The sequence below is a fragment of the Cololabis saira genome, chromosome 1, assembly GCF_033807715.1.
Source record: "Cololabis saira isolate AMF1-May2022 chromosome 1, fColSai1.1, whole genome shotgun sequence".
NCBI lineage: Eukaryota > Metazoa > Chordata > Actinopteri > Beloniformes > Belonidae > Cololabis > Cololabis saira.
In genome coordinates this window covers 37,364,990-37,486,885 of record NC_084587.1, presented here as the reverse complement: position 1 = coordinate 37,486,885, position 121,896 = coordinate 37,364,990, and the positions used below count along the sequence as shown (strand labels likewise).

General features: G+C 39.4%; 4 protein-coding genes across 4 annotated transcripts in view; all 4 read left to right on the top strand.

Annotated features, from left to right (window-relative positions):
* Nucleotides 1-271: 271 nt before the first annotated feature.
* On the top strand, nucleotides 272-79,800 carry LOC133444402 (cytoplasmic phosphatidylinositol transfer protein 1-like). The gene is made up of 9 exons (XM_061722168.1): nucleotides 272-504; nucleotides 58,020-58,168; nucleotides 64,204-64,292; nucleotides 65,756-65,763; nucleotides 66,982-67,053; nucleotides 71,074-71,169; nucleotides 71,555-71,710; nucleotides 72,858-72,921; nucleotides 75,797-79,800. The coding sequence occupies exons 1-9, from the start codon at nucleotides 457-459 to the stop codon at nucleotides 76,150-76,152; spliced, it is 1,038 nt and encodes a 345-aa protein (XP_061578152.1). The 5' UTR covers nucleotides 272-456; the 3' UTR covers nucleotides 76,153-79,800.
* A 5,338-nt stretch (nucleotides 79,801-85,138) lies between these two features.
* LOC133452780 (ecto-ADP-ribosyltransferase 4-like) lies at nucleotides 85,139-86,585 on the top strand. Its single transcript, XM_061732412.1, has 3 exons — nucleotides 85,139-85,254; nucleotides 85,374-85,513; nucleotides 85,624-86,585. Exons 2-3 carry the CDS (start codon nucleotides 85,376-85,378, stop codon nucleotides 86,515-86,517), a joined length of 1,032 nt encoding a protein of 343 aa, XP_061588396.1. The 5' UTR covers nucleotides 85,139-85,254; nucleotides 85,374-85,375; the 3' UTR covers nucleotides 86,518-86,585.
* A 16,469-nt stretch (nucleotides 86,586-103,054) lies between these two features.
* On the top strand, nucleotides 103,055-104,351 carry LOC133452775 (ecto-ADP-ribosyltransferase 5-like). Its single transcript, XM_061732397.1, has 2 exons — nucleotides 103,055-103,136; nucleotides 103,257-104,351. Exons 1-2 carry the CDS (start codon nucleotides 103,080-103,082, stop codon nucleotides 103,971-103,973), a joined length of 774 nt encoding a protein of 257 aa, XP_061588381.1. The 5' UTR covers nucleotides 103,055-103,079; the 3' UTR covers nucleotides 103,974-104,351.
* Nucleotides 104,352-116,224: 11,873 nt separating this feature from the next.
* The window catches only part of LOC133452768 (erythroblast NAD(P)(+)--arginine ADP-ribosyltransferase-like), a 5,753-nt gene continuing 81 nt past the window's right edge, over nucleotides 116,225-121,896 (top strand). Inside the window, exons 1-3 of the mRNA XM_061732382.1 lie at nucleotides 116,225-116,408; nucleotides 119,442-119,544; nucleotides 119,635-121,896. The exon at nucleotides 119,635-121,896 is cut by the window's right edge and continues 81 nt beyond it. Of these exons, the coding sequence (XP_061588366.1) occupies nucleotides 116,353-116,408; nucleotides 119,442-119,544; nucleotides 119,635-120,435 (960 nt within the window). The 5' untranslated portion in view covers nucleotides 116,225-116,352 and the 3' untranslated portion in view covers nucleotides 120,436-121,896. The remainder of the gene's footprint in view (nucleotides 116,409-119,441; nucleotides 119,545-119,634) is intronic.

The following is a 121,896-nucleotide window of genomic DNA, read 5'->3' as shown; positions in this document are numbered from 1 at the left end:
TCATCAGAGCAACAGTTTAGGGGAACAAAAGAGCCAGTGCCTTTCATAAAAAAGTAAGAATAAAAGAAAGATTTTGAAATGGACTACGTCTAACCACGCAAAAACTATGTTTGCAACGCATGACAGATGGCGATCTGCCTTTTATTTTAAAAGTCCTAATTTCACAACATCCACTCTGCGCATGCGCGGTGAACGTCCAGCTCGACTGTTTCGCGGGGCAGAGGAGGAGGAGAGAGGGATGGGGGGAGGAGAGGAGGAGGAGGAGGGACAACCAAGACCCGTCGGAGCTCATTGCTGTTCCCGCACTCAGATTGGAGGGATGGTCCGCTGGTTCCGATGAAAGCAGTCCGCGTGTTTTCCTCCCGCAGACTCCTGACGTCTCCAGACATTACACACACCGAGGGAGCTCTTTCTGAGCCTGACACATCGTGAACGCGGGCTCGGCCGAGGGAGAAGATGTTGATGAAGGAGTACAGGATATGCATGCCCCTCACCGTGGAGGAGGTAAGTTCTCCGTCCGCTTCTTAAGCCTCAATTATGGTTCCGCGTTACACCGACGCAGAGCCTACGGCGTAGGGTCCGCGTAGAGTGCGCGTCGCCGCGTACTGTACGGCGTAGGTTCTGCGTAGGCTCTGCGTAGGTGTAACGCGGAACCATAAATCAGCCTTTAGCATCTTTGTTTCCTCTCTACTTTGCGCGGCTGGGTTGGTTGGTGGGCTGGTGGGTGGAGGGGGGTTTGGTGCCTGACAGACGACCTTGGCAGCTAACGCTGTGGGCTTTGCCGTTTTTCGACATGTGGCTCGAGGTGAAATGAAGTACAAGAAATGCTTTCAGATGAACTTGGTGCTGCTGGTCACAGAGCTCTCTGTCAGGGACTGATCTCTGTCACGTACGTGACGCCGCACGGCCACAAGTTAACAGCGCAGGTCACAGCGGCCCGCTGGTTAGACAGATTAACTAATCAATTTCTCTGAAGGAAAAATATAACACAACAAAACGGTATGCTTTGTACTGTATCAATCATGTGGTGTTATGTATTCAATGCTCTGCAAAGCCCTCAGTCTCCCTTGCTTAACACACCCCCACACACACACACACACACACACTCACACTCACACACACAGGGGCGAAAATCCCGTTTCATAGTTGGGGGGGACAACAAACAGTAAAATTTTAGAGAATAAATCCAGGGGGGGACAAGGAATAAAAGTTTTAGCCTTCCTTTAATACAGCATTTTGACATTTTCAACTCTATCTCGCAAACAGGCAGAAGACCTTTCTCAGAGTAATACAAAACAATGGTATTAGGTGGAAGGTGGCAATAATACAGCACATCTGACATAATACACTGCAAAAACCCAAAATCTTAACAAGAATATTTGTCTTATTTCTAGTTAAAATGTCTCATTTTTAGTTAAAAAAAATCTCATTACACTTAAAACAAGACTCATCACTGGAAAAAAACAACAATTTTCACCTGTTTCAAGTAGATTTTCACTTAAAATAAGTAGAAAAATCTGCCAGTGGAACAAGATTGTTTTGCTTATAAGATAAATCTTGTCGCACTGGCAGATTTTTATACTTATTTCAAGTGAAAATTTACTTGAAACAGGTGAAAATTGTCAAATAACAAGTTATTTATCTGGTGATGACTCTTGTTTTAAGTGTAATGAGATTTTACTGTTTATTATTATTTTCGGTTTCGGCCACAAATTTTCATTTTGGTGCATCACTACTAAATACTACTGCATTGTTCCAAAATTATTAATTCTGTCTCAAATTATTCTAGGGGGGGACAGCTTTACTAATGGGGGGGACTTGTCCACCCTGTCCCCCCCGGGATTTTCGCCCCTGCACACACACACACAGACACTCACACACACACACACAGACGCAGTTATATGTTAATTGAATTGCATCAATGTAATCACTTTCATTCGTATCACGTGAAGACTTAACAATCCAGAGCATTTGCCTGCTCACTTTGCAGTATGTTCATGCAAGTGCTCTTGTCCAACACTGGCTGGTGGTAAATCAAACAGATCGACCCATTGTCTTGTTTCAGGCCGGTTGTCTATTTGGTCTCATGACACAGTCTGAAATTATGAAGGCGACTCCTGCCCAGACTTGCATGCTGCACACCTCCACAACACGTTTGGCCATTATCACTATGCCCAACAACACACAGCAAAATATATATCATTATTTTTTATTTTTTCTCCTCTGATTTCCATCTCTGGTGTCGTTGTGATGTGTTCGCCAAGGGGCTGGTTGTCAAGTGGAATTATGGTCCACACTGGGATACCTTGTCAGTTCAGATTTGGAGATGAAAAGTCAGGTGTTCTTCTCTGTCAGGGAGAAAAAAAAAAAAACAAACCTGGACAATCCAAGTAATCATGACATTCATAAGACATGATAGAGAAATGTTTAATGTCCAATTATGCTGGCTCTTCCAGTGATTGTTTGTGTGGAACCTTATAGATGAATCTATCAGATGATTTAATTATTTTAAAGCTGCTTTTATATTGAAGAGACGGCTTTATATTGAAAATACTGCCAGAACATGGGACATACCCCCCCCCTCTAACAAGCTGGTCACAATCAGAGTGGGGTTGTCTTCAGCACAAACGGCAGTAAAGGCGGCACACCGCTGACAACCAAGGCTGAAAGGGAAATGTCATCCTCTAAAACTAGAGAGCTCTAGGAGGAATGTGTTCTTAAATACCTTTGCAGTGGGTGTGAGAGGCATCACATATATATTTATATTTGCATATATAAATTAATTTTCCATTCACTGAACCAGTCTCTCTGTGTAACATGCATATATTTTAAACCTGAAGATGCAGACTGAGCCTTCCTGTCTGGTAGGTTGAACTTGTGAACAGACGATCTGAGATCTGAGGCGTATCCTGCTCCAAAAAAAATGAATGTCCTCGTTCATACAAAGTTGAGTACTTCACTGCTGTTTTTAAATGCAAGTTGTTACATTCTGTGATAACATTTCTGTTTGAAGTCTACTCTGCTTTTATAAAGGTAAAAAAAAATAATTCACACTTATTCTTTTATACTGTTGAATATGGTTTGCCATAGGGCTGGGCAATATATCGAGTATAGGCGATGTATCTCGGCTTCTACTCTGTGCGATGTAAGAAATGACTCTATCATGAATATTCGAATATACATTTGCTTTTAGCCGCGGGCGTTAAATTACAGGCTTTTCTCACTCTCTCGTCTCGTTTCTGCTTCTCTGAGACATAAAACAAGCGCACCCTGTTACACACGTCAGTCACGTGCTGTCGTGTGTGCATTATCATTGGCCCCCGACCAGCTGCTGGTGTCGGCGCTGCTGTCCGGGACCGCCGGTCACTTCCACTCCGCTTTAAACTTTTCTAAACTCGGCCTGTTTGCGCCGTGAGTTCATCTGCGCGGTTGCTACGCGCGACGGACTCTTTTCAAAGCTAACTGGTTCAGTAAAGACGGGAGGAATGTTTTCTCCTCGCACGACGCGCACGGCTCTCCGGAGAGCCGAGGAGCCGCTCAGTGCGACACGCGCAGCCGAGCCTTTACGCTGATTTATGGTTCCGCATTACACCAACGCAGAGCCTACGGCGTAAGTGCGCGTCACCGCGTACCCTACGCCGTATGCTACGCCGTAGGTTCTGCGTGGATTTAACGCGGAGCCATAATTCAGGCTTTTCTCTTCCAGAGCTGAGAAACGTCACCTAGTGTTGCTTAAATGTGGCCACATGAAATCAATCACTATCATCGAAACAAAGTCAAACAAGACTATATGATGTCGTATTTTTAAAAGTAAGTGAAAGTGATGCAAATTAAAGGAGGAGAGGATTAAACATTGCAGTCCCTACAGCTACAATTAGTCTTAATATAAAGGTGCTCTAAAGGCCCTCCTGCTCAGAGCAGCTCAACCAGGTAAAACCTGGTAAAACCTGGTAAAACCACGTCATCCTGGTAAAACCAGGTAAAAAAAGGACCAGAACATGTTCTTAGCAGATGTTCTTCAGATGGCGAGTCAGATGCAACATGCACTTTCTGTTTTGAAATTACACTTTTTATGTTTATGCCACTCACTGCTTAGTAACTGTTTAATAAATACAGTTTTGGTAAATTTGACTTATTTGAAAGTTTAAAATGAGCATATATTAATGCAGTATGAACAATGTTTTAATGTAGACATATAGAATCATCATACTGGTGTGATTGTAGCATCAAAGTGTTAATTCAAGGCTAAGGCAAAATATCGAGATATATATCGTGTATCGTGACAAGGCCTAAAAATATCGAGATATTAATAAAAGTCCATATCGCCCAGCCCTAGTTTGCCATATCCGTATCTGCTATTGCAACTTCCTGTCTATAAAATGTTACAGAGGAAGTAGGCTCAGCTTAAATGTTTGTGTGTAAACAACCACTGCAAGCCTTAAATTACTCTGTTTACCAGCTGATTCAAATATTTCACTGCCGCTGAGCAGGAAGAGCCATGAATAGGGCCACTTATGAGTACTTACAATGACGTTAAACAGCATGCTGAACTTTCAGTTTACTTGGCCACGTTGATGTTTTTTTTTTATCCCGTACACATTTAAGAAGGGAAGGCATTAGGATCGGATCGCTCCCTGAACATTCCTTCTTTTTGTGAAAGATACATGGATGGGTCCCAGGAAGCAGAGTTTCATTGCTTGTTGGTTTACATTTTGCAACTTAGTAGGGAATCTCATCACTGCTCCTGGGGAAACGTACAGCATTGAAGCTTAGAAGTGGTGTTTTTTTTATTGGCTCTTATCACGGCTGCACACATTGAACCGAGGGTCATCCTCCCTCTCTTCAAAGTTGACTCAACGTTTCCTGCTAATCCAAAGGGAACGTAAAGAGGAATTGATGGAAGGAAAGACGGAAGGGTGGGGTGGTTAGACAGTGGAGAGTAAGGACGAACTCTTTTGTGCTGGGTGCTGAGGGGCGCGTGAAGAGGGAAGAAGAGTCAGGAGTGAGGGACGTGATCAAATGTTTTATGTTGGAAATATTGGGAGGTTTTTTTTAGAGGGTTCTCAGCTCCTTATATGCTAAGACTGTGTGTATTGACACACTTAGGTTTTTTTTTTCTCACAGGAACAAGTAGGGTCACGTCTCTTTGTGGATTGTCTTAGCGAAGAGATTACTGTCTGCTGTTGCGTCATAACTGCCATACGACTGCAGATGTTGGACCGGCTATCCTTGCTGTGTTTATACAAGCTGAACAAGCACCGTGCACACAGACCAAGTCATTTAGCAATAGCGCAGCTTGTGAGCTGTTCTGGGAGTCTCAGATCTCTACTCTTAATCATGTCTTTCCTGTCTGGATTTGTGCTCTACGTAATAGTGCCGTCTTATTCCCGCCATACTCTACATTTTTCTCATTCTTTAATACTCCTTTTGGAGTCTCAATGTGAAACTATTGAGGCAACAACATTTGGCTGTTTTCCTGCCGGTTAGGTTTAAGTTTTAGGTTTTTTTTTTCCTCAGATCTGCATGATCCCACTCTCAGCTTTCAAACTGAAGACCTCTTTCTATACATGGGGGAAAAAATTTTTTTCTTAGGTTTACATAAGTTCTGAAAATGTAATTGTATATCTCCACGGACGTCAGTTTCCAAGTCTTATTGTAGCATCCCCTCTCTTTTCTATAGTAAGTGTAATTTTCAGTTTAGTACGTAAAGATGGCTCAGTTTCATAAGTTTGAGGGACATAAATCAGATGGTAGCTTCTCTATAAAGATGCATTGACCAGTTTTGTAAGTTTAGTCTAAATTTTTCTTTGCTTTGTTTCAGAATTTAGTCAGTTTAGTTTTTCCTAGGTTATTTTTGGATACTTTGACTCAGTGGTACCCAACCTTTTCTGTACCGCGGACTGGTTTAATGTCAGGTGTAGCTGATAAAAAATAAATAAAATTACAAGATGGGCATTAAAAACTGTGGTATTATGGAAATTGTAAATGACCTTTTAATATGAGTATTTCTATAAATGTGTTTTTATGTTTATTTTCTCATTAACGCCAGGCTTCTATTTTATTTGTTATATATTAAGGAGACCGATATTTAGTGCTTTTATTTTGAAGGCGTCTCGCCAAGACCTTGTAAACATCCGGCGCTTCGGACTTTAACGTTTAAAGTTTAACGGCAGTAGAAAGTGTGTCTGCAAGACTAAACGAGTGTCAGTAATGCTAAAGTGGAGCCTAACTGACACAAAAAGCACCTGGCTGATAAGGGGCACAAGGTTTGTTTTCTTTACAAATGTTATACCTTATTTATGTCCAGCTTGAGTTTGGTTGCCATGGTTACTCATGTATTGTGGTTAATGGTAGCTTTATTACTGACCGAGCGAGCAGCTGTGTCGGTCTGTATTTAAGTTAAATGAAGCTTATATGAATGTAGAAATACTAACTCTATTTTATTCATTTATACCTCTTAAGGTGTGTTTGCAGTGTATTTACTGTACATCCAAGGAATAAAAACATTGTGAACCATCAGTTTGAGAGTCCACCATCATTAGTCGGGGATGCTACAGAAATTATTTTTTCCTTCTGTGCGGCCCGGTACCAAATGACCCACGGCCCGGTACCGGGCCGCGGCCCGGGGGTTGGGGACCACTGCTTTAACCTACAATCTTACTCATTGCTTCTTTTAAGACTGTTTTTCAGCAGAGTGCGTTTGGCATGAGAAAAGATCAAACATTCTTGGAACCAATTCAGAGAAGCATTTCCTGCTTGGCATTGTGTATTTTAGGCTCTGGTGACGAGAAATTTCCATCCTTTACTAGAGAATGTGACGCATTAAATAGAGCCAATGATTTCATGATTTTCCTCCTAATTACTTTTTTTTTTTACTGATGATCAGTCTGTCCAATAGATTCAAATAATACTTGTGACACAAATTGCTCTTTATGTTTCAATAGAACCAGTGGAGTGCCCACTTTTTATTCTCAATAACTGCTACATCTTGTGTGCTGTCATAGTTGATGAAAAGGTTGCCAAATTGTTTTTTTAGTTTGGGTTATTTGGTCAGTGCCAGTCAATATCAAAACCATTGGGCATCCCTTTTTAAAAAAACGTTTTTATTTTTGGTTTAAAGATGGATCTCAGAAGGTGTAGATGCAATACTAGAAACGCTTAGACAAGAAATAATCATTTTCCCTTCAATGTACCCTGAGAACGACCTGACTGTCTTCTCCTACAAGCTGCGCCATTCATGAGACGCAGTTTCCTGGAAAGGATCAAGAGTTGATGCATCACTCGAGACAAAATGGTTGTGTTCCTCCATCTGTTCTGTCTGCCATTATTTTCACTGGCGCTAGACTTGTCACACATGCCATTTTGTATGACAAAAACTTTTCAAGCTCACCTGAAAAATACAGACAGCGCCCAACCTTTTGACTGACTTGAGTGAGTCACGGTGTACCTGAAGCTGCACCCTTGTTGAGGGCTGACTGTGTCTTTTCTTGATGACTCCGGAGTTTTCAAACCTACTCATCTCACTCACTCATCTTCTTCTTCCGCTTTATCCGTCCCCCGGGTCGCGGGGGCAGCAGCCTCAGCAGAGATGCCCAGTCTTCCTTCACCCCAGACACTTCCTCCAGCTCCTCCAAGGGGAGTCCGAGGCGTTCCCTGGCCAGCCGAGAGACATAGTCTCTCCAGCGTGTCCTGGGTCTTCCCTGTGGTCTCCTCCCGGTGGGACATGCCTGCAACACCTCCCTAGGGAGGCGTCCAGGAGGATCCGGTACAGATGCCCAAGCCACCTCAGCTGACTCCTCTCAATGTGATGGAACAGCGGCTCGACTCCGAGCTCCTCCCGGGTGACCGAACTCCTCACCCTATCTCTAAGGGAGCGTCCAGCCACCCTGCGGAGGAAACTCATCTCGGCCGCTTGTATCCGCAATCTTGTCCTTTTGGTCAGTACCCAAAGTTCATGACCATAGGTGAGGGTAGGGGCGTAGATTGACCGGTAAATCGAGAGCTTCGCCTTTCGACTCAGCTCCCTCTTCACCACGACGGTCCGGTACATCGACCGCATAACTGCGGACGCTGCACCGATCCGTCTGTCAATCTCACGCTCCATTGTTCCCTCACTCGTGAACAAGATCCCGAGATACTTGAACTCCTCCACCTGAGGCAGGACTTCTCCACCCACCCGGAGAAGGCATGCCACCCTTTCCCGATGGAGAACCATGGCCTCGGTCTTGGAGGTGCTGATTCTCATCCCTGCCGCGTCACACTCGGCCGCAAACCGCCCCAGCACATGCTGAAGCTCCCGGTCCGATGAAGCCAACAGGACAACATCATCTGCAAAAAGCAGAGATGAAATCCTGAGGTCCCCAAACCGGATCCCCTCCGGCCCCTGGCTGCGCCTAGAAATCCTGTCCATAAAAATTATGAACAGGACCGGTGACAAAGGGCAGCCCTGCCGGAGTCCAACATGCACTGGGAACAAGTCTGACTTACTGCCGGCAATGCGAACCAGACTCCTGCTTCGATCATACAGAGACCGGACAGCCCTTAGTAGAGGGCCCCGGACTCCATACTCACTCAGCACCCCCCAAACCTAGTGTTGTTTTAACGCTTGGATGGCCTCGTCCTTCATTCTGGTAAACTAAGGCTTTCACAGTAGATGAATAAAATAAAATGTAGGTTTTAACACTAAAGTAGGTCTTAAAGTCAGACTGAAGCACATTTATGTTACTACACATCCATTCACTTTTTAGACTGGCTTCATGGTGTTGAGGGTTACTGTGGTGCTTAGGCCCATCGCAGTTGTTGCATAATGTGGTTAAAACATCTTTAAAAAGAGTTTGAATTATGTTCCATGAATATTAGTGTGTGGTTGAGTTTGAAGCACCAGAATTTGTCATATTTGTATATTAATTGCAAAATACTCTGGTCAGAGGGTCAGACAGATGTGTAATACACCAAAAATCTCGAGCGACCTGACAGTGATCTTCTGCTTGAGTAAACGTCTAGAAATCTTGAGCTCACACAAAAAAGAATCAGCAGCCTGCGTCAGTGAACTAAAGTGGAACAGGGACGGAGATGAAACAGAGCCAACGGTTACAGATGACGATGCATGACTGTTGTAGTTTTGATATTTTTCTTAGATAGAAGGTGTACACATCATCTGAGTGTTAAGGCTAGTACCTACTTCACAAGAACAGGGAGCTTTGTTCTCATGGCCCCCTCCCACTGCAGCACCTATGGGTGCATCCATGGTTGCCAGATCAGAAAAATAAGCGACAGTCGTCCGAGCACTTCTGTTGCTAGTGTGGAGAAAGCATGTGGTTATTTATCATGAGAAGAGTATGGATCAGTACGAATCAGTACAGTTTTAAACACAGCAAGAGTTGATGCGTCATGGCGACGGGTCAGGAAGGGGCTGGCAGGAGTTGGCGAGAATAATGTCTCTGGACATAATGTCACATACCAGTAACTCAGAGTTGGCTTTATTTAATGTCATGTTGCATTTAGAAGTAAGGATGTGTGTTGTGTTTAGTGTGTGTACAGTAGATAAAGTGCAGTGTGAGATTTAAATGCCTCTACGTGTGAGCGGACAGGTGCTGCAGTGATTTGTGTTGCTTCCTGCTCCTAAAGTTTGGTTACCTTTCGAGTTTTGTCACACAGGGTTGATGATGCACGTAACAGCCATTGTCACGGGTCTGTATGCCCACATGCTTAGTGAGTAAAACACAGTGGATTATTATATATTTTTAACACCCAGTGACATACTTGAAAGATGAGGGCTACGCACCCATTGAGAAGGATAGTTGAGAAGGATAGAGACTGATCCGTGGACCTGTGCTGGTTAGCCCAGTTTTTTTTAAATCTTTTTTTATTTTTTACTCAGAGAATGAAGATATTGACCGAAGAGGAAATCCGTTCATAGCCACATCCGTTTAAAAAAAAAAAACTATTTGTTGTAGTTGATGCAGTATATTATCCATTTGCTTAATGGCTGTTTGATTTCTGTGTTTGCTCTGGCAGTATGTTAAGGATTATGACACTGATTGTGAAAGACCTCGTGATCTGCTCAGAGACTGAAGCAGGGAAAACATCTTTGGGCAAACACTTCAAAGTTAAAACCGGATGTGACGCATGTATGAATTTTGACCACTATTAACATCGTTTATTATTTGCTGGCAGGGGTGAATCAGCTGTTCGGTCATCCATAGAATTAAAGATGACTTTTCTGGAATGGGAATAAAACGCATAACATCTGGGTTTGTTTAATCACCTTCGAGATGCTGCAAGGCTTTTATTTTGGGAAGGGAAGCTGCTTGTCAACTGGCATTGGCAGGCTGATGAAATGGTTGGGTTGATTCATGGTGGGATGACACTATAAATGGGAGGATGTGAGGCTGACTGCCTGAATGAATGGCCGGATGGCTGGAGCGACACCTGGGTTGCTGGCTCATGGGGACATTTTTCAAAACATTAGCATGTCTGCTGGTGTGAAGCGTCATTTGCTCTCACACACGGGGTGTAAGCAGCAGATCTGCATGGTGCAGGAGCAGGGAAACATTCATCTAAAAGCAGCTGGCGTGCACAAATCCAGTCAGCATGTGAAGGTTGGGGTGTAGTGCATCTACCAAGTACGGTAACAGGATTAGTTTTCTGCTGTCTCATTGTGAGGAATTGTCATGGGTGAACACAGAAGTGTTAATGTTGTAGACACTGAGGCTGATCTCAAGCATGACGTGGAAAGTTTTAACCACTTCATCCAACACTTTCTCACAGCATTGAGACATTATTAAGTGAGTAAAAACAGATTTTCTTTTTTTAATGAGTAGAAACAGGCCTCAGGTGGGCACTAAAAAGATTGACATGCAAAGTTGTGACAGTCATGGTAGTTCAAGCGTTTTTTTTAAGTGATGGAAAAAAATTATATCCATGGCATGTTGAGAATGGTTGATGTGATTTGCATAAACATTTGTCTTTTAGGGCGAATGTTGACATTTTGTTGCACTCTTTTTGCCCTTTGCAGTACATCAGAGCACACAGCGCACATAAATGACTCAAATATGCTTAATGCTCCGAAGTAACCAAACTGGTAACACGCAGCGTCACTAATGTTTTCTGACAAGCGCTGCTACGCCATTAGCTTTGAAGATTAAAAAAAAACAAACTTTAATGTTTGGATCCCTCCCATATGCTCCAAGTTTGTTTTGGAAACAGGGCATATCAGATGCTGTTTGTTTCTTTGGTTTCATGGAGAGGTGCTAGGCTTTTTTGCCATCTGGCATACATGACAATGTTATGATTCAATCAACATCCCATTTACTGCCATTTACTCTTCTAGAGGAAACCATCATGGTTTGTGATGGACCATTATCCTCGAATGAGGACTATCTTCATTTCCTAGATGGCTGCGTGTGAGACTGTGTGTCACTGTGACCGTGTTTGTGTATTGTATTATCAGAAAGGATGTTTCATAACTACATGAGATTGTCATGCCTTGCTGGCAGTCAGAGGCTCTTATCATTTGTGGTCTCCCACTTGTCCACACTTGCGTTGTCTGTTGAAATGTAGTTGTTTCTGTTGTTTAACAGTAACCCACGTATCCCAGCCACCTGACATCAAAAGCAGCTTTTATGCATTCTGATCATGAAAGGCCTGATCTGCTCATTAAATGTGGAAGGTAAAAGTTTTTAATTTGATAACTGGTCTATGCTTAACTGTTTGTCTTAATGGCTGTGCATTTCTTTAGTTGCTCAATGTAGTGCTAAAAAAATCCAGGAAAGTTAAAAGCGGTTTTCTAACGACTTGAGGCTGCTGCTAAATCTGTGAAATGTGTGACGAAAATAAACAAGGCAGCTGATTCTTTAGAACAAAGCATTTTTTTTTTTTTTTTTATCTTTAGTGACACTACTGCTGGCTCACATGCTGCATCTCATGGATGGTTCAGGGAGCATGCTGATAAAATAATACAATACTCCTTATTTACTGTCTGTTGTACATCCTGACCCAGGTATCTGTGGGATCCATCTTTTTTCTTTTTTTTTTCTTTGTCTTTAGAAGTAAAAACAAAAACCCTAAATTTCCCAAATATCTACAAGTATTATTAGAGCTAAAATAGACATGGTAAAGTTAATTCCATTTAATTTCCATCCCCTGAATGTTTTGCCGAAAGATTAACGGATGGCAAAAAAAACAAGGTAATTAATATGTCATAAAGTAAGGATGTTTAGTTTAGTTGATGAGATCTATATTAGTATCGTACTGTGTTTGACATGGGCTTGTAGTAAGGGTATAGATTCATACACAGTACAACTGTTTTTAATTTAAAAATGGTTCTTGTGAAGCTCAGATGTCTAAGCTTCAAGAATATGGATGATTAAAGAATTGTTGAGATTGATTGAATTTGATTCATTTCTTCTCCTTTTCATGGTTTCCTCAGCTGCTCTACCTTGCCAGTATTGGCATGGACACCTTTTTGCTTTTAGAAAGTCTCATTGGCAAAGTTTCAACAAAGTGCAGGAAACATTCTTTAGAGATCATGATCCATGTTAACAGGATTGCATCACACAATTGCTGGAGATTTGTTGGCTGCACAGCCATAACATCAATCTCTTGTTTCATCACATCACAAAGATGCTCTTAAGAGTTCAGTGACCTTGTTTTGATTTTCAAAAAATCAGTTTGTAATGATTTGAGCTCTGTGACATGGTGTATTATTCCTGCTGGGGGTAGCTGTTTGAAGACAGGAACACTGTGGTAAGAAAAGATGCTCTTGTAGGAATTTTGAATCCTAAAATGTACCAATACAATATCTCACACACCATGACACCACTTCAGCCAGTCTGAGCTGTTGATACAAGGAAGATGCATATATAAGTTTATTTGTATAGCACATTTCAGCAGGAAGGCAATTCAAGAAGCTTTACATAATAAATATATGAAGAATGAGAAGGGGGGAAAAAAAAGTCAAAAATTCGCTCTTGTTAAACGGGTCTTGCAGCTCTTTCATTCACAGCCATTTCCACTGGTACTCAACATGCCAAACCAGTCGCTGTGGGGCAGGTGTGGGCTTTATCCGATGGCCTGTATCCAAAATAAAAAAATATCTTATTCATATTTTGGTTGTATTGAGTGGATATAGGGCTGGGCGATATATCGAGATTTTAATATATATCGATATATTTTCAAACACGATATGGTACGAGACAATATCGATTTAAAAAAAAAAAAAAAAATTTTTTTTTTTTTTTTTTTTTTTTTACATTTTTTTTTTTTTATGATTTTGATATAGCTTATTTTGTGACAAATTGACTTGAATGTTTTATTTGAGATTTGCACAAATGTTTTGTTATTTGCACAACTGTCAACCTCAGTGGAAAAGTCTGCCTGTTACACATTGTATTAATTGCACAGTGTATTTTAATTTAATTGTTATGTAGGAAAGGGATATTTGTTTTATTTTATTCAAGAAGCATTTTTATTCTATATATGCAGGCAGTTTAATTTTATTTCATTTGTTTTATACATTTTGATATTGTGCAGACCTCTGTTAACAAAGGTACCTGTGTGACATTTGGCACGAGGCTTTGTATTAAAACTGACTGTTTTTTTAAGGGTTTGCCTCAGAAAAAAATGAAGCTAACAGAGATGCTAACAGAGATGCTATGCTATAATGCTTTGGGGGAAACCCCAATTAAGGCACAGAAAAAATATCGAGATATATATCGAGTATCGCCATTTAGCTAGAAAATATCGAGATATGACTTTTGGTCCATATCGCCCAGCCCTAAGTGGATATTTAAATTACTATTGCCTTTATATCAGTTAGTGTCTTCTGACCTCTGACATCAACGAGGCATTTTCGAGCAGAAAACTGCCACACTCTGACGTAGCTTTAGACAGTGCATCAAAATACAGTAGATAATTGAAATAGTTTGACCATGCCACATTCAAAGTCACTTAAATTGCATTTCTTCACCATTCTGATGGTGGTGTAATTGACTGTTTGTACATGTCTAAATGTATTGAGTGGCTGCTATGGGACTGGCTGATTTTAGATATTTTTGTCACCTTGTTGTCAGATAGTTGGGGTAGCCTTGCTTAGCTTCGATTGGGTCCCGGGACCTGGGATAGTTGCTGCTCGTGTCTCTGCCTGTTCCCGTGTCTGTTTGTTAGATATTTTTGTCACTGAAAAGTTGATCAGGTATGTCTAATGAAGTTGATTGGGAGTGTCGATGCAATTTGTGGCCAAGCAGCGGTTGGATGACATTTGAGATGGTCGCTCTCTCCTGCTTGATCGCTAGGTTACAAGCTATTCCTTTTAATCAGTCATTTTTTGAGTTAACATTAAAAACAGTTTATTTTCCTCTTTACTTCATGATGTAGTTGTCCTTCTGTCCTTCTAAAACGTAACATCTTGCAACATCATGTCCCCATTTAATAGCAAATTAACTATGTATTATGCTTAATGGCAAAATGATCTAATAAATGACTGGAAATGACATAATTATGGCACTGTTAGTTATATTAGCCACCATTTATATAGTTGAGCCCCAAACAACTTATTGCCTTATTTAAATTAGAATTATAATTAGCACTGAATCATTTATTTACATTTGTAAAAAATCCAACACATTTTTAGAAATATTTTGCTTCTCCATATAGAATGTATGTGTATGTATAGAAACACTTTCTAATGGTGGTTGCAAAATCACAATTTAAATAATATATTATTTATAAATTTGATGTCTGACCTGTATCTCATTAAAATAATAGTTTATATGTCTTTTATCCATACATTTTCTATTCGATTAAAATTAAACTTAATATTATTATGAGGGACACAACCATATATTATACAATTAAATTCTATCTATCATACAATTTTTGTGTTCCTTTTTTTTTTCTCAGAAATTGAAGAATGCATTTTTATTCTTTTTTTCTACAAGAGACACAAATTCTAAGATAGTTGGAGGATTACCCTTTATTGTTTTTCTGGCCAGGGCCAAATTCCCTCAACCTCTTTTGTGTTTTATGAATTGCTGGTTGGATCCTGAGCAAAACCAGAGGGAAGTTTAACTAAATCAGCTCATGGCTTTGCTGCCAGCATGATGTGTTGGAGCTTACACCACAAGCATAAAAGTAAGTGAAAATGGATTCTGCCTGTGATGCAGAGAGGGAATTACAGAGTGCATGTATCACCACTAATATGATTTGAGAGTGATTAATTTCCTTGTAGGTAGTCCATCAATGTAATGTGTAGCTCTGCATGGTACTGATGATAGGAGACTAGCAATAGACCAAAAGTCTGAAAACACACAGGCCACTCTTAGTGTTAGGCGTAAAAGCTTAGATGTGTAATACTAGGGCATCCATCAGGATTGTATAACAGTTACACAGTTTTCACTATGCTTAACCATGACCAGCGACCACCCCAACAGTCTCAGAGGTATCCTATTCCTCTCCAGTCGGATTGGTGTGTAAATCATGAGTTTAGAAAACACAAAGCTTAACATTTCTGCTTAGATGTTGCATTTTTTTTTTGGACTCAATGTAAGAGTTCATACAGCGAAGCAGCACAACAAACCACTGCTTCTTCTTGAAGCATGCTGCTGGTGCTTGAAGTTATTTAAAGCTTCACAAACACACAAGTGGAACATTGATAAAACTTAAACATTTCTGATTGTACTAAAGTGCACTATGAACTGTAACCATATTGTCCTCCTTCCTCCCGCCCTTGGAGCTGGACCACTAAGTCTGTGTGTAGCCTAATGATGTGTAAATGTAGATATCTTACATTTATTCTTAGGCTGTTGAAGAGATGTAGCAGTTCAACTCTCACAAAATGATAGTACATCGGTAACAACCACACAATAAAATGAAAACATGGAGAGAACTTTTAAAATAAATAAACCATGTAAAGCAAATCCAGAATGTTCTTAATATTTTCATGTCTGTATTTGTATAGGGCAGTAGGGGTGAAGGGTGTGCATGGGGTGATAGTCTCCGGTGCTAAAAGAAAACTCCAGTTTGAGACTTTAGGAACTATTCATGGCAGTTTACCATGAAATGCAAACAAAGTACTTTTTGCAATGTTGAATAATTGAAGCTATAATTAAGTTCCTATAAGACCAAAACAGTCAATGTCTACTCAACTTAATACCAAAAAAGCCTTAGATCATGTTCTTCATCAAACTCATCTTATTGGACTGGATCGTCTGGTCCGCCCACAGTGTGACTTTCTTTTGAAGATAATAATTAGAAAAATTATCACAGGGTTCACGAAAACACGTTTCAACTCTTGGGGCATGATTCAAGGCTTGTAATTTCTCTATTCGGCAAATTATACATTGATAATGTTATTATTTGTGAAAATGGCTTCAAAGTGTCCCCGTATTTTATCTTTTTTTTTTTTGCCTATGTCATATGTGGGCGACTCGACTGTATCTCACCAGAGCTCCCTTCTTCAGGGCTGTGGTCGTACTGTTTACTGTTTGCCTTTCATTTGCCGACTTGCCTTTACCACTAGAGGGTATAAAGTGTGAGCCGTCATCTGATCTAACTTATGCTTTTGTGGTCCTTTCAAATCCTCTTCAGTGTGGACTAGTGCATGCATATGTTTGTGTATGCTTATATATTCGCAAGTAAGTGCATTTAGGGGAAACGATGCATAAAAATAGAGGGAATGTATTGACTCTTTTCACCTTGTTCCCTGTTTTGATTCATTTATAAAAATGAAAATGAAATTCTCTGTCACTGCTCTGTTGCGACTCAGTTGGTCGGCCCTTGGGGGGCCCCCTTCTGGTATACCTGTTGGCAAGCGGAGCCTCTGATTAAGCTAGCATTGTCCAATAATTAATTTTTCCAGTTGTTCATACCGCACCCACCCCCCCTTTCCACTTTGGGAACTACTGAGTATCTATCTCCATCTAGGAGTTGGTGAGAAAGCTGAGCAGTCTTGCATTAAAGGCATTGGGATGACAAGGACGTCACATGTGGCTCTCAAACTGCACCTTGCTTCTGATGCATTAACCTGATGTTATTGGTTGCCGTACTGTTAATGGCTTGACGAGCAGATAAGAGCATAAATATGCATGTGCATCGGTCTGTCAAAGCATCTGCGACAGGTTTGCCGTCAACGTGCGTCAGTGCCCATGCATTTAGTAAAACGGTTTTGATTCATGACTGAATCTTCCAAAATCTTCCTTGTTAATGTTGTGACAAAATTTCAAGAGACTTCCTTCCGCTGTATCGGAGAATACTTTTACTCTCAGTATAAGAATATAGAGGCACACCCTGGTTGTCATGCTGCTCTGCTCTGCCTGCAGCCCACACACAGGTGCAATGCATCTTTGACAGATCTATCAGTGTCACCCACACACACGTGCACACAGACACTTTTGTGTGTGTGTGTGTGTGTGTGTATAATATATATATATATATATATATATATATATATAATAAATAATATACACACCTGGGAGACGACATTGAGGTTAATATTTTTTATGAACCAACCAACCTTCAGTACGTTTACATGCACAAATGATTGCCTTAGTCCAACTGATATTGAAGTTTTAAAAGCCATGTTAGTCGGGCTATAGTCGAAGTTGAACCGAACTGGAGCTCTTGAAATCGGGCTATTAGTGCCGGATAATGTGATTTTAATTCGAGCTAGTCCGGCATGTATCCACAAACCCCAGTTAGCCCAGCTATTAACTGCCCTGGGACTCCCCCATCAGTCAAGGCATCACAGCAGCAGAAGAAGACAACTTGGCCTGCATCTTACCTGCAACACAATCAGGCTTGGTGTCCATATGTTCGTGTTCTAGCTAACCGGAAGAATGCCAATGTAAAGTGGCGTGTACCCCCCCCCCCCTTTTTTTTTGGTTGGACCTGTCCAAAACAGTGTTCATCCAGGAGTATCTTCAGTCAGAGACTTCTTCAGATCCCCTGCACCACAGGCCGCTACAGTAGATCCTTCCTGCCCACAGCAATAGACTTCTACAGTGAATCTTTGAAGAGACTTAAATTATGACTGTCTGAGCAATTAATTTCCCTTCAGGAATAAATGAATAGTTTTTTAATTGAATTTGAAGTGAATGATTACCATACCATGGTTCATCATTGCCATACATGATGATTGGAACAAAGGTTGACTGTCAGATCAAGAACGAAGGTCAATATGTCTTCAGGTCTTCCACGAGAGGAATTTAAGCTGAAGGAACACAAAGATTATCTCCTGATGCTAATAACTTTGTTTTATCTTAAAGGCAGTTGAAGCTTGAGGCTCAGTCATTCTCTTTCCTCTGGCTGGATTGATCGGATGAAAGACACTGTGTATGTGTGTAGAAGGGAGCGCTTCCAGAATTGCTGTTTGTCACATGAAATTCTCACTGGTACGTGTGCCTTTCTCTATTTTATTTGCGATTTACTGGATTAGGGAGTGAAAGTGTCCGCCTAGATGTATTGACTTCATGAATGCATCCATGAAATGGAACTTGTATGGTCTGCAGGGAAATGGGGGGAGAAAAAGGAGAGATGTTCTGAGCAATTTGTTTAATGAACAGTGAAAAGTGAAAAGTGTCAGAAGACGTGCTTATTATGATCTGTTTACACCTTTTAATATTTTACTCTACTATTTTACCTTTAGTTCTGCAGAATGATTTTTTTTTTTGCTCGTAGAATCACCAGACCCAGCCCAAAGGGGCTCCACCCCAATACCCAGGAATTCGGTTTAAAAACATTATTAATCCTTTGGACAGGATTAAGCAGAATGAAAAATACATTGTTCCTATTTTTAAAACATTTATAGGCAGTAAAGCCCCCCCCCCCCTTTTTTTCTCTCCAAAAGCTGACCAAACTTCTTCATATATGAATGAGAAGTCTGTGACATGATTTGGTCAAAATACCAGACATGGGTGGGGGAATAGGGAGGGTGAGGGAGAGGCTCTCTCTGCAAGGTGTGCTTTTTATGAAATAGGTGTTTAATTTTTTATAGCTGTCCTATTATGTACTACAAACTAAACACGAGATCCATTACGGTGGAGATTAAAGTGGGCGAGCTAGCTTGTGAAATGTGCTCATTAGACATATTGTTTTTTTTCTGTTTAACTGTAACAAGTGTAATTTGCTGAACTCGGATGGAAAGTATGAAACTCGGATGGAAAGTATGAAGTGGCTTGGAGTGGAGCCACAAAGCGCGACTGATCCTGGTCTTCCCAGAGGCCATGAGGGTGAAGCCTTTATGGGCCTTTAAAACTTATGGAATTATTAGTTCCTACCTCTTACGGATATAACCTTGTGTCTGTTAGACCTGAACTCTTCAAAATCTTGTTGGACGAAAACATCTTAATATTAAGGAAACAAGGACATATTTATAGGCCTAAGTAGTATACTCAGAGCTGGATGTAGAATTTGAGGCAGCATTTATGTGTTAAGCCCAAATACTTAAACGTGATAGTTTCATTTATTTGATTTTTTTTTTTTTTTTTTTTTAATCTAAAAATTATGGAGCCAAATGTGAGAAAATCCAGTGTGATGTGATCATAGGTTATAACAAGCTGACACTCTATCGGCTATTAAATAACAACAACAAAAACAACCCTACAAAAACATAAGCGTTCTGATCATGGTTGACACGTTTCTTTGTTGATGTGACATTTTAGGAATATCAGTTACTAGAAAGGTTCCTTTTTAAATTGACGCTACTGTTGCAGACATTTGAAATGTGCATCTCATAAAGGCTGTCTTCCCTCCTCCATCAGGGTTTGCTTTCCAGGTTTTACAGCCCTGGAAAGGCAAACAGGGGGCAGATGTGCCAGCTCTTTAAATAGACCTCAAGAGGTCCTAACAAGTGGACCGCTTTGCTCTGGTTAAAGCCTGGTATATTCCAGAAATCCCACACAATGACAGTGATATTTTCATTCTTTCTGTTTCGTCTTAAGTCTTGTCGTCAAAGAAACATTTCTATAGGGTCTTTTGTTGAGGACCGTTGTAGGATCTACTGTAGCATAATTAGTTCAGATACACACATCAATACACATATAAAACCTCCACATATGTTATATTTGCTCAGTGAGTGGAGAGAGAGCGAAATGCAAGATGGAGTCGTTTCCTCTAATCTCACGGCATAAACTATAGCACGTGTCTCTTTTTGCAGAGCCTGTTGCTGTTTTTGATGATTCATGTCTTAATGATTTTAGTTCTCAACTGTTTTCCACAGCTTTGGCAGGCTGTGTGGGGTCAGTGACCTCTGGGACGCTTCATATCGATCATCCTGTGATAAACATCTTACATTATTGCCTGTTGCATTGTGACCCACAAGCGTGTTTGGTTTGTGCTAACACACTTCTGATCACTTCCCACACGTTTCTTTTCTTGGTGTGCATGCATTTGTGTATGACTCACTCTCATCCCACATCTTTCTCTCCTGAGAAGGTTCCTTTCGAAATTATTCTTCCTCAATCCCAGAATTCACTGGAGGGAGGGAAGAAAGGGTGTGCTGGATCACTTTTCTGGTGTGAATCATGACATTTAAGTGTATCATGCAAAATCTAATGCTGTAAGGAGGCAAAACACTGCTCATATATAAACACAGCTATGTTTAAAACTACACTGTGAGAAACTTCCTTCAAATGAAAAATCAATTTTCCTCACAACTTGACCTCTAAATTGAATAAACCTTCCTCCGGGTGTGTCCGTGGCGTGTGTTAATGAGTGTTGTGTTAATGTCTCTCCGTTTTTCGGAAACACTTACTTTAAGCTCCACAAATCTGTATTTTTATTTATTTCTTTTTTTGGATCATGGTTTTTGTTATTTAGCATAAATAGTATAATTTGAAAAATCTCTTTCATAAAATTCGTAATAGAAATAGTTGTGTAATTTTTTGTTATGTAGAACTGAACTGGTGGTTCTGTGCATGCAGCAGTGGTAGCGTTGCTTTCCTCAAAAGTTGGAGAATTTCTTACTTTTACCTTGACTACTGGTCCAAATTTATTCTCAGTTCGTGTTTTTTGTTTTAGGATATTATGGACTTCTGAGCTTTTTCAATCGTAAGTTAAAAGATACAGTGTACATCTAAATCCTCAACTCGGGAGGGAAAGAAAGAAAAAAAAAAACAACAAACTACTTGACGTTATCTAAACACTTCCTGGAAAGCTTTAGTTTAATTTATTTGCACATAAAACAGTTTTAAAAAGTACAGACGAACAGTATGTATATAAAAAAAGAAAGAAATACAATATAACAGAAAATGTGCAGGAGGAACCAAAAAAACCCATAAGGGCTTGTCGAGTGGTCCTCCTATAGTGAAACAAACAATATCTACAGAAATATGTAAAACATAGGACAACTAAGGAAAGTTAGCTAAATTGCTAGAAAACAAAAACAGGAATCTAATGAGGGCGTGCAGAGAAGTACTGAAAATGAATCGTAAGCAAAAATACTGTGATTTGATTTTTGAAAGTACTCGAGCATTCTCTAATATGGTGTGGTAAGGTGTTCCAATAAAGAGGAACCTCTGAATCTAATTGAAAATTGGGAAAAAGTAGACCTGAAAAGGGTGGGATGGAGATTGTTTGCAGACTGAAGTGATGAATTTGGGAATTGAATTGAAATAAAGAATGAAAACGGGTTGGAAGTAGCTTGTGAATGGATTGAAAGACAAAAAGACAAATCTGAAAAACATTTACAGCAAAAATAGGGAGAATACTTAGGGATTGGAACAATGGGGTGGATCTAGTAAGTCTATTGGAAAATGTAATAATTTTGATAAAGTGTTTTTGCAGGATAAAGATACAGTTGAGGTTGCTCATGAAGGTACTTGTCCAAATGACATTGCAATATGAAATATAAGGATAATATAAATTAATACAGATTTTTGTTGATAATAGATGTCGTATACGTCTGATTACTCCAATATTCTTCGCAATATTGAGTGCAAAATGATTTTTCCAAGTGAGATTTTCATCAATCATAACACCTACAAATGTAGTTACCGTAACTCTTTCCAAAATGTTATTGGAAATATGAACATTTGGAAGGGCGTTAGTAGCTTGTTGGTTTCTAGGGGAAAATAACATGTATGAACTTTTCTTTATATTAAGTGATAATTTGTTGACCTTGAACCAGGTGTCAACCTTGATCAATTCCATGTTCAATTCAGATATTAGTTTATGACGATTGTTACCAATTAAAAAAATATTGGAGTAATCTGCAAACAGAATAAAAAATGCTTTAGATGATACCATGTATGGATCATTTATGTAAATAAGAAATAGTAACGGGCCCAGAATCGATCCTTGAGGCACACCACAAGAAATCAACCTGTAATCCGAACATGTATTACTCCAAGAAACAAATTGCTTTCTATTTGACAAATAGCTTTTGAACCATAACAAACTTGAGCCACTTAAACCAAGAAGAGAACGTTTTTGTAATAATATATCATGATTGACAGTATCAAATGCCCTTTATAGATCAACAAATACTCCTAGTGTAATTTCCTTGTTATCGGCAGCTTTGGTGATGTTATCTACAACTTTTTGGTTACATATCAAATTTGTGCGCTCTCCTCCCTTGTGTTGCACCCAGCCAACACAAGGCCACAGTGGCAAGCACGGTACACTGCCTCCTCTCTGGGAAGCCCATCAGGCTTCTTGGTGCCACAACAAGTAGGGGCCACAATTCTTTTTGGCGAGAAATACTTTTCCTGGGCATAGGCACACAGAGCGCTGGTGCCCCCCCGAAGGTGCAGCTCCATGGAGGGGAGGTTTCTTTTTTCTGTAACCCAAACGTAAAGTGGAATTATCTGATGTTGAAACATTCGTTCAGCCTGCCTTATTTCCCAACCCCCCCAAAGAAAGAAAGGGAAGGAAAAAAAACAAACAAAAAGAGGTGAATTCACATGCCACGCCGTAATGCCTCAGGTTGAGAACCATTCATTTATGAGTTCAACTATTTGAATTTTATGTAATTAAAAATTAGCAGTGCATCTGTAGGTTTTAAACAATAGCATGCTTTATGAAAATGAAAAAGGTCACTATGTAAATTGTAGTTTTAGCTCATGGGGTTGTTCAGGTTTGCTCATTTGCCACTGTGACATAATGGTGCTGCTGCTCTGTTTAGTTCAGAGCAAAACTTTCTTTTATACAACCCCACAAATGAAAAAGTCATGTGGCGTGTGGTATGCTAAGAAAATCCCTTTTGTGCCGTACATATTTCAGATCATTTAAAAGCCCAAACAAGTGTGTAGATGATTTGATTTCATCTTAACTAAAGGATATCAATACGTATATTCATGTGTCTGGATCCTACTTGATACCTGCTGAATCGGGTCTTGCAAAGGGCATTGTGAAGTATTTAATACCATTTAGTTTGGCAATTATTTGATTAAAGATCTCCTTTTTTTGTCAATAATGTTAAATAACTGCTATTATACAGTAGTAATGTTGCCAGTGCATTGAAATGCCAAGATGGAATGATACGTTGGTCAGACTGAGCAAAGCTTGCATTCAGTATTCTGTACAGGCAGGAATATTTTGAAGGCTAATTAATCAAGCTCCAAATATTTTATTGGTCCCAGCTTCCTTTCCCTCTGCCCTCCTGTGATGTCACTGCACACAGCAGAACACAAACATCCAAAGCCACGTAAGCAAGTGTGCACATATTTTGTTTAAAGCTGAGGGATGTTCTTGAACAGAAGGGGGAAAAAAAGGAAAACAAGATTGTTGTTATTTGGGGGGTGAGGGTGCGCTTGGGAAATATTTGGTGCTGAAATGATTTGTGCTTTAACGGGGCTTTGACGTCACTGGGAGGTGAAACTGGTCCAATGTGCATATTTCTGAGCTGCTTTCTTATGGAGTAGCCTTTGGATCTGCTCACATCGCCCTTTCACTTTAACTTGATCAAACATGGCACTACACCTGAGGTCCACATGTTTGTGCTGGACCAACTGGCATATGGTTATCCCTGTATGCTGCTGCAATCCTAAAGTGTGACATCGAATGCTTTTATCTTGCAACTTTTTTTCCCCTAAATAATAAATCTGCTTTAATATTATCCTCCATCGCATAAACTGGAATGGAAACATTAATAAAAGACTTAGTGTCTAAACTTCAGTAGATTTGTTGCACGGTTGACTCCAGTTATGGGCATATGTGAAAAGCAAACTTGCAGCATGTTTGCAGATGTATGACGCACACTGTCGACCGGGGAAGTGGGATGTGGTCCAGGGGGCTGAACTGTAAGCTAAGGCTGAAACTCCAAGTTCCCTGTGTTTATTTATGTAGTGTGCAGCTTCACTGTGTGTGAAGACATGTGGGGAACGAAAGAGGGAAAGGGGGGGGGGGGGAGATCTCAGCAAAGGGAAGGAAAAAACTGACTATAAAGTTGTACTATTAATGTTGAAAGCTGCAAAAGAGGAATATCTTTGGTGGATTCAGAGATGGAACAAGCTCCAAAGTTCAGAACCATAATAAGTGTTTTTAGCTTTGATAAGGTTTAACTATGGGTATATCAAATGACTTTGATTTCATTCACCACGTCAGCAACTCCTGCTCAGTTTAGGGAAAGGAGATGTCGGCAGTCGGCAGTAATTATTGGTGTGTGACTTATCGCACTGTGGTCATACAAGTGTGGTAGTGTGCACAAGCTCTTGATGTTCTGTCTAAATTAATGATCAGATTTATGAAGCCACAAATTGCTTCTGCGTCATGGAAAATCAGTTATGAGCAGGGGGGGTTGGGGGGTTGGGGGGGGGGGGGTGCACAGACTGCACAAAAAGCTGCCTTTGGGGGTATGAAGCCATCGTGGTTGAGTGAGCTCCACTCGTCTTTGTTGCTTCACCCTACATTGTCATCTATGTAGGCCACATTAGTGGCTCAAGTCCAGAGTTACCGAGCGTCATTAGACGCATCTGAAAACTTGACTTCACATATGTTCATGGGTGACTGGAGATGTTGTTGTAAAATGATCGTTGTGTGTTCAGAGCGAGAATTCTTTCCCATCAGTTCCTTTTTGTTTCAGAGCAACTGCAGATGAGAGGTCACATTTTGTAGTCTTGGCAGACCCACAGTCTTTGTGCTTTTCTTGCTGTTACCTCATGAGGACTTTTTTTTTCTCCACTAATCATTAATCACAGATCAGCAGTCGTTACAGAGGATTAGTTCTGAAGAACAATTCTGGGCTTGTTTGTGGCCGAGGTTCGGAAGTGATCGTTATCCTGATAAGGGTAGCTCCACAAGTGTGTGTTTGTGTGTTACTCGTATGTTCATCAGCTTGAGTTGAAAGTATGATCTTGCTGTGTTAATTGTTAACTGCCGTTGGGTTTTATAAAATGTATTTATGTTTTGTAAAACACAACTCGTGAATTCAGTGTGCATGTTGAAGACTTTACTCAGTCTACTCCAGGGGTCGGCAACCCAAAATGTTGAAAGAGCCATATTGGACCAAAAACACAAAAAACAAATATGTCTGGAGCCGCAAAAAATGAAAAGTCTTGTATAAGCTTTGGAATGAAGGCAAATGGCGAAAGGCGAAATGTCGAGAAAAAAGTCGAAATGTTGAGAAAAAAGTCGAAATGTCGAGGAAATAGTCAAAATGTCGAGATTAATGTTGAAGTACAATCTCGAGAAAAAAGTCGAAATGTTGAGAAAAAAGTCGAAATGTCGAGATTAATGTTGAAGTAGAATTTCGAGAAAAAAGTCGAAATGTCGAGAAAAAAGTCGAAATGTCGAGATTAAAAAGGAAACGAAAAAGGAAGAAAAAAAGAGAAAAAAGGAAAAAAGAAAAAAAAGAGAAAAAAGGAAAAAAAAAAAGGTCAAACATTTAAAAAAAAAAAGCTCCAGGGAGCCACTAGGGCGGCGCTAAAGAGCCGCATGCGGCTCTAGAGCCGCGGGTTGCCGACCCCTGGTCTACTCCATCTCCCTTTTTAATGTTGTTCATCTGTTACCGTCTGCTCTCTGGTGTGTGTGTGTGTGACCTTGTATGACTAACCAATGTTAGCAACACTGTTATGGAAACATGCTTAGTTTTCCTTGAGCCAAAGAACCACATATTCAGAAGTTCAAGGCCAGTCAGACTGAAGCCTTTTTGCTCAGTCACAATAGTGTACCAGCAGCTGTCGGATTACAGTGAATTTATGTCTGTTTGTTGACCAAACAAAGGATAGCGGGCTTACACATCCCCACATGGAATCTGAGGCAGGGCTTCTTGTTTCCTACTAGATATTGACGTGAAAATAGAAATATTTTACACCCAGCAACCACTGGCTGTTGATGTTATGGCTAATCACCACTGGCCGTTATTACAAAGACCCCTGAAACCTTTACAGAGCCCCTGAGACCTTTACAGAGCCCCTGAAACCTTTACAGAGCCCCTGAGACCTTTACAGAGGCAGTCTTTGATGACATTGTTTTTGTGGTGCTTATGTTCTTATTTTTTGTTGGTATTGTTTTAATGGTACATCCATGTTCTCTTACCTGCTTTGTCTTTGTCAGGACTCTCTTGGACAAAGATTTCAAAACTCTAGATTTTCTTTCCCCAGTTAAATCAAAAATAGAAATAGAAAATAATTTATAATAAACAGCCAACGTGACTTATTATTGTACTTCTAACAGAATGTATTCCAAAAACAAGAAAAAGAAAGAAACTTGCAGGTTTTTAGGCAAACCCTTTTTGATCACAAATCTCCACCTACAAAGACCTATTTATTTGGAAAAAAAACCCCCAAAACAACAAATAAACCCCCCCCAAAAAATATCATCCAACCCTTTTCTATTACTAAGTAATACATATTTGTCATCAGAGCAGTCACATTGTTGCAATGGCACAGGAGCTTTCTGCGTGACCACCTCCACCCTGAAGCTCTCAAGGTCCTGCTTTGCAACACAGCCTCTGAAAAGGGCAGAAAAACTGCAGACCGGATGGCGGCAGGGATGAATTACAGTCATATTTGATAGTTTGTGGTATGGTATGATTCGTCAGTGATAACGTGAAAAGACTTGCTTTTTTTTTATTTTTTAAAGGACGCAGAAGACTGAAATGTTTAATTAACTTATGTTTTACCATAATGTTGCATTTCCAGCTGTTCTTGTAGCTATTTCCAGGCAGAAGAGATGCGCTGATCACATAAAAACCTTTTTAAATTTAATATTAAAATTATAAATTAAAATAATCCCATTAACTGCAATAAAAACAGAAACTAGAGAGTTTTATAAAACTAATACTAAACAAAAACTAAAATGTATGTAAATCTAACAAATGAAATAAAAATGCAGGTAAAATTAACTTTTTCATTTTAATTTTGTGCCTTTTTTAAAAATGCTTTGGCTTAATTTTTCCAATTCTAATTTCTCAAATTTAAGAACTAGGTATTCTGCTGCTGTATGTTTGTTGATAGAATTCTTTCCTCCTATATTTTTATATTTTTGTCAATATTTGTAAGTCAATACTTGAAAAAGACTAAAATGAAATTAAAACTAACTAATTTTGGAAAGCTGAACAAAAACTAATGAAACTAAATGAAAATAAACTGAAAAATTTAATAAAAACTATTAAATGAAAAAACTATAAGGCTGATGTGGGGGTGAAACCTTCAGATCACCTCATTTGGGTCTATTTTAGCCAGCAGCCTCTTATCATTCCTGCGAGTGTGACTTCTTCAACAGACCCTCCTTCAGATGAAACCGCTCAGTGTTTCATGCAGACTCGTCTAAGATTTCTCTGAGTGCTTTTCTTCCTGTAGGTCATTCCTGGCGCTTGTCATTAAAACAGCACTGGTGTGCGTAGCTGTTTATGTTCACGCTGTTGTTGTCTTCAGCATGTGGTCGAATTATTATTATTATTATTGTTGTTGTTGTTATTTTTTTAAATTTATTTATTAAAAGTTAACATTCTTCCACAGAAGGGGTCTCAAATTGCTGGATCACTAATTTGAAGGAGAGCAGGGACAAATGAGGGTGAGAGCTGTGTTTTAAGTAAGAAAAGAACAATATCTGAGTGAAAACGAAGACTAATCCTCTCAAACAAAAGGAAAAGAAATCTGAACAAGTATAACAAGTATAAGTGAAAAGCCACATCATGTCTCAACCGTCACAGTACTGCTCCTCATTATCCTCTGTTTCTGTTTGATTGCTCTCACAGAAAACCTCCATTCCTGCCGTCATAAGCCTGTAGCCTTCCTCTGCTCAGTCACAGAACGTCCCTGAAATCCGGTTTGCAGTACTGTACTCGTTGACCGCTAAATAATAGGTAGATAATGAAGACTCCACAGTGTTCAGAACAAATTCACTACAAACAAGTATCAATACTTTGCGTGACCTCCTGGTCAAACCAAGCACAGGTGTTTAACTTCTTTTTAAAGGAGACTACTCCAAACCGATATTTACAATGATATTGATTACAGTATAATCCTATTTAGGTTTAAAATAGCCAAGTTCCTGTGTTTTCTGTTTCTGTCTTAGAAACTTTCACATAGCTGCATATTAATGCGGTATAGCCGTTGCCAGGGTCCCTCGTCTCTCTCTTTCTCCCTGTTTCAGTCCCATATATGGCCTCCTGCCATCACAGCAAGGTTGTATGGACTCTATACCTAGTTTGTGTGAAACATAATTCTTTTTGAGGTACAGATGACCTCTGACCCTGGGCAAAAAAATGTAAACTTGCCAGTAATTTATTTTTGAATATGGGCAGTGAATTAAGGCATCAGATGCATTCATTCGTGTTTTTGTTTACAAAAATAGAACATTTGCATTTATTTTGAGCACAAATCCAGTGTTCATTATTTACTTTTGAATCCTTTTAATGTTGTTTTTCCATTAGCTTAATGTTTGCTTATGATTTATTTCGTGTCTGCACTTTTTTTTTTAACTGGGAGGAAGCAGGCAGTTGATGTATCCATTTTTCTATTATTAATGAGTTCATGTTGACACAAACACACCTTTTATAAAACAAGGTAATGGCATTAATGTAAATAAATGCATAATTTGATCCCTGACTACCATCTATTCCATGTAGTAATAATGTACCACAGCCTAATTTGCCAACCACAATACATATGAAGATATTAATTAATAGAAAAAAGGCTGCACCTGACAGTGTTGATCTAGAAAAAGGAGCAAGTAATGCTAGTGTTCCTCTTATAATGTGACTGTAAATCTTTCGTACAAGTGCTTCCTCATGCTTGTGCCATGTCTTTACTAGCTCATGGTCTGCAACTTGATCTGCAATGTCGTAACTGATACAAAGGCATCGAGTCAGCAGTTGTTCCAGCTGAGAGCCCAGACAAGTCGTACAACATTAAGGTAAATCCTAGAAACCCGGGTCAGTCTGATACCTGCCTGGAGCTTTACTAGTTACTGATGTAGACAAACAACCACACATGCTCACTCTCATTCCTGCGAGCAATTTATACTCAGCCGTTAACTTGGCACACATGTGGGAGGAAGCCGGAGTACTCTGAGAAAAACCCACGCATGCAAACCACACACAGAAAGACCCCTGCCAGGTTTCATAGCAGGAGCCCTCTTGCTGTGAGGCTGGACTTTTTTTTTCTTCATATATTTCACATGTAATTAATCAGAAATTAGCAAAAAAATGAACTCATGATTGCTTGGGTTGTTTTGAACATCTGTTTTTTCTGTGGCCGATGCTGAGCTAGAAATAAGGCCAATATATTAGATATGTTATACAGAGAAACTGTTTAAAAAGCAGGTGTGGGTGATTGATGGAGTAAGTAAAAATGTATATAGTTGGGGGTAGGGCTGGGCGATATATCGACATTTTAATATATATCGATATATTTTCAAACACGATATGGTACGAGACAATATCGTTTATATCGATTTAAAAAAATATATATATATATATTTTTTTTTACATTTTTTTTTTCATGATTTTGATATAGCTTATTTTGTGACAAATTGACTTGAATGTTTTATTTGAGATTTGCACAAATGTTTTGTTATTTGCAGAACTGTCAACCTCAATGGAAAAGTCTGCATGTTACTGTCTACATTGTATTAATTGCACAGTGTATTTTAATTTAATTGTTATGCAGGAAAGGGATATTTGTTTTATTTTATTCAAGAAGCATTTTTATTCTATATATGCAGGCAGTTTATTTTTATTTCATTTGTTTTATACATTTTGATATTGTGCAGACCTCTGTTAATAAAGGTACCTGTGTGACATTTGGCACGAGGCTTTGTATTAAAACTGACTGTTTTTTTAAGGGTTTGCCTCAGAAAAAAATGAAGCTAACAGAGATGCTATGCTATAATGCTTTGGGGGAAACCCCAATTAAGGCACAGAAAAAATATCGAGATATATATCGAGTATCGCCATTTAGCTAGAAAATATCGAGATATGACTTTTGGTCCATATCGCCCAGCCCTAGTTGGGGGCATTACAATCAATAATAGTATTGGTACAGTTCTTTAAAAAAACTTTAGTACCCTTACCATCTGTCCTGTTTTTGGCTTTTGGCTTTTTTGCTACAAGCCAGTTGGCCACGATGTAAGTTCCTTTCTTGCCTGTTGTTACACACTGCTGATCACATCTGCTGCGTTGAAGAACCTTACCATGACCCTTTTAATCATCCCAGCACGTAGACGTTCCCAAGATCAGTCTGCATCAACATCCACAGCAGTCTCCCAGTGGGTTTGGCAATTAGACACACGGGGCAGTGTCACCTATTTCACTTTTCTTCTCAACAGTTTAAGCGAATGATATTCTTCTCAATCCACTTTTAACAATATGCAATCACCTCTGCAGATATGAGCTTCACCGCTACGTGTAGCAGTTGAATCCTTCCATCACTCCAGCATTGGTTATTACTGCCCCATACTCTGTTCCCATGGCAACTATGTCCCAGTTTACCCAGACCATTTCTGAACCCACTATAACATCAAGTATTGTTTGGACATGTCTTCTTAAGCCTGTTGGTGGGGGTTTCTGGAAAACTTGAATCTGTCTACCAAAAGCTCTTATTTTTTACACTCAGACACAGTTCAAGGTAACTGGTGTGATTTTCTTTTATTATTTGCACTTGATCTGTGTAATCACATTAATCCAGTGCCATTAAACTGTGAATGTAATTCTTGAGTTTGAACGGTTGTGAACAATGAAAGTGTCAGATGGATGAACTCTACTGCAGTGGTCGAACCAGCATGAGCCGCTGGAAAAATGCTGTTCAGCCGGACTGTCAGAGACAGTCTCCTAATAGGTATCATTTGTGTTTGTCTGCAGTATGTCCCAAAGGCTTTTTCTTCCTGCGGTGTCACAAAAGTGCCTGAAATTCTTGTTCTATCAATTTCTGCCTCAAAACAGCTGAAAAAAAACGTGCTCACACGCACGTATTCACGCGCACACGCTCAAGCACATAGTTTCTCTCCATCTCATTCTTGCTCACACAGTGTGCAATGGACACTCAGTGAGGTAAAGGACACCCCATTACTACTTTAATAACTCTCGCTGTGTCAGCTTGCCATCCAGCCTCTGCAGCACTCGGTCGTTCAGTTACTCGATCTGTTACGTGCACAGCAGAGCATGTGACTGACTGTCTGTCGCAGTCCACCAAACAACTGACTTAACTTTACTTATTTTGGTTTTCTTTGACATTTTAATTGAACACACACAGGCACTCACATAGGAGAAGAAATGATAACTACGATTGTAATTGCCATTGCATAATTGCGAATTATGCAACAGAGAAAGTAAATATTAATTTACCCACTTCTTTTGTGTTGCTGCTGTTTATTAAAGGTGCTAAGACAATCATGTTTGGTTGATGCATATATGTTTGCTTCATTATGCACAGTTTAGTATTTCACTTGTTTTCTTTTGATTGGTACTGTTCAGCTGATACAGGAATAAAAAGACAAACTATTGGTGTGTTGTGCTACATCACTAGTACGATTTTAGATGTTTTTGGGGTCTTTTTCATGCAACTCTGACCTTTACCCATTACCATGGCAACAGGAATGAATCTTCGTTTAGCAGCCCTGGAAAAATGAAGTCGTTCTTTGCTTCCTGGAAAAGCTCTTGGGTGTTCAGAAAGAAAGAGAAAGAAAGAAAGAAAGAAAGAAAGAAAGAAAGAGGGGCGTTTTGGAAACGCTTTGCTTCCCATGCTGACCAACTGCCAGCTAAGCTCATTTCTATGCCTCCACTGTTCTGTGCTTTTCAGGCCTTGTTATACCTCAGTGCTTGGTTTTTTGTTTGTGGCTCGGCTACCCTGCAGTTTGGTTGGGAGGTTTGCAATTCAAAAGTTTAGAATGGCTCTATAGTTGGGTTCTGAACTAATTCTGAAAGAGCAGAAAGTTGGCTCTTCTGCTGGACTTGTTAAATCTTTATTTCCTTTCTGTGAGGTCAGCCTCTTTGTCGGTCGTGATATAAGAAGCATTTTTCTATTCTATTTTGTCATATAAAATTTCAAGGAGCACCTATAGAAAATGAGTATCCTGATGAGACATTTGCACTATTCCATTAGATTTTTCTAAATTTAGCTTACATCAACTGTAGATGGCACCTACATTAATGTTAGAGTTGCACTGATCAACTTGCTAGAGACTGGAATTTGCTGCTTTTCAGCTGGGCCAGTGATCAGCAGGTCACCCTCACCTTTTTCTTTTTTTTTCTGCAGATTTTTACAGATTCCATTCTGGCCTATTATGCACATAAACCATATGTTTGGAGGCACATTCAACGTGAGGCACATTTTGCCTTCAGAACTGCCTTAATCCTTCGTGGCACAGATTCAACAAGGTACTGGAAACATTCCTCAGAGAGTTTGGTCCATATTGACATGACAGCACCACACAGTTGCAGATTTGGCGGCTGCACATCCATGATGCAAATCTCCCGTTGCATTGGATTGAGATTTGGTGACTGTGGAGGCCGCTCACTGGATATTTTTGTCTTTTTCGTGTGTGTGTGTGTGTGTGTGTGTGTGTGTGTGTGTGTGTGTGTGTGTGTGTGTGTGTACAGTTTTTTTTTTGTTTTTTTTTCCACTCACAAATGCTAATTTTGTACACCTCTATGGAGGCTTTTTTTTTTTTTTTTTTTTTAATTATTATGATAATATGCTACTATTAGCAATAAAAACCTCTTCACTTTTAGATGCTATATATGAGTGCAGTTCAGTGTACTCACAGATGGATGATGCAGCATCGTAGGGCATTTAAACTTGTAAATGAAGCAAATTTAATGATTATTTACACTATTAGCCTGCAAGCTGTTTACTGATCAATTTCTCACAAAACCCACTTATCTCTTTCACGGCAGCTCAATGCATTCAGAAATTGGTCATCCACACGTCAAAAGAAGACAAAAGAAAACAGTAATTTATTTAATGGATAATATAGGATACGTCTCATTCATTTTCAATACATTTATTTCAGCAATCTGCCAAACTCCAACTGCAAATATTGCTCCTGGCCTACAGTAACTGCACTTCATCTGCACTCTTATGATTGCGCTGTCAGGCTCAAGTCCAGTTTAAACAGATTCACATTCACAGTGACAGACTCAGTAATTCTTATTATTAGCAGTCCTTACACACTCATAATCCACTACGTATTTGCCATTTCCCAGTGGTTTTCTGTGAACTCATCAGATGTCTGATAGTAACAGTGCAGTGAAAAATGAAAAATGTTCGGTTTTATCTTTGGTATAACATCAAAACCATAATGTTCCAGAAGTGTTTATGTATCCATGAAAATAAAAGCAACACTCTTTTTAAAAAAAAAAGAAGAAAACATTTTTTTTTTAAAGCATGATGTACAAAACATTGAACGGCCATAAATACTTAATAAAGAACTGGTTTTGTAGTTGCTGTATGCAAGTCTCATGTTAAGTTAAGAGTCAGGTTTGAATGGCTCAGTATGTGAATAGCCGTATATGTACAGGTAGAAGGAAGTAAATATAGCGTTAAGGCATGTTATGAATGACTTTACCTATTTTCACTTTGTGAGAAAATTGTGGCTGTCCAAGGTACTGAAGCGTATTCAATATAATTTTCACTTTCAGAAAATCTATAAGGACTTGCATTTAATGATACCAGCTCTCTGTGCTTGTTAATCTAAATGTGCCCAAGATGAGTATGCATCGCAGAGTCTACAGGTATAACTATAATTAGCTCTTATGTTTTGGTTGCTGTGGTAACGCTGCAAACTGCATTTGCCTTAACAATTGTTCACTGACTAACTACATAGCTGCAAAAAAAGGGGCATCGAGACAAAGTTAACGATGGCCTGAAAAGAACAAGGGGCTGCGGCTGAATCAACACTCAACTCAACCTCTGTTATTCCAGTTGTCCTCAAAAACAACCGCAGTGTATCCATAAAGAACTAAACCTCATCCAATTCAAAATGCAGGGTTTTATTGGTTTGGGGAGTCCCATGTTGAAGCTTGTGCAGGAGCTGACCATTAATTGAGCTTGTGGAGCTTATACAAACAGGGGAAAACTGCACTTGGGCATATGCTGAGTTATTTCTTGCTGTTCCTCGCTGGTATCAACATACAATATAAAATGACAGAGCAGAGGCAAGGCAGATCAGTGTGTTTGGTTTAAAAAAACTGCAACCAGAGGCAGTTATTAGATAACCAGCCTGAATTCTTAACTTAGTACGACAGGTCGGCTTTTATCCATCTTTATAAATTTGCTGCTTTACAGAGTGTGATGCTATTTATAAATGTTGGTTTACATTAACTAGGCTCTGTGTCAGTGATAAAAAGCAAGTACAAAAACATTTCTTCGTTAATTGACATTACCAACTACACAAATCCACAAGTAGAATATTTATTTGCATTCTTTTTCACCTGATACACATTCGGTACGGGTTTCTTAGAACATGTCTTTATACCATTATTCTAAGGTTTGCACTGTGTTGAAAGAGTTCACATTAATTTCCTCAACAGAAGAAGCCGAGGACAAGAGCAGCTTTATAACCACAAATCACACCTTCTATTGTACAGCCAACAAAATGGAGAAATACAGTCTTATAGGAATCTGACACATCTCACCTTACAGAGTTGTTCTAGTTATCTCCATTCTATTGGAACTGTAGATCACGCTTTTAGCACTTTAATAGTAGCTACATTAATAATTTATGTCTCACTATGGAGGTCTTACTAAGTTGACCTTAACATGCAGTATGCAATTGAACATCCTGTGTGGTGAGCCTGCTGAGGAATATGTGTGTGCTTGAAAGTGCTTTTGCTCCTACACAGCCTGATCTATACGCTTTATTACTGGTCGCAGTGTTAAGTGCATGATGACTAAGCATTTAAAACACCAACTCGTAGCCATCTTCAATAATAAAGCATGATTTTAGAGGAATGACTTGTACTATGCATCTGTATTGCAACCTTTCAAATAAAAATGCTTTATCTGAACTGGATGAATCAAGTGGTACCATTTCTGTAATAAAAACTAAATGGTTTGAATTTGAACGTAATTATTTTTGTATTTTTCAGTGTAGTTCTGCTGATTGATCAGTTGATTTACATCAGTTTCCGCCCCCCTGATACCGATACTGGATAAGATCACCCCAAGTCTCATCAGGAAGCTGGAAGATATACAGTATTCCTACTAAGACAGAGTTGGAAGTTGAGCTTGATTTCATTCTCAGGGCGCATTTTTACTGTAGTAGTATCTCTCCCCTGACTTGGTCGCATGGAGGCGTGTAGTTTAATATTTCAGTTGTTTCCGGGTTTCAACTGTGCTATTTTGGTGTAATGGATCAAAACAAAACAAAAAAACAACAACCTTGAAATATGTGACCGTGATAAATCAAACAAATACTTGATGGCTAAAATAACTTGGAATTGATGGGTTACATGATCCATAACTGTGACCAACTGTGAGCTTCAGCAACTCCATGGGATGACCTGGGGGTGAAGGGGAAAATGACATGACGAGAGAGAGGTTTACAATGAAAGAACATAAGAGAGATGTGAATTAAATGGCAGGAGATGGATGGCACTGACATGGATAGTTTTGTGATGGGTATTTGGTTTCCTGAGGAGTGAGTGCTCTGGTGACACCAGAGGACTCCTGTCAATCACCACCTCCACTTCTCATCAGCACTGAAATGGGGTCAGTGTTTTCCTTTTGGCCACTGTCACTGACTTTGTGTAAATCACATCTGTTGAAGCTGCTTACTTACGTCAGTGAGCTACGTACATTCAACCTCATCTAGCTTAATTTTCGCCTTGTATCCTAAACTCAACATAAACTAACACTCAATGGCAATTAGGGGTGGGCAAAAATATCGATATGGCAATATATCGCGATACTTTTCCAGCCGATTCAATATCGATATTCAAAATTTGAATATCGATTTTTTTTTTTTTTTTTTTTTATTTATTTATTTTTTTTTATCCCCGATCTTTTTCCCCATTATATCACCCAGTGCTCCTACCTAAGTGACAGTCCTGGGCATTGCCACTCTCTACCAACCCTGGGAGGGCCCTGCACTGAGCTCAGGTTTTATTTCACGTTTTATTTCATTTTATAATTTATTTTTTATATAACACAATTGCTTGTCCTTAAAAAATGAAAAATAATGGACAGAGGTTTATTTATTTATGGATTTATATCTATACTGACTGATCACTGTGCCTGTCCTTGGTTTTAGTACCCATCTTTCTTGTGTTTATTATCATTTGCCACATAATTAAAGCAACCTCATACTAAATTTAATGTTAATTTCATATGATGTAAATAATATGAAAAACATATACAAATATGTTGTAACTTTAGCTTGTATAGTTATAATAAAACATTGTTTTGACTCAGTTTGTCCCATGAATTGTCACTATAATCTGATGAACGTGCAACTCGGATTTTAAGATCCATCACTATCATCTGATGTACACATATACAACTCGGATTTTAAGATCCATCACTATCATCTGATGTACATATATACAACTTGGATTTTAAGATGTGTAATGCATTTTTAAATTTTTCGGTGAACTATGTAGAATATAATAATCGGGATATCGCATAATCGGGATATCGCAATGTGTATCGTATCGTGGCTCAAGTATCGTGATGCGTATCGTATCGTGAGGTCCTTCCCAATACCCACCCCTAATGGCAATAATGACCAGCTAGGTGGCTCTATTTCATTTCGTCCCTGTGCCTAAAATGTGTGTGTTTCAGGTGAAGATGGTCTCCAATATCAGGTAGTAGGAAGTATGTTGCTGGACATGTTTAAATGATGATGCTATTAATAAGTAATGTGCTTCTGAAAGGGCTACTGGAGTCCCTTGGGGTCATTTAAGATGTGAGAAGTGTTATCCATGATTAATTTTATCTTTGGTTTTACCTTTTAACATCCTCTTTTCAATGACTTATTCTGTGGAGTCGACTGTGAAATCCAGACTTCTCTGTTTTACTGCTCCTGTCCCTCGAAGAGCTTTCACAGCTCAAAAGGATGACTGTAAAAAGACTGTACATCCTACAACAGAGTCATAAAAGGTTTATAACAATGTTTTACAAAAAACCAATAAACTTTCCGAGTCCGAGTTTCTGTTTCATTCCTGTTGAGTGAGATGGATAGAGGTCTGTACAGCATATTCAGTTCAATTCAACAAAACTGTATTAATCCCCAAATAAACATACGTTGTTGCAGCAACTTTCATTATCCATGTGTTCAAAGAGACATTATAGATGGTTATGGCTTTGAGCAAGAAGGATCAATCACAGTCTCTCTATTCTGGGCTTCTCCTGCAGTCTTTTCTGTGACCTTAGATAGTTTTAGATCTCTCCATTCTCTTGCTCTTCTTTGTTAAAGGCATTATTCCAGCTGACTCGTGTAACCATATTTATCTTCCTCTTCACGTCCTTCCGCTGGTTTTGGTTGCTAGTTGGATGGCATTGACCCCTACTGAGGATCTTCCACGATCAACATTACCTGGCGCTGGGTTAACCCTTTGGGGGCTCATGAAGGCAAGGCAAGTTTATTTGTATAGCACATTTCAGCAACAAGGCAATTCAAGGTGCTTTACATATTAAATACATGAAAAGTGAGGAGGAGAAAAAAAGTTACAGTGCATTACCTGAGTAAAGAAAAGTTGGACTTAAACAAGAGTTACACTCGAGACATTGTTTAAAGTTAAATTCAGAATAGTTTGAATAAGTGCACCTCGTGTTTGATGCACTTTAACTTTTTGTACTTGAGCCTTTCTTGGATGTCTGCCATCATGAAGGTCCACTTGGTGCTATTCTAAGAGATTGCTGTGGTCAGCTTTTAAATCCACTCGGCACAGAGCACTAGTGTTATGTCGTGCATTTTCTGTCATATGGCTTTTCTGTACATTTTTATGTCGGTCTGAGGTGGGTCTGTTACATGCCACTGAGAGTACACTGCCGATGGTTGAATCCTGTTTATTCCCTTAGATTCTGCGTCTTTTGTGTATCTTCTCAGTTAGGAAGTCAGGACTGTTGAATCAATATTTCCTGGGGAGTTCTTTCCACATTGCGCCTTTCTGGTGCACTGATAGTTCGTGAACTGCCCTCTGTGGAGCCTTGATCTTAGCTTCCAGGCTTCTTCTCACTGGGAGAATACATTTGTATGCCCTGTGGAGTTAATCTTGTACCTAAGCATCCAGGGTCCAAAATGAACTTTTTGACTTACCTGCAAGTGGATTGGTAGTAGGGGTGTAACAATATATCGTGCCACGAAATTTTGCGATACAAAAACGCCACGAAACGTGTCGTGGAGGTGACAAGGTGTATCACGATATTGGGTTATTAATATTAATCTATTGTTTTGACTAGTAACGCGCATCCGACCGCGCGAGGCGACCGCGCCTCGACCCGCGGACCAAAATCTTACTCCGCTCAGAAGAAAGTAGTACCTTTTTGCGGTCCCGATCACGGGACTCTAGCGGGGCTTTGAGCTCTGAACTCTGAAGTCTGGTGTAGAGTTAAGCCTTACCTTATTAAATTAAACCTTTTTCGGGTCGTGAGTAGAATAAACACGGGAAAACTTCTTCCGAGTTGGAGTGTACTTTAATGTCCGCTCAACAGCGTAGGATTTTAGAACATCAACACAACACCTAGTGCTGTATCACTCCGCCCATTCTAAATCATACAGTATTAACAACCACAGATAAACTGACTAGTGTCATTATAGTCCCTGATTTACATCAGAATATAAAGAATATATTTATAAAATAATGAAAATAATGAGTTGTGTCGTAGCCTTAGGAAGGGGTCATGGAGGCTCGAGGTATCCGGTTTGGTTAGGATTTTTTCATATCAAGCCTGCTGCCTTTGCATTTAGGTTATCAGGGCTTGGTGGCCAATCTTGAATGGTGATAAAAACACTGTATCCCTCATGGCTCCCCTTTTTCTAAGGAACTTTGTTTCTGATCAGCCTGTAGTTGTGTTTGCATAGTCTTTTTGCAAACAATGTGCTGATAGTTGTCAGATCTTTAGTCCCCACATCCTTGGGATATAGCCTTTGTCATTGGGATTGCTTGTAACTAGCATTCCAGCACTATGATACACCCTGCTTTAGTCCATTAATGTTTTGTTTCAAAAGATATAGGTCCGATCAAGTCATTGCTCACTGCTTATGGCTCGAGGTTGAACATGGCAGAGGGAGGGAAAAATAACAGATGGAAAATGACACAAATGGGACTCATTTTGGCAGTGAATCATGATTTGTCTACACATATTTATATGATTGATGGGTATACTCAGTGTTCTGAGCTGGTAGGCCATTATGTTCCAGGACAATTTGTGAGCCGTATACTTCTGATGTGGCTGGACATGATAAAGTTTCACAGTGTTCATCTTTCCAAATGAAATGGACTGTCTGATATGTGAGGGGAAAAAATAGCAGTAGAAGTGACCATATCACAGTGCTTGCATAAACTTTGACTTTGCTAAGATTCCAGTTTATATAAATGTGTAGATTTCATTCGTATGAAAAAATAAATAAATAAAGAAAATGCACAATTGTTTATACCTGTATATGTGAACTAATGAAGGTGAGCAGGTGAGCATTTCTGCACATTTAAGCCTTTCTTTCCTGTGTTTCGGTGTACTATGAGAGAGTGAGGGACGGGAGAGAGAGAGAGAGACAGAGAGAGAGAGAGGGATTTTTTTTTCTCTTTGATGGAACAGGTCAGTAGTCTGTTTACATCCTCTCAAGTTTCGGGGATTTACAGTCCCTGTATTGGCCAAACAGGACAAGGAAAGAAGAATAATCTTCTTTTGAATCCTATTCCTTTTTTTCCTGCTTTAGTGCTCTCCTGTTACTCCTCTTTCCAGGAACATCTCCTTCATCATTCTCGCTCCATGCCTTTGGTTTCTTCTCTCGTATGGTTTATTCTGATTTTCATCTTGTAAATTCCTTCTTTCATGCTTTTTGCAAAGTAGCACTCTTGATTATTTGTTCCACTTTCATATAACATGGTTTCTTTCTTGGTGTTTTTCTATAAGAGTCTTTAATGTAATCTCACTGATGTCACCATCTTAGCTCTTTGTTTTGCCTACATGAACTGCTTTGATTGTGTTTGTTTGGGCTCTGATGTGATCATGCTTTAGTGCTGCAGGTCTGCTAGATGCCTAGACGATCACAGTTAGTTTGACAATGGATATGCCCTTAAAACACATCAACAATGGTATCAGTCTATTACAAGAGGTTTCTTGGTCATGATAGTATGAGTGTTTAGTCTTGCACTGACTAGGTGCAAAATGTTCATATAAAAGTTGTTTTTTTTCACACTTTTTCAGTCCAAAACTTAATATGCACTTTGTTCTTCCACACGTTTTCATGGCCGTCATTTTACTCACACAATAATAGCTTTTTATCCCTGAATTGTAACTTTGTTAGTAATAATGTTACTGCTTATCACCCATGGTTGATTTTAAGAATAATAGGCTATATTCATATATGGCATTGATTTGCCACAGGGATGAATGGTGGAAATTAGCCTATGGCTATAATCATACATGTTTACACTCGTGTTCATAACATGTACAGTCCCTGTCATTAAATAAATAAATTTAATTGAAAAAAAATATTCTGCCTGAGACAGGACATGTGTCCTGCTTGTATCCCACAGCTGTCCAGTACTCCATCCCACATTAGAGGGAACTTTGAGCATACATATCTGGTTAAGTCAGAGATGGAGACCTCGGTTCAGTTGGTTTGACTTGCAAGTCATCGTAGCAGCCATCAGTGTAAGCACCCAACAACTGGAATACGTTTTGAAAATGTAATGTAATTGTGCAAACTGTACATAATTGTTTATGTTTATGTAATAATTGCTCGGGGGTCATGTTCTGTGTCTCTGGAAAGCGCCTAGAGACAACTTCTGTTGTAATAGATGCTATATCAATATAATTGAAATGTTGTATTACATTACTGTCGAGTGATGCATAATTCACACTTGGATGGATTCTGCATCTAACTTATAAATCACTCAAAAATAACAAACCATCCATCCATAAATGAATAAATAAATCTTAAATTCAGAGTACTCACTCACTCACTCACTCACTCACTCACTCACTCACTCACTCACTCACTCACTCACTCACTCACTCATTCTTCTCCGTTTTTATCTCGCAGTTCCAACCCACCTCCTTTGTCCTGACTGTGGACCATTGCAGTGCCATTGAATATTTATTCTAAGTTTTGCATTGAACAGAATTCTATATGAATAATTATCATCATTTATTATTCACTGGTGCAATGTCGGCCAGCTTTAGATTCGGGGATGCACAATGTTTTTGCGGTCTGGACGCAGAGAGGAAAACAGTTCCTGCTTTTTGCAGCTGAGAGCAGCTGCTGGAGGACTGAGCCACTTGGGAGCGCTTTGATTGGGGAGATGCCCATGGCAGCACAGACTACTCACTGAGAAAACTAATAATGAAGCAAGCATTCTAATTGGTCAACAAAAGTCTTCAATGACACCTGAAAAAGCCGCTAGATTGGCAACACTGATGTCAGGTCACAATCTACATCTGTTATCTTGATTGAAGGTTATGCTACTCAATGGGGTGGTAGAGCGGGTCGTCCAATGATCGAAGGATTCTGTTGTTGTGTCCTTGGGCAAGACACTTCACCCTCCTCGTCTCCAGTGAGGGCATCGCATGTGTGAATGTTTATGAATGTTCTGGTGGTGGTCGGAGAGGCCGTTGGCACGGATTGGCTGCCACATTTCCGTCAGTCTGCCCCTGGGCAGCTGTGGGTTCATATGCCAGATTGGTGCAGATTAATACACTTGCGTGCATGTATGCACCTAAGCACCTAAATTGGGGCAGGCATCTCGAGCAGTGTTGTTGACACTGACTCTGTTGATGCATGGTGTTTAGACATATACTAACATACAGTGGCAGGCGGTGCATTTCACACAGGCCTTCAGTGATATACAACTTAGTCAATAAATACCTTTCATTATGCCAGCATTTATAACACCAGGATTGGAGAGTACGGTAGTTGAAAACACACTTATGCAATACTAGACATTGTTTCACCTCAGTTGTGAATGGGGTATTATCCAGCGCATTTTAAAAATCTACAAACCTGCATCAGCAATTAAAACATATCTGGTATGGTCAAAACTAAAAAATAAAAGGGTCTTTAAAATTATATTTAAAAAATGTTTTTTTTAAAAAGCTTAAAACAATGAAGAGAAAAACTGGCTTAGGCTTCTGGCCTGTTGTTTTTGGTACATCTGAGTTATATATATATATATATATATATATATATATATATAAATTATTTCTAAAAACAGTCCACAAAGAATATGAAAGCTTTAACAAGATTGTACAATAAATTGTAAAATCGCAGTTTAATATCAGAAAGACACTAACAAGATGGCCATACTTTGGCGACAGTGACACAATAAAGAATAAACTAGTCACTTTGTGAAAAAACTTTTTAAAAGTAAAAACGTGACGTATCACGTCTTTCTGTGACCTGTACATCCCAGCAAGCTGGGATATGGTCCATTAGACCCCCGTGCATTGGAATAAGCGAGTATAGAAACTGGCTAGATGGATGAATGATGGATGGTTTTGTATTTTAGACATGATGATAAATAAAGGGGAAAAAAACCACAAAGTATGTTTATTGACTAAATAAATAACGGAGAAGCTTTAACTCACAACCCCAAAATCTTTTAACCATGCTTCAGCATACTCTAACCAGGATGTTGTCACTGCAGTTGTTTTTTGAGCAAGAGGCATAAATTTAATGATTACACCTTTCATAACACATGCACACTGCACAAAGATGCGCAGCAGATTTTTGTTTGTCCTGTGCATCAATTTAATGTGCTTGTAGTGGTCGGATTGCACAGGCTTAGCAGCTTTACTAACTTTTGTCTCTCTTTCTCACGTCATCACTATCTTTAATGTATTTGTCTTGTTCATTTGCCCCTTTTCTCTCTTGCCTTAATACGCACATGCTCTAATTACAGCAGGAGTCCACCTATTGTCTGTCATGCCCATGGCTAAAAGATCTTATCTGGAGAGAGCACCCACACGTACTACCACCTTGATTAAATGTACTGAGAACAGGGCAAAAAGACTGTGTGTGTTTTTACTGGCCATGATAGATAATGAAATTGCTAGGATGGACCCCTATCTGTGCTAGCAGTATGGCTGTATGCATTTGTATGCATGTGTATGATAAAGCATACCACTCAATTAAATCTTAGTAACACAGAGAAGTGATTTTCTGTATATCATGTGACATGAATGTTAAGTTGCTAAAGAAACTTTTTCTTCATCCTGTTGTTAGGTACTTTCCAATGATCACAGAAACTATAGTGTGGACAAATATTGCAGCATCATTTAACTTTCCACTACTATGTCCATTACTCAAGCTGCTGTTCTGCGAGCATAGTCATTTATCATTAAGAGTGAGTACAAGTAATAAAATGAGTGATACTGTCATATCCTGGAAATATAGCTTAACGTTAAGTTATCATCAGAGTGAATGTATACTATTCTCTATTATTTTAATGTCAAACAGACTTGAATTGCAAAGGGTCAGAAAATATCTGGAAATAGTCCAGCTGAAAATGCAACGGTTGTAATGTCTGATCTAAGGAGGTTCCCACGTTTCTGTGCCTCTTGGCTGACGACTGCATCCAGAGGGAGCTCGATGGGGCAATGCGTTTCGTGCCACCCTGCCATGAATCACCTTCGGCTCCACCCGCATTGAGGTGGTACTGAACTGTAATGGGAAACAACTGAGACCAAGTAAAGGCGAGTAGAATCAAGTACAAAAAGTCAAACTGTACAATAGAAAATGGTGTGGTGACTCAGAAACTCACTTTAGTGTTAGCAGGGATCTCTCCTGTGCCATTTCAAAGTTGCACACCAAAACTCACCAAAGGCTCAAAGAAAGGTAATACCAATCTGATGTTGTTACTCTTTTAAGTTCCTCTTTTCAAGGTTACGTAAATTACCAATCTCTTACTCGCAGTCTGGGAACAGAGACTGACGAGTGATGATGCCTGATTCGCTGGAAAAAGGAACAAAAAATCAGCATTGTGCTCAAGAATATTGATGGTTTAAATCAGAGGTCTGATAGGCAGAGTTCTTAGTATCCAATATCCTACCGTAAGAAGATAATCACCAAGGAGGTTAATTGGCCCTAATAGCTGAACATATTGTTTTAGTTATTCCGAACTGAAAATTATGAGAAAAATATTATTTTTAAGATGTGTGTTTCATGATGGAGCACCGGTTTATGTGACAAATTCAACTCTGTATTGTTTTATCTATAGTCACGTTTCCATAACCCCTAGGTTTGCGCAAACTTGAATATTTTTAAATTAATCTCATGATTTTTTCCCCCCACTTTTTGATACATATTTCCGTTTAATGCCAAAAAATAATACATTTTACCAATCTCCCAATGGTTTTACCTGTTAAAAAATATAATACATTTCATACATAAACCAAAGCAAAAGTGTCGTAGGGCATCATTTGGTTGATTCAGAACAATCTCCATAAATCTAAATTAACTTATTCAAACCCCCAAAAATGCAAACACTATTTAAGACATAACTTTGTGTAAAAGTTCATAATTCTAACATACATTCTGTCTGAATGGTTTTCCATCACAATCCACGTTGAATATGTTACTTTTTTTAATCTTAAATTATCTTTTACCAGGCAATGGCACAAAAAGGGTGTATATTTGTCAACTGTTATATTGACAGGCAGCACAAACGAGACATTGATAGAAATCAATATGATTGAGTTTAAAGTGCTCCAAAAAGACCCAAATAGGCTGGAACACTTTGAAGCAGATAAGCCATTAGCGCCATCATTTTATTTTTTACACCAGAAAATGATCAAGCCACGACTTACACGTGAAAACTATAAAATAACAAACTACATTTAATGCAGCAAATGCGTTTACTGTTACTTAATAATGAGGTAAATACTTGTTGTAGTGCCGTCACTTTAAGGTTTGAGAACCACAGGAATTTTTCTTCAGAGATGCTCACGCATGGCGGTTGTGCTGCTGTGATACGCTGTTTAGATTTTACTGAGCGTACAGAGCACCATTTTGTTCGATTTCTCCCTGAAAAAGTCCCAAATCTGATGCTTGAATCCGGTTTTAAGAGGTAGAAGTTTAATTCGATTGTGTTCTACTTATACTCGCTGTTGTCAGGGTGTGTGTGTGTTGATAGGCAATGAATCAACTGTGATACCTAATGTGACCAGCAGAGGGAGATACCTGGTTATATGACTATGGTGCATGTTGGGGGACCAGAGATGAACAAGAGTAGCTACAGGCAAAGTTTGCTGGATGATGTTCGTTCATATGTTAAAGTCTGAGCACAAGCTCATTATGGCTTAAAACCAAGTCTCATCTTCTAAGACTCAAACAATTGTGTACATGTAGCATGCAACGCATCGACGCACTCCATCCAAGTCGACGTAATCGATTGCGTCATTGCAGCTCTAAAGATAAGATGAGAAAACCTTTATTTGTGCCACGATGGAGAAGTTGCAGTTTGCAACAAGACACGGAAAGGACAGAATAAGAGCAAAGAGTAGCTTATAAAATATAGGTAATTAAATAAATTAGCATTGCACAGACTGGTGTCGAACTAGTGTTTTGAATATGTACGATCGTACACCACACCACAAGGTATAAAAACTTCACAGTGTTTGTTGTGGAGACTAACAGCAGTTGGAAGGAAAGACCTTTTATATCTTTCCGGGGTGAAGCGGTCGGCCACTGAAGCTGCTCCTCAGTTCTGTCAGGTCACCGTGGAGGGGGCTTACTGTCCAGCATGGATAACACTTTAGCCAGGACTCTCCTGTCAACCTGGTCTCAGCAAATTGGAAGAACAGTAAACGTTGAACTGGACAGTTTTACACCTCCTATATATTTTGTACATTCTGCAAACTTTAGTTTGTTTGTTTGTTTCCCCCTGTATTGGTTTCTTCATAATAATTACATCATGTAAATGCACTAAGACCGAGTTGTATTGATTTCTTTTGCAGAGTTATGTTCTGAGTCCATGTAAGCTGCAGCAACTTTCCTCATGCAGAGTTTTCGTTGTCACACTAACACAATACCATGCATGGATCCTATATTTAGTGGGCTAAACAACTGAAATAATCTGGAGTGATTAAAACAATTCACAATTAATGCTGCAGATTACAGAAAGATGTTGAATGAAATCAATTTTTGAATTAGTATAATTTTGCATACAAACATATTAATAATGATAAATATGAGAATGATGATGATGATGATGATGATAAAGAAACTAATGATAATAATGCAGAGTGACTGCCCTGGTCTGTCCCACCTTGTAGGGGTAAAAAAAAAAAGTTCTTAAGTGTTATTGGAAGTACAAGTCGATCTGCATTCTTCTGTTAGTGCTTGATGTACGATAATGTCGCTAGTTACACAATTGCTTCACACAGATTCATTCAATCAGTGGCTCAGGAAAGCAGGCTGAGCTCATTTCTGCAAGCTGTGACCCCAGGATTAGCTTCATGCTTTGCTACTTTGCCTGTAGCTTTCTCATTCTGGAAATTAAAATCATATAAGTGCTGGGGCTTGAAAGTTGTTTTTTTTCCCCTTTTTCGTTTTTAAGTTGTTCTTACAAGTCGTCAGTATCTAAGTACCTGCCAAGCACAAAACAGCCTCTCAGTTTTGGCTGTCATGATGCTCCCAGAGGGCATTAATGTTGCAATCTCTAAGTAGAACACAGTGATTATCAGAGCTATTAGTGTAATTATTACCTCACTTTGACATTTAAATGGGGGGTGTACTGATCTGCCTACCGAGGACTGTAGATTACCATCGTCCTCTCAGATACATTTGTCATTCATAATTTTTTTTATTTATTTTTTAAACATAATTTTCACCATCTGATGGGAAACGTTCATCTTAAAAAATCACAATATTTTCTTCATGTTCAGCCCTGGATCAGCAAAAATAATGAAAGCAAATAGTCTGTAAAACTATCTTGTGCATGTGTGCAGCTTAAATTTGCTTGCACAGTAAGGTAAAGCTGCCACAATTTGTGGATCAGTTCAAATGTTTTGTTGCCTATATCATGATATTTATACGTCAGATGCTATACTGTTGACATTTGCTGAATAGTCGTACATTTATCTCAACAAAAGGGTCGCCATTGAAACCAATCACTTCACCGCATATGTCATAACATGCTGGTTGATTAACAGTATTATTCATTTTTACACCAAAAATGAAAGGTGCAAAAAAAAGTGGCTGCATTGTGTTGAAGAAAACGGTGCAGAATGGGAGCAGGTGACACTCATGATATACTGTATAATCAGACAAAGAGCAGCTCGAATGCATTCAACATTTTCATTTGTGCGTTTGGTTTAGATGCTGAGGATAAACAACTTGGTGGTGCAGCTGATTTTCTTAGGTGAAAAGAAGAATGATGAAAGTTTGGATGGGCTCTCATACATATTTAATAACATTATCTGAGGCTAAATAAAGCTAGACGACTAAGTTGATTCAAAGACGTTGCGACGCAGAGACTCTGCAAAGATGTGGAAGTTTTGATGCGACACACACCATAAGGGCTGCGATTGGTCCGCTGTACTGCATTAGTTCCAGCACATGGTTTGTCCGCTTTGTTCCTTCTGCTAGACTTGTTCAAAGGGCGTAGAGACCACCTCTTTGCATGACTTTTGCAACATTTGCAATAAAAGTATTTGCTTTTCCAGATCAATCAGCTCCAACTCCAACAATGTCCACAAGAAAAGAACCCTACCAACAAGTTTTACATGGTTTTACAAAAGATCCTTCTGAAATTAGAGGCCCCCTATCATTCCCTTTTGTGCTGAAGCATAAATCAGGCTTAACTCAACACTGTTGTGAACATCAGATCCTCAATTTGAATGCAGACTTGTTTTGGGATGAAAGTGAAACAAATATGCTACTCAATCCAGCCTAGTCATACTGCTGTGGGGAAATGTTGGACAAAACTTTAGGGAGGGTCATTCATAGTTAGCACCAGACATTTTCAGTTGCCACTGGATTAATGAAATCCATTATGGGTCTGAAAAGCTTTTGACGAACTTCACCCAGTGATTCACTTAAATGTCAAACCCTGAAATGTCCCATAATTACTTGTCCAAGTCTGCACGGTATCTTACGCTGGCAAGTAAAGACCAGGTGGTACTTTTTATCAGCCTACAAATGCATTAGTCTGCTTTTGTTCTTCATTTGGAGTCTGCAAGTAAAAGTTAGAAAATGTTACCTTTTTATTATGCAAACTTGTAAAGCCTCTGCCTTGATTATGGGGCTAAGAAAATACAATAGAGATAGGAGTAGCGGAAACATAACTATCATATCTTTATTATATCTGATTTGCAGAAACGCAAAGTCTGATGTTAGCAGCAACATGGTTGAACTAACAGTACATGGATTTGGGTGTGTTTTAGCTCATTTTTTATTTTTATTCATGTACTTTTTAACATGGATGTTTGATTCCCAGCCTTCGACATACAATGAAAAACCATGTTGCAAGTTAAAAGCCTTTGCTAGTCTGTTTTCCTGGCTTTGCCATATAAAACAATTTATCTAAAGCCTCCATTTCTCTCATGAGTGCTGTTGTCATTCAGAATAACAAGAAAGATCATCTCTGAATGAAAAGAAAGGGATTCCGCTCTTTCCTCCATCTATTCTTGCCTGTCTGGTTGTATTGCTTTTATTCACTTGAGCTCCCTGTTCTCCTGATGCAGCTCGACTGGAAACTCAGAGTGATGTGGACACCGCTCACCATCACACTGCTTCCTCTCATTCTCCTCTTCTGTCTGTACTCCGTCTCCAGTCCTCCTCTCCTCTTCTCCCTTTCCTCATTAATCGTTGGATCTCGTCCCCACCCCTAAGCAAAGGTACCGACGCCTAACAGACCTGCGAGGATACCAGCTCCATTTCACTTTCCTCCTCCACCACCCTGCTCTACTTTCCTTAATGACAAAGCTGTAGCAGTATTGACCACGTAGAAATGCAGAGAGCGTCCAGAAAGGCATATTGATTGATGCAGCGGTAAGCTTTATCCAAGCTTTTGTTTATTCATATCATCGGCAGAGCTATACATTCATCTGACAGCTGGTCTAGACCTTTCCTAAGGCTTTAGAAATGTCATCTGCTTTATGTAGAACTGCTGGCATATTATATGCATTTACTATGTGATGTAAATGTATTATTAGCAGTTGTATAATCGGTTTTAGTATCATTTAACTTGTGTTAAGACGTGCTGTATTGATTGTGTGTTGCTGAACACGGTGTATTTGAAATCTGCAATTCTTCCTTATGTAGTTAACTTATGTGCTAACAAAGTTTGTGGACCTCTGTGAGTCGTGCACAGTACAGTCAAAAAATGTCGTTAGCTAAATTAAAAGATAAATAAATAAACATAATTCACATAAACATAATTTGTGAGCAGGTGGTTTTGATAAACGCCACCTGATGTGAAAAAACCTGCAAAAATACAAACAGATTTGAGAAGAAAATGACTGATGTAAACCTTGTTTTCCAACATCGGATTCAAATGAACACGTAGATAAGATTAAAGATGTCTCATTTTGATCATTTAATGTGTTATCTTTAAAACCTGTTGTCTTTAAAATGTTTTCAGGTAAATGTAGCATTTAAATTAGGGTTGACTAACATATACATACAATTCTTCTGCCTTACTTTGACACCCTAAATTTCACTTAAAGGAGCTTGAGGCTCCTTTTAAGAAATGAGACTCTCTAGCGCCACCCTTCACCACGACGGCCGTTGGGGGTACTGCAGCCAACAGTGAAGCCGGCACGGGAGAACGGGGGGAACGCGCATGCAGCGTCATGTGACGTCACATCCGCAGCCCAGCGCGGGAAATTCGGCCCCACAATTGCAGCACATTTTGCAGCACACAGCCTGTTCAAGGCAACGGAGAGATACACTAGAGGGCTCATTCTTTTTGGTTTGGAACACTTCATCTGACATTATTATTAGAAAACTTAAAACGTATACGAATTTTTTTCATAAATTCTGCCTCAATCCGGCCTCAAGCTCCTTTAAATATTTGGCAAACTACATGCCCCTGTGTAGACGGTACTAGCGGAAATCCTAAAGCACATTGCATTGTGAGCATCGTGATGACCAGAAGGAAAGGAGTGAGGAAAATGTGCAAGAAGAATATACAGCAAAGATCAACCCCACATGGATGAGTCTATACACAACAGCTGTTCTATACTGTTCCTCTGGTCCTTATACTAGTTTCTTTTGCCAAGAGCTTACCACAAAGCTAAATATTTTTTAGTTTGTTTATCTAATTTTCTTACTTTGGTATTTCAGCACATTCCTATTCATTCCTCCCCCCGGAAAAAAAAAGTATATATATAATATAAATTAATACGCATCTGGGCTAGGGCTGGGCGATATATCGAGATTTTAATATATATCGATATATTTTCAAACACGATATGGTACGAGACAATATCGTTTATATCGATTTAAAAAAAAATAAATAAATTAAAAAAAAAAAAAACAACATTTTTTACATTTTTTCTTTTAATGATTTTGATATAGCTTATTTTGTGACAAATTGACTTGAATGTTTTATTTGAGATGTGCACAAATGTTTTGTTATTTGCACAACTGTCAACCTCAGTGGAAAAGTCTGCCTGTTACTGTCTACATTGTATTAATTGCACAGTGTATTTTAATTTAATTGTTATGCAGGAAAGGGATATTTGTTTTATTTTATTCAAGAAGCATTTTTATTCTATATATGCAGGCAGTTTATTTTTATCTCATTTGTTTTATACATTTTGATATTGTGCAGACCTCTGTAAATAAAGGTTCCTGTGTGACATTTGGCACGAGGCTTTGTATTAAAACTGACTGTATGTTTTTAAGGGTTTGCCTCAGAAAAAAATGAAGCTAACAGAGATGCTATGCTATAATGCTTTGGGGGAAACCCCAATTATGGCACAGAAAAAATATCGAGATATATATCGAGTATCGCCATTTAGCTAGAAAATATCGAGATATGACTTTTGGTCCATATCGCCCAGCCCTAATCTGGGCTCTATGTTGGTGGCAGGAAGCAGAAGGATCTTAACACCACATACTAAAACATTTGTTTATGTAAAACAAGTGATTTCATTATCGCATTATTCAGCAATGATATTGATTATCTCATATTGTCTTTATGTCATGGTCAAGGACATCCAAGTGGATGATTTTTATATTCATAAGGCTGCAGCCCTGTCCTTTTGTGGGTTTGGGTTTCAGTGACTCAGGCCTGAACTCAGTAACTGGGCAACAATGACGACGTACTCGAGCTCAGTGGCAGTGATTAATGAGCAGCTACAAATCAGAGAGCCTCGTCATCAAACAAATGAAGTGAGGCAAAGACGCCTACTGACCTCTCGCAGTGCTCTGCGTCATGTAGTTTAATGATCGATTTGTGCTGTGAAGTTTCCAGACAAGCAGCAACTTATTTCCTGTTGAGCTTCAGCATGGGTAAATAACAACAACGGACTTTTCAATGAGTCTGTACAATATTTAGTTTGTTTTGGTGCAATCTCTCCCTGTTTTCATCTGTTCACGGTGGGTGACATTCATGCTGCCCTCCAACATGTCAGATTATTACAGTGGCCCTCTTAAGAGGTAAGATAATTAGGTTGTTTAGCGTGACGTCATTTCTAGGCTGACGTCACGTCCGGGTCCGACACGGTTTACAGGCATAGCAGGCACCGTTGTAAACAACATGTTTGAACCCGTGAATCTCTTTACTATAACCTCCTTTTTCAGAAAGGAACCATTGAGGGTTAAAAAGGGTCTTAACGCTTTCAAATCGAATAGAGTTATTACAGTTAATACAGAGTTAATACAGTTCCATTGCTTTATTTTTTATTGCACTGTCCATACTGGTTGCGAGAGCTGTTTCTATTTTCTTCCTGTTGCTCGCGTTGAAAGCGCTGTAGGAAACAGTCATTTCAATACAAGAACGTCAATAAAGTGGCAGCTGGCTGGAGGGAGATCGCCAGGGAGCTGGAGGTTTCTAATAAGATAATAAGATATAATAATAAGAATCTTATTAGGGCTTAATTTGTGTCAGATTCTGCTGGAACAAGATCCGGTGTTCTGCCATTTTTTGCTGCTTTGCCAAAAAATGCTACCTAATGGTTTTCTACCTTTGTAGAGCTACAATTTTATTGTGTTTTACTCCCTAAACCACGTCCTTTTCCCCCAAGTGGTCCTTGTCTCTTGCCAGGCCGTCATTGTAAATAAGAATGTGTTATTAATGACCTGCCTGGTTAAATAAAGGTGAATAGCCGAATGAATATCAAATAAAGTGATAGAATTGTTTTTTTTTCCTTTCTTTATCGTATACAAAGTGCACAAAGTGTAATACAATTCATGTCATGGGTAATGTATTTTGAAGGATCAAATACTCAACATTGCATATTACCCTTTTTACATCGTGCAAGAAATGATTGGCGTCGCAATCAAACTTTGAAAATCGACTGTTCGCATGCGCAGAACCACAAAGTAGCATTTTTTTAGGTAGCATTTTTTGGCAAAGCAGCAAAATATGGCAGAACACCGGCTTTCAACACGAGTGACAGGAAGAAAATAAAAGAACATTTAAATATCACAATATCAAAATAGTTTTCTGTTTAGAAAGTACAAAAGTAGGAAGATTACAAGTAATCACCCATGTTTTACTTGTCTCTTTACTCTTTTTATTTTAGGAGTTTCTTTCAGGAGCGGTGAATAAAGGCTGATTTAGGGTAACGCGTAAAATCGACGGTGTAGCTTACGGCGTAAGGTACGCGGCGACGCGCACAGTTCGGTGCGTGTCGCCACGTACCCTACGCCGTAGGGTCTGCGTTGGTGGTCGGACGCTCGCGTGCAGTTATGACAAGGTGTAAGTGTTAAGTAGCCTAATGTAAGTTAAGTAAGTTAAGTTAATGTAATGTAAGTTATTAATGTAAGTGGCAGGAAAGCGCTGCTTTGGTCTCAGATCTGTTGAAACAGAGAGGTACACAGCACTGCGGCATAGTCACAACAACCGTCTGGCCCCGGAAATGACTGACGAGGACGCGCGTGACGTAGGCGCTGAACAACCTAATATATGCAAGTCCTTGATATTTTTTGCGCTTGATGCCCACTCCAGCTCATTGTTGACAAGACAAAATGAATAAATAAGGACGTCTGTTGTGTAAAAGCACATAAGAGTTGGATGGATGTTATATTTCCCCGCCCCTGTGACCCTTTGTCCCAAGCTTTTATTGTGTCTGCTGTAACGTCATGCTCGGTTTCTGTCACTTTGTCCCCACAAAGGACTACGAAAAGGTCTCCCATAATCTCCCCCTGAGCTTGTCCTCCGTGTCTTTCAGACTCTGCTCCCTCATTTTATGTGCGTTGAATGAGGAAGAGGGATGAAGTGCATCTGCATTATTTACAGTAGCACTCAACCTGACAAGTTCATTGTCCTTACATCCCTGAGCTATTTTTAGAATTGCCCCCCCTTTACTTTCAAGACTTTATTGAAAAGGTGAACTTTGATTAACGGAGCGCATAATGCAGTTAAATCGAGATCAAAATGAAGTGATACAAAAATAATGTATATTAAGAACGATGCAGTACCTTTTTATTTATTTTTTGGTCTTATTTAAAGAGTTATTAAATGACAAAGGCTGAAGTCTACTTGCTAAATTCACAGACCATCTTAAAATGGTGCATTTTAGTTGAATGTGGGATTAGTATTAAATAACACAAGAATATTGAAATTCCTCCCAGTTCTGCAGGACTGGCTGTACTGCACAGAGCAACGCGCTCGGGCCACTTCCAGACTGAGCCTTGAGATGCTCAAAATGCCCTGAGGTTATGCTGAGAGTGCCAAAAATATCTTTTTGCTTGATGAATTTCATAATCTTGTGACCTGACAGCCTTCCTCTGCGTTGGTCTCGCTGAACTGCCACTTAACTTTTTAGTGGCTGCTTCTGCTCCACATGACGCTCAAGTTGTTGCTGTAGGAAATGTAAGGAAAGGGACTATTTTGAAAGGATCAAGAATCAATTAGTTGACATGATGGACAATGGGTTGACATGTTCTGATGGCGCCTGCTGAGAATCTTTGTCTGAGTCTCAAGAAATGGCACTTTGTAAGAGTAAATGTTTCTCATTTACATATTCATGGAGCTGCTGATCATGTACGTGGGAAACGGGGAGAAAAACTCTCTCATCACTAAGTTTCCTGCTTTATGATGTTCATGTTAGTCTTGTGTACACAGCTGATCTGAATTAACTGTTCGATCTCGGTACTTGAGTTGGACATGTTTGTCGCGGCAGAATTTTTGCATAGATGCTCATCTTCTGAGACTCGTGTGTAAGTTGTAGATGGTTGCTGTCTCTAAATGAACAACCTACATATTTGTAGTGCATTTTTTATTCACCACAATCTTCACAGACGTAAACTTTACGGACATAAACTCAAGAGTAATGACGGGAGAGAAAGCTAGAGTGAAAGAGCGAGAGAGGTTGGTCACTAGGGGTGTAACAATATATCGTGCCACGAAATTTCGGGATACAAAAACGTCACGATACGTGTCGTGGAGGTGACAAACTGTATCGCGATATTGGGTTATTAATATTAATCTATTGTGTTGAATAGTAACACGCAACACCGCGTGTGCCGACCACGGCTCGACCCGCGGACCAAAATCTTACTCCACTCAGAAGAAACTAGTACCGTTTTGCGGTCCCGATCACGGGACTCTAGCAGGGTTTTGAGCTCTGAACTTTTAAGTCTGGTGTAGAGTTAAGCCTTACTTTATTAAATTAAACCTTTTTCCGGTCGTGAGTAGGATAAACACGGAGACAACTTCTGCTAAATTCCAGTGTACTTTAATGTCCCTCAACAGTGTAGGATTTTAGAACATCAACACAGCACCTAGTGCCGTACTGTGGCGTATCACTCCACCCAATCTAAAACAGACTAATCACTACAGATAAACTGACTAGTGTCATTATAGTCCCTGATTTACAGAATATAAAGAATATATTTATAAAATAATGAACCCTGAATTACCAAAATAACCTTCTTAACAAAAATAAATCTCCTCTTACACTTATAAGGTGAGCATGAATCAATCTTTTTTATGATGTCAAATTGTATGTATTTATTTACTTTTATTTATTTATTTACTTAATTTTAGTTAAATTTCTGGAAAAGAAAAAAGTCAAATCATACACGAGAGAAACTTTTCAGTTTGTGGCAAAATATTTTTATTGTATGAAACTGAAGATGCATAATGCAAACCTGACCTTTACTTTTAGTTCAGTTTGTGGAAAATGGTTGGCCTGGCTTTCTCTTTAAAACTTAAACAGTTATAAAGCATTACAAACTGTAACAATAGGCCAAATGCACAGCATTGTCTTGTATTTTGTGTCTTTGAAATAAAATACTATTTTTTTCTAGTCATAATGTTCCTCATGCAAGGTTGTTAAAAAAAATACTGCTATAAAATCGTATCGTTATCGTGACCTCAATATCGTGTACCGTATCGTGAGATTAGTGTATCGTTACACCCCTATTGGTCACTGTGATAAAAGCGCGTTAACCTCCATGCCAATGGACCCGCTGAGCTAAAAACTGGTTCTAACCTGTGTCTGTTCAAAGATACCTGTGGGTCAGTTCTCTGAATGCGTTTGATCAAAACGGTTTGACTTAAATTGTGTACACATTTTACATTTGCTTATGTTGGAGGTGATTCTATGACTTTCACAAGACTCATTGTCGTGCAGGCCAACGACACGGCTTTCTGGAGCCTGCAGATGTCAAAACAAATCCCCCACATCTGTAGCATCTTTCCACTAGCAGGACTAACGACTCTGGGGGGGGCGTTAACCAGATACCTGTAAATGTGTGTATTCATCAGAGGTTTTCCGGCAGCAGCGAGGTGCTGACTGCATCAGAATACCAGCTGCAGGCGTTTGTGTGTGAATGCCTCATATTTTCCCCTGACAGCAATTCACAGCTCAGCCAACAGGTATGACAGCTAAAGGTCAAGAACAGTCCAAGTGTGCCAGTCAGGGGAATGTTATTGATTCACCTCTCCTCCATTACCGTAGCCCAGCTCTCCCGCGTAGGTTCTTTTTCAAAAGAGAGGAGCACGGACTGGAGAGAAAGCGTGGAGTGACTGAGGAAGCAGCTTTAGAGCCCATAACGGTTCATTGACTCAAGTAACCATGATGCAATGTGTTGTTCATTACACAAAGTAATGATCAAGTCTGACCTTTCACTGAAGAACAGCCTGAAATTAACTTTGTGCTCAGATCTTTTTTCTCTCTAGAAAATTACAGGAACATTTTAGAAATAATAAAATGAAATAGAATGAAACAGACGACTGACTTTGGTCTATGCAGGCAGGCGGTTTATGATGGAGCTGACATTAAGAATGAGATTTGGTACTTTCTCATAGATTAAACAGGACACATGGAAAAATAAATGTTTCGTGCCTCTGAGCATACATTTGGGTTTCTGAAGTATTAACTCAAAGACTTTGAGATGGAAAAAATGATCACTTTGTTTGTTCAGTGAGCAATTCAGATTGGCAAGACTCCGAGACACCGCAGATCCAGTAAACAGGATGATCCCGTTTCGCATCTTGTTGCATTTGTGTACCTATATAATAGGTTACAGATTTGCACTGCCGGTTTCAAAAAAGGCTCGTCCTGTAGTAGAGAGAGCTTCACTCCCTCAAACCAGCTGCTGTGAACAGAGCTGTAAAGACGTGGTGGGAAAACGAGCTGTTGTGCTGTAATCCTGGGGTTTGGACTAAATCGTGTCACACGTTTGATTTAAAGTGTCAACTCTTTTGTAGATTGAAAAAAGTAAAAGTAAAACTCTTACATTTTCTGCTTTCTGCCTAACAAAGTCATCGTAGTTGAAGGATTTGTAAAAATTTAATGACACACACTGTTTTATCCTACTAATTTTGTCAGTTTGGGGGGTTTTGAAAATGAGGACGTGTAAGCCTCAAAGTCTCTTGTTAAACTTGTCTAATTCATCCTCATCATCATGTCTTATCATTTAGAACTGCATATAGTTTACATAACTTGAATTACCATTATTTCACCTCAGACAAATATGATCACTGCAAATAACCAGTTTAGACAAATGTAATAAAGAAAAAGCAGACAGCTATGCATTCCTGTTGAGATGACATCTGTATTTCGTACTGAGTTATTTGAAGCAGGCTGCGGCAACTCGGACATTGAGCCGCTAAACGCAATTTGGAGCAAAATAGATCAGTGTAAAACAGATCACAAGATCCTTTTGTGTTTAACCAGTTTCATGTGATGTGATTAAAATCTTGATAAAGTGTTCTTTAACAATGACTGCAGTTATGAGCTTTTTTTGTTGTCAACATGTCCAATTGTGTTTAATTGTAATACGCCACTGAGAGGTTTGTGTCACACGACGGCATGTGAGTGAACACATGTACTCTGTGTTTGGTCCTGCAGTACCGGATTGGACAGCTGTACATGATCAGTAAACACAGCCATGAGCAGAGCGACCGAGGGGAAGGAGTGGAGGTCGTCCAGAACGAGCCGTTCGAAGACCCCGTCCACGGTCAGGGACAGCTCACAGAGAAACGCGTCTACCTCAACAGGTTAGTGTCACATGACCCTGCAGTCTCGTTTCCCAGTGTGAATAATTCATGTTTTTGCGATGCTTTCTGCATTGCTAAGAGTTTCTCAGTATTTCTATATTTGATGCCTATCTTTGAGAAAATCCTACTTCCCACAGGATGTTGTTTCTTTACAACAATGAAAGACACCATGGCTGAAAGGCTCAAGTTAAAAGAGCTCGTAACGGAAACTTCGGACATCAAACTTGAATCAAAAGTGAATTGTAAATTGCCATCGGAAAGAATTTCTGCGGAACTCAGATCTGGAAGAGAAGCCGGACAAATGTTTGTTGACTCTTTGTTGAAAATGCTTTCCGGCCTCCTGGGACTTTATTTCAAGAGTCACAATTCACTCACTCAAATGTAACTTTAGCCACATGATTTTTCCTCAGATTGCAAAACCCTTTCGTACCAAATGTGGTGTCTGTGTGTCTGTTGTGTCCAGCCGGTGTACACGGGCATGCAAACTGTATCACACTTTGTATCTGAAATTGCTAATGAATAGTTATGTCAGTTAGAGCCTGCAACTATTACGGTTAATATTTGCAAATACAACTTGCAAACTTGCCCTTTCTTTTCAGCTCATTCATTGCAGATGGTAATTATGTTGGTATGGTATATGTTTGCAAAAAAGGAAGTGGAAAAACTATATCCAGTCACATGACAAAGCAGTTCAACAGAGAAAGAAAAAGTCAAATATTTGAAGTTGCTTGAGGAAAATCAAAGTCATTTGAATGCAGAAGATTGACAGAGAGTTTGCAGGATGTTTGTTGAACGGTGCTGCGCTGTTCATCCGTGAGGGAACGACAGCAGGAAAGTGACCTTTTATACTGAAGAAAAAAAAAGGTTTAATGCTTACCACAAAAATTAACATCTTTTAAAATTCAGACTTTTGCAAGTCAACAACCAAAGAAACCAGATGCATCATGAAAGCAAACAATGTGGTTTTATGAAATTAGGAGAGAAGTTTGAGGGCAAAGGTCAATTTAGAAAAAATCTTTTAGTTGTGTTTAATTGTGTTGTAGCCAGCAGCATGGAAATATTTATTTGGCTAAGAACATCCAACTAAATACCAGCAAACGTCAAAGTAAAAAAAAAAGAACTTGAAAGGGGGATCGACCCATATAACTATCCCAGAGACGCATATCTGTAGCCCCTTTTACATTGGCCAATACCCCACGTTTAACCCGTAGATCTAGCGTGTCGTGTGCCTTTTACATTGACTGACATGGCGTTGCCCCACGAACACCTCTCCTCCTCCGAGGGTCGTCTTCACCGCGGGTCAGGTCTGATGTAAACATAACTAACGCAGGGTGGCGGTCGTGGGAGGGATTTGTTGATCACGTAACCTGAGTACAACCCACCAGGGGATGTTTTATTCATTTATTATTGTTTTATAAAATAAGGAAACAGCTGATGAGAGTAACAGCAGCAGCAGGACATCACAGGTAGGATCTGTATTTGCAAGATGAGTAACTGTGGAGACGAGGAGATCCACAAGCTGCTCAGTAATTTTCATCCTTATATATCGTGTGAATTCAAAATGTAGAAAACGGTAAAACCAAGACTGGGTGATTCCAGGGGAAGCGGTTCTTAGATCTTCAACCAAAAAACTGAAGGTACTCAACCTGCACGTATGGCATTAGTAAAGTATTATTTAACTTTTATGTATACCTACTTTAAAGGAGACCTATTAGGAAAAACCTGTTTTTTCTTGCTTTAACATATATAAAGGGGTCTCCCCTCAGCCTGCCAACTCAGAGAAGGAGGAAAGGAACCAAATTCTGCAGTGTCTGTACAGCCGCCCGGATGAGCCATCCAGTGTGATGTGGCTTCTACGAGCCGTTCAGATTCTGCTCCCGTCGTTACGTAACGACGGGAGCGATGCGTGAAATCACGGCCACAACTAACTCTGCCGGCCGGAGCTTCCGCCATTTTTTCGTAGCGGTGTATCGCGTCATTCGCGTCATCGCGTCAGGCAGCCAATCAGCACCGTGCCTCATTATCATAGCCGCCCGCCCACTCAGAATCCCGCATAGAGAATGAGGTTAGAGAATGGGATGCTGAAGACATGGCTCAGAGGCTGAATTTCTAATTTATTTAGCAAAAACAATCAAAAGCTTGTTTTTAAGACATTCAAGGCCTGTTTAAAATAGGTATTAGATGCCATAATAGGTCCCCTTTAAACACAGAAAAGCGATGTAAAGAAAATGTTGTCTCGTGCAGCTTTGGAAGTCTTCAGGAGAGTGCACACGATGGAGAGTAGACTCGCTTCATGAATCAGTCTGCTTAAAAAAAAATAAATAAATAAAAAGGGTGGAGAAAGTGGCAAAAGAGAAAATGAGAAGATGCTGATGGAAGATGTTGTAGGTTTTGTGTCAAAGCACAAACACCTGTGTCAGCTTTCTCCAAACTAGAGAGCCAGAGTTGTTGAGTCAGCACACTGTTCTGCAGAGAGCAGGACGAAGGCGACAGCAGGGCCGTCCACACCGACCAGCAGCATTCTCAGGCTGGTATTTTCAATCTGTTGAAAACAGAAGCCGAGTACGTCCTCAAAATTCATGAGAACGGTTGTTTAGTTTTGTTAATGAAACTGATTTTGGGCTGTTGCAGACGAAAGACAGAATCGTGGGGAAACCTTTTCATGGCAGCTTCAAACCAGCGCTCCGACGTGGTGCAGTGCGAGTGGTTCCTCCAGAGCCGATTCAAAGGTCTTCCCACCAGATAAAAGATCATTTTCTGACGATGCCAGTAATCCCACAACTTCGTCTGCTGGCTGAGCTTGACATTTTGCTGTTTTTTGCTGATTGTTTGCCGTCAGCGCGTGACGTTTAGGGCTTCTAAAGTAGTTCTCAATGTTAACGGCGTACCAAGATTACGCAGATGCTGGTTGTACAGAATGAGATGAACTGATATCACGTAACTGTGGACGTCATGTAGGATATCATTCAGTAGACTTTAACCAGAAACTAGGGCTGGGCGATATGGACCAAAAGTCATATCTCGATATTTTCTAGCTGAATGGCGGATACTCGATATATATCTCAATATTTTTTCTGTGCCATAATTGGGGTTTCCCCCAAAGCATTATAGCATAGCATCTCTGTTAGCTTCATTTTTTTCTGAGGCAAACCCTTAAAAAAACAATCAGTTTTAATACAAAGCCTCGTGCCAAATGTCACACAGGTTCCTTTATTAACAGAGGTCTGCACAATATCAAAATGTATAAAACAAATTAAACAAAAATAAACTTCCTGCATATATAGAATAAAAATGCTTCTTGAATAAAATAAAACAAATATCCCTTTCCTGCATAACAATTAAATTAAAATACACTGTACAATTAATACAATGTAGACAGTAACAGGCAAAATTTTCCACTGAGGTTGACAGTTGTGCAAATAACAAAACATTTGTGCAAATCTCAAATAAAACATTCAAGTCAATTTGTCACAGAATAAGCTATATCAAAATCATAAAAAAAAAAAAAAAAAAAAAAATTTAAATTGGTATAAACGATATTGTCTCGTACCATATCGCGTTTGAAAATATATCGATATATATTAAAATCTCGATATATCGCCCAGCCCTACCAGAAACCGTGCGTGATTATGGTTTCTAGGCATTTTGAAGCCATAGCAACAGTTTTGTAGATGAAAATATTTAAGCGCTCACATTTTTAACTCAAATCAAAATTAGCAATTTTGATGCAGCCTTTTTAGTACAAGCCTTTTTAGTACAAATAGAGTACTTTAGTACGTTTTAAAGTCTTTTTCTGTTTTTCTTACATAATGCAAAATCTTTTGAAACCGCTAATCTGTGCAGTACTTAGTTACTTTAGAGGGTTGTGTGGTAACGGTGGGAGATTGCTGATGGCTACTAATCTGTCGAGCATTTCTTAATTTAAGATAAAAAAGGATGATGCCATGTAGAATCGGTCGTATAACGTTGCCATGATTGTTGACCAACCATCTGGCTCTACAACAGCTAAACATTAAACTGTGATTCACCATCAGGAAAAATCAATCTGGACTCTTTCCGTCTCAATTCAACCGCCTCATTAGCCTTCACAGTCTGCTTCGTGCAGTATCTCACTCATTTCATCCAACCTGAGCACTCTTTTCCATGTTTGTATTGTCTAATTAAGAGCAGACATGGTTTAGATTACCACCCAATAGCGTGCTGTCTTTTCTGTGAATGCCACTCATTGCTCTTGCATGCTTGGCAACGTGGGCTGCGTCCCAGCAAATATTGGCCAGAATCTTTAAAAGAACAAGGAAGGACTGGGAGAAATCAGCAGATGGAGGTGTAGGAGGAGTGTCAGTCTGTTTTGTTAAGGGGGGAGCGTGAGCGAGCCTGCCAGCACTCACAAAATATCACGGTTGAGGGCCGATTTCATTCACAGCTGTCACGATGAAGTAGGCGTGACTTTTGTCCCTCTTAAACCATTTTCTCTGCCAGAGAAGGAGGTAGAGATGATGACATATTATATAGAAAACTGTCCAAAAATGTGTTTGACGTGTCTCTGAAATGAGTGCTGCATTCAGCCCTTTCGTGTTTGAGCTGTAAATGTGGGAATTGATGCACGAATGGACATGTTGGACGTTGAGAGCAGGGGAAGGATGGTAAAGTGAAGCTCAGACCAGCGAGAGAGGCTCATATTCTTAGAAAGGTTTCAAGTTTAGGTTTTCAAATTAAAATATGTATATATTTTAAAAGAAGAATGCTAAACCCTGACATTATTTCATTAACAAACACTAAGGAAAATGAAAAAGCAATGTGTGGAAAAACTAAATGCACCCCATGATTCAAAGGCTTCTACAAACACTTTTAGCAGCAATAACTTGAAGTTGTCAGACTCTGAGCTCAGCTCGAGGGCGGAAGTGTTGGGACATCGACTCCTGGAACAACACGCTCCTAAATGCTCCGGAACATCAAACCCACAGAACGTCCTTTCATGGAGGACCGATACTTATCCTCTTAAATGACATGGACACAATAAAAGTCTACTTTATTTACACAGTTTCTGTATTTTGTTTTACTTCCTGTTAAATAATGACATGTAAGGTTTGATGATTCATCTGAATTGGAGTTACCCAATATATTATTCAAAATGATCCATGAAGCATGAATCATTTAACACAAACGTTGAGCAAAGTATGTGTTTTCACAAGTTAGAAGAGCTTAGAAACTTGAGCAAAGCAGCTGTGTTTCTGTACGATTGTCAAGTGAAGCCAATTTAAGGCCTTGAAACAAAGAGTACACTGTAAATTAGACCAGATTTAATTCCCTGTTTTGAAGCAAAGGAACAAACCTTCATATTGTCATTGTATTGTCTTTTCTTTTTTTTTGTCATATGGGTTAAATGTTCTTGTCTTTCTCCCTTTAATTACAGAGTACCCATTTACATCAAACCTTACAGATGCAGCAATTTAATATGTTTACAAAGACAAAGACACTAGATTGCCGTCACTATTAGTTAATGAAACCCAATTAACGTTCTTAAAATGCATGGGTTGAAATATAAAATAACCTGCAAATGCTCCAAAAGTAGATAACTGGATTGGACCTGGGAGACTGCATGACTACAAGAGGCATCAGAGATGCATGAGCAATACCTAAAGATGGGCCTTCCTGCCAGAAATATGTTAAGAAGAATATCAAAGTATGATAGTTTTATTGTGCGCAACAGCAAAATGTCTGAGGCTGCACGATGAAGAAGTCGTGACTGACAATGACATTTTTTTTTCTTGCTTCTCATCAGGTCATGGAAGAAAATCCGGTTAGCTTCTACGATTAAAGTCTACCTTCCTTTTTACTTTGGTCAAACAGAAGCAACACTCCTTAAATACGTTTTTTTTTTAAGCCCCCTCATGTTATCCCTCAAGTTCAGCTGCCTTTTCCACTGTTTTCCACTGCATCAATGTTTTTTATTTATTGCTGCAATAAAGGAAGCAATTTCCCCTCCTCTCCTACTTCCCTGTTTCATGCCTCTCTTTCTTCATCTGTCTCTGCAGTAAATTACCCAGCTGGGCTCGAGCAGTCGTTCCAAAAATCTTCTATGTCACGGAGAAAGCGTGGAACTACTATCCTTACACCATAACAGGTGAGCACGTTGCAGATGTGTCCAGCTGTTCCTCAGAGATCTCTGCTGTCAACTCCTGCCTCCCCAGTCGTAGAAACTGAGAACAGCTGCACTGCAGTTACAGGAAACATCTCCACCGGTCGTCATTGATTTACTTCTTCATGTAGCCCTGACACGTCTTCACTCAGAACCACTACTCGTCAGAAACACTTTATTGGATGTTTGTAGCACGTTGGAGTGGTGTGAAAAGACAACACCAGAGAATGGACGTGGTCCAAGACTGCTAATCTCAACAGCATGTGGGACAGATTGAAAAGATTTTTCCTTTACATGGAACCCCTGTTTTCATGCTCTGTCTTCAGCTGCTCAACGTGTAGCTTCTGAACGGATATATGGAGGTTCCAAACGGATATATGCACGGATGAATTCAGCTGTTGTTCAGACACTCGGGTCACCGCGGTTCAGATGGTAGAGTTTCACTCTCCAATAATCACAGGGCTGACGGTGGATCCCACACGCTCACTGACCACTGGGCTGTGCGTGCGTGCGTGCGTGCGTGCGTGCGTGCGTGCGTGCGTGCGTGCGTGCGTGCGTGCGTGCGTGCGTGCGTGCGTTCGTGCGTGTGTGTGTGAACTGCTTAATGAAAAACACATTGTAAAGTACTTTGTAGTGCAGAGGGGAGGTTAAAAAGTTCCCCTGGAAGTGGAGACCATTGACTGGTTCATGTGATGGATGCAGCGATATTGGAAACAGGAGTTTTATAGTAGTCTCAGCAAAATGTAAATTAAAGGTTAAAGAGGTCAGATTTTATTTTTATTTTTTTATCAGATGCAGTAACATCAAGGGGGGTATTGATCAATATACATCATTAAAATACAGTCTTAAAAATCTCAAACAATGACACAAGTTCTTGGTTCAAAAGCACATTATGTATTTTTGAGGGTTGTCGATGATTAGACCAAATACTTAAGGAACTTAGCTGTGATAACTGACCTCACCGCCAGATGTGATGACGGATAACTGATCTCAACGTCGGAGACGGCAGTTTCCTTTTTGCTGCTGTTTCAGCTCACCAGCAAGACGTGATGTGAAAAGCATATCAAAATATGAAGTCTCCACGTGTAAACGTGTTCACAGTTGTGCCATGATGCAAATGTTTGCTATTTTCTCTCACTCGCAATGAGCCTAAAGGTTGCATGTATCACAAGGACTGGAAGTCCAGTGACCAGGGATACGGTACCCACAGCAGCTTTCTGTGATGTTTCCATGATTTGGACTGTTACAACTGTTAACTATTACAAGGTTAAAGGGGATTTGTGGCGTGATGATAAGATGTTCAATACCTTTTTTGCTTGACCTTTTTTTTGCACATTGTGGATTTTTCATTTCCCTCCAATTAGTAGAAATGTGTTGAGTGCTGCTTAACTAACTGCATCTCTGTTATGTCCTTCCTCCATTCTGGCCTGATGCACCTTCACCTGAAGAATATACCGTAAGTTTACTTAATGCCATACGCAACTAACTGACTGTCTTTATAATTTGTACTCACCAGCCACCTTATTAGATACACACCGAGTGCATCTAATAACGTGGCCGTTGAGTTTATATCATGTTGAGTCTCGGGGCAAGTAGCTCGAATCGCGAGAGTAACCACACTGAACAAACGTAATATCTAAAATAACTGCAGTTGTCTTCACTATTTTTTATTTTTTTTAACCACAAAATGCAAACCACTACACAAACCTTTACTCATGTATTCTTATTTATCCTAGTATACAGGCGTATAGAAGAGATCACTACCACAGTACAGTACATATGCATATCCAAATTCAAATAAATAACTGAGATAAGTAAGCAGTCAGGAATCTTGCAAGCAAAACTTAATCCATATTTCTCTAAACACCAAGTTATTCACTTGGTGAGTCTGAGAGGAGCCAGTTCATCTTTAGTTTGTAAAATTGGATCCTTTAAAGGCGTATAAACCTTCAAAGTGTAAATATTCTCATATGTAAGCTTTTGTGAGCCTTGTGGTGTTTTGTTTTTTGTAAAGATGTGTAATTTCTGTCGGTATTGTGAGGAGGAATTCAAGAAAACCTGCCTCTCCTTTTCCTGCAGTGGTCAAAACAATTTTTACACTAGCGCACACACACACACACACACACACACACAGATACCATGTTTTTGTGTTTGAGTGACCTTTCATTAACCCCAAAACACATGAAGACATTTTAAACAGACAAGTCTGTGGTTCAGGCTGCCGTGGTGCAGAGAGCAACGCTGGCGGCTTGAGTCACGCGCTTCAGCTTGCAGAGGGAAGAAAGGAAGGAGGGCCAAGTTGTGACAGCAGCACGAAGCTCCATCGTGTGTGTGTTCACGTGTATGAGCATTTTATGTTCGTGCATGACTCAGTAAATACAATAAGTACACCCATGCAGGACTTCTTTTTGGACAACAGACACAAAAGACGGTGAATAAAAAAAAAAGATGCAGAAGGTTCAGCAGCAACTTTGACAGTCGGTGTTGATTAAGAGAACTTTAAAAGATGTTTGAGAAACGGCTCTAAACAGGCGTGTCTTAATTATCTTGCACTCTTGACCACTTTACTGCCTACTCATTAAAGGATTTAAAGTCCAAACTACCAGAAGAAAACCTAGATGTGCTATTTATTTAATTTGATCTCCCCAATAACGTCACATCTTTTCATCCGCAGTGCTCGTTCCTGCCCAAGTTCTCCATTCACATAGAGACAAAGTATGAGGACAACAAAGGATGCAATGACAATGTGAGTACACTGTGTCTCTGATATTAGCTGTGAGGGGCTGGACGGGTGTTCCCTCACATTTACATTCCCACAGGATCACAGTGCAGTGCAGGTGCACCTGTCTATTATCAGTGCTGTACTTATTTGTGTAGCACAATTCAACAACAAGGTGATTCAAAGTGCTGAACAACTCAAAAGGAATTTTCTCCAAAGGCTGATGGTCCTTTTGAAAAAGCAGTGGTTTAACTAATAAGGTGCTGAATGAATGTTTTTGGTAGTGTGAAGTGCTTTGAGTGGTCACCAAAACAAGAAACCCACTAGTCCAGGGGTCGGCAACCCAAAATGTTGAAAGAGCCATATTGGACCAAAAACACAAAAAACAAATCTGTCTGGAGCCGCAAAAAATGAAAAGTCTTGTATAAGCCTTAGAATGAAGGCAACACATGCTGCTTGTTTCTATATTAGTTATAACTGGGGGAAGATTTTTTTTCATTATGCACTTCGAGAAAAAAGTTGAAATGTCGAGAAAAAAATCGAAATGTCGAGAAAAAAGTCGAAATTTTGAGGAAAAAAAGTCGAAATGTCGAGATTAATGTTGAAGTACAATTTCGAGAAAAAAGTCAAAATGTCGAGAAAAAAGTCAAAATGACGAGGAAATAGTAGAAATTTCGTGGAAAAAAGTCGAAATGTTGAGAAAAAATTTGAAATGTCAATATTAAAAAGGAAAGGAAAAGGGAAGAAAAAAAGAAGAAAAAAAGGAAAGAAAAGAAAAAAAAAGATGAAAAAGAGAAAAAAGGAAAAAAAGAGGAAAAAAAAGTTTAAAAAAAGGAAAAAAAAGGTCAAACATTGCTGAAAAAGCTCCAGGAGCCACTAGGGCGGCGCTAAAGAGCCGCATGCGGCTCTAGAGCCACGGGTTGCCGACCCCTGCACTAATCAAATGCAGTTTGTGTACCTCTACAACAAGTGCAGGAGTTGTAGAGCTGCAGAACTGACTGCTTCCAGGCCTTTATATCACAGTAGAAACTACAGATGAGCAGAGAGCAGACCAAATGCTGCTCGTTGGATGGAGAGCATGTTAATCTGGGCCGTTGGAGCACCCTCTCTCCACACCTGAGTTTGGAAGAGGATCAGTCATCAGGGAAGGGGCTTGTTCTTGGACGGAGAAGGAGACGAGTGAGAGGTATCAGTGACCATCAGATGGATTTATACAGTATATTCTTATGTTGCTTTAGGTTGTTGGGACACCGTCTGGTGTCTGGTTGATGGGACTGAATAGTTCTAATGTCATCAAAGCTGGGGGACGAAACTGGACAGAGTGCATGAAACAAGTATCAGGGGTTTTTATTTAAGCAGTCAAGAGGATTGATCATACACTGAACTAAGATTTAACAGCATGAATCAAAACACGCATCAGTAGAGAGACGTCACAGATAAAAAAGATGTCTTACAACATGTTTCTATTCAGATGCGAGGCGAAGTTACAGGTGAGTTGGGCTGCAGTATTGTGGGTTTTTAGTGAACAGACACACTCAATTATTCGATAATAACATCTGTATTTTCTTGTGTAGTATCTTTAGGATGAAAGAACAAGAAGATTGCATGTTTTGAAGCTGTATAAGCAGTTCAAAAGTATGAAGTTGGGAATTTGTTAAAAAGGATTCAGTGCAACAATATCATGCAGCTTTTAATATTTAAATCTAACATGAGATATTTTGCTCACAAAGATCAATGAAGAGTAATGAAGGAAGAATGAGGAACGTTGCAAGTGAGGGAGGAGGAGCGTGGATAAGTGGGCAGGAAGTGAGTGGGTGTTTGAGTGGACCTGGTGGACACTTTTCTGATGTTACTTTTGTCTTAAATATTGAAATCAAACAAATGTTAGTAATTCAAATGTGAGTTTGAAAGTTCTGTTTGTGAATGTCTTATTGCCACCAACAGTTACACATTTAAGTGGTGAACAGTTCTGAGCATCACTTCTGCTTGGAGGCCGACTGATTCCAGCTTCATAGATGCGGATGTTGCTGAGCTGCTGCTTCTGTTGGATCTGGTGACATCTTTCAGCTCAGATCCTGCCTGGCCAGCATCTGCAAGCTCTGCATTGTCACTTGTAAAGGAATCATTTAGATTTGAAAACAAAAACATTGAAGTTTAAATAAGCAACAGGGAAAGAAATGGATTCACATTTCACGGACGATATATCACTTGCTATGAAATGTCATGCAATGTCAGTTTTTTCATGATACATTTTTATGATTGTGCTCTCAGACTGTTCTTTTGATTGATTTTGTTTTTGAATTCATGTTAATGAAGCAAACTTAACTCCATATGCTCTTCGAGTGCGGTTTGTGGGTAATGGTAGGGTAATGTTGACACACAGATGTGAGCAAACATGCTTTTTGTAATCCATCAAATATAGTTATTAGTGTAAAAAAAGTGTTTGTTTCTTCATTTTCTTGATTTCTCTTTTAATGCTTTTGACAACATTCCTGTGGGAACTCTCGTGTCAAGAATGAATTAACATAATTAGATTAGAGCTTTATTTGTCGCTGAGCCAGCGTCCCGGCAAAGTGAAATTACTGGCAGTACAACCCATCAAGACAACAGAAAAGATGACAACATATGACATGGGTACACTGGTACAATTAGCTGAGAAAGGATGACACTGGGATAGAGGAGGGAAAAAAATCTTTGCACTTTGTAAAAATAAGATGATGTGTGTTACTCGTGTGCGATGCGCCGCCAGTCCTTCACCTTCGCTGTTATCAGTTGATTGTTTTTGGTTTTATCAGCTACTAAAATGCAGATCAGGGTTTAAACCATTGAAGGTTATTCAGATTCTCTGCCCTGACTCGTGCTGTATCGGCTTGGCTGTTTTTAGCAGTCATTCTAGTTCAGAGTTTAATCCAATCTGACCGTCATGTTTTTGATGCCTGTCAACGGGTAGCGATGGACACTTTGAACCCTCTGCTAATGTTTAAAGTCTTTCTTTAATTGATCCGTCTTCTTTTTGTATTTTAAGGAAGAGAGACGTGCTCGCTTGTTTAGGTTTCACAGATAGGCTTCAGTCTATAAATGGGACTCTGAATCAGGTCCAGATGGCTTCAAGATAAAAATATAGGAATACAGAACTTTGCTTGTCCATGTCCATAAAACAGCTATTTCCGTAATTGTCCAACTGGTACGAAATCTCCCCAACATCTTTCATGTGTGTTGGTATTTATTTCACACTTATTTCGCACAGATTTGTGCAGCTGCAGTCATCTTGCAGAATTTTTTTTTTTACATCAAATATATTTACTTTTGGGCTAAGTATTCTAACTTAAGAGTGCATCCATCCACTACATTAATTTATGTTTTGCATTCTTTCTTTCATTACTTTCCTCCTTGTTGCTTGTCTCATCTCATCTCTCCTCTTCACTTTGATTTAAGAACAAATTTAGAATAAATAAATAATTTATATCACACAACTTCCTTCACGATATTTGAAGGCAAAATGTTAAACAAGCCCAGAGAGCACAGTTTTCTTACTTTTCAGCCCGTCATTAGTAATTATATCAAACAAGGGAGGCTATCATTCCTTAATCTGTTTCTGTACTTAAATTAATCCTGTCGATGAATCATGTAGCCTCTGATGCATTGAAGGTGCATCCATGAATAAGCTCCTATAGCTCCTATTCAAGTATGAAATCATTGGTTATTGCTGTGAGAAGCTCCATGTAATTACCTGCAGCAGAGACAATGCAGAGTACTGAATAAAAAAACATCGGAGGAGGGTTGAATTCACCTTTTTGCACAGTCAGCTGGTTGAACATATGACAGTAATTGCAGTCAGCACTGTCATTTGGCAGCCGTAGGCTGGAGAAGTGGGAGTACAGCGCCCCCTCATGGCGGCGTAGAGGATGTGCTTCTGCTGGAATGATTTCTCATGAGGGCACATAAACACTCCCCGGCATTCATGACGATGTTTGTGTCAGACTGTGAAAACATTGGTGGGGGGTGCAGTGAGCATTGGAGGACTAACCACTAGATTTCTTTTTTTAGATCTTTGACACGGAGCTAAAGGACCAGGAGAGGGAGGTGTGCTTCGTTGACATCGCCTACGATGAAATCCCGGAGCGCTACTATAAAGAGTCTGAGGTGTGTGTGTGTTTGTGTGTGTGTGTGTGTGTGTGTGTGTGTTTCACCAGTGGAGAGGTGTAATCCTGCTACTGAATGTGGAAACTGTAGTAAAACAATGTGCTTTACATGAAACAGTATGACTTAAATGTAACAGTCTCATATGGTCAAGTATTCAGCTGCATTTAGATTCCCTAAATTCTGTTTTTACGATGATGTCAAGAATAGTTTATCATTTTAATTTGCTTTTCGTCTTTTCGTCAGACAAAAATATTTAGGTTTCTTGTCCGAGGAAAAGAATCAGCAAATTAAATTGTAAAGCCATGGACAAAATGAACTTTATTAAATCAATTTGGTTTATCATTGTAGCATCAAACATCTGTGTTTACTCCTCTCGCCACTGCAGGACTTGCGATATTTCAAGTCGGAGAAGACATCGCGAGGCATGCTGCAGGAAGGCTGGAGGGACACGCAGGACCCCATCATGTGCTCCTACAAACTGGTTACAGTCAAATTTGAGGTGTGGGGCCTGCAGACACGAGTGGAGCAGTTTGTGCACAAGGTGAGAGGTCGGCTACTGGAGTGATCAAACTTCAATTAGAGCTAAGAACTACTTCTTGAAAAAATGTGAAGCACTAAGAGCCAGAACACTGTTTCCCTGTTGTCTTCTCTGTTTCTCTGCTGTTAGCGAACCATTTGGCCAAACTCAACTAAGGCTGTTAGTTACTTTCATTTAACCCTTTAAGGCCTGACATATGAAGTAGGGCTGGGCGATATATCGAAATTTTAATATATATCAATATATTTTCAAACGCGATATGGTACCAGACAATATCGTTTATATCGATTTAAAAAAAAAAAAAAAAAAAAAAAAAGATTTTTTTTTTAATGATTTTGATATAGCTTATTTTGTGACAAATTGACTTGAATGTTTTATTTGAGATTTGCACAAATGTTTTGTTATTTGCACAACTGTCAACCTCAGTGGAAAAGTCTGCCTGTTACTGTCTACATTGTATTAATTGTACAGTGTATTTTAATTTAATTGTTATACAGGAAAGGGATATTTGTTTTATTTTATTCAAGAAGCATTTTTATTCTATATATGCAGGCAGTTTATTTTTATTTCATTTGTTTTATACATGTTGATATTGTGCAGACCTCTGTTAACAAAGGAACCTGTGTGACATTTGGCACGAGGCTTTGTATTAAAACTGATTGTTTTTTTAAGAGTTTGCCTCAGAATAAAATGAAGCTAACAGAGATGCTATAATGCTTTGGGGGAAACCCCAATTAAGGCACAGAAAAAATATCGAGATATACTGTATATCGAGTATCGCCATTCAGCTAGAAAATATCGAGATATGAATTTTGGTCCATATCGCCCAGCCCTAATATGAAGTAATATGAAGTGTTTATTATAATTTAAAAATAAAAACACCCCCAATTGTGCCATGTTAGGTTGTGTGTGTGTGTGTGTGTGTGTTGTTTTTATTTTTATTTTTTAATTTGCTTTTATTTTTAATTGTTCCAAACTATTTTTCATTTTTATTGTTTATGGGGGTGTTGCAGAGTTCTCATAAGTTCATGTATCAAATATAATACATCCACCATCAAAGGGTTAAAATAAACTTTACTGACTTCACGTTGATCTGGCAAGAAGCTGAAGTTCCTCAGGAAATGAGGTTTCTATTTGCCTTGTGTTTCAGGTGATTCGGGACGTGCTGCTGCTGGGACACAGGCAGGCCTTTGCCTGGGTCGATGAGTGGATAGGTAGGTCCAAAAACACACTTTTTAAAGTCCTCGCTCATTCATTAAGTTCATAAAACATCTGACGTGGATTTGAATGTAGATTGCAGCTCTGTATCTACGGCCTCTGTACTAAAACCATTTGCTCTGAAGCTGCATGGATTGTAGAAACGACTCCAGATTCACTGCTACTTATGCATGAACAATCGTTTCATCTGCATCTAGCCTGGGTTTCCCACAGCATGGATCCTCCTCTCACCACTTACCCACTAAAGACTTGGCATGGTCACCATTTGCTCCTCTTGACAGTCTACATGGTTAAAATAATCCCACCCCTTCTTCTATGTTTCATGATGAAAAACATCCTACTTTTTTTTTTTTTTGCAAAGTCATGCAAGAGCAACACAATAAGGGGAAAAAAATGTAACGCCTGACACAGTTTTTTCAAGATGAGAGATGACGGCGTATTTGAAAGCTCATACAGAATGTTTATCAATGCTGATCACTCTCAGGTGATTGGTTTTAAACCTCGCAGGCCAACTGGCTGCAAACCCATGAAGAAGTTATCATAAATCTGGCTCAGGGAAGAAGGGTGCACTTACTGAAATAAAAATGCTGCACACGAGGCAGCACTGCGTGCACCCTCAAGCAGCTGTGACACATTTCCCTACAGTTAGAAAAACTGCAGTTAAAAAGTACATGAACTTTGCCATGAAACATGTTTGACCCCTCTCCTCTCATAACCACTAACCTTAATTTCCTCTATCTCTGAAAGCCGAATGGCTCGTGAACGCTCCTGAAATCTTTTCCTGTGTGGATCTTTTTTTCTTTTTGCACGGTGGGATTTCTATCAACCAGCCTCTTCATGCTCTCCTTTTATCTTGAAGCCCCCCCTAACCTCACCCATCTCCCCTGCTCGCGTTGCTTGGATTTGTCTTTTTCATGTAGACTTTTTGATTCTGGGGACGCTAGCGCTTTAACATCATTAACCTCAGTGAAAACCCCCTCTCCCTTCCCTGTAAGTATCTGAACTGGAGTGCTACTGTGGAGGCGTTGACAGCATTTCAACCCCCGTTCCACCCCTCCCCCCCTTCTTCCAGATATGACTTTGGATGACGTGCGGGATTACGAGAGACAAATGCATGAGAAAACCAACATTAAAGTTTGCCATGAGCAGCAAGAGCATTCTGCAACAAACCCATCTTCACTGGATGACATAGAGATCCATGACAAAGCAAGTGTATGTGTCTTTTTCATTGTTTCCACCACTGCCGCCTCTGTCATATTTTTTACTGTTGTTGGCTTGGCTCTGAGGTTGTGATTGCTGCGAATAACTGTCCTCGCCCATCCTCTCATGCTCTCTCTTACTATTCATTCCTACTTGAAAACAGTTGGTCTTTGACTGTAGAAATAGAAGAATGTGAGCTTATAAAACGTATTACACGCGCTTGTGCTTGGTTCTTGTCCTCTTGCTGACGATGCCTGTGGCTGCAGTCATGACTGACTGCTGGTGATTATTATAGCCTCAGTTTCGTAGGAATGATCATCAAAGAGTAAAATGACTACTTAAAATTTGTTCTCCTGAACTTTTTCATTAGTTTTTCCTCCTTTTTTTTAGAGCTGAACAGTGAATCGTCAAAAACATCCAAATGATCAGTTGTTATTCACAGTGCCATGGACACTTTACATGACGTGGGTCTCTGAATTACTGAGCAAGCAAAAAAAAAAAGAAAGAAAAAAGTAAAAAAATATATGTTTTTTGTTGTTCTTTTTAAATCATTTTTGCTCATGGACAAATATGTATCTGGTCTACAAGGTTCTGGGATCTTGTGGAGATACAGGGGAGGAAATGTGAGTTCTTATTCACTTTAAAAAATATTAAGGAGTCCTGCTTTCTCTTTAACAAACTTTTAGGAGTAGCTGTACCATTTTTAAAAGCTATAGAAGGTAAACTATGCCAGACCAGACCTGACCACTAGTAACTTTCATAATGACTATAAAATTATCTCACAAAAGACACTTCACATACAGTAAGTAGGGTTGAAAACGTTTAACTGATACTGTGGGCTTCACTTACCTTGTTGACACATTAAGACTATAATTATTTAGTATTACGAGTTTATTTCAGTTCTATATTTGAGGATTAAAATGATGCATAATAAAGTATATAATAATTGTTCTAAACTATAGTGAAAGTAAACACTGAAACAAGTGTTTCCGGTGTTTTCCTCCAACTAGACTGAAGGAACAGAGTAACAAATCTAAAACAAATCTAGTTTATAAGAAATCTGAAGATTTGTCTCAGCATAATAATTCCTTACACTTTGTGTTGTTGGCAATTTCCTTGGAACAAAGATTCACTTTTCATCGTAGGACAATTCACTGCAAAAACTCAGAATCTTACCAGGAATATTTGTCTTATTTCTAGTTAAAATGTCTCATTTTTAGTCAAAAAAAATCTCATTACACTTAAAACAAGAGTCATTACCAGAAAAATCACTTATTTGACAATTTTCACCTGTTTCAAGTAAATTTTCACTTGATATAAGTAGAAACATCTGCCAGTGGGACAAGATTTATCTTCTCATTACAAGCAAAAAAATCTTGTTCCACTGGCAGATTTGTCTACTTATTTTAAGTGAAAATCTACTTGAAACAGGTGAAAATGGTTGTTTTTTCCAGCGATGAGTCTTGTTTTAAGTGTAATGAGATTTTTTTTTTACTAAAAATGAGACATTTTAACTAGAAATAAGACAAATATTCTTGTTAAGATTTTGAGTTTTTGCAGTGAGTTTGGTGGGGGTGTTTTGTTTTTCAGTTATTCCTCTATCAACTTCACAGCCGTTTCCTCTCCCAGGTCTTGCTCTCATTCATCTCCTTCAATCTCTTCCCAATCCAGACATGACGATGGATGAGGTGAGAGAGTTTGAACGCACCATCCAGGAGGCCACCAACCAGAAGATCGGGGTGTTTCCCCCATCGATCTCCATCAGTGAGACGCCCCTGTCCTCCTGTGCCCTCACCGGCCCCGCCAGCGCCCCCACCACCCCCATGTGCAGCGATGCACCCGAGTCCCTCTCCCTCCCCAAGGACCGACCCCGCAAAAAGTCTGCTCCAGAAACCCTGACCCTTCCTGACCCCGCTCCCAGCGGAGCCCCCCAGAGCTCCCCCTCGAACCCACTACCCAATTCAAACTACCTTCAATCAGCTGCAGCGCCTTCCAGTCCTGACCCTGCTGAAATGAGCGAGCAGTAGGACAGTAGAAATGTGTCCCCCGACCTTAGTTTTTCCCTGTTCCCCCTGACTCATTATCTTATGAGCTCAGTGAGACTAACCTAACCTCAAAACACCAGTGCCCTGACATTCAAGTTCTTTAGCCATATCCAATGATTGCCATAATCCTGAACAATCTCCTAGACGTCCTCGTCAGTGTCCTTGATGCCATCCCGGCAGCTGTAGGCTCAGCAGGCCTCGGTAGGCCGCTCCCTCACACGGCTGAGCCTGAGTGTAGCCAGCCGCAGGCCACATCTTTCTAACAACTGTGCATGATGTTTGTTAAAAAAACAAAATAATTTCTGTTCTCTGGTAGTTATGTAAATACATTCTTCTCCTCGTTTGTTCGGTTATGTTTCCTGTAATCAGAAAAGGCTGGCTATAAACTCATGCATCTTTGAAGCAGTTGCCTTGACAGCACAGAGCCAGTGGTGTTTTAGCTCAGACAGTGTTTGCCTAGTAATGAACATTGTCCACTTCTAGTTTGAAAAAAAAAAAAAATGCTTGTTTTATTCAATTACAAATTAACTCAATGACACCAACTTGGAGTTGCACAGTAGAGATGATAATGTCAGAATAACCCACGGAAAGGAAAACGGCCAAGAACACTCACGACAAATCCACGACACTTGCTCTTGAGCCGTTTTGGAGCTGGCCTGTGGATCAGATTGTTCCCATCTTTCCCATTCCAAGTGCAGTCACACAGGAGATGCAAGATCAGTACAATCATTATGAGAATACACCTCAGGACTCCCTGACTCTACCTGGCTCACACTCCAAAGGCAGGGCTGTTGCTGTCCCCCTCTCTCCCTACTTATTGCCAAACACTTGAATTTTATACCTCCACAGATATGATGATACAGTAAATATGTATTATACCAGTCTAATTAACCCCAGGACTGTTTACGCATCACAAACCTTTTAGATTTCGTGGTCATTACATCAGCAGCATGTCGTTTTAAGAGAACAGTTAAATAGTACCGAGGTCAAATTTGTTAGGACTGAAGTATTTCTTCATAGCAAGGTCAAATGTTGCCTCAAACTAATGCTGGACGTCTTGTATTCATCAATTTCATCAAGTTTGATCAAATCAGCTAATTACCATACTTAAATGTCATATATATGTAGGAACCAGGCCATTTTAGGGGAGTTTTTCTTTTCTTTTTTTAAAGTTGAAAAGAAGGGCACATGTGTCAAGCTGACTTGAGTATGTGCTTCATCAGTGTTCACAGGAACGTCCTCTCCAGAGAGCCATTAGTCATCTTTGGATTGTGTTTCCATCTAAAATCTTAAAAAGCAAACAAATACTGTAGGACAGCAGTTGATTCTGTGATGATTTCTTTTCCATACGACATTGATCAAAGAGAGGGTTTTTATATGCTGCATGGGATGCTCACAACATATTCAGATATTGTGTGAAGTATATACGCTATACTGTAAATGGGCCGGTACAGAATATTTAGTAATGCAACTGTATGGAGAAAAAAAATGAATGCTTCCATTGGAAGTCTGAATTCATTTTTTTTATAAACAGAAAGTGCAGATTTGGAGTGAAATGTGAGCATGTCCGGAGTATATACGGGAGGCCTATAAACTCTTTGAACTCAGTGCCTCTGCATGCTTCAATTATATCATCACCTAACCGAACTCTCTTTTATAGTTTAGCTACAGATATTAACTGCATTTTTCTGCTTGTCGTCTATCGCATTTAGTTGAATTAAAATGGCTTATAATCCTGCATTGATTAGCAAAGTTGTAACAGAATTGGTTCATATCTGTAGTTACAGTACGTGCCTCTGCATCACTGCGGGTCCTCGGGCGGAGCACAAGGCTCATTGGTTAACCTCACCTGTGAATAAAAGGCATGCCCGGTGACCTAAAAATGTCATGCAAATAAACGTTTGCTCTCCCCTACAAGCTACACACACACACACACGCACACACACACACTTTAAAGCAGTAATTCAAAAAGCACAAGGTTATCAGCAGTATGTTGTATAAAACAAGAAGGTTGTATAGAATTATCCACATTTTCACATCTGTTTGACTGAACAATTGCTTGAAGCCCCCGTCCCGAACAATGTATTGGAAATTAGATTATTTCTATTTCCTTTTCTAATGTTCCATACTAAACACAGGCCGACCTGTTGTTCACATGGTGTGAAGAAGCCACTGAAGCTCATGCGCTGCTGCAGCGAGGCCCGAGTCGATGCAGAGGTGTTCAAACATATCAAACCACACTTTGAAGTAACAAAGCTTACTTGTTGTTTCCTAGGAAATGAGTCATTTCCCTTCTTCATGCAGTTACTGACTGAACAGCGCAAATTAATTTTGCTCGTTTGTAGTCTTTGACATCTTAACAAACAATGAAGGAATGTGTCGCAACACTGTGGTGTTGGGTTTGCAGGACCAAAGTCCAGTTAGGCAGGGTGGTAACTCCAGAGATAAAAACAATTTTGTCAATAAATTGTACATTTTTTCCACTTAAGTTTGTTTAATTTAAAAAGAAAAAAAAAATCTGTAGCTCTTTATCTGTAACTGTAGCTTTTGTCTTTGCCTCTGAAGGATAAACATGCTCTATACCGGTTCTTGTCCCCCTGTATTGATCTGTTCGGTATAGATGCTACATGCTTTTGGTCTGGTGTCGGCCACCTCTCTAGTCAGGAAAACAGCAACCCAGGGACATGTTTGATCCACCACAGGCTATTAAAAGAATGCAAAACATTTATGAAACATTAATCTCTGCTCTGTTTAAAAGAGTAACACAATAGCTATTGTAAATACTGCTGTTGATGATTATAGCAGATTTCTTACTCTGAACTTGTTCCAGGCTTCGTTACCGACGTGACGTCAATGTGACAAAGAAGGAAAAAAATCTTTTGCGTTTGTGTAGACAGTGCGTTATTTTCAGACATGAATGAAAGGTTTAGTCTCAGACTGGGGTTAATGTTTGTTTCTCCATGAAGTTGTTCTGTATTGAACATGCAGAATTCAATTTGGTTTATTTTGTTTCTATTCAAATATTGTTGTGCACTTTTTTTGTTCTGCAGTTGCCCCAGATGACCTTGCAGGGCAGAAATAGTCTCTAAGTTGTAAAACAAGTTGATGCTTTGCATTGTAGTGGTGTGGCTGCTTCGATGTTCACTTGCCATGTCGAGAGGTGATTGGCTTTTATCAAGTAAATAAACCTGCTGTACTTTGATTTTGTGATTGCTGTACTGTTTGAAGGAAAATTATTTTTTTGTAACTTGTTTGGATAAAAGGACCAATCATTTCACTCCTCTTCTTCCTTCCGATGAGGTTTGACTTCAGCCAGCCTGTGGAGCTGTTTTCTCGTATCTGGGACTTGTCTCGTGAAGCAGAGTGTCTGAGTCGTGGATTGGTGACTGAGTAAACCCGCAGCTCTCCATCCTGCGCGTGCAGGTGTTTGCTTCAAGAACATCTGCTGCGAGAACCAGACCCCAGAGGAGCCATTCTTGCCTAGCTGCTGGAAGTTGCTCTTTGTTCTTCCACTTTAACTATTATTGTACTTGTTATATTTTTACTGGCCTTTGACTTTCATTTGGTTCTTTGTTGTAATTATTGTTTAACTTTTTTCTGAAATGAATAAATAAACTTTATTAGCTATTGTGATTGTGTTACTGTTCATTCTGTTTCTCATTTACGTTGTTATGTACAACGGAAAAACATTATAATGACATGCAGTGTCTTATTTTTTGTACATAAATTTTGCCCTCCTATCCTTGAGAGAAGCAAATTTCTCCATGACTCCATGGTTAAAGTCAGGGATGACAGCAGCTCTTGAACTCACGATTGCTGTAGATGAGAGCCAGTTCAGTTTTCAACTTGTTCAGCAGAGGATAAACCTCCATGGTGGTGTTCAGTGCTGCTTCAGGGTTGTTGTACTGCTGGAATCTGTCTGCCTGTAGCAGTGCAGCACTGATCAGCTGCTTGGTAAAGGAGAACCATTCTTGTGCACAGTCTAAGATGGTGTCACAAACCTAAAACCTAATATACCTTTTTATATATAATTTTATGTATTATGTGTTCATTTAAGGGGAAATGCAAATTAACACCTATACAAGTAGCATATTATATTATACATGGCCTATTCTAAGGTGTGTTCCCCACTTTTCTGCACAATACACTTGTACGATTAAAAGTATTGTAAAAGACAAACAGTGTGGGCATGTCTTTGCCAGCTGAGATACACTGATACTGTGTTCTCCAGAGAAAGTAGGGAAGGAATCTGAACAGGACCATAAGACAAAAGTTCAGCTTTACTTTCCAGGCAAAGTAACACGAAATGTTAAGTTCAAGCACCACAATATCAGAAATATTAAACAACATACATATTAATTGACCAGATATTTTGTATGTTGTCTGAACAGCTGCATGATTCTTGGACATAAGAAACTCCTGAGCGTCCTCCTTTTAAGTGACTTCAATGAAAATCATTTATCTTTCACCACTTTGCTTCTTCCTGCATCGTCCAACTCCAACTCACTGAGCTGCACCTTGTGACAGACGGCAGAGACGTAGCATGGGTGGTGGTAATTCCATCTCCATTCAAATGTATCTGGGAGCAGGAGGGCAGGACAAGCTCCAATCTCTTGTATTGAAGAGACGCAACTGCTCATGTACAACCTAGAACGAGAGCTAGTGGGGCATTTTTCCATGGAGATTTGTTCTTACCAGAGACAATCTTTGCCTTAGTGGGAGTAATGGAATTAATGACATTTGAAAATGTTTTAATACCACATTCCACCTTCCTCTGTTTGTACTTGTATCAATCAATCTGTCACTACATTAATCTGTGCTTATATACTAAGACTTGGTCTTTATTTTATTTTTAGATAAGCAAAATAATATTACCCATCCCAAAATTCTAAATTTCACACTACCAGTTTGTGATGGCACCAAGATGTTTGTAAAGTCCTAAAACTTCCAGCAACAGAGGAAAAGGTGCAGAAAGAAAATGTTGTGCCCAAAATATATTGTCTGAGTGATGTTATCGTATGATTAAAAAGTAATATGAGAAGTAATTTGGAGCAACAAATCTCTTCTGTTCAGATACCTTGAACAGCCACTTTCAGAGTCCCATAAAATCCTGCTTACATCACTACTCACTCCTCCTGCCTCCTGTCGCGACAAACGTACTTATGGAAGACGGAATTTTAAAACGGAACATCTTGAAGTTTACCACAAAGACACCAGAATGTGTGAAAATGGCTACTATCAAAACGATAAGTACAACTGCATACCAAATATACTTAGGCATGACTAGGTTTAAAAAATATTTGTGCCTTTTGTTTAAATAAAGTTAAATAAATATCTTGGTCAAAAGTTTAAACATGGGCTAAATATATTTAATTCAATTATATTTATATACCTTCAAATTACAATACAAATTTTATCAAGGCACTTTCCAGAGACCCAGAACATGACCCCAAGCAAACATTAAAGAAACAATGGCAAGTAAAAAAAATAAACCCCTTAGCAGGAGAAAAACCTTTAAGTGGCAGTGGCAAAAAAAAAAAAAAAATCCCCTTCAGGAGGGGAGAAACTCAGGACCTGGCTCATAAGGGGGGAACCCTCCTGCCTGCGAAGCCAGGTGAAAAGTCAATGTGCTGACAAAACACATCATGTCTAGAGGTAGGTTAGTTTAAACATCAAGAAGTATCTACAGTATCTCATTTAATTGCGGATGATGAAATAAAATGTAAACAAAAGAACACATCTGCAACTCTATTCAGATGGTTCAGTGATGTGTGTGTTTGAAATGACTCACGCAATGACACATTTTTATGTTTATTTGGTGCCAAGTCATTGCAAATGTCATGTCAAATCACTTCAATAAAACTCAACTAATTCCAAAGCGGTCCAATTAATACAGAACCAATAAAATAATTATTGCTTCAAGGAAACCAACTGATTGCATCTCTCTTGTTGTACAGTTACACGTTCAGGTCAGCAGTTATCCATGGTTTATTTCGGTTTGGGCAGCTGATAAATAATATATCTCAAAACATAAAGCATTTGTATTAAATTTCCGCTTGTTGGATGCTAAAATAAAGGTGCTGAAGTGAATCTGATTGGCAGAGATGTTGAGATGTAAAACTGGTTCTGTTCTGTAATGTGTACTCAGACATGTCACCTGATTTTCAGAATCTGAATGCCTTCACTTAAGGAAGAATAAAAGGAAGCTTGAACCTTTCTTTGCACAAATTTACAAACGATTACAAAAAGCCTCCAGTAGATGGTGACACACTACTTCAGCAGAATTTACACTGTTCAGCGTCAGTTTCCATTAAAATCAAGGCTTAGGCTATTACACCCGGGTGCAAGTACTGATGCGTAGGCTATTTACACCCTGCTACCAATATCAATGTATGCTATTTGCACCCATGTATTATTAGAAAAAAAATGTAAAAAAAATATTTACAAAAAAAAAAATCCATCAGCTCAACAGTGATTGACAGGTATTAATCTCTTCAAAATATCTTACAATAACATAAGAGCAAAAATAATTCATACAAAAGTGTGAGCGCAGTCGTTAGCCTAGCTAATTTTAGAGTGGTGCACATGTGCATGGGCAAGTGAAAAACGCCTTCGGTTGCAGACACTTTGGTGCACATGCAACACATCTGTTTTCATATGTCAACAGGGTGTGAATAGCTCAGCTGGTGGGGGCTTGCTATTTGTAGCCTGGTGCAAATAGTCACTCCGTAAAAAATCCATCATATGTTATGCAATTCTTTAAATAGGCTTAAATTATACACCAAATTTGTTTATAACCTGTGACCAATAGATTTTTTACAAAGTGTAACATTCCTCTCTAGCAACACTGTTCCAACTAAAACTTAGATAAAATCATAATTCCAACAATTAAGGGAGATACTCCTCCTAGATACAGACATTTTCAAAGCACATTGTGCAAATTTAAATTGCACAAACATTTTAAGTGATGATATGTTTAACCATATGTCATCACTCCGTCGCTGGCTGTCTCTGTGGTGTTCAGAACACGATGGGGCCTTTTTTTGACAATTGAAAGAGGTTTTGGGCCTGGTCTGATTAGAAGAGACAGCATCATCCCAGCTGGGATGGTGCAAATCTTATTTTATATTATTAGACACTCCCCCTGATAATCCAGGGTCCAGGCCAGGATGCAGAGGTGCTCTAATTGTCATACTCCCTGAAGCATGGGTCGAGGCGGAGGAGTAGCGGCGATCTATAACTCCAGTTTTTAAACAAAATCTAAACCTAAATGCAATTATAATATGGTCGAAAGCGTTATTCTTAGTCCAAAACCCCCAAACTGGAAATCAGAGAAGCCAGTTTTGTTAGTTTGTTAGTTTTGTTAGTGGTAGTGTACCGGCCCCCTGCTTATTTAGTTTTCAGATTTCCTATCTGGTTCAGTGATCAGTACAAACAAAGTCATCATAGTGGGTGACTTTAACATTCACATGGATGTTGACAGCAATAATCTTAAATTAGCTTTTAATTCTCTTCTAAAATCTAATGGCCACTCACAAAAAGTAAACAAGCCGACGCACTGTTTTAATCATACCTTCGATTTTGTCCTCGCCTACGGTGTAAAACCCTATAATCTTTTAGTGTCGCCTGTAAACTCCTTCCTATCCGATCACTATTTACTAGCGTTTGAATTTAACATTGTCTGCAGATGTTGATATCCTTGTCAGTTACACAGTTGGGATGCATTTAATAATAATAATAATAATAATAATAATAATAATAATAATAATAATATTATTATTATAATAATCTTCTCGCCCTCTGTGGGGTTGCTGGTGGCCTGGGTTCTGGGTTCTTCCTCGTCGGCCCCTGGTCTCGCGGGTGGCGGGGTTGCCTCCCCCCCTCCCCCACTATTCATACACTTCAGGTGGAGCTTTGATAGGATTTTTACACACACACCCATACCCACACACACACACATAGCCACATAGACATATACACACACACTCACTCAAGCACACATACACATATATATATATATATATATATATATATATATATATATATATATATATATATATATATATATATATATATATATATATACATATATATATACATGTACACATACGCACAAATAGCTACACACTGGCTTGTTCACCTGCACGCTTGCTCTGTAGTTTTCGGGGTTAGTTAGCGGTAGCTTAGCTCAGACCGTGTTCGGATCTCGAGATTTGGGTCGATTGCTGCTCGTATTTTTGGTCGGCTCCGTGTCGGTTTTGTGTTTCGTTTGTGGTTTTTGTTGCAGATTTCCAGTGCTTGATGTGTGCCTCCATGTGTTCCTTGTTCCTGCTTCCTGGATTGGCAGTGGATGTCACCAACCCCACCCCCCCCCCCAAAAAAAAATTTCACACTACCAGTTTGTGATAGCACCAAGATGTTTGTAAAGTCCTAAAACTGCCAGCAACAGAGGAAAAGGCAAAAACATGCATTTAATACACACAGTGTTGAGCTGGTGACATGTCCAGGATGTTTGCCACCTCTCACTTGGTGATGGCTAAGAAAACCTCCAGATCCTCCTGTAACCCTGAACAAAATGAAACAAGGATTGAAAACTGCAAAATGTTTGCATTTCTATTAAGTGAACAGCAATGAGAGAGTAGTCCTCAAAAATGTCCCCTGGTTTTGTGGTTTTGCATCTGAATTACTTTTTTTTTTGCATTTTCCTAAACTTGCTACCAAACAGGATTTACTAGTATCACCACATGAAGAAACTTCCTCTGAGAATGTAAACCTACCTGTGTAACAGACCCCGTGTGGAACAATGGCTTTCATTTACAAATGGCAAATGTATACAAACAACATGCAGAAACTAAGACAATTTGTAAAAAAAAAAAAGTGTCGTCAAACAAAATGCAAACATCCTGTCCAAGTTAAAGTCCATGCAGCTCTGAAGTGACCAAGGCGTGTGCAGTCTAGCTGTTGTTCCTGTAACTCCTCTCATGTGGAACCTCCCTCTTGGCAAACAACTCAGTGTTACACTTCTCTGACTTTTCTCCTTAAGAGGAACACCATACCACTATTATAAACACTTGCAGGAGAAAGGTAAGTCTTGTTTTGCTTCTGATCAAGGTTAGTGTTTGTGTGTGGATGAAAGGTGTGCATTCATACATGATAATAATACAAGGTCAATATCCATTAATCTTTTTTGTTTTGTTTTCCAGATATGAAGTTTGAGAAAAGATCAGCATGTGGGCTGAAATTACTGAGAAACTGGACAGGTCTTTGTGTATTGATGGTGGTTGTACTTGTATTATATAATGACCCGTATCTAATACTTTGGTGGCCTCAGAGACCTGAACAGGTGAGATAACAGTTGTTTAATATATGAATTAAGCAATGACATATTAATTTATTTGAAAATGTTCACAGTTGTTGATTTAACTCAGTGCTGCCTCTTATCTGTCACTGCAGAGAACCAAGCCTGATGTTTCCCCTCTGGATCTGGCGACAGATTCCATTGATGACATGTACGCTGGCTGTCGGTCTGAAACAGCCTCATTGATCGACCTGTTTGGTGTGTTTGAGTGGCATTTCAACACAAACTTCAGCATTGCCTGGGCTTTAGTTGAAAGAAACGCAAGGAAACCTGTGCACGAGCAGCTGAAAGATGACCACGCCATAGTTGTGCTTATGTACACAAAATTTGCTCACATCCGGGAAGATTTTAACACAGCGGTGAAAACAGGAAAGCACAAGTACAACACAGAGGGATTTCATTTCCACTATTTTTACTTCTATTTGACTCAAGCCATTCAAGCTTTGCGACACAAGCAGACATCCTGCAGGACCACCTATCACAGGTCATGGAAGCGATTTGACCAAAATATCAACAACACAATCATCCGTTTTGGCACTTTCACCTGGGCGGCATCAAACAGGGAGTCATTTGAGCTCAGCGGCAATGTCTCCTGTTTTGAGATCTACACGTGCTTCGGCGCCGACATCACGTACTACTCCAGTACAAAGCTAATCGGACAGGTGCTCATTCCTACTTATGAAGTGTTCAGAATCACAGATGTTGTGATGAATGATCCGTGGTGCAGCGTGGTCTACAAGCTGCAGAGCACCAAAATACCACGGTCAGACCAAAACTGCAAACTAACCAAATCCTATTTAGGAGCTGGTTTGATGCATTTGCTTCCTGACCGTGTCGTGGTGATGTCTGCATGTGCATTACTGATGATAATTAGCTCTTTGGTTCTAGTAAGACACAAGCAGAAGTGTTATGTGGCGGTTGTGTTTGGTGCTCTGCTGGTGCTGGCGATTACTGTGATGATGGCGGGTTATCTAGGAAAACAAAGGTGACTGATGGTGCAATACTATGACAAATTATCTTGGCCCGGTTTCCCAGATCAGTTAAGTAGTTCTTAACAGCGAAAGACTTCTTTCACAGGCTCCTTAAGATGGTTTGAAAGAAGTCTTTCGCTGTTAAGAACTACTTAACTGATCTGGGAAACCGGGCCCCTTGTCATTTTTGTCACAGAGGAAACATCCACATCAAATCCTTAAAGTTCAGACATATTCTTTACACTAGGTCATCTAATTTCTCATGGTTTTTCTTTTACATCTTTTTTTTCCTGTCTTGTTGAAATGATTCAGCACCACTTGCTTTTCTTTTAAATGAAAAACCAAATGCAGTATTCGAGAAGAAAAGCCTCATACGTGTTGTCTCGCATGGTGGGGGAGAGGTGATTATGTAAGTTACCGGTATATATAAGTTGTCCTTCTCAGGATGTGTGTGTGCTGCCTGTAAAACACCTGGCAACAATCATATGACAGTCTCTAGTGAAAATATAATCAACGGTTGACAATTGAAACTGTATTGTATGTGATCAATTGGGTTCAATAATTATTTATCCTATGAGTATCATCATTGTTAATATAAGTTCAGTTTAATTCCATTTGTTTACATAGTGTCTATTACATTACAAATTGTCTTGAGGTGCTTTCCAAAGTCTATACAAGCCTATTGTTATATTCATCCTGAAACATGAGCCATTTTTCAACTTTGGTATTGTATGACAAACACACGCTGTGGACTGGTTAGTTTGAGATAAGCATCTGCCTCAGGTCTGCTCTTGTTCTCTGCTCATGTGCATGATGCAGAGAAGGGTCCTCTCTATAATTTTGTCTTTCACTTTGCTGCATTTTGTCCAATTGATTTTTAAGGTTTCGGTTATTCATTCTTCATTTTGTACTTTTCTTGCTGGACTGAGCATCTTAAGAAGATTAAGTTGACCCACAATGCAGCAACAACCAAAGAACTGTTGAAAGACCATCTGTGGTTGTTAGGAAATGTGTTCATATACCATCTGTAAGCTATCATCCAAGAATGAAATGACGGTTTATATCACAAAAATAAATAGTTGACAAATCACACGGTAACAAATGAGCAGTCGTGTTTGGGGAACAAAAACACAACCTATTAACATAATTTTTGAATGCGATTATTAATTCATTCAGGAAATATATATATAAATATATATATATAAATATAAATATATAAGTTATATAAGTTATATCTTAATTTGAGCAATTATATACATGTATGCACATGTGCTTCACATACTGCAGACTGACATTTTTCATAAATACTAAACTCACATATAACATGTTTTATTTGGATAGAAACAATTCTCTTAAAGACTTAATAAAAAAGGAGAGTTTAAAGACAGGTTGAAAATGGAAGAGAAATTAAGGCTTGACGTTGTTCACCTTTAAAAGTTTGCACAAAATGATGTTGAAATGCAGAAAAGTTTGCCTCCCGCTTTAATGAAAAGGTTACAACTATCAGTAACCAATTCTCTGAGCCTGCCCATCTCAGCCCACTCCAACTGGCTACTGGTGCCTCTCTCTGCTCCTTCTGGTCTCTGAATGAGGACCAAATCTCTAAACTTCTAGTCGGCTCAAAACCTGTCCTCATCCTGTGCCTACCAACATCCTGCAGAGCATTTCATCTACTGTCAAACCTTCAATAACCCACATTATTATCTCCTCTCTTAAAATTGACGTATTTCCCTCTGCCTTCAAACAAGCTCGGGTCACCCCACTGCTAAAAAACCCACACTCAACCCTGCACAGGTTGAAAACTACCATCATGTCTTACTGTTCATGTCTAAACTTCCAGAACGAGCCGTCTTCAGTCAGGTCTCACAGTTCCTTCATGACAACTGCCTGTATGATCCACATCAGTCTGGCTTTAGGCAGGGCCACTCAACTGAAACTGCTCTTCTGTCAGTCACTGAGTCTCTACGGGCTGCCAGATCAGCTGGTTTATCCTCAGTCCTCATACTGCTGGACCTGTCTGCTGCCTTTGACACGGTCAACCACCACATCCTCCTCTCCACACTCTCAAAGCTTGGCATTTCAGGATTTGTCATCTTGTGGTTATTGTCTTACCTCACAGGAAGATCCTTCTCGTCACGCATTGACTACTGTAATTCAGTTCAGTTTAATTCAGTTTCATCCATATAGCGTCTATTACAACAGAAGTTGTCTCTATAGGCGCTTTCCAGAGACCCAGAACATGACCGCCGAGCAATTATTACATAAACATAAAACATTTCAGGTAAAAACCTTAATTGATTGGTTGGCCTTCCTGCGTGCTCAGTTAAACCTCTGCAGATGACCCAGAATGCAGCAGCACGTCTGGTCTTTGATCAACCCAAGAGAGCTCATGGTACTCCACTGCTAATCTCTCTGCACTGGGTTCCAGTTGCAGCACGCATCAAGTTCAATGCTCTGCTTTTGACTTGCCAAACAATTACCCAAACGGCTCCTGCCTACCTTCACCCAAAACTACACTCTCCCCACAGCTCCGCTTAGCCAGTGAGAGACGTCTGGTGCTTCCACCACAATGTGGGGGTGAAATCAGTAGCCAGACTCTTCTCCTCCATTGTTCCCCGATGGTGGAACTACCTACTAAACTCTGTCCGATATGCAGGGTCTGTACCTACTTTTAAGAGCCTCAGCTCTTTAGAATCAGAATCAGAATCAGAATCAGAATCAGCTTTATTGGCCAGGTTCGAACATTGTCCAACAAGGAATTTGACTCCGGTTATTTCGCTCTTTGGTAGTAAAAAATAAACAATAAACAAATAAACAATAAAGAAATGTGGAATTACTATCTACAGTATAAACATTTTAACATTTTAAGGTGCAGCAGTTTGAGGTAGTGATAAAAGAAGGACAGTTCTGAATAAAAATAAGAATAAGTATAAGTATAACCTATATACAATTTTAACAGACAAATTATACAAAAGGAACATTTAAGGAACATTTTTGCATTTAGTTAATTTCTCTGCTCATCAGAATGAGTTGGATTTGTCCAGCTCTCTGCATGACTCAACGCTGAGTAAGCTGCATGCACTTATGAAAAGATGATCGTATGATGGTATCTCTTAAGATGTAGTTCTCTTGTATAAAGGGACTGTTATGTTGGGTGGGAATGGAACACTTAAAGAAAAAATAAATAAAAATCTAGCACTGGCATGGCAGCACCTGTGTCCAACTGGACTCTCAGCAGTCTGACCAGCACTGATCCAGCTGGACCTCCTATGTGATCTCTTGCTGGTGTTGTTCTCTCAGATGTAAGTCGCTTTGGATAAAAGCGTCTGCTAGATGACACTAGTAGTAGTAGCAGTAGTAGTATTATTATTATGTCTCAGGTTGTCTGCAGGCAGGTCTGAGACAGCGAGTGTTATCGTCCTTTTTAACAATAAAAAGGAACAATGTCTTCCTTATTTTTTTAAATGTACATTTTTTCAGAGTTTACTTTACAAACCAATTACTTCAGTGTTCAGTGTGCTTCGCCCCCTCTTCAACAAAATGAATAGGCCAAATAATGTTAAAAAACGAACTCTTTTAAACACTGTACTTCCCCAGTTGAGCTGTGTCAGAATGAAATATCCAAACAGTTTTATCTCTCCAGCTTCTGAATCGTCATTTGAATATTCTCTTCACTACACACACTCTGAAATTTACCATGATTACTGAAGCTGGATTGTTTCTCAGCTTACGTTGTCTTGGATAAAAGCATCCGCTAAATGCAATGTAATAATGCAAACTCCATACAGAAAGACCTTGTAATAGAAAAATGTGTATTTAGCATGTAACTTGTGAAACCTTTAGTTTAGTTTAGTTTATTTCGGTCATGACATAAAAAAAAAAGAATAAAAATAGGACAAACATCAAAATAGCTTTTACAAAATTAAAAATAAAATAAAAATGACAACAAGGAAATGAATACACTGTTCAAAGAAAACATTACAAAAAAGTTTCCAATATACAAATAACATCTAGACCGAAAAAGGTGTAGGCTGAAGCAGAGCTTATTCATTGCCTACCCTCAAAAGGATTATTTAAAGTAATGAAATAAAAGCAAGACGTAAGAGATAAGACTGCCAGTAAAACAAATTGCCTCCATCGGGATAACAAAGATTCCTCGAAAAATAAGAAAGAAAAAAACTTGTGAAACCTTTCACCCAGTAAACTTTTCTTGCATACCCTAAAACCTGAAGAACAACTCCTAATAGGGTCTACGATTAGGAGTTTTTTTTGGTAGGCAGTATTTTAGATTGTTTCCCCTCCTTTTCCTTACTTTCACACTGTTGGCTCTGAATAACTTTGTGATGCTCAGCTGTATAGTTTATAATAAAGTAATATAACTTTGGAGCTCTCTGAAATTGTTCTTGGTAAAATTGAAGAAAATCATTCCATAACACCCTCCAATGGGATTCTACCCACAAAGCAAAGAAGAACAATTATGAAATATTTGTAGTTTATACTCAGAGTCATTAAATGTAAGCATTTAAATTTTGCACATTTTCATATTGTACCAGCATTTTCTGATAAAGGCTTACATAATTATTCTCTGTCGCAGGGCTAGTGCTACGGGGGTCGACCGACAGGACAGAGGACACAGGGTTTTGTGCAGGAACCGGTTTATTCACTCCTTCACTGCAGACACACATACACCAGCACCTTCAGCCAGCAGAGACCTCTTGCTGCTGTGCAGCCCCTTCTTATGAAGGCAGGCAGGGTGGAGAGGTTGATGGGGCCCACCTGTGCCCAATCACCTGAGTGGCTGCTCCTCCACCCTGCCACATTCTCCACTCAGACAAAGAGTGAGCAGTCCAACTTATGTCTTCACATGGTATGTTAACATCAGCCCCGCCTCAGGTGCTGATAAGAAATTTGTTTATATGGTGATACAACTTCATCCTCTAAAACCTTACTGAGCTGCATGTTGTAACCCTCTGGCAATACATTGTTTAAGTCATATTTTTTAAGAACTTAACCAAATGCCTGGTTTCTTCTATTTAATAATAATAATGATAATAAATACTATAGGGCCTTCGCACTGTCAGTGCTTGGGCCCTAATAAAAATAATAATAATACATTTAAAAAATAAGAGAAAATAGGATTTACGCCATTATTTAAGAGGGTGAAGACAATTTGAGTCAAAGCTTTCTTTGATTTTGTATGACCCACTGTGCACACATCAAAACAATATCTGTAGGTAAATAAACATCCCTCCCTTTTGTGGGAGGAAATGATGTTAATGACATTGATTCACTCCACTTACATAACCTTTAAAAAAAATAAGTCTTAACATTAATTGTTGTGTCTTGTTGTACTATGCTGTTCTTTTTTTTTTTTAAAGAAATAGTTTGCAGGAAAACGTTTGTAAGACTGTGAGAGATTAGTTTAGGAGTAACATCCCAAACTCCTTAAAATGTGCCGAACGTAGGGTGACTGTTCCCAAAGAAGTTCTGTATTTACTTTGTTTTTTTAGACTGTGTAGATCCTTCTGTCAGTGACATCATGTGCAAGGAGACATGGTCCACATCCAAGATGTGTTTATAATTATTATTTCTAAATGCACTTCTCAGTTATGGAAACAGCAGACATGCTTACTCACATGTGTGGCTTCTTAGCCACTAATGCACTGGTTCTATGTTGTATTCAAATCCAAGCAAATGTGCAGTTGAAAGCTTTTTGGGGAAGTCATAAATGTTGGTAGAATTCAAACACGGTAAAAGGAAAGCATCAGTCTTTCTTTAAAGTTTGTTGGAATCTGCCTGTGACGAGAAATAATTAAAACCTAAGACAAGAGACAGCAGTGGGCTGAAACTTTATCTTGAAGTCACCATTTTTATTATTGTGTGTTTCAAATGTAAACCACTGATTGTATTCTTGGTCTTAATCCTTAACCAAAACAGAAAGTACTCTGAATAAATTATTTTAAAACAAAAAAAAGGAACGTTGTCTTCCTTATTTTTTTAAATGTACATTTTTTTCAAAGTTTACTTTACAAACAAATTACTTAAGTGTTTAGTGTGCTTCGCCCCCTCTTCAACAAAATGAATAGGCCAAATAATTAAAAAAAAAAGTATTTAATGCAATACTACAGCAAGAATGAAATCAATAATACATTTGTTTCTGACCACCTTTAACTCTTTCAAACACTGTACTTCACCAGTTGAGCTGTGTCAGAATGAAATATCCAAACACTTTTATCTCTCCAGCTTCTGAATCGTCATTTGAATATTCTCTTCACTACACACACTCTGAAATTTACCATGATTACTGAAGCTGGATTGTTTCTCAGCTTAAGTTGTCTTGGATAAAAGCATCCGCTAAATGCAATGTAATAATGCAAACTCCATACAGAAAGACCTTGTAATAGAAAAATGTGTATTTAGCATGTAACTTGTGAAACCTCTCACCCAGTAAACTTTTCTTGCATACCCTAAAACCTGAAGAACAACTCCTAACAGGGTCTACGATTAGGAGTTTTTTTTGGTAGGCAGTATTTTAGACAGTGTTTCCCCTCCTTTTCCTTACTTTCACACTGTTGGCTCTGAATAACTTTGTGATGCTCAGCTGTATAGTTTATAATAAAGTAATATAACTTTGGAGCTCTCTGAAATCGTTCTTGGTAACATTGAAGAAATTATTTCCATAACACCCTCCAATGGGATTCTACCCACAAAGCAAAGAAGAACAATTATGAAATATTTGTAGTTCATACTCAGTAGTTAAATGTAAGCATTTAAATTTTGCACATTTTCATATTGTACCAGCATTTTCTGATAAAGGCTTACATAATTATTCTCCACTCAGACAAAGAGTGAGCAGTCCAACTTATGTCTTCACATGATATGTTAACATCAGCCCCGCCTCAGGTGCTGATAAGAAATTTGTTTATATGGTGATACAACTTCATCCTCTAAAACCTTACTGAGCTGCATGTTGTAACCCTCTGGCAATACATTGTTTAAGTCATATTTTTTTAAGAACTTAACCAAATGCCTGGTTTCTTCTATTTAATAATAATAATGATAATAAATACTATAGGGCCTTCGCACTGTCAGTGCTTGGGCCCTGATAAAAATAATAATAATACATTTAAAAAATAAGAGAAAATAGGATTTATGCCATTATTTAAGAGGGTGAAGATAATTTGAGTCAAAGCTTTCTTTGATTTTGTATGAACCACTGTGCACACATCAAAACAATATCTGTAGGTAAATAAACATCCCTCCCTTTTGTGGGAGGAAATGATGTTAATGACATTGATTCACTCCACTTACATAGCCTTTAAAAAAATAAGTCTTAACATTAATTGTTGTGTCTTGTTGTACTATGCTGTTCTTTTTTTTTTTAAAGAAATAGTTTGCAGGAAAACGTTTGTAAGACTGTGAGAGATTAGTTTAGGAGTAACATCCCAAACTCCTTAAAATGTGCCGAACGTAGGGTGACTGTTCCCAAAGAAGTTCTGTATTTACTATGTTTTTTTAGACTGTGTAGATCCTTCTGTCAGTGACATGTGCAAGGAGACACGGGCCACATCCAAGATGTGTTTATAATAATTATTTCTAAATGCACTTCCCAGCTATGGAAACAGCAGACATGCTTACTCACATGTGTTGGCTTCTTAGCCACTAATGCACTGGTTCTATGTTGTATTCAAATCCAAGCAAATGTGCAGTTGAAAGCTTTTTGGGGAAGTCATAAATGCTGGTAGAATTCAAACACAGAAAAGGAAAGCATCAGTCTTTCTTTAAAGTTTGTTGGAATCTGCCTGTGACGAGAAATAATTAAAACCTAAGACAAGAGACAGCAGTGGGCTGAAACTTTATCTTGAAGTCACCATTTTTATTATTGTGTGTTTCAAATGTAAACCACTGATTGTATTCTTGGTCTTAATCCTTAACCAAAACAGAAAGTACTCTGAATAAATTATTTTAAAACAAAAAAAGGAACGTTGTCTTCCTTATTTTTTTAAATGTACATTTTTTTTCAAAGTTTACTTTACAAACCAATTACTTTAGTGTTTAGTGTGCTTCGCCCCCTCTTCAACAAAATGAATAGGCCAAATAATTTAAAAAAAAAGTATTTAATGACGCAATACTACAGCAAGAATGAAATCAATAATACATTTGTTTCTGACCACCTTTAACTCTTTTAAACACTGTAGTTCACCAGTTGAGCTGTGTCAGAATGAAATATCCAAACAGTTTTATCTCTCCAGCTTCTGAATCGTCATTTGAATATTCTCTTCACTACACACACTCTGAAATTTACCATGATTACTGAAGCTGGATTGTTACTCAGCTTAAGTTGTCTTGGATAAAAGCATCCGCTAAATGCAATGTAATAATGCAAACTCCATACAGAAAGACCTTGTAATAGAAAAATGTGTATTTAGCATGTAACTTGTGAAACCTTTCACCCAGTAAACTTTACTTGCATAGCCTAAAACCTGAAGAACAACTCCTAATAGGGTTTACGATTAGGAGTTTTTTTTGGTAGGCAGTATTTTAGATTGTTTCCCCTCCTTTTCCTTACTTTCACACTGTTGGCTCTGAATAACTTTGTGATGCTCAGCTGTATAGTTTATAATAAAGTAATATAACTTTGGAGCTCTCTGAAATCGTTCTTGGTAACATTGAAGAAATTATTTCCATAACACCCTCCAATGGGAGTCTACCCACAAAGCAAAGAAGAACAATTATGAAATATTTGTAGTTCATACTCAGTCATTAAATGTAAGCATTTAAATTTTGCACATTTTCATATTGTACCAGCATTTTCTGATAAAGGCTTACATAATTATTCTCCACTCAGACAAAGAGTGAGCAGTCCAACTTATGTCTTCACATGATATGTTAACATCAGCCCCGCTTCAGGTGCTGATAAGAAATTTGTTTATATGGTGATACAACTTCATCCTCTAAAACCTTACTGAGCTGCATGTTGTAACCCTCTGGCAATACATTGTTTAAGTCATATTTTTGTAAGAACTTAACCAAATGCCTGGTTTCTTCTATTTAATAATAATAATGATAATAAATACTATAGGGCCTTCGCACTGTCAGTGCTCGGGCCCTAATAAAAATAATAATAATAATACATTTAAAAAATAAGAGAAAATAGGATTTATGCCATTATTTAAGAAGGTGAAGATAATTTGAGTCAAAGCTTTCTTTGATTTTGTATGACCCACTGTGCACACATCAAAACAATATCTGCAGGTAAATAAACATCCCTCCCTTTTGTGGGAGGAAATGATGTTAATGACATTGATTCACTCCACTTACATAACCTTTAAAAAAAACAAGTCTTAACATTAATTGTTGTGTCTTGTTGTACTATGCTGTTCTTTTTTTTTTAAAGAAATAGTTTGCAGGAAAACGTTTGTAAGACTTTGAGAGATTAGTTTAGGAGTAACATCCCAAACTCCTTAAAATGTGCCGAACGTAGGGTGACTGTTCCCAAAGAAGTTCTGTATTTACTATGTTTTTTTAGACTGTGTAGATCCTTCTGTCAGTGACATGTGCAAGGAGATACGGGCCACATCCAAGATATCTTTATAATAATTATTTCTAAATGCACTTCTCAGTTATGCAAACAGCAGACATGCTTACTCACATGTGTGGCTTCTTAGCCACTAATGCACTGGTTCTATGTTGTATTCAAATCCAAGCAAATGTGCAGTTGAAAGCCGGGGGCCTTAAAGTCATGTGACTATACTCATATGGGCGAGGTTGGGTCTGTAGCAGGAAGTGATGTGAATCTCTTCCCAGTTTACAATTATAAATTCTTAAACACACCCCAAGTTGTGATGGTGGAACAAATTTATAGTCAGCCAAAGTGTGGAGTAAAGGCTATAAAAGGAGAATAATTAAAAATTAAACTGAATACAAAACTAAATAAACTAAGCAAATTTACAATAGATGGCAAAATACTTACGGTTTTGGAAAATCTTTCTCCTCTTTTTTTTTCTTTTTCTAAATTAAGATGCTGAAGAAAATTTGATTGGGAGAGATGCTGGACTGTAAAACTGTTTCTGTTCTGTAATGTGTACTTAGACAAGTCACCTGAACAGAACCCCACAGTTATGTTCTTGGACCGCTGCTTTTCTAAGTGCTACCTTTAGGAAATAGCATCCATTTTAACTGTTATGTAGATGATCCTCAACTGTACTTCTCCTTGTGACCCGATGAAGCTAATCAAACGAACATGTGTCTTTTTGGACACATGCATTAAAGATGTGAAGACCTGAAGTTATTGTAATTGGTCCCACTCCCAGTACCTACAGGAGGCCATCATGAGCTGCAAGTTCATTTTGATCACATCTAACATCTAAGCCTCTAGCTGTAACATTAGGCATGATTTTTGATCAAAACCTCTTTTAACACTCATACAGTTAGTTTTCTTTTTTTTTTATACTAGAGGTACCAGCAATAACAGGCCAGAGGCCTATAAGTTCTTGTTTTTATCATTGTATGAAGCACAGGAAAACACACAATGGGCACACAAGCCTTTGGAATCTGCAAGAGAGAAAACAAACAAACAGAAACGGGAACGGGCAGAGACACATACAGCAACCATTCCAGGTCTCTAAAACTGAGGCCCCGTTTACACGTAGCAAAAACTGTGGTGTTTTCATGCATTTTGGCCGTTCGTTTGCACGAAAACGAAGCTGAAAGTCACCAAAAACGATCATTTCTGGAAACTCCGGCCAAAGTGGAGATTTGCAAAACCTCTGTCTTCACGTTTCCTTGTAAACAGAGGGAAACGGACATTTAGGCTTCAGAACGTCACATTATGCGACAGAAACGTCACTAGCGTCGTTTGTGAGACCTGTGTTTACAATTTGTTTGGCCACCGTCAATATTTTCTTGTATTTTATCTGTTTTATTATCTAAAGTCGCACTTAAAAGTAACTCCAGTTCTCTGTCACTCCAAACGAAACACTCTTGTTCATCTTGAAAGTAACTGGAAGTTACACGTGTCATTTGTTGACGTTTTTTTCCAGGATTCAGATTGGCTAGCATGACTTTATGCTTCTCGTTACACTGCCCCCTGTAGGTTTGGCTGCTCATAGCACCTTAACAGCGTATTTATGCGGGGTTCATGTAAATGGTGGTATTTTTCAAAACATAGAGGGGGAAATATCCATTTCTGTAAATACCAGGCTATGTGTAAACATGGCCTGAATCAGGACTAGGCTACTGCAATTATCTGTCCCTAAAACTGTGGAGTGAGCATGTATGTGAGTGAGCAGGGGCCTCATCTATAAAGCTTGCTTGCGCAGAAAAAGCGCCTGAAAGTTGCGGAAGCCACCATCTACGCAAAGCCTCGGATCTAAAAAGAAAAAACTAACCGAAAAATCTGCGTATCTCTACGGCAACCAGGACCCTCCCGTAGGAATTTACTTAAGACACGGGGAACTGGCGACGCAGGCTGTGAGGTGGTGAAATGAAGCCAGATTCATGTCATACTCTTAATAATGTCATCTTATATCACAACATATATCAGACTTATAATAAAATAGTGCTGATAACGGAGCAGGCGGGCGGGGAGGGGGGGGCTGCCGCTCCGAACCCACTACTCCACGCCGAAGAGGAAAAAAGAAAGTGTTCTGATTAAAATAAGGAAAGTTGGACTATATAACAATTGCGTTCATAAGGATAAAGTTTATAAAAAAATAAAAATTAAAGAAATAGTCCCTTCTCCCCGTGTGTGTCTGCCTGTCATGCACGGGTACGTGCGCTCATGTTGTTTACTTTTAAGCCGGAATTATGGTTCTGCGTCACACCAACGCAGAGCCTACGCCGTAGGGTCCGGCGTAGGGTGCGCGTCGCCGCGTACCCTACGCCGTAGGCTCTGCGTTGGTATAACGCGGAACCATAAAACAGCCTAGAGCAGTGATTCTTAACCATAGGGCCGCGGCCCAAGTGTGGGCCGCGAGCGCCATCTAGTGGGCCGCGAAAAATAAATCAGTTTTGTACGTGTGGGCCGCGGGGGCCGCGGGACTGCATAGCAACTCCCAACCAAATGAGGAGAAGAAGACACTCAGCTAGCTGTACGTGTAATAGTAAGAGAAATGGTGTGTATTTATAGAGAAAATCCTTCATTTTGCACAGAGTACGTTTGGATCCGCCAGGATCAGGGATCGATTACTTGGGTCTGTGCCCAGAGCGAGCGAGCGCGGCGTGATCATTTATCCCGGCGCGTCCCCGCGGCCAGGGAGGTCGGTGCCGCTCGGGCGGCTCCGTCGTTACTGCTGAAGGATTGTAGATGTAGATGTGTGGGCTGGACTGTTGTTCGGGCTCGCAAAAGCATCGGAAAGTGACACGTCTCCACAATGAACATTATATCGTTCCAGGCTCACCAATGAGCACCTTCACATGTGCATGAGAACCTGACACGATCCAGCCCAGATTTAAAGTCCTGGCAGGAGAAGTTAGAGCTCAGTTATCTCACTGAACGACAGAAAGTGGGGGCATAAGATTAAGGGGAAGAAAGAAAAACTGCAAAACTGTTCAATTGTTAAGATGTGTTTATATTCATTTATTATAAAAATGTGTTGAGACAATTAACAAAGAAAAGGGGAAATTCAAACTGCTGGTGAAGAAATAAAATAAGATAGCATTTGAAAAATAAAATAAAATCTATTTTATTTTTAAGAGAAAAAAATATGTGTAATTGAAGTTACACATGTTAATGGGCAAATATGTACTTTTTTAATATAACAGTCAGATGCAGATGTTGGTATAACTATGAGGCTACTTGAATATATATATATATATATATATATATATATATATATATATATATATATATATATATATATATATATATATATATATATATAATGATGTTCTGGACATTCGCTTGAGTACATTTTCTCTAAATGGACCTCTTAAAGTTGAATACCCCTGCTATACAGTGTTAATATTTAACGGGCCCCGGGCCACTCTGTACTGAAAAAATTGGGCCCCAAGGTCAGAAAGGTTAAGAACCCCTGGCCTAGAGCAGCTCTGAAGGGAGACGGGAGGGAGGAGGGGGAGCGGGGGCTGCCGGGCCGCCGTCCCGAGTGTCTTGATGATTTGCTGAGCCTACCGTTAGTTTTTAAACTGTAAAAAGTGGGGGGGACAAATACATCATTTTGAAGAGTGGGGGGGACATGTCCCCCCTGCCCCCAGTGGAAATTGCGTCGTGCGATCGTGGCACTAACGGGCAGCAACGACGTGCTGCCACTCACTCGCTTTATTTTATACTATTTATATACTTTTTCTACTTTTACTTTGACCACCAAATAATCTCGTTTCACTGTCCTCTCTCCACATCATCCACAACTTCTAGATCTCAGATCTCAGCGAAATTCAGTGGCACGGTGGCTCGACACGTTCATTCATTCTGACGCATTCATCCCTAACAGGAAGCCACTGCGCATGCTCAGTAGGCTCATCCATATGGATTTATGGGCGTGTTGAGGGCGGGATATGGGGCGGATTCAGCTGCGCAGGTTTCCAGGTGGACTGTGATTCATAAAGGGAACATTGCGTGGAAGTGTGCGTGCACGCGGTTTTATAGATCCGGATTTTTTTTTGCGCCCGCCATTTTCGGCTTTTGGGCGTACGTGCACTTTTAGTATGAATCCTACGCACTCCATTTTAAATGAGGCCCAGGTGTTTATGTCTGTGTAACTGTGTGTGTGCAAAGTGAAAACAAGGCTTTACCTGAACTGCAAGTACAGTGGAGGTGGGAGGGCACAACCACGCCACCAGAGAGACCAGAAGCCGATAAGAAAGAAACCACGGAGCCGCCCCACGGAGGACCAGAAGAGGGCGGGGGGAAACCCCCCGCCAGCAAAAACCGCCCCCCGCCCCTCCCAGGAGGAGGCAGCAAGGAAACCCACAGCGAAGGACCCCCCAACCCCTCGGACCTAAGTGAATGTGTGGATGAGTCAAGAAGAGGAGCAGGAGGAGGAGAAGAGCACGAGGACACGCTGCCTCTGCAGAACCCTCGCCATCCTGAGTGAACTCACACACACCAGTGTCAACAACTTTCTCCCTGCAGCTTTCTGAAAGATGCTTCAAATTAAAAGTAAACTTTTAATTCATATTTTATATGCATACGTTAAAGCTATGATAAAATAACAGTTAGTAGTTGGCCAACACAGAGGTATTAATAACTTGTTCTGTGTGGAAAAGACTGACACATTTTGTTTTGGGGTCCAAAAAAATAAAAAAGACCAGTCCAATAAAAAAAGTTAAATATACATACATAAATATATCCATCCATCATCTATACCCGCTATGTCCTTTGCAGGGTCATGGGGGTCTGCTGGAGCCTATCCCAGCTCATTTCAGGTGAGAGGCAGCGGTACACCCTGGACAGGTCACCAGTCCATCACAGGGCCACATATAAACACACAACCAGACACAGTCACACTCACCTACGGGCAATTTAGAATCATCAATTAACCTACTACGTATGTCTTTGGACCGTGGGAGGAAGCTGGAGTACCCGGAGGGAACCCACGCAAGCACAGGGAGAACATGCAAACTCCACACAGAAGGACCCCACTGGGCCAGGGAGTCGAACCGGGGACCTTCTTGCTGTGAGGCAACAGTGCTAACCACCAAGCCACCGTGCTGCCCGCATACAAACTACTTTAATCATCCTAATCTTACTTTAATCCTCTCAAATATTTAATGAAAGGTCATTGACATTGCAGTCTGTCATAGGCTGCCATGTGTCACGGAGTGGTTGAAGTAGGACCCAAATGCAGGAGACCAAGGAGGGAGGAGTTCCAAAAAAAGGATTCCACCACACTTGTGCCCACGTTTTCTGCTAGGAATCTTAGTGTCATGTTAGACAGCCAGCTGACCTTTAATGAGCATGTTGCCTCGGTTTCCCGGTCTTGCCGTTTCGCTCTGTACAACATCAGGAAAATCAGACTTTACCTGACAGGACATACGGCACAGCTCTGTGTTCAGGCTTTGGTCATGTCACGCATTGACTACTGTAATTCAGTTTAATTAAATTCAGTCAGTCAAAGTTCAGCCTGTGAAATACGGCTGGTGCTTCCACCACAAAGTGGGTTGAAATCATTAGCTAGACTCTTCTCCTCCATTGTTCCCTGATGGTGGAATGACCTACCAAACTCTGTCCAATCCGTGGGTCCGTACTTACTTTTAAGAGAAAGCTAAAGACAAAGTTCTTTAAGGAATATTTGTCTGCATTTAGTTGCTTTCTCTGCTCTTCAGAATGAGTTGGATTTATCCAGCTCTCTGCATGACTCAGCGCTGAGAAAGCTGCATGCACTTATGACAAGGTGATCGTATGATGGTATCTTTATAAGATGTAGTTCTCTTGTATAAAGGCACTGTTATGTTGGGTGGGAATGGAACGCTTAAACATTTTTTTCTAAATCTAGCACTGGCATGGCAGCACCTGTGTCCAACTGGACTCTCAGCAGTCTGACCAGCACTGATCCAGCTGTACCCTAACCCTCCTATGTGATTTCTTGCTGGTGTTGTTCTCTCAGATATAAGTTGCTCTGGATAAAAGCTTCTGCTACATGACACTAGTAGTATTAGTAGTAGTAGTAGTAGTAGTAGTAGTAGTATTAGTAGTAGTAGTAGTAGTAGTAGTAGTAGTAGTAGTAGTAGTAGTATTATTATTATGTCTCAGGTTGTCTGCAGGCAGGTCTGAGAGAGCGAGTGTTATCGTTCAGCCAAGGCCAATAAAGTGCTTTGGTGCGTTTCTTTCTCAAAGGAGAAACTGAGTATGGTGCTTCCCTACAAGTGCAACCGAAGATAGTTGTTACAGGTACAGTAGTTAACCTAATATCAAAGATAGTGGCTAGGATAAATGCAAATAGTAACTGACAGCCTAACAGTTGGCAGCTGGGTACAATGGTAAGTGTCTGAAACGGATCAGACTTTAGTTATGTATTGTAGTTTATCTGAAAAAGGATAAATGTAAAATATAAATAAATATAAACATAAATGTGCATTAAATATAACAAATGTTCATTGAGAAAATGTCGTGAGGCTTTAAGCCTTAAATACATTTCAAGAACAATGACTTGGGATAGCTGAAGGGGTTACCACCCTTTAAAAACATAACTTAGGTGAACACCAATGAAATTAATCTAAAAGATTTTAAATCATTAGAGGGATGTGTTGTCATTAAAAGCATATGATATGTTATAGTTTAATTTTCAAATTAAATTCAAGCACACTTTGTCACTGAGTGTCATTAAATATCAGTCCCACCCCTTGCTGGGATGACTGGAGCAGGTATAAAAGAAGCAGGAGCTGCTTTTTGAAGGTGACACAACATCAGAGTCCTGAGGAGGTAAGGTCATGGTTTCTTTCCTTTATTAGGGTCAAAACAAGCTTGGAGCTACAGATGATTATTTAGATACTAAATATAACTGAAAAATAATGATTTTACACTTGAGAGATTCAAAGCGCAAGATTAATATAGCCAAAAATGCATAACAGTTTATTTACTATTTGCACAAGGTCTTTTGTGCTGCTCGGAGACAACAACGATGGCAACGTGGACATTGATATTCGTGATTCTTGGAGTCACCGTGGGAGCTGCACAGGTAATTTTAGCTGAAAGGAGACTGGGTTTAGTTTCAGTTTGAAATTATATCTGTAAATAAGATCAACAAAATGTTTTCATTCTACATTAATCTTCATAGTGCATTTTTTTTTTTTTACAGACAATCTACCCACTTGATAAGGCTCCAAACTCTGTCGATGACATGTATTATGGCTGCAAAGAGAAGATGTTGCAAAAAGTGAAGAAAGAGTTTCTGCCGGAAGAGAAAAACAAAGTTGAAAACTTCCGTAAGGCCTGGAATGAAGCAAATAAATACTATGATGATAGACGGAACTCTTATACTGGAAAGGATTGTTCCAGCTCTTTGAGTAAAGAACAGATAATGGCTCTTCATGCTTACACTCGTGATGAAGTCTATTCTGAATTTAACAAAGCAGTCCGAACAGATAAAGATAAATATAAGACTACATTTATGTATCACACGCTGCACTTTTTCCTCACAGATGCCATTCAAGTTCTCAAATCTTGCCCTGAAAGCCAAAAATGCTTCACTACCTACCGAGGAGTCAGAAGTATCATGGAGAATAATGTAAAAGAATTTCGTTTTGGGTCTTTTGCCTCCAGCTCAATGGACAAGAGCATTGCTTTAGAATATGGTAACAAAACCTGCTTTGAGATTTACACATGCTTTGGAGCAGACATCACACAGTACTCAGATAAAGAGCGTGAGAAAGAAGTCTTGATCCCCCCATATGAGGTCTTTGAAGTCGTTAAATTAGAGAAGCAATCAGAAAATAAAAACCTTCCTTGTGACTATTTTTATACAGTGAAAAGCACAGAAAAAACTCAATCCGACTTAAACTGTGCCCTTTTCTAAATTCACAGCGGGCAATGTGTGATGAAATGTAAAACAACAATACTCAGGATTTTTCATGATTAGTCTATTCATGCTGAAATGCATTTAAATGTATGCTTGATGCTGTTATGCTCCAGTGAACACTGGTATATTTGTTTATCACTAATGAAGCCAATGGTAATTCTTTCGCAGTTTGTTTGTTTATAAAATTCACACACGGAAAAGGGAAACCATCAGTCTTTCTTCAAAGTTTGTTGGAATCTGCCTGTGACGAGAAATAATTAAAACCTAAGGCAAGAGACAGCAGTGGGCTGAAACTTTATCTTGAAGTCACCATTTTTATTATTGTGTGTTTCAAATGTAAACCACTGATTGTATTCTTTGTCTTAATCCTTAATCAAAACAGAAAGTACTCTGAATAAATTATTTTAAAACAAAAAAGGAACGTTGTCTTATTTTTTTAAATGTACATTTTTTCAGTTTACTTTACAAACAAATTACTTCAGTGTTCAGTGTGCTTCGCCCCCTCTTCAACAAAATGAATAGACCAAATAATAAAAAAAAAAGTATTTAATGCAATACTACAGCAAGAATGAAATCAATGATACATTTGTTTCTGACCACCTTTAACTCTTTTAAACACTGTACTTCACCAGTTGAGCTGTGTCAGAATGAAATATCCAAACAGTTTTATCTCTCCAGCTTCTGAATCGTCATTTGAATATTCTCTTCACTACACACACTCTGAAATTTACCATGATTACTGAAGCTGGATTGTTTCTCAGCTTAAGTTGTCTTGGATAAAAGCATCCGCTAAATGCAATGTAATAATGCAAACTCCATACAGAAAGACCTTGTAATAGAAAAATGTGTATTTAGCATGTAACTTGTGAAACCTTTCACCCAGTACACTTTTCTTGCATACCCTAAAACCTGAAGAACAACTCCTAACAGGGTTTATAATGTGGAAGTGGTAGCCTAGTGGTTACAGAGGTGGGCTTGGGTCTGGAGGACCCAGGTTCCTGAGCGAGGCCCTTCACCCTAATTACTCCCCAGGCGCCAGAATAACGGCAGCCCACTCCTAGTGTAACTAGTGATGGGTTAAAAGCACTCAGTGCATGCACTGCAACGCCCCATCATATCTCAAAGAACTCATCGCACCCCCAACCGCCACCCACTCCTTCCGCTCTGGAAATCAAAACAGCTCAAAACCAAAAAGACGAACCTTCGGACCATGGGTGACCGAGGTTTCTGCTCAGCTGCCTCTCAACTGTGGAACGCCCTCCCCGCCCACCTGAGAGCCCCACAGTCACTTGATGCCTTCAAAAGGGGACTCAAGACTTTTTGTTCACCAAAGCATTTGCCTAACGTCAGTAGGAACTATGTATTTTTAATCTCTTTGCTGTGCATATGTTCTGACTTTCTTGCAATTTTATTCCATCTTATTTTTGCTGCTTTTTTAACTTGTTTTTATTGTAGCACTTCGAGATTTGATTCAAATATAAAGCTCTATTAACACTCATACAGTTAGTTTTCTTTTCTTTTTTTATACTAGAGGTACCAGCAATAACAGGCCAGAGGCCTATAAGCCCGTGTTTTTATCATTGTATGAAGCACAGGAAAACACACAATGGGCACACAAGCCTTTGGAATCTGCAAGAGAGAAAACCAACAAACAGAAACGGGAATGGGCAGAGACACAAACAGCAACCATTCCCGGTCTCCAAAACTAAATCAGGACTAGGCTACTGTGATTATCTGTCCCTAAAACTGTGGAGTGAGCATGTAGGTGGGTGAGCAGGTGTGTATGTCTGTGTAACTGTGTGTGTGTGTGTAATAGTCCAATCAATGCTCCACCTGAACTGCAACTATAGTGGAGGAGGGAGGGAACAACCACGCCACCTGAGAGACCAGCAGCCAGTACTGGAGTTGAGGGGGGATGAGGGGGGATGGCATCCCCCCTGAAATAAAAACGGTCCAAATCATCCCCCCTTTCCATCCCTTATGTCATTTCATCAATGAATGTGGTTTTACTGCTATTTCAACATTTAGAGTCATCACCAGAAAAATAACTTATTTAACCATTTTCACCTGTTTCAAGTACATTTACACTTGAAATAAGTAGGAAAATCTGCCAGTGGGACAAGATTTATCTTCTCATTACAAGCAAATAAATATTTTTCCACTGGCAGATTTTTCTACTTATTTCAAGTGAAAATCTACTTGAAACAGGTGAAAATTGTTGTTTTTTCCAGTGATGAGTCTTTTTTAAGTGTAATGAGATTTTTTTACTAAAATTAGACATTTTAACTAGAAATAAGACAAATATTCTTGTTAAGATTTTGAGTTTTTGCAGTGATCCATTTTACTTATCCTGTGAAGGACAGAGGCATCTTGATAAGTTCAGAAAACTGTTTTTATTGTTGTGTTTTGATGTATTTGATGTAAGCCCAGTGGATATTTAAACTTACAGAAGGCTGTATTTAACTGCTGCTATGTCATTCCTGCAGTATTTCTGCAGCTGTTTTGGTCACTGCTATTATTTGTAATATATTATATTATTTGTAATCAGCACAAATTATCTGTCCCCATATGATAAAATCCACCATCCCCCCTGATTGTTTTTTACAACTCGAGTACTGCCAGCAGCCACATGGAGGACCAGAAGAGGGTGGGAGGAAACCCCCCCACCCCCGTCACAGCAGGCGACGGAGGGGGCCCCCAGGAGCGGGCCCCTGCCACTGTCAGAGCCCCCCAGTGCGGAGCGGCACAGGGTAAAAACAGTCCTCCATTCACGCCCACGACAAACAACATATAAACCTGAGAATGAGTCCCAAGCTGCCACGCCCATCCAAGCACCCCCCCCACAAGGAGAGACCCGCCACTCCAACCCGGCCCGATCCTGTTGCCCCCACACAGGGGACACCCCGGAAGCCCCGTCACAACCACCCCACCCGCCACCACGAGGTAACACCCCCCTATAGACCACCAAAGTCCCCACCAGGCCAGGGACAGAGCTCCACCGTGATGACCCCCACACCCCCCACTCCCCGCCCCCAAGGGCCACTAGAAGCTCATCGTATCCCAGCCCCCCAAGTCAACCCCCAATCCGAAGAGTTACAGGATCAACACCCATCCGACCCCACTAGGTGATGAAGCCCATAAACAGGGACCAGAGAGAAGATGATGTTTAGTGTGTAATATTGGGAAAAATCTGAGACATCCTGATTCAAGAGGATATAGAAAAAATAATCTATGCCTTTGTTACTTCTAGACTAGATTATTGTAATGCATTGCTTTCTTGTTGTATAAACAGTCATATTTAAAAATCTTCAACTGGTACAAAATGCTGCACCAAATTGACTACCGGTTAAAATTAAATTCAAAATATTCCTCCTTATGTACAGTGTTGACTGAAAAAAGCTCCAAAATATCTTAAACCCCTCATAGTTCCATACTAGTGGAACGCGCTGCTCTCTAAATGCAGGTTTACTTGCTGTTCCAAGAATCTGCAGGTCTAGAAAGGGGGGCAGAGCTTTTACCTGTCAGGGTGTCCTTTTATTATGAAGGCAACTTCTGGCATTGGTCCAGGAGGCAGTATCCCTTTGTACTTTAAAGGTTTCACTGAAGACATTTCTTTTAAATAAAGCCCTTTAAAAATATTATATGTACTAATAAAACCACCTCTTAGTTATGCTGCTATAGGTCTAGGCTGCAGGGGGACTTCAATGATGGCGCCACCCTCGGCACCCCATCTCTCTCATCTTAGTTTAAAGGGGACCTATTATGGCATCTAATACCTATTTTAAACTGGCCTTGAATGTCTTATAAACAAGCTTTTGATTGTTTTTGCTAAACAAATTAGAAATTCAGCCTCTGAGCCATGTCTTTATCTTCCTTTATCTTCTCTAACCTCATTATCTATGCTGGATTCTGATTGGGCGGGGAGGCTATGATAATGAGGCTCTGTGCTGATTGGCTGCCTGAATGACGCGATACACCGCTACGGAAAAATGGCGGAAGCTCCGGCCAGCGGAGTTAGTTGTGGGCGTGGTTTCACGCATCGGAGGCCAACCTATGTAAATCGCATCTTCGTTACCTAACGAAAGGAGCAGAATCTGAACGGCTCGTAGAAGCCACATCACACTGGATGGCTCATCCGGGCGGCTGTACAGACACTACAGAATTTGGTTGCTTTCCTCCTTCTCTGAGTTGTCAGGCTGAGGGGAGACCACTTTATATATGTTAAAGCAAGAGAAAACGTGTTTTTCATCATAGGTCCCCTTTAAGATTGTTCTGGATCATTGAATAGCATTAACATTGTCTATCTAAAAAAACAAAAAAAAAACAGGGTGACTATTTGCACCAGGGTACAAATAGCAAGCCCCTACCAGCTGAGCTATTCACACTCTGTTAACATATGAAAACAGATGTGTTGCATGTGCACCAATGTGTCTGCAACCGAAGGCGTTTTTCACTTGCCCATGCGCATGTGCACCACTCTAAAATTGGAACCATGTCCAACAATAGAGCCAGGCAAACGTCTGCTCTCACACTTTTGTATGAACAATTTTTGCTCTTATGTCATTGTAAGATATTTTGAAGAGATTAAATGAAGTTTATCAAAAGATTCAAATGGATTTGTTTTTTTACATTGATATTGGTAGCAGGGTGTAAATAACCTACGCATCAGTACTTGCCCCCGGGTGTAAATAGCCTAAGCAAAAAAAAAACCATTGTCTATCTTCAGTAGTCTCTGTCCCTGGTCCTTCTGCAAGTCCTACCATGGCGATGCTGGTTCCTACTGCAACTGTCCTGTTCTTCTTCTGTTTTCTTAATTACGTGCAGCCCAGTTGTGCATTGGTTAGCACTGACACTTCACAACTAAAACTTTCAGTTGGATCTTGGTTCATCTGGGTTTTATCTGTGTGGAGTTTGCATGTTTTTTCTATAGGTTTCCTCCTGCCCTAAAAACATGTTTTTAGGCTAACAGGTCCTACCAAAATCCTGCCTAGGCTTCATTTACATGAACTTTACTGTAATTTTAATTATAGGTGTAATTATGAATGCCAGGATTAATTAGGAGGATTTTGGTCTAATAAATAGATCAATCTGTGAAAGAGAGAGAAGTGAGTGAAATTGCCTTTGCTGTGAAATCGCCTTCAGTGGTCCTTGGACTAGAAAAGCGCTATATGAGCATGTTGTTTTATTTATGCAGTAATTGGGGGGGTAACTAAGAATATGTAGAGTTTGCAAGTAACATCATGACTGTTTGCAAGGAAATGTGTTAAAGTTGTTTTTACAGCTTTTTGTCTGAAACCCTAGCATTTCCTGTTTTAAAACCAGCCTCTCACCACAAATTGTTGTGAATAAGAGCAATGTGTTTGCAGAGCAGGTGAGAGCCTTTTATCACTGGTGCATAGAAACCACTTTGAGATGCTGCCTAACAGTTTGGTGTATCAACTGAATCAGAAATATGTCCAAGAGTCACAAACACAAAATGTAGCTGTAACTTTTTTTTTTTTTTTTTTTTATTTTTATCCCGGTTTTTTCCCCATTTTATCACCCAGTGCTCCTACCTAGACAGTCCTGGGCATTGCCATCCTCTACCGCATCTTTTCACCAGGCAGGGTGGGGATTCTCCGGCCGGACGTAGCGCGTGGAAGGATCACGTTATTCCGGCCGGATCCTCCCCACCCCATCTAGCGCCCCGGCTGGCCAGAGGGGGCATGTATAGCCCAGGACTGTGTGCATGTTTTTGTGAGGGTAGCTCACATTAGCTACCCAAGGAAACACGGGGAGAACATGCAAACTCCACACAGAAAGGCCCTTTCGCCAACCCCACCCAGGGTGTGGGCACTGAAGTCATGGGGGAACTAACATGCACTTCAGCGCCCACAGCGTCCCCGGCGGGAATCGTATGGAGCCAAATCAAGGCCAAAAGTTTGAGAGGGACCTGGCTGCAGGCAAGATGGCCGACAAGGGCGCGGCCATTTTTTCCATCCATACCGGAATTCCAGACCGGAAGTTGGTCTTCTTCGTGTATATTATTATTCGTCGCGCCGAACCAGACCGGAAGTTGGTCTTTTTTTTTTTTTTTTTTTTTTTTTTTTTTTTTTGTTGAACATACAATAACACAGTATCATAACATTTTCTCGTAAGGACATTAATACATTTTAAACATGAAGTGGAATGTTGTCATCAAGTATAAGCCATGTACAAAATATATATATATATATATATATATATATATATATATATATATATATATATATATATATATATATATATATATGTAGAAATGAATCAAAACAAAACAAACAAAACAAAACAAAAAGGGGTTGTTATTTTAAAATACTAGTAAAACCATTTGCATATATTTTCAAAATCAGGCAAAACAAAAACCATAACAAAATAGGAGCAAGGTCTGAGGCATGAATCACAAAAGCAAAAAACAAGATATGTCGTCACAAATCTTTTTAGCCAATTTGCTGGAATCCATTTTTTTGAGGGACAAAAAGAACAATTTAAAATCATTTAAAAACCAATCAAAGGAGGGTTTACCATTTCTCCATTTACAGCAGTGAATATGATATTTACCCATGAGGATAATTATATTAATCATATCAGATATAACAGCCTTCAAATTGTCTACATACAAAAAAATATGAGAAATATCAAAAACTGGTATGTCATCCATTTTAAGTAATAACCAACTTCTCAATTCTTTCCAGAAGTTTCTGGACACAGGACATAAGAAAAACATATGATCTAATGTTTCATCTGCTGCATTACAGAAAGTACACAGGTCAACTTCAAACTTAAATCTTTTTTTAAGAAATTGACTGTTATACCCAGATGCTGAATCTCTGGAATGGGTGCAGTGCCAAATGTGCAAGGGCTGGCTGCACAAAGATTGTGCTGGAAAATGCCATAAATATATCAACAATGATTCATTCAGCTGTGGATGCACAGATATGAATGACAGACCAAGGTACTACACCATTTACTATTTAAATATCTAGTTTATGGTTTTTGCACTAGCTGCTGGCAGTCGTCATATATATTTATTTATTTATTTTTTCCTCTATCTGCAGGATCATGGATGCTGTTGAGAAAGGAGGGATTCTGGCAGTGTTTTCCAAGGATCAGATCAAGGTAACTTTTGAATAGACTGTGCTGTTTGTAATTACATTCTCTATCAGTGATTAAATGTTCACCCTTTACTCTTTCAGAGCATATACGATGATCTGATTAACGGAAGCATCCGTTCCAACAGGATGTACATATGGCATAACCCATCCACCTCAACTAACCTCAAACAGCACTTAAAGCTAAGGACGCTGAATTTCAGTGACCAACGGGTAAATGAAAATGCCATCAGTCATGTATACGTGTGTTCACAGATATATAACATATAAAAGATGAATTTATTGATTTGTACTTTTATTTTCAATAGATCTTTGCGTTACTGAGGGTGATTGAGGAGGTCACTGGAATAGGAGCAAAAATAAAGGGAGGGGAGATAAGACTACTGGATTTTGTTTTCCATGTAATGCTCCCAGAGGTAAGACGGTCAATAGAGCTTCCTTGGGAAATGGAAGGAAATTATTAGGTGGTCAATATTTTATTCCTTTGGAAAACATGAAACCAAAACAGTGCACACGTTAGAGTATGATTAGATCATTTAACTGTTTTTCAGATATTGATCAAAATCCTTGAAGGAGAGGGCATGACCAGACTGAAGGCTGAGATCATGCTGGCCAGTGGGAGCCTTTTTTAAGTCTTTTTAAGCCCCCCCCCCCAGAGATCAAGATGGCCAGTGGAAGCCTTTTTTAAGTTTTTTTTTTTTTTATCTTTTGATCTTTGATCTTGATATTTTTTCCATTATGTTCAGTGTAATTTGTTCATGCGTTTCCCTTGTTTTGTGTCTTTTTTCTATGCATGTTTGTTTTTCTATTTGATATTCTGAGAATAAAAAGTTGATTTCAAAAAAGAACTCCAAGTCAAGTTCTTACTGTTGCCAGCATGATAGTGTAATGTTGTGTTTAAGTGGATTCCAGAAAATAAGATAGAATTAATAGAAAACGGATAAATAGGAAAATATAAATATTGTTGACAATTTGAAATAAAGAATTGTGAAAAAAAGACCAACTTCCTGTCTGGATCAGCGCGACGAATAATATACACGAAGAAGACCAACTTCCTGCAAAACAACTTTTGAACACAATTGAAGAATATAATTTATTGGATAAGCCCTAGCCCTTTGAGTTATTTTCCTTTTTTTTTAATTTAATTTAATTTATTTTCCTCTGTACTCTTTATGCACCTTTTCCCTGATACAAAGATATGATGCCTTGTTGTTTGTATATGAATATATTTTCAATAAAGTAAAAAAAAAAAAAAAAGACCAACTTCCTGTCTGGATCAGCGCGACGAATAATATACACGAAGAAGACCAACTTCCGGTCTGGTTCAGCGCGACGAATAATAATATACACGAAGAAGACCAACTTCCGGTCTGGAATTCCGGTATGGATGGAAAAAATGGCCGCGCCCTTGTCGGCCATCTTGCCTGCAGCCAGGTACTCTTGAAAAGTTTTGCTAATTTGAAAATAAAATTTGAACCTGAAAATTCTTTTTTACAGTTTCAATTTAATTTTTTTCAGTATCAGATCTTTTTTTCAGTTTCAAATCTTTTTATTTCAGTTTCAAATCTTTTTTTCAGTTTCACGTCTTTTTTTTCCAGTTTCACTTCTTTTTTTTTCAGGTTCAGACTTTTGGCCCCGATCTGGCGTGGGGGGCGTGGCATCAACTGAGAGGGGCGTGGCATCATGAGTGACAGCAGAACAGAGAAGGCGGGGGACGTTCCTCAGTCATGTTGCCTTCAGGAAACGTAGGTTGCAGAAGTTATCAGTAGAAGTATGATTCAACACTGTATACACCATATTCACGTGATTGGCAGTGGAAAAAACTGATATTATTGACACATTTCTGTTTAAAAAGCTGTTTTAGACCGTACTTGGTAGTATGTGGAAGTGGGAAATGTCAAACTTTAAAGTGTGGCTGTTGAACTGTACACCTGCATAGTTTATTGCTTTTATACTGCGATTGGTGTCAAGTACGATCTAAAACAGCTTTTTAAACAGAAATGTGTCACTAATATCAGTTTTTTCCACTGCCAATCACGTGAATATAGTGTATATACAGTGTTGAATCATACTTCTACTGATATCTTCTGCAACCTACGATTCCTGAAGGCAACATGACTGAGGAACGTCCCCCGCCTTCTCTGTTCTGCTGTCACTCATGATGCCACGCCCCTCTCAGTTGATGCCACGCCCCCCACGCCAGATCGGGCCCAAAAGTCTGAACCTGAAAAAAAAGAAGTGAAACTGAAAAAAAAAGAAGTGAAACTGAAAAAAAAGACGTGAAACTGAAAAAAAAAGATTTGAAACTGAAAAAAAGATTTGAAACTGAAATAAAAAGATTTGAAACTAAAAAAAAGATCTGATACTGAAAAAAATAAAATTGAAACTGTAAAAAAGAATTTTCAGGTTCAAATTTTATTTTCAAATTAGTAAAACTTTTGGCCTTGATTTGGCTCCATAAAATCGAACCCAGGTGTGAGACGGCTGCACTACCTGCTACGCCACCGTGCCCCCTGTAGCTGTAACTTTTATTTTATATTCTATATACATACATTAAAGATAAAATAACAGTTAATAGTTGGCCAAAATAGAGACATTTTTTCTGTGTGGAAAAGACTGACACATTCTGTTTTGGGGTCAAAAAATAAGAAAAGAAAAAAGGCCAGAACAATACATTTACAGAGCTCCCATGTGTCACGGAGTGGTTGAAGTAGGACCCAAATGACCAAGGAGGGAAGAGAGCCAAAAAAGGTGATTTATTATGCCAAAAACAAACCAAAAGCACTGCAAGAGTAGGGTTTAATAAAAAAAAAAAACACAAAAGCTTTCCAAAAACCCCCACTATAAATCTGGGGGGGACGGATGGGGTCATTATAAATCTGGGGGGGGCGTGTCCCCCCCGTCCCCTCCTCCTCCTCCGAATCCACCTGTACTCTTTCTGGCCCTGCTGCAAGCGCTGCTGCTGCTGCTGCTGCTGCTGCTGCTGGTGATGGGGCAGCAAACATATCTGTCAGTTTAGCACACTTTTGTGCATCTTTTTTTAGGTTTTTCTTTTTTTTCTCCCTCAATTTTTCTGCGCTCGCCTTTTGCTTCTGTACCGGTGCTCTCTCCATTCTTGCTCGCTGTCTGAACATGTTCTGACCTGTTTTTGGTCAAGGGGCAGGGCAGGGAGGGGCCGAGGAGGGCTGAGAGAAATCATTGGATTAGGTCAATGTCTTTAAAAAAAATCAACCAATGGGCCTTCGCGGTCGACAGATATCTTTTTAATATAGTTTTTTTTCCCCCTCTAATCACAGGCCCGTGCGGGCCGGTCCAAAAATGTGCCTCGGCCCACCGGGCATTGCCCGGTACGCCAGATGGCCAGTCCACCCCTGCTGGAAGCCATCGCAACACCATCTAATCCCTTCCTAAAATGCTTTGGACCAAAAATAATAACCTCTGTTTTATTGGAATTTAGAGAGCAAAACATTTCCGGACATTCAGTCCTTGATGTCCCTAAGACATGCCTGAAGTTTAACTAATGGTTCTGTTTCATCTGCCGTCATAGACAAATAGAGCTGTGTATCATCAGCATAGTGCATATAGCAGTGAAAATGTATGCCGTGATTCTGGATTATACTTCTACTTCTGTCACAAGGTGTGGTTGTTGAGGACCCAAAAGCAGGAGAGCAGGAGGCAGGAACTCGCAACAAAACAGGATTTATTGAGCAAAAACAAAACCAAAAACGCTGCTGGGCAGGATCAAAAGCAGAACAAAAACTGGAATCCAAAAACGACGAGGAGACATGGAGGGAGCAAACAGTACGGACCGACAGGGAACAAAGGAATGACAAGACCAGATATACACAGGGGATAACGAGACACGACGAGACACAGGTGCAGACACAATCAGGGCAAATGGGAAACAGGAGGGACAGAACTGAAACTCAAACTGGGGGGAAGTGTCAAACCCTGACAACTTCTACTATACTTATACTTCCCAATGACTGCATTTATAAACTGGACAAGATTGGCCCTAGCACTGAACCCTGCGGGACACCATAACTGACCCTCTGTACATGAACAAGCTGGAATCTGTCAGATAGATATTATTTAAACCAACATAGAGCTGTCCCTTTAGACCCAACAACATGTTGTATTCATTTCTTTTTTAATTTATTTAATTTCTTATTAAGTGTGGTTCTACACACCATTCATTATAAAAGCAGCATTTTGTTCTTCATCTGGTTCTTTGAGCAATGCTAAATTAATATGACGCATGTAATTTACTGTCCATAGTCATGTCACATAACTATGACTGTTCAGACACCGTGGTCCCCTTTAAATGGTAGTTTTTCCTTTGCTTCATAAAAATAAATGGAACACGCATTCGTGTTCTCAACATGAGAAATTGTCTCGGTTTCTTGAGTCCTTGTCCCAACGCTAGTCACTGTACAATTGAGTCATGCAGTTGCTGCTTCTGGTTGTTCATGTTTGCTAGTTTGAAAATATCAGTTCCAGTATCGTCTATGCATGGCCCTGATGATCTTTAGCTCCCTACACCATCGCTCCTGCACCAGTGAATTACTAACCTCCCAGCTCCTGCACTCAATCATCTGGATGTAAAAGCCAGACTTTATGGGATCTGAGAATCCCTGTGAACTTCAGAACCTAAGAATTTTGGTCATTAGACTCCTGATGTAGCTTCTTTGTAATCTCAAAAGGAAAAAATGTTGCACCCATTGCAAGAGCACCGGTGGTTGTGGGGACACCAGCAGCACTCCTGTTATTCTGTTTTTTTTGTACCTTCTTTGTAGTTTATTAAAACGTAGAAACTATTCACATTGGTGAGTGTTCTGTGTTATAGACCTGAACTTCTAAAAGCCAAATAGTCATACTAACTGCTCACTTGAGTACTAAATAAATTCACACCTTTGCAGAAACACTTGCTAGTCGTTGTCAAGCACATTGTGAAAGTGTGATAACTTGTGGTTATCAAGAAATGTGTTTGTATGAGTCATCACACAAGAATACAATCTATATCAACATTTTAATTTGCTATTGAGCAGCACCCAAACCCTGTGAAGAGGTTGATGTGAGAACCCCTCCTTCTGTTCACTGCTCACTTATAAGTCATGTAAGATACAGGGAAGGGTGTTCTCTCTCCTTGGTCAAATTTGACATTTACTTTTTTGATTATTTTCCTTTTTCATGTCATATTTTGCTGAATAAATCTGAAGGAGGTTCATTTGTTTTTACCTGAGAAGACGATGCTTTCATTTTTCAGTTTTTCCCATCTTTCATCTACAAAGAAGATCTTCACAAGGTAAAAGTTGACAGATTTTTATAAAATGTCTGATTAGTTTAGTTTGCACAATAGTGGATTTAAAAATAGAATATCATCAGGAAATAATTGTCCACTGACTGACCTACAGATGAAATTAACATATAAACAACAAGCCTGTAGTTGGGATACATGATGTCTGCAACTCTTTTTTTTTTCCCAAAGGCATATATATGTGCATTATTAACATATATATATATATATATATATATATATATATATATATATATATATATATATATATATATATATATATATTTGCATACATATGCATACACATACAAACCCAGTTTTTTTTTTTTTTTGGGGGGGGGGGGGGGGGGGGGTGACATCCACTGCCAATCCAGGAAGCAGGAACACACGGAGGCACACGTCAAGCACTGGAAATCTGCAACAAAAATCACAAACAAAACACAAAACCGACAAAACCGACACGGAGCCGACCAAAACACGAGCAGCAATCGACCCAAATCTCGAGATCTGATCACAGTCTGAGCTAAGCTACCGCGATTAAAGGAGCATGAGGCAGGATTGAGGCAGGATTTATGAAAGAAATTCGTATACGTTTTAAGTTTTCTAGTAATAATGTCAGATGAAGCGTTCCAAACCCAAAAGAATGAGCCCTCTAGTGTATCTCTCCGTTGCCTTGAACAGGCTGTGTGCTGCAAAATGTGCTGCAATTCGGCCGCCGAATTTCCCGCGCTGTCCTGCGGATGTGACGTCACATGACGCTGCATGTGCGTTCTCCCCGTTCTCCCGTGCCGGCTTCACTGTTGGCTGCAGTACCCCCAACGGCCTTCGTGGTGAAGGGTGGCGCTAGAGAGTCATTTCTTAAAAGGAGCCTCATGCTCCTTTAAAGGAGCCGGAGGAACCGCTGTCACGTCAAGTACCGATGAGGACTGAAGCCTGAATTATGGCTCCGCGTTAAATCGACGCAGAGCCTCGCCGTAGGGTACGGGCCCTGCGTTGGTGTAACGTGGAATCATAAATCAGCCTTGAGCGGCAGCCGACGCGTGTCCATGCGCACCATTCTTTGATTCCATCCCTTCTAAGGTGGTTTTGGCATTTAAAAGTTCAAAAGTCTCATCCTTTATCAGCTGGGGTAGCTTAATGTTGTCACTGCATACTACAGGCTGGGGGTGGACCTGTCAGCGGGGCCAATGGGGTACAGCAGCAGTGATGAGCAAAGGGAGAAATTAAAATGGGGTAATGGAAACAAACGCTAAAGGGGTCAGAATAATATAACCATTATTTAGAGTTGTAAGCAAATTCTTGGATTCTTCATTTCTTTGCAATCCTTTTGAAAATAATTTTGTACTTGGAATTTTGTACTTTGTACTTTGTACTTTTGTACTTAAGTACATTTTACACCATGTACTTTTGGTACTTTATTATATTTAAGTTGAGGTACTTTTATACTATACTTAAGTAATGTTCTTAATGGGTACTTTTTACTTTTACTTAAGTAATTTTCAAGCAGAAAATTTGTTCTTTTACTTAAGTACAATATTTTTGTACTTTTTCCACCTCTGCCCTGGTGTTGAGTGCATATGATGAATGCCATAAAAACAGGGAGGGGGAGGACCAGTTATCAACTTGACACCGACCCCTCCTTCCCGAACTAAGTGTCCTTGTCAAATGTATTTATGAAGTGTTGAATTTGCAGTGTCTACAGTGCTGTTAAAACCGTAAGGCGCGGAGGGCTGGCCACGCGGGACAATGCCCCCCACGACCCGGACCCCCCACCCCTGATGTCTGCAACTCTTGATTTACAGTACAGACCAAAAGTTTGGACGCAAGTTGTCATTCAAACAAATGGGGAAGTGTGTCCAAACTTTTCGTCTGTACTGTATATTTATCATTCTAATAAAAATACAAATACAGTGAGACAAATGTTTAATGTAACAATGCTATACCTTTCAAATTTTTCAAACATTTCAACAAAGATCACTAGTAGACAGTACACAGTCTCTACATTTCTGAAGCTGCTGAAAATCACAAATAAAACTCCTACTTTCTGAGTGGCACTTCATCAAGTACAACTATCAATAGTTACAGATGATTGTTTAGATCTGTTTTCTTCTTACCTTAAAGGAGCTTGAGGCTCCTTTTAAGGAATGAGACTCTCTAGCGCCACCCTTCACCACGACGGCCGTCGGGGGTACTGCAGCCAACAGTGAAGCCGGTGTGGGTACCAGATTGCAATATTTTCCCCGGAAGTGTGCGTTTTTTCCCCGCGATGGTATTTTAGTCAGAAGCAGCAGATCATAGTGGAGGTAAAAGGGAGAAGAAACATATACAAGGAATTATCAGAATTATCAGTGATCTTACTGACATAGGCTAAAAAAAATATTAGAGTTAAAATATTTATTAGGGACTATTTTCATTAGACAATTGGAGATTCATCAGTGAGCTGAGAACAATAATAGCCTACTATATACAGTATAGGGTAAACAATCTTTTGCTTGCTGCATAGCAGTAAGCAGTTAAATATTTTGATCTTAATAGACATTTTAAATTATCGATTTGCTTTATTACATTTATTAATCATCAGTTTTCACAAGACGGAACGTCATCACGTACGGTCAAAAGCCAATCACAAGACGAAACGTCATCACGTACGGGGAGCCGGGAAAAAAAAGCAGGTGGGAAAAAAAAGCACCGACACCGGCACGGGAGAACGGGGAGAATGCACATGCAGCGTCATGTGACGTCACATCCGCAGCCCAGCGCGGGAAATTCGGGCCCAGAATTGCAGCACATTTTGCAGCACACAGCCTGTTCAAGGCAACAGAGAGATACACTAGAGGGCTCATTCCTTTGGGTTTGGAACGCTTCATCTGACATTTTTACTAGAAAACTTAAAACGTATACAAATTTTTTTCATAAATTCTACCTCAATCCTGCCTCATGCTCCTTGCCAAATGTGTGAATTTTACATTTGAGAAATCTGCAGCCAAATCACAAGATTATGTTAGCCAGACATGTTTAAAAGAGTATTGACTGTTTTCACAGGTGCTGTTGGAAGATGGCAACTTGGGCAGCTGTATTTGTGATGCTTGGAGTCACCATGGCAACTACAAAGGTAATGGGATTTAAGAGGAGACTTGGTTTACCGGTAAGTTGATTCTGAAATTATATCTGTGAAAAAGATGAACAAAACACTTTTATCCCGTGTCAACCTTCATAGTTATATTGTTTTATGCAGGACGACATCCAGTTCGACATGGCTCCAAACTCTGTCGATGACATGTATGATGGCTGTAGAGATAAGATGTTGGAAAAAGTGAAGAAAGAGTTTCTGCCACAAGAGAAAATAAATAAAGACTTTAATCGGACCTGGAACGAAGCAGAGAAATACTACGACAAGAAATGGAGTCCACATAATGGAAAAAATCCTTTCAGTCACCTGACAAAAGAACAGATAATGGCTATTTATGCTTACACTTGTGATGAAGTCTATCTCAAATTCAACACAGCAGTTCGAACAGGAAAAAATAACTATAAGACGACATTTATGTACCACACGCTACACTTTTTCCTCACAGATGCCATTCAATTTCTCAATTCTCCCAGATCTAAAAGCTGCGTCACCACCTACCGAGGAGTCAACATAGCCTTTAAGAAAAAGAAAAACATATTGGTCTTTAAAAGCAAGTTTCGCTTTGGCTCTTTTACTTCCAGCTCAATGAATAAGACCGTTGCTTTAGAATTTGGTAACATAACCTGCTTTAAGATTTACACATGCTTTGGCGCAAACATCACGCAGTACTCTAGTATCAAGGAGGAGAGTGAAGTCTTGATTCCACCTTATGAGGTCTTTGAAGTCAGTAAGGTAGAGAAGCGAACGAAGAGGAACAAACTTCCTTGTGATTTATTTTACACAGTGAAGAGCACAAAAAAAGTTCAATCCACCTTAAACTGTGCCCTCTTCAGAACTGAGCAGCCACCATTGTGTAGTAAAATGTGCAACAATACTCACAATTTCCATAACAATGGGTGGATCTGAATATTTAAATACATGCATGAGGCAGCATGGCGGCTACAACTTTCTGTGTGATGTTGGATGTTCTCTCTTGCTGGTTTTCTCCCACAGTCCAAAACCATGTAAGTCAAGTTAATTGGTGGTTATAAATTGTGCATAAGAATGAGTGTGTGTGTGATGTTTGTATATTTGTATATTTGTGGCCCTTCAATGGACTGGCGACCTGTCATGCACGTGCACTTGTCTTTCGCCGGAAAAGAGCTGATATAGTCTCTAGCAGTCCCCCTGAATTTAAATAAGCGAGTGGAAATATATGCTTGATGCTTTTGTATTCCAATCACCAAAGGTGCATGTTTATCAAAAATGTAAACCAATGATTATATTGAGTGTCTTAATGCTCTTTGATCACAAGGTATAACCAAAGACAATCTTTTATCTAAAACTCAAATGACTACTAATAAATTAAAAGAAAAAAAGACTGCCTTTTTTCTTTTTCTTAATATTGTATAAACATTTTCAGAGGATATGGAATCAGTAATTATAAATAATGCTACTTACATATTGTAAGTTCACATGGGAGTTTTTGTTTCTCAAACAGGGCTAAGTGGCCAAATGATGTGGAAAACGTTCATTAATACAATAAAGCAACCTTACAGCAACAACATCAGTGATTCATCTTTACTAGCTTGATTAATGTAACACCATCTTTAAAAGTCTACCTAAAAAATCAGCAGACAACTGCAGCTCATTCAGAACTCTGCTGCTTGAGTCTTCACTAAAGAAAGTGGACCATATTGGTCCAGCTCTGAGGTCTTTACACTGACTGCCTGTCCATCAGAGGATATGCTTTAAAGTTCTGATGCTGGTGGATAAAGCTCTGAATGGTCTAAAACACATCAGTGACCTCCTGACCATCTGGGTCTGTTTTTCTTATCAATTCCCAGTGTCAGATTCAGACATGGAGAAGCTGCATTCAGCATCCGCCAGAGTCCTTACAAACACCAGGAAAATGGACCACATTACACCGGTCATGAAATCGCTCCACTGGCTTCCAGTGATGGAGTTTAAAACCTTACTGCTGGTCTACAAAGAACTGAATGGTCTTGGACCAAAATACATGCTGGATCTGTTAGTTCCTATGAAGCTCCCAGACCCCTGAGGTTCATCTGGATCTGGTTTGTTGTGGTTCCCAAGAACCAGAACCAAGCAAGGTGAGGCAGCGTTCAGTTATTCTGCTCCTCACCGGTGGAACAAACTTCCTGTAGACCTGAGGTCTGCTCCAACTGTAGATCCTTTAAATCAGGCCTAAAAACATTACTGTTTACTGAAGCGTACTCTTAAATTAAATACTTACCTGCTGTACTCTACTGCCCTTATTTTTAAACAACTTTTTATTATTTTACCTCTTTTCTTACCATTTTATTTGTTATTTACTGTTTAATTGTGTCTTGCTGCTTTTAATGTTGATGTAAAGCACTTTAAATT

What these genes read in the sequence shown, in the direction of transcription:
- LOC133444402 (XM_061722168.1), top strand. Translation starts at nt 457, where the DNA reads ATGTTGATGAAGGAGTACAGGATATGCATGCCCCTCACCGTGGAGGAG. An exon ending in TGGAGCAGTTTGTGCACAAG is followed by an intron (nt 71,711 to 72,857) that starts GTGAGAGGTCGG and finishes CTTGTGTTTCAG; the next exon opens with GTGATTCGGGACGTGCTGCT. An exon ending in CTGGGTCGATGAGTGGATAG is followed by an intron (nt 72,922 to 75,796) that starts GTAGGTCCAAAA and finishes TTCCCAATCCAG; the next exon opens with ACATGACGATGGATGAGGTG.
- LOC133452780 (XM_061732412.1), top strand. Translation starts at nt 85,376, where the DNA reads ATGAAGTTTGAGAAAAGATCAGCATGTGGGCTGAAATTACTGAGAAAC. An exon ending in GGCCTCAGAGACCTGAACAG is followed by an intron (nt 85,514 to 85,623) that starts GTGAGATAACAG and finishes CTGTCACTGCAG; the next exon opens with AGAACCAAGCCTGATGTTTC.
- LOC133452775 (XM_061732397.1), top strand. Translation starts at nt 103,080, where the DNA reads ATGGCAACGTGGACATTGATATTCGTGATTCTTGGAGTCACCGTGGGA. An exon ending in TCACCGTGGGAGCTGCACAG is followed by an intron (nt 103,137 to 103,256) that starts GTAATTTTAGCT and finishes TTTTTTTTACAG; the next exon opens with ACAATCTACCCACTTGATAA.